Raw genomic sequence first — 127,464 nt, forward strand, 5'->3', positions numbered from 1 at the left:
TGTTTTTTTGTTTTTTTGTTTGTTTGTTTGTTTGTTGGTTGGTTGGTCTGTTAGCAACATTATGGAAAAAGTAATGAACAGATTGCTCTGAAATTTTTCCCAGAGGTGTGACTGGGCATAAGTAACAATCCATTAAATTTTGGTGGTAATCTGGATCACCTCCTGGATCCAGGATTTTTTTAAAGGATTCTTGGTGGAGATCTGCACTCTCCGAGTGCTTTTCTAGTTCAAGTCTGCGTCTGCAGAGAAAGATAGAAAATGCAAAGGATGGCATCACTGTACTCAGTGTCATACAGCTGAAGAACTGTTGCAAGCAAACAAAATCATCATTCAGTCTGTGCAAAGTGCAGCTTATCCTGAGATCAAAACACTTTCTCAAGGTGACGCAGTGTCTAAAAGCAGTTCACTTTCAAAGCTGAATCCTATCTTGGATGAAGAAGGCATGCTTAGAGTTGGTGGCAGACTAGCTAATGTGGAGGTGAGTGATGACGAGAAACGTCCACTTATCTTACCTGGTGGCCATCACATCTCCTTACTTCTGATTAGCCATCATCATGAGAGAGTCAGTCACCAAGGGCGTCTCTTTACCGAAGGAGCAATACGTGCAGCAGGACTATGGCTAGTAGGTGGGAAGAGATGCATAAGCAAGGTACTGCATAAGTGTATCACCTGCAGAAATCTTTGTGGCAGTGCAGAAAAGCAGAAGATGGCAGGTCTGCCTAAAGAACGTCTCTGTGTTGCACCACCATTCAGTCATGTTGGACTGGATGTTTTCGGCCCTTGGAATGTGACCGCCTGTCGAACCAGAGGGGGACAGGCCCAGAGCAAATGCTGGGCAGTGTTGTTCACCTGCATGGGCACCCATGCTGTTCATATCGAAGTGATTGAATCTATGGACAGCTCAAGCTGCATCAATGCTATTAGGAGGTTTTTTGCCATTTGGGGGCCAGCAAAGACACTTCACTCTGACTGTGGCACTAATTTCATCGGTGCTAACAAGGAGCTAGGATTCAACAAATTGATGAAGGAAACTAAGCTACATCAGCCAAGAAGGCTGTACATGGCACTTCAATCCCCCCCCATGCCTCCCACATGGGAGGGATTTGGGAGCGCATGATAGGAGTGGTGCGTAAAATCTTGGATTCCATGCTGATGCAGACAAAGACAGCTCTATCACATGAAGTCCTATGCACCTTGATGGCTGAAGTGCCTGCTATCATGAACGCAAGAGCGCTTGTCCCTATCCAAACTGATCCAGATTTACCATTCCTCCTGACCCCTTCTATGTTACTCACTCAAAAGAGTGCCTTACTGGCACCACCTGGGGACTTTGCCGAGAAAGACCTCTACAAACGACAAAGGATGCAAGTACAGAATATGGCCAACAGATTCTGGAACAGATGGAGAGGAGAGTACCTCCAAACACTGCAACCTCATCGAAAGTGGCAAGATGAACAATGTAACATTCAAGTGGATGATCTGGCCCTGCTACGAGATGCCCAAGCCGCGTGAAACACTTGGCCCATGGCAATCATCACAGCTGTTTTTCTTGGTCAGGATGGCAAAGTCCGTAAAGTAGAGTTAAAAGTAACAAAAGAAGGAACAATCAAAAGGTTTCTCCGATCTGTGTCAGAAATCGTCTTACTGATGGGGAAAGATGAATAAACGTATCCTTTTTCTTTAGATTCATGTTGATGTGGCATCTTACAGACGCCAAGCGGGGAGTGTTCTGCCCCTGGCAGTTTCAGCTATAGTTTAGGGCAGGTTAGGTAATTTAGTGCCACCTAGTGTCCCTTTTTGTTATACAGCTTCTATCTGGTTTTGCTTATGGTAACCATGGTAACCAGATCAGCCATCTTGATAAAATCTTTCCTGCTGATATGAAAAGCACACGTTTTGCTCTGATTTATCATCTGTCGTCATCTTTTATGTTTAAGCCCTTAGAACACATCGTCTGTAAGTATACAAATTAAATACCTTTAGTAGATTATGATTTTGATGATATATCTCCATATTTTCTCCTTACTCCCTAATAATTTGTAAAACCATTCACCATGCTGCTGTGTGAACTCAACTACATTGCCAAGACAAAGAGAAGATTTAAAAGGACATTTATGCTGTTTTATTGTATTTTCTTAAAACTTAACACTGAATACATATACACGTTTTGTATGATTTTCAGTTTTACTCATTGTTCATTAAAACTGGAGCTTGGAGGCTACTTCCTGACTTTGCATTTTCTTGAATGGAGTTAGGCTGGCTGTTGAATTGGGTTAGATACACTAAAGGAGGAGGAGGATCACTAACCAAAGCAATATGCATTGCGGTCGCGCTGAAAGAAATCAAATTAAAAGTCTCTGTAGCAAGCATTCTAGGTGGGTGGAGCACAGAAGCACGGCAGGACAGTACTGAGTTCTCAATGACTCCTTTATTACACACACACGCCACACAGACATGTGTTCTGGTCAGGAGAGAGCCCGCTCTGCTCTTGCTCTCTTCCTTAAATAGGGTGCGGCTGCTGGGAAGACACACAAACACAGGTTAATTCACATCAGGTGTAGTGATTCTGCCACTTACCTTCCCTGACTCTGCCCTCCGGTCACAGACCGACGCTTGACCACACCCCCACTGCCACATACCCCCATCGCCCAACTCAGGCCGGGCAGCCGTCCGGACCACAGCCGACTCCCCCCCCCCCCCCCCCCCCCCCCGATGGGAGAGGAAGTCCGCCATGACCATCTGCGCCCCCGGCCTGTGGACCACCTTGAAGTTAAAGGGTTGGAGTGCCAGATACCAACGGGTGATCCGCGCGTTGGCATCCTTCATGCGGTGGAGCCACTGGAGGGGCACGTGGTCCGAACAGAGGGTGAAAGGGTGTCCCAGCAGGTAGTAACGGAGGGCGAGGACTGTCCACTTGATGGCCAGGCACTCCTTCTCTATGGTGCGGTAGCGCCCCTCACGCACTGACAGCTTCTGACTTATATACAGCACTGGGTGATCCTCTCCCTCCACCTCCTGGGACAAAACAGCCCCCAGCCCTCTGTCCGACGCGTCCGTCTGCAATATAAAAGGGAGAGAAAAGTCAGGGGAGTGTAAAAGTGGCCCCCCACACAGTGCAGCCTTTACCTCAGAAAAAGCCCGCTGGCACTGCTCCGTCCACTGGACCGGATCTGGTGCCCCCTTTTTAGTGAGATCAGTCAGCAGGCTGGTGACGTCTGAATAATTAGGTATAAACCTAGGATAATAGCCAGCCAGCCCCAGGAACTGTCTCACCCCCTTTTTGGTCTTGGGCCTCGGGCAGGGCGCAATTGCTGCTGTCTTGTTAATTTGGGGACACACCTGCCCATTGCCCAAGTGGAAGCCCAGATACCATACTTCAACCCGCCCAATCGCACAGTTCTTCAGGTTGGCTGTGAGACCCGCCCGCCTCAGCGACCTAAGGACGGCCCTCAGATGTTGGAGGTGCCTCGGCCAGTCGTTACTATGGATAATGATATCGTCGAGATAGGTGGCCGCATAGGTGGCATGGGGGCGAAGGACCCTATCCATCAGCCGCTAAAACGTAGCGGGCGCCCCAAACAGCCCAAAAGGAAGTGTGACAAACTGCTGTAAGCCGAACAGTTTGGAAAAGGCCGTTTTTTCTCTTGATAATGGAGTCAAGGGGATCTGCCAATAACCCTTTGTTAAATCCAGTGTCGAGTAAAAGCGAGCCATGCCTAGTCAATCGAGCAACTCATCAATATGAGGCATTGGGTACGCGTCGAATTTAGACACCGCGTTGACTTTCCTATAATCTACACAGAACCGGACCGACCCGTCGGCCTTGGGTACAAAGACCACCGGGCTGCTCCAGTCACTGTGGGACTGCTCAACAATGCCCATTTCGAGCATGGCCTTGAGTTCTTCCCGAACCACTTTTTTCTTGTGTTCAGGTAGCCTGTAAGGGCGGCTACACACGACCACCCCCGCGGGCGTCTCAATGTGGTGTTCTATGAGGTTGGTGCGGTCGGGCAGGGGCGAGAATACATCCAAAAACTCGGTCTGCAACTGGGCAACCTCCGCGAGTTGGGTCAGGGAGAGGTGGTCTCCACAGGGGACCAGAGAGGTATGCAATGCCAATGTTCCCTTTTGAACCTCCGGCCCCAGCTCCGCCTTCTCCGGAACCACCGACACCAATGCCATGGGGACCTCCTCGTTCCAGAGTTTGAGCAGGTTGAGGTGGTAAACTTGTAACACCCCACCCCTGTCCGTTCACCTCACCTCATAGTCAACGTCCCCGACTCGCCGTGTGACCTCAAAGGGTCCTTGCCACTTGGCGACTAATTTGGAGCTCGATGTGGGCAACAGTACGAGTACTTTATCTCCCGGTGTGAACTCCCTGAGGCGAGTACCCTTGTTGTACAGGCAGGTTTGTTGTTCTTGGGCCTGCCGCAAATTCTCCTGGGTTAGGTGGGTGTGTGGAGTTTTGCGCGCAGGTCAATAATGTATTGGATTTCATTTTTACTTTGTGAAGGTCCCTCCTCCCAATTTTCCCGCAGCACATCTAGAATGCCGCGCGGCTTACGCCCGTATAAGAATTCAAACAGGGAGAAGCCCGTGGAGGCTTGGTGGACTTCTCGCACTGAAAATAACAAGGGTTCGAGCCACTTATCCAAATTACGTGCGTCCTCACTTACAAATTTTTTAATTATATTTTTGAGGGTGTGATTGAACCGTTCAACTAAACCGTCCGTTTGTGGGTGATACACGCTGGTGTGGATCGGCTTAATACCCAACAACCTATACAGTTCCTTTAGTGTGCGTGACATAAATGCGGTGCCTTGATCAGTCAGAATCTCTTTCGGGATTCCAACACGGGAGATAACGCGGAACAGTGCCTCCGCAATACTGCGTGCTGAGATATTGCGAAGAGGCACTGCTTCCGGGTATCGCGTTGCATAGTCCACCAGAACTAATATAAAGCGGTACCCTCGTGTTGACCAATCTAATGGCCCGACGAGATCCATCCCAATTCTTTCCAACAGGGTCTCGATTAATGGGAGAGGGCGCAAAGGTGCTTTTGGAATGGCCGCTGGATTTACTAACTGGCATTCGTGGCATGCCGTACACCACCTACAGACATCGCCGCGAATCCCTGGCCAATAGAATCGGGCCATTATTCAGGCTAGTGTTTTATCCTGCCCTAAGTGTCCAGCCATGGGATTAAAGTGAGCCGCCTGGAATACCAATTCCTGGCGGCTTTTCGGTATCAAAAGCTGCGTGACTTGCTCTTTAGTTTGAGTGTCCTGCATCACTCGGTATAATCTATCTTTCATAATCGCGAAGTAGGGCAAGGACGGGGTGGCGTTTGGCTGGAGCATTTGTCAATTGATTACTCTCACTTGGTCAAATGCATGCCGCAGAGTCTCGTCTCGCAACTGTTCTAACGGGAAATCCACCAGGGATTCCCCAATAGAGAGAGGAGGAGCCAGCGGCTCCTCACTCTGACGCGGAGCTGACATAGATGGCTCTGTGACAGCTGCTCCTGCCAATGAGACACCGGGACCTCCCCTTATTAAACTACGGCAGGACCCACTCTTTACTAGGTGCCTCATTAATTCCCCAAATCCCAGCCAGTCAGTCCCCAAAATTATAGTAAGTAAGTAAGTAAGTAATTTATTTGTATAGCACATTTAAAACCAAAGTGCTTCACAGTAAAATAGTAAGAAAAATAAAATAAATAAATTAAAAGAAATAAATACAAAATATACAGAAATATACAGGTACCAGTACTGACAGATGAGACAGAGCAAACAAGACAGGAAATAAACAACAGCACAGCAATACAACAATACATACAGTAATAGGGTCTCCATCCCAGAATCCCACAATTTCAAAGTCATTGAAGGCAAGTCTAAACAGGTGTGTTTTGAGAAAGGTTTTAAACACTGACACCTCAGATGCAGATCTCAGTTCCTGTGGTAGACTATTCCAGAGACGTGGGGCATAGACACTAAAGGCCCTGTCCCCTTTCATGGAAAGCCGTGCACATGGGACCATCAGCTGTCCCTGGGATGCAGATCTCAGTGACCGTAAAGGGACATATGGACTTAACATGTCCACTATATATGTTGGAGCACGTCCATGTAATGCTTTAAAAACTGTCAGTGCTACTTTGTACTGGATTCTAAACTTCACAGGGAGGCAATGTAGGTCCGCCAATATGGATGTGATGTGATCTCTTTTCCTGGCTCCAGTAAGTAGCCTGGCTGCTGCGTTTTGGACTAGCTGTAAACGTGCAAGAGATGATTCACAAATGCCAGTGTAAAGTGCATTACAATAGTCCAGTCTTGAGGTAATAAAAGCATGTATGAGTTTCTCAAGATCTGGTACAGTTAAAAAAGATTTTAACTTGGCTATGGACCTAAGCTGAAAAAAGCTGCCCTTTACAACAGCATTTATCTGCTTATCAAATTTTAGCTCTGAGTCAAATAGTACACCAAGATTTCTGACTAGGAGTTTGCTAAAAGCAGTTAGCGGGCCAAGATCTTTCTTCAGGGCCTCAGTTTTGTTAGGAGGTCCAAATAGTATTACCTCAGTTTTGTTCGCATTTAACTGCAAAAAACTGTGAGCCATCCATGTTTTGACCTCTGTGATGCAGTCACTGAGCAATTTCATGGAGCCCTGGCTTCCAATGGACAGAGGAAGGTACAGTTGCAGATCATCTGCATAAAAATGAAATGAAATGTTGTGCTTGCGCAGGATTTGACCTAGAGGAAGCATATAAAGAGAGAAAAGAAGAGGGCCCAAAATGGACCCTTGTGGGACTCCAGAGGTCAAGGTAGCTGGGTATATAGAGTGGGTAAGGCGAGGATTAACTGCCGCCTTCACTATAAATTTTTCCCCTCGGAAAAAAATGTGGACCGACACTAAAGGGTAGCTGGGAACATCCCCATGCACACACAACACCTTCACCAATTGTGCTCCCCCAGTGCCTCGTCTTGCACCAGGTTTTGGTGGATTGAGGTCTGATTACAACCAGAATCCACCAACACCTGATATGTATCCCCTTGGATACTCACCGGTATGTGATATGTTCCGGCCCGATCGAGGGCGGCTCCTGGCGCGTCGGGGATCCGAACCACCGCGCCCACTTCCATCACCGAGCACTGCTGTTGGAGGTGGCCCAGCTCCCCGCAGCGCCAGCAAACTGGCCTGGGCTTCCTCTCTGCACTGGTGCTCTGGGGCTCACTTACCTGAGGGGGGGGAGAGACAGACACGGAAGGGAGAAACGGGAGGGCACTGCGGGTGCGGTGGCCGGCTGGGGTGGGGCCGGCCCCCGCCTCTGCGGTGGGGGAACGGGGCGAGGAGGAGATACAGGAGGAGAGGGAGAGAGAGAGAGAGAGAGAGAGAGGAGAGGGGAGAAGAGGTTGTCTGCTGTCCTGCCATCGGGACAGCCGCCAAATGGTCCTCCGCCAGCTCGAATGCCTGATCCAGCGACGCCGGTCGGTGGCACTGGACCCACTCTGCACCTCCGGCTGGTAGACGCACGATGAACTGCTCCAGCGCCACCTGGTCGATGATCCCCTCGGCGTTGCGGTTGTCGGCCCTCAACCACCGCCTGCAGGCATCCCGGAGTTGCTGGCCAAACGCGAACGGCCGACCGACTTCCTCCAAGCGCAAAGCGCGGAAGCGCTGCCTTTGTTGCTCGGGGGTGTGCCCCACACGCTGGAGGACGGCCCTGCAAAGGTACATGTAGGCCAGCCGGCGGTTGGCGGGGAGCTGTAGCACAGCCAGCTGCTCCTCTCCCGTTAGTAGGGGGAGGAGGCGCACCGCGCGCTGTTTCATCGGACACCCCGAGGTCTCTGCCACCTGCTCAAAGAATGTGAGGAAGGCCTCGGGGTTGTCCTGCGGGCCCATCTTTGTCAGGGTGAAGGGGGACGGCCCCGCGGCGGTGGACCCTGCCGATGCAAGGAGGTGGCGGAATGCCTGTCATTCTTCCTACTGAGCCAGCACCAGGGCCTCGAACTGCTGTTCCTGTTCCTTCCGGAGGGCGACTAGTACCTGGTGCTGGCTTTGCTGGGCCGTGGTGAGGGCGTGGACCAGCTCGGTGAAAGGGGAGGACTCCATGGGGCTGTTCTGCTTCGGTGTTCCAATCCCGGGTCTCAGCACCACTGTAGCAAGCTTTCTAGGTGGGTGAAGCACAGAAGCACGGCAGGACAGTACTGAGTTCTCAATGACTCCTTTATTGTCAGCTTTTCAGCTTCTCTACATTTATTCATATATATATATATATATATATATATATATATATATACACACACACACCACACACGTGTTCTGGTCAGGAGAGAGCCCGCTCTGCTCTCGCTCTCTTCCTTAAATAGGACGCGGCTGCTGGGAAGACACACAAACACAGGTTAATTCACATCAGGTGTAGTGATTCTGCCACTTACCTTCCCTGACTCCGCCCTCCGGTCACAGACCGACGCTTGACCACGCCCCCACCACCACAGTCTTAAATTTGATTTAATAAAAGGCAACAGTGAAGAAGAAAGTATTCAGCCTTGATTTCAAAGAACTGAAAGATGCAGCAGACACAAAGTACTCTGTATTGATTAACGTGGGAAATACGCTCAGTTTAATCTGGATTTATCACAAAAGTACATGCATGTATTTTTTATTTTGAAAACCCACCAGCCGACTGATCTGACACATTTTAATTGTGCGACAGTAATGATGTGAATACCAGCGCGACAGACTAGTGTCCGAAAGCGTTTTTACATTTTACCAATGAGCTCACTATACAGTCCTCTATGCAGTAATTCCCTATGTAGTGAGTAGGGAGTAGCGAATGAGTGAGTGATTTTGGACACAGGCATGGTAACAGCATGACAAACACTTTCATTCTTTTGGTTGCAGTTGGTTTCTCCTTCACGGTGGGAAAGCCCCCCGTTTACAGGATAAAATCTGTCAGACATAGTTTGGGCTATTTGGAGGGAAAACTTGTTGCGATGTGACACGTGGATTTTATGTGCTTCGGATGATTCAGGACAGCGATTCAATTTCAGGACAGCGATTCAATTTCAGGACAGCGATTCGGTTCAATCTTGAGAACTGGGACACTGATGATGAACGGTGCCTTTTTTTTTAACTTCGACTCGATCCAGCAAAGATCAGCTCGGGTAAGTGTAAATATTTCTTCTATTTCTGATGAGCAGATCAGTTGATAATGTGTTCTCTTAGACTGGTGTTTGCAGCACGGGGTCAGTGACCAGTCCACTGCAGCCCAGACAATCAGACAAACCAACGACTGTGTGTAGCCCAGGCTGTAAAGCGTCATAATTTTGTTAAGACTATCTTCTTAAAATAATCCATTTTATTTGTGAAAAAAAACAATTCATTGAAAGTAATTGATCAGTCATTAAAATTCTAGAAGCAACTCATTTTATTTTGAAATAAATAGATGCTTTATAAATAATTCATTGAAATTGATTATATGCACTAAAAACTATTGAAAAGTTTTTAAAATGGAGAAATAAAAAAAAGGAGTTGCTGCAGAAGGCTATGTAGAATGAGCTTCCCAAATAGCCAATTAGTGCATCTTGTGCGCCCCAGGTGATCAACCTCGTAGGTTACGTCTGGTCGTAACTTCCTGTTTTGCGGCCATGTTTACAGTTGCTGCCTCGTGTGTTGTCTGATCCAAACGCAGATAAAACCTGTTTTCATCCATGGGGTAAGACCTGAAAATAATGTTTTGAACTGAGTTGGAATAATTCTTAATGATGTTAAACACTGGTTGACCAGTATAGACCCTTTTCAGTCACGTGACCTTCGTAAACACGACCACCATTTTGGACATGTAGCGGACTTCGGCTCGAATTGGTTTGAATGCGAGGAAGGCAACAAACGGAGAACATACAAGAAAAAGGAGCGAGATGCAGAAAACACCTTCGCTATCCAGCAACGTAGGGCATTTACAGGGCGAGCAGAGGGAGAAATAACAACAGTAATGACACATTAGCAACGCCGTACAGAAATAACGGTTTATGGCACAGACCCTTTCGGTTCTCGCTCATCTAGCTGCTACAATGACTGCTTAGAGTGCAACAATAATACTTAACACACATTTAAGTATCCGTCGTAAAGACGTGAAACTCGTCGAGTGACGAGTGTGTTCATTGATAAGCTAACACAATCTAAAAGTAGACATACCATCACACTGCCCTGGCGCTGTGTACAGTTTACCTTCTACGGTTTGTGCACTCACTATTTGCCATTACTTTCTCCAACGGTTGTGACAGATTACAGGGAACGGCCTGGATTTAAGAGACAAATACACGTTCCTCTTGTTTTGAACACTTATTTGTAGGCAGTGCTTAATTTGTAAAGTGGGAGGTCCCGGAGCGCAGAGGATGAGCGGCTCCGGTGCAGAAAAAAAGAGGGGGAGAGGGGGGCGCGGCGCTGCGCTGCGCTGCGCTGTGCTTCTGGGCATGTTTTGTAATAACACTGCAAATTAAGTTCATCTGCAGATATTTTGTGGATGTCGTTTCATGAGAGAAATCACCAACAAGACAGATATCAAAATCAGACATTAACACTAAATAAACTTGCATTTTTTTATTTAATTATTTGGGTTGTTTTTTTTTTTGTTACATAGTCAAAAGAGGTGTCGGATCACCGGATCCAGTGTAAATAGCTGCCGGAGCCAACGCCCGAGGTTCCGGAGCGCGCTCCGGCTTGCTCCCCCTCAAATTAAGCGCTGTTTGTAGGACACTGCCTCTGATCTGTCCTACAGTCTACCAACAGCAAAGGAACATAACGCTAGCTAATGTCGTTAGCTAATAGCTACTACAGAAGAACAGAGGTTACAATGGGTTATTTTAGCCTATTTGGTTACACACTCGCCGCCACAGAATGTTAACAGCAATGTAATGCCTTTTCTGGCTAATTTTATTCGTCTTACCTCCAACAAAGTAGTCACTACACAAGCGCTGGTATGCCGAGGGCTGCCAATCTTTCCTGTTTATGGCCGCTATCCATCTTCTCCGTCGGGATCCGATAAAATGATATCCCTTGCCTTGTTTGTTGATGGTTACTACATCCAGGTGCACAACAATATAGTGGCATGATGGAAGTCTTGCTGAAAATAAACACTTTCTTTGCTGCCGTTCCTCAATGCTGGCTGTGGTAAACTACTGGTAGTACATGTCCAAAATGGCGGCCGCGTTTGTCGTGACGTCACGTGAAAAGGGTCTATATTGTTAATATTTAAACTTTATAGAGCAGTGTGAGACCAGACGATTTCTGCCGATCGGGCGAGGGTAATTGCTGGAACGCTCGTTCCTAAATTGATCACTCCGTGAGTGGAAAAAAAAAAACACTCTTTAACTTGTTTGGTTGATTTGTAAAGCATCTGAAAGTTATGTTAATCGGCGCAGCAGCCATGAAAAAGGTGCTAATGGTGGTATAGGTGCTGAGACTGTGTTGTGATGCTAATGGGCCATTGACCTGAACTTAGCAGTTTAGCTTGTTGGTGTCACATCTAAATAATCAGTTCAGTGTTGTTTATTGTTATTTACTAAGGAATATTTTTCTAAGCTGTTGTTCACTGCATATGTAAAAAAAAAAAAAAAGGTATTGGTGAGACTGCTTGATGAAAGTGTGTGCTTGTGGTACTTAAAGAGGTAAATATTTAGTGCAGTTTCTCATTGTTACCGGTGCAAGGAGAGACAATTAAGCACGTTAGGCCTTAATGCCTCTAACTACCATGGGGTTTCTGAATTTAATGCAGTTTTCTACCAAATTAAAGGGTACTATGCAATATATATATATATATATATATATATATATATATATATATATATATATATTTTTTTTTTTTAATTTTGAAAAATTATATTTTCTTTGTTACTAATGTAACTAAAACTATTTCAGCTCTTGAAACAGTTATTAATGTAACTACAGTACTTGAATTAAAAAAAGCACTTTGAATGTATTTATAGTTTCGCAACTACAAATTAATACTTGAACTCTTGAACTAAAGATAGATTTGATTTTTGTTGTACAACTAAACCTTTTGAGAGCATGATTTAAACTGGTTAATGCAAATGAGTAGTATTGATTGGTGATAATCAACATGCTATTTGGATCTGCTTTGACCTCTCTGTAGGTCAGGGTTTTTTTTCTGTGACTTCATTTGATGAGGTCCCAGCCAAGGTCCACCGTCTATCGGGGAGTTTCCAGCTGGGTTCGTGTGAGGTTTCCAGAGATCCAGGGAGATTGTTTCTAGAGTCCATGATCCATAGATTCCCAGTGTGAGCTGGGTGGCGAGCCACATTGAAACCACCGATATTGAACTGAGATTGGTGAAGGATTCCTTCATTCCCCCTTCCTCACGGACTGTGTGGTAGGACAGAATACACATACACTGATACATTTGACACGGATCTGAAGAAAAAGGGCCCCAACGCTAACTTTGGGACAGAGGGTTTTATTTTGCCGGCTTTATTATTTTAGTTATTTTTCATTGAATTCCTTGCAACAAACTCTGTGTTTTTATTTTTATTGTGTTATTGATTATTAATAACAAGTGGCCACACAAAAAACTCAAACCATTGTTGCTTGTGTCTTTCGACTACTCAACGACAAAGGCTCTCACAAGCTTATAGTCTTCTATTACTGGTCCATCTATTAATATTGACTATTATTTACCTGTGCTCTGTTATTACATCGTAACAAGGGTTACATGTGCGTCACGACCGGTGCTGGAACAGCCCATGAAGGAGGAGACATGTCTCTGACCATGCCTGACTGATGGAGCAGTGACTTAAAACTCACGTGTACTTGACAAGAGCTTATGACGAACGTTACATGACAGAATCACTGGTATCATACGTGATCTTTTGAAATAGCTAGTAATTAAAATTCACTACAGGTACAGTTTAATCACTGAAGGATTTCACAGAACTGGAGGCTCGAATCTTCCACTGCTTCAGCAACATGAGCGCTGTAGCTCCAGTGGTGAAGATCTGCCCTTTAGCACATGCCTGAGCTCACAGATACCAAAAATGGAAATTTGATTAATTAACTAAATAAATAAATAAATAAATAGAAAATAAAAACTGATACTGTCTGAGGTTGTTATCTGCACAGACAATGGGCTCGGACAGCATCTTTTTTTTTTGTTAATCTACAGAGAATATGAATATTTTGTTTGTTTTTAAATTACAGGTCGACTAATAAAAATATAAAGCAGTACAAATCCATTTATCAGTATTATAAATCATAATTTCAAAATTATTATCAAATGAATATTATAAAATGTTTCTCTTATCTTCATGCTCATTTAACTGTTCTTTAGTTCCTTTCTCTTTTATTCATATGATTTAGATTTAATTTTTATTATTAAACACACACACTTCATTTGGTAATACATCCCAGGTTTTTATTTTTATTTAATTTTTTTTATAGATAAACTAAAGTTCAGATAAACTCAGACTCTATTTCAATATTACTGAGTGTTTTATTACACATTAATGATAAATTTCCAGAAGGAAGTGAAAGTAATAAACTTACTTGGTGGAATAGTGGAGTCGTTGTCGATCCCAGTGTCTGTAGATGAGACGTGAGTGAGAGACAGGATGGAGACGAGGACAAAAAAACACAACACAGCTATTAGACACAGCAACTGACATTTTGCTGGACAGATGAGTCTCTCTCTCTCTCTCTCTCTCTCTCTCTTTCTCCAGGGTACCCGCGGAGTCTTAAGTATTAAAAAAGTATTGAATTTCATTTTCCAGAATTAAGGCCTTAAAAGTATTAAATTTCATCTTGAAAGTCTTAATTTTTTCCACGGAGGTCTTAATTTTCCAAAGAAAGTCTAACATCGTTGCGTAACCTAGATTAAATTCTCTGTGATGAAAATGAAGCAAAATCTAAAATGTTTTGCGCTGCCCTGGCGTTCACACGCAAACAGCGGGAAATTCACATCGTGCCGTAAAGGGTTCACACGAAACGAGAGCAGCAGGCGCATAGAGCAGAGAGGGTGAGGGGGAGAGAGCATGGGGAAGTGCAGATTCAACCTGAAGTGGCCGCTCGACCCTAAATACGCCTGGGTTAAGGGGGTTCCAAATAATGACCGTGAGGCATTATGCACTTTGTGTAAAAAAACCTTTCAACTTGGGACAATGGGGCTTACAGCTCTGGATTCTCACATGAAAAGTGGTAAACATATTTCGTTTGCATCCACAATTCAGAAGCAGGCAGCTATAGCACAGTACTGTGTGCCAACAACACCCAGTAACGTTAGCAGCACAGCCGAAAATGAGACCTCAACTTCTGCATTGGGGATGCTTCCATTTGTTGCTGGCCCGAAGACACTACAGGCAGAGGTATTATGGATTCTGAAGACCATCAGTGACCACCACTCCTATACGTCAAATGAGTCCATCAGTGACCTGTTCCGACTGATGTTTCCAGATTCCTCAATAGCCTCCACTTTTGCGTGTGGCAGCAACAAAACGGCATACATCACGAAATTTGGTCTAGTGCTGTTCATTACAGAAGAAATGACCAAACAAGTGAACCGTTCAGATGCGTTTGTCGTTATGTTCGACGAAATTCTGAACAAAACAACTAAATCAAAACAATTAGACCTGCACCTGAGATATTGGAACGGCAACCAAGTCACGTCAAGATATTACAGGTCCCAATTTATGGGACATGCCAAGGCAGTGGACCTACTTAAACATTTCAAAGTAAGTATTTCTCTAATTAAAACGTGTTTGATTTAAGTTTAAGTAGTTACTTTGAGATTTAATCAATCATAGATGTAGTAATGTTGTGTCTATCTAAGGTTTAAGGTTTGCCTTTCAATGAATGTATCTAATTTTGCATTAGCTAGCTATGTCTCCCTGCATTTGAATAGGGAGCTAGCCGGAGCTAGCTAGCTAGCTAGCCAAGTACACTAGCCTAGCTGTGCAATGGGATGTACAATTCCATCGCGGCTGATATTCTCCCGATACGTTTAACTGGTTTTCTTGATGGAATAAGAATATGGATTTTCTCTCTGTGATAAAATGATCTTATTATAACAAACAGATGGATTGGCATGTGCTTTGTTTGCCTCTTTTAATGTGATTTCAAGTGAAATGTTGATGTAGCTTTTTTGTATGTGTGTGGTAGTGGTAAGCTATCGCCATCTAGTGGCTTTTTTTTAAGTTTAGCCAGAGATGGTGGGTTATTCAGTATCTTTGGTTTAGCTGCATACTGTATAACCAATATTAATATCAGTTATTTCATTTCTTGTAGGAGTGTGTGAGTGACCTTGACTTGAGGAAGATGGTGTCTGTGTCTATGGACGGACCTAATGTGAATTGGCTGTTTTTTGAGATGCTGCAGCAGGAACATGCAGAGGATTTTGGTGGTGCACAGTTAATCGTAGTTGGCAGTTGTGGCCTCCATACTGTGCACAATGCAGTTAAATGTGGATTCAACGACTGGCAAGTGGAAAAGGTTCTAAGAGCTCTACACACAATATTCCTGAATGTGCCTGCAAGGAGAGAAGATTTCTGCAAACTAACCCAGTCAAACACCTTTGCCTTGCCATTTTGTGGCCATCGCTGGGTGGAAAACCTTCCTGTGGTGGAAAGAGCACTTCTCATCTGGCCTAACATTCCGAGATATGTGGATGCTGTTTCTACTAAAATACTCCCCAATCCTGGAACCTCGTCATTCGACACAATTGAGGCAGCAGCCAAGGACCACTTCATCATGGCGAAGATGCATTTTTTTATGGCAGTGTCGCGGAGTGTTTCGCCTTTTCTCACTAAATTCCAGACAGATGAGCCTGTGCTGCCTTTTGTTGGAGATGACCTGGCAGAACTGCTGAAGGTGAGGTTTTCTCTTCGCTGTCACAGTTCAGTTAGGAAACTAGACACACATGAATGGCAGCAAATCTTGATATAGGTCTGGTTTTCACAATCATTGGACCTTACAGATGAAATTGGTTGGTTTAGATTTATTTATCCATTACATTTAAATTAATTGCATAACACTGTTAATCAAGATGACTTATTGTAAAACTCTAAAGCTATGTTTTAGCTCAACAATAACTCTTTGCTTTTTGTTATATCGTTTTACAGTCTTCTAAGGCAATTCATCAAATTGGAACTGCTCCATGATGCCACCCCTCTGCATTTTGTCCAAATGGATGTTACTGATAAGTCTTCCCAGGTGCCAACAAAAGCTGTTGATATTGGCATTGGTGCCGAGAATGCCATCAAGGTGTATTTCTTATTCTATTATGCACGTTGTTCATAGCGGGCATTGCTGACATTCCTGACATGGGCAAGATATGCAACTGTGCCTACTTTTTGTGCAACGTTTTTAGGTTAATATATCAGCGTCATAGTCACTTTGATGATTAGATAGTTCATTCCGGGGCGAATGAAGGCTATTTCGCTGCTCTCAACCCCTTCCTAGCGGCTTTACCGCGCTATGCAATGTCCAATGAGTCGGGGCGCGCACATAGAGGAAAATGAAAGCAAAACGGAAAAGAAGCTGAAATCACGTTTATTACCTTTTTAGTCAACGTAACTCCACAAAATGATTATTGCTGGTTTGTATGCTTTGGTCTGAAGAGTAATCCATATGAATTGGTGGGAATGTACAATCTTGTTGCTATATTTTAAATAAATCTGCACCTGTAGGGGGAGCTCTGGAGATGCATAGTCTACCTTTAAATCTTAGAATGCTGCTGAAAATGGGCAGTTGCGTTAGAATGTCATGAAAATGGTCGTGGTGACATTTTTCAGGGTTTGCCAATAAGATCTACGGTTTAAAAAAAATCATGCAACAAGATTGTATTTTTATGTTGTGTGCTTAAGTGTTCTCACAGTTAGGGAGCTGGGAAGAAGAGGGAGAATTATTTCAGTTTACTACAGTTAGTCCCTATGTATTCATAGGAACTTCAGAAGCAGAGTAGGACCACTGGATTGCTCTCTGTCCTTCAGTTCAAAAAGGAATGTGTGGAAGGTCTTTCCAGAATTGTGAAGAAGATTCAAGACAAGAGTCCTCTAAAATACACAACCATGCGACAGATGAGTTGCCTGAATCCAGCTCGGATGTACTCTTGTCCAGAAGTGTGTCGGACCCAAATGAAAGGGCTAGTGAGGCAGTTTCTTCAAGACAAAAAATTGGATGGAGGAGTTGCTATTGGTAATGTTCTTGCATGAAGTACATGAGCCAGAGGCCCAAAAAGGGGCATGTCACTGCCACTCACTACACTATGATAGCAAGTTGGATCTTGTAACTTTGTGATTTTGGCAGTCTCTCAAGTAGCCATACAAACCAAAATATTATTAGTTATGTCCTTCATCTAAGAATACCATCCAATTCATTTTGAATGGAAAGGCTCTTTATGGGCTGTTAAAAATGTAGTAAGAATTTGCCTCCAGTTGAATAATTTGGGCAACAATAATACGTTGCAAAATAGTCGCATATTGTTGATGTGTATGTAAACAATTGTGTTCTAATTTTATGTTTGCCTTTTTCATTTCATCCCTTTTAGGCGATCTGATCACCCAACAGTTTTCTCAATTATTGTCACTGGAGGTGAGGAATGAGCCAGAATTCTTAGTCTTCAAGCCTCTGGAAAAGAGGCTGGATGTTTTCCTTCACCGCCATGTTAGTGGTCCTTACCCAGAGCATTGGACTTTCATCCAGAAGCTTTTGCTCCTCTCTCATGGACAGGCAACTGTGGAGAGGGGTTTTTCTGTAAACAAGGAAGTGGAGATTTGCAACATTCAAGAAGACACCCTTGTAGCACACAGGATTGTATGTGATTATGTGTCACTGCATGGAGGGGTGACCAAGGTGCCTCTCACACAGGAGCTGCTAGCCTCAGTATCATCAGCAAGGAGCAGATATCGGATCCATCTCGAGACAGAAAGGCAAAAAAAGGAATCAGAGGCACAGGGCTTGAAAAGGAAAGCTGCAGAGGAGCATCTGGAGCAACTTAAGAAGACCAGGTTGTCCATTCAGGAAGTTGCAGAAAATCTGGCCCGGGATGCAGACAAGTTGTGTGAGCAAGCGGAGTCCAAGCAAGGCAGCAAGATGGCAGAACTTGTTGCAAAGTCAAATGCATTCAGGCGGAGTCATAAAGAAAAGTTGGCTGAACTAAAGAAACTGGATGAACTGATTGCATCCAAAGGAGCAGATCTCCAAAGGATGTAGGCCATACTGTGATGTCTATGTAGGCTATGTTTTCCCCACCCTGTTTGTGCTCTGAGTGGATTGGCTTACTCTCGACACCTTGTTTGGGCCTGTTAAAGATGTTTGGTTGATGCGCTTACCTTCGATCTTTTTGTCTTTAGAATGCTTCTCTAGTGTGTGTATGTGTGTGTGTGAGAGAGAGAGAGAGAGAGAGAGAGAGAGAGCGTTTGAGTGGAATGATGTAGTAGGCCATGCTGTGAGATGTAGGCTATGTTTTCCCCACCCTGTTTGTGCTCTGAGTGGATTGGCTTACTCTCGACACCTTTGGGCAAGTTAAAGATGTTCGGTTGATGCTCTTACCTTCCATCTTCTTTTTGTCTTTTGAATGCTTCTCTGGTGTGTGTGTGTGTGTGTGTGTGTGTGTGTGTATGAGGGGTGATTGTCTGGACTTACATGGGGGTGCTCTCCTCTGCATGGTGTCCAGGGGGTGTGAGTAGAATGAATTCTGATTGATTATTTTAATAAATGTAATTTTGTTATTTCAAACACTCGTAAATAGTAATTATTTCAGGTTTAATCTGGTGCTCAATATGATTTATTCTTCCCTAATGAGTGCGACAAAGGTATTAAATTTCACTTGAAATGGCATTAAAAAAGTCTTAAAAAGTCTTAAATTTTGATTTAACAATCCTGGGGGTACCCTGTTCTCATCTCATCTCATTATCTGTAGCCGCTTTATCCTGTTCTACAGGGTCGCAGGCGAGCTGGATCCTATCCCAGCTGACTACGGGTGAAAGGCGGGGTTCACCCTGGACAAGTCGCCAGGTCATCACAGGGCTGACACATAGACACAGACAACCATTCACACTCACATTCACACCTACGCTCAATTTAGAGTCACCAGTTAACCTAACCTGCATGTCTTTGGACTGTGGGGGAAACCGGAGCACCCGGAGGAAACCCACGCGGACACGGGGAGAACATGCAAACTCCACACAGAAAGGCCCTCGCCGGCCACGGGGCTCGAACCCAGGACCTTCTTGCTGTGAGGCAACAGCGCTAACCACTACACCACCGTGCCGCCCCACTCTCTCGCTCTCTCTCTTTTATTGTTGTTATGGCGACTCTTTTCCCTTCTGCTGTGTTTAATGTTGAGGGTGTTGAGTTCAAACGACTCCTACAGCTGTTGATCTGAGTTTGAGGTGCGTGTGTGTGTGTGTGTATGGGTGCGCGTGTGTGTGTGTGTGTGTGTGTGTGTGTGTGTGTGTGTGTGTGTGTGTGTGTGTGTGTATGGGTATGGGTGCGTGTGTGTGTCTGTGTGTGTGTATGGGTGTGTGTGTGTGTATGGGTGTGTGTGTGTATGGGTGTGTGTGTGTGTGTATGGGGGTGTGTGTGTGTGTATGGGTGTGTGTGTGTGTATAGGTGTGTGTGTGTCTGTGTGTGGGTGTATGTGTGTGTATGTGGGTGTGTGTGTGTGTGTGTATGGGTGTGTGTGTGTATGGGTGTGTGTGTGTATGGGTGTGTGTGTGTATGGGTGTGTGTGTGTGCGCGTGTGTGTGCGTGTGGGTGGGTGGGTGGGTGCGTGTGTGCGCGTGTGCGTGTATGTGTGTGGGTGCGTGTGTGTGCGTGCATGTATGTATGTGCCTGTTGTCTCTCCTCCCAGCATGACATCAGCTCCTCCTCACACACACACACTTACACTTCATTTGGTAATACATCCCAGGATTTTATTTTTATTTAATTTTTTTATAGATAAACTAAAGTTCAGATAAACTCAGACTCTATTTCAATATTACTGAGTGTTTTATTACACATTAATGATAAATTTCAGAAGGAAGTGAAAGTAATAAACTTACATTCTGGAATAGTGGAGTCGTTGTCGATCCCAGTGTCTGTAGATGAGACATGAGTGAGAGACAGGATGGAGACGAGGACAAAAAACACAACACAGCTATTAGACACAGCAACTGACATTTTGCTGGATAGATGAGTCTCTCTCTCTCTCTCTCTCTCTCTCTCTCTTTTATTGTTATTATTGTAGAAATAAAAACTTCAGAATTTTCCAAATCAGGAATAAGAAAAAGCTTCTCCTTCTTCTTCACTTCCTTTACGTGGCGACTCTTTTCACTTCTGCTGTGTTTAATGTTGAGGGTGTTGAGTTCAAACGACTCCTACAGCTGCTGATCTGAGTTTGAGGTGTGTCTCTGTGTGTGTGTGTGTGTGTGTGTGCATGCATGTACGTGCCTGTTGTCTCTCCTCCCAGCATGACATCAGCTCATCCTCACACACACACACTTACACTTCATTTGGTAATACATCCCAGGTTTTTATTTTTATTTTATTTTTTTATAGATAAACTAAAGTTCAGATAAACTCAGACTCATCTCATCTCATTATCTGTAGCCGCTTTATCCTGTTCTACAGGGTCGCAGGCGAGCTGGATCCTATCCCAGCTGACTACGGGTGAAAGGCGGGGTTCACCCTGGACAAGTCGCCAGGTCATCACAGGGCTGACACATAGACACAGACAACCATTCACACTCACATTCACACCTACGCTCAATTTAGAGTCACCAGTTAACCTAACCTGCATGTCTTTGGACTGTGGGGGAAACCGGAGCACCCGGAGGAAACCCACGCGGACACGGGGAGAACATGCAAACTCCGCACAGAAAGGCCCTCGCCGGCCACGGGGCTCGAACCCGGACCTTCTTGCTGTGAGGCGACAGCGCTAACCACTACACCACCGTGCCACCCCAAACTTGGACTCTATTTCAATATTACTGAGTGTTTTATTACACATTAATGATAAATTTCCAGAAGGAAGTGAAAGTAATAAACTTACATTCTGGAAAAGTGGAGTCGTTGAAGATCTCAGTGTCTGTAGATGAGACGTGAGTGAGAGACAGGATGGAGACGAGGACAAAAAACACAACACAGCTATTAGACACAGCAACTGACATTTTGCTGGATAGATGAGTCTCTCTCTCTCTCTCTCTCTCTCTCTCTCTCTCTCTTTTATTGTTATTATTGTAGAAATAAAAACTTCAGAATTTTCCAAATCAGGAATAAGAAAAAGCTTCTCCTTCTTCTTCACTTCCTTTACGTGGCGACTCTTTTCCCTTCTGCTGTGTTTAATGTTGAGGGTGTTGAGTTCAAACGACTCCTACAGCTGCTGATCTGAGTTTGGGGTGTGTGTGTGTGTGTGTGTGTGTGTGTGTGTGTGTGTGTGTGTGTGTGCGCCTGTTGTCTCTCCTCCCAGCATGACATCAGCTCCTCATCCTCATCTCACACACACAGAGCTGAGTTTCTGTAACATTTTGTGTAAAATTAAAGACAAATTTCATCTTGAAGTCAATTAACAGCAGAGAAAATGAAAATAAAGATGAAGACTGGGAGAAGGAAAGAAGATAGAAGAGGAGGAAGGACAAGAGGAAGATGAGCCTGATCAAAGTGAAAGTGAAGTGGGGAAGAAATAAAAGGTAAAATAGAAAGAGCATGAGGAGGATAGAGAGAAGGACAGGAAAAGAATGAAGGGGAAGATGAAAAGAACAGTGAGGAAGAGTCAGGATAAACAGACGAGGACCCAAGAGCGCAAGTTAAATGTTGAGTTTTATTGATGCCTCTGTTCTTGACAAGCCCAGGTCGAACACCTTTAACATCTCCTCGGCAAAGGCACAGGCCGGGGTCTGCCGGTTGAATTCTGTTGTCCCCCACAGCCGAGCCCAGCCGGTCAGGTGAGTGATGACGTACCCCACCTTGGCTCCCTCCATCAAGAAGGTCCTGGGCTGCAGAGAGAACTGGATACAGCAGCTGGTCAGGAATGGCCGGACCTGGTTTGGGTCACCATTGAAACATTCCGGATTACCGATCTTCGGTTCCGGGTCACGCCCAGGACATGCTGGAGGGACTATGTCTCTCGGCTGGCCTGGGAACGCCTCGGTACTCTTCCCGAGGTGTCTGGGGAAAGGGAAGTTTGGGCTTCCATGCTTAGACTGCTGCCTCCGCGACCCGGTCCCGGATAAGCAGAAGAAGACGAGACGAGACGGTTCCGGGTCACCGGGAGCCAGAGGAACATGAGCGGATGGAGTGATGAGGTTGGTGAGTACTTGCAGGACCTAGGTTAGCTGCTGCTGCTATTTGAACTGCTGTCATTGTTGGTGGTCAAGCTGGAGCAGAGATGCAATGTTGCCAGACATCCAGTTTATGTCTCCCTCTGTATGTTCCAGTTGCTGCAGGGCAGTCATTTCGGGCTCAATCACCATGCTGGTCAGGGAGGGCGCTGGGTCTATGATGGTCAGATCGTTCTGTCAGGATAAACAGACAAGGACCCAAGAGCACAAGTTAAATGTTGAGTTTTATTGATAGCAGGGGAAAGGGAGTTGGGAAGATGTGCATGTAGGAAGTTCAGTGGCCAGAGAGGCAGGGATGGCTGGTGGTGATGTCTGTTCTCCCATCCAAGTACTAACCAGGCTCGACCCTACTTAGCAGCTGAGATCAGACAGGATCAGGTGTTGTCAGAGTAGTGTGGCTGTAAGCTGACAGCACTTGGGTTTCAGGCAGTCTCCCAGCAAGCAGTCCCTCAGCAGACAGACAGGACAGCACAACAGGCAGGAGTTAGGGACCAGGCTGGAACACAGAGTCACAGATCAGGTAGCAAGATTAGGGACAGAAATGCAGGGTCAGGTTCCCAGGACTGAAGAGTTGACGGAGTCGATGCCTTGACGACGATCTGACACTGAAGCTTGGGAGGACTGCAGTTTAAATACCCACAGAGGAGGAGCAGGTGATAGGCAACAGCCAATGACAGCTACTGAAAGTTAATAAGAGGAGGAGTATGCGGGTGTGGCAGGTAATACTGAGTGGAGAGGAGTGGAATAGTTACCTGAAGAGAGGAAAACCACAGGTAGGACCATGACATGAAGGGATGAAGAAGTGTTCGGTTTGGGGAAAAAAAAGCAGAGCAGTGCTCCCTGGATATTTCTGACAAAATGTGAAAGTTATTTAGACATTCAATTCTCTCTCTCTCTCTCACACACACACACACACACACACACACATAGAGTGTTGAGAATAATACTTTATTAATGTGTGTGATGTCTGTAGTTCAGTTGTTCCCCAGGGAGAACCCTTACAGTTCTACATCAGTGTTTCTCTGATAGATCCACGCTGAGGATTTCATCAACCTGTAATACACAAAGAACCCCTGGAGGAACCCTGGAGGAACCCTGGAGGAACACTGTTGTTCTAAGAATGTGTCATGAGTGCAGAGTGGAGGCGAGAACAAGTGCAGAATTCCTTTAATGAAATAAAACACGAGAACAAATCATGACAAATCTTTTTGTCAGGTTGTGAGAATGTTACGAATAAATTTGCACAAACTTTTCATGTGACTTTGATCAGACAGATTCGGTGAAGATAAAACTGGTGAATAAGGAAAAGTCGTCTGCATAAACTTGTGTTTGTCAAATGAAGCCATTCTACAGGTCTTTTATTTTTTTTCCAATATTGTGTCCATATACAGGAATATACTACAAGTACAGTTACACATTTATATATTTATATATTGTTTTGTTCTCTGTGCTTACAGTAACTCTGTGGTTCTGCCTCTCATTACTGGGTTGATAAATTCTCCAGAAACATTGAGGAACCACAGAATACCCATAAAAATCCAAGGAACCATGTGTGTTCCTCTCGCCTCTCGAACACACGCTGAAATCCTGTCGCATGTTAAACATGGGAGGGAGTTTAAAAGAAAGGGAGGAATGAGCAGGAAAGGAGGAAGAGAAATATGCTCTGAAGTGAAAAAGTCTTTCACTCAGATTTAAAGGTAGAGAAAGAAGAGCAGTCACTTTCCACCCCTTTGGCATCCACGATGCAGCTCTTCTTCAAACGCGTCCCTGATGATCAGCATCCAGAATACATCACGGTCATTAAAAATCCTAAAGACGATCCTTTAGTCAAACACGATAACTTTACCTTTTACAGTCGAACACTCTGTACGCATCATAACCTTCTCTTCGTCCTTCATGAACACATCATCAGTCTCTTCATTAATCACAGACGACTGTTACATTCTTCATTAAACAGATTTAAACATTTATACAAACACATCTTCCTGTTCATACAGAATCATCACATGTGCACAAACTGTTTATCCAGAACAACACACCACACACACCGAGTTATCCGACACTCATCTTCTGATTCCATTTCACTCCAGTTTTACGCCTTGACGGTTAAAATCAGTGTCTTTATCCTTTTGTTTTGAGATTACTGTAAACTAACTTTAGACTTAGCATGCTAGTTATTTATAAATGCACTTTGTTATTAGATATGTAGCTACATAGCATGCTAGCAAAGGTGCAAACAAGATACAATGCCTGGCAGCTCACTAACAAAAGCTCTACGGACTCATATTAAAGTTGAGTGTTCAATTTTTGTCTACATTCTTGTCATCGTGACTCCTCCCCTTGACCACTTTACAAGTTTATGGTATCTTTCTCTGAAAGTCCTTTACTTTTTTCTGACAACAGCGTGACCTTTGACCTTGTCGTCCCTGAGGAACTTCCAGAAGAAGATTCGTAGCTGTTTTTTGTGCAGCACAGCAACTTTCCCACTTTTCCTCTAAAGTCCTCGGAGACATAGTAGAAGATAAAGGGGTCGATGCAGCTGTTAAAGGTGCTGATAGCGAGACTGATCATGTAGGGCACGTAGAGTTGGTCGGAGCTGTCAGAGCTACCATCATGACCTTTCGTGCTCTTAGGTGAGTAGAACCATTTGGAGTAATGCATGAGCAGGAGAACGTTACTGGGGAGCAAGCAGACGATGAAAACCACCAACATGAGTGCCGTGACTCGGGTTGCGTGGGTGTAGCGAGCACCAGCGGCCACTAGGGTGCGCAGTACAGCGCTGTAGCAGAAGACAACAACAAATAGCGGGATGAGAAAGCAGAGGAAGAAGAGTGTGGCAAAATATGGCACCATGTACTTCTTCTGTTCCTCTTCAGGAAGAGCGTCATGGCAAGTTGTGATCGAAAGGTCTTTGATGAAGTAAGATTGACGTGAAGCGAGCATAGGGACAGCTGCAATCAGCACCATGGTCCACACCATCACGCTCATCAACATGGACGTCTTGACGCTCCGTAGCATTCTGGCACCAAACGGATGCACCACAGCCACGTAACGGTCCACAGCGATGAGCGCCAGGCAAACCACCGAGCCGTACATGTTCCCGTAAAACAGAGCGATTAGCAAGCGGCACGAGCCTTCGCCAAACATCCAGTTGTTTCCCTGGAAGTGGTAGATGATGCGAAAGGGAAGCATGAGGAGAAGAAGAAGGTCGCAGCAGGTGAGGTTCACTAACAGAATGGTGGATGGAAACTTTTTTGTGCGGAAGAGAAGAACCCACAGCGCCAGAAGGTTAGAGGGGAAACCAAACACGAAAGAGATGAGGTAGAGATGAGGAACCAGGAGAACCGTGGTGGCTGCTTGAATTTGCTTCTTGTCCTTTTCTGCAATAGTTGTGTTTGTGATGCTGAACCCGTGAAAACCTGAAACAACATGAGCAAAGAGAGATGATTACAACATATTTATGTGTATTTTGGAGAAAATAAAACCCTGGCATTCTTCTGGAACATGACCGATAAGGACAGGGACACGCTGAGACATCCGGTGGCTGAAACAAGATCAATCTGACACCTTTACAGCAGAATATTTACTTTAAATTTAAATTCAAAACTGAAATGAGGTGATAATTGGACACATGAAACGTACTGTATCTGTCTGATGCGCAGCAGATGAACGAATCTCAGTCAAAAACGATTCAGAGACTCAAAGCACTTGAAAGCAGATTTCACAAATATACAGTTAACTATTGAACAGGAAACTGTTTTCTGATTTGTTGGTGCCTGAGACATTCAGTCTTTCATTCAGTCAAGCAAACAGATGACTCAAAGTGTTTCGTTTCATTTAAACAGAGTGAATCATAAGCAGAGGTGGGCAGTAACGCGCTACATTTACTCCGTTACATTTCCTTGAGTAACTTTTTGGATGAATTGTACTTGTAAGAGTAGTTTTAATGCAGCATATGTTTTACTTGAGTATATTTGTGAAGACGAAGCGGTACTTTTACTCCGTTACATTGGGCTATATTCTGCTCATTACTCGCTACTTTATTTTTATTGATCCGTGCGATGCGTGGTCTGTTTGTTTATGTTTTGTCGAGACTTCCAGCAGAGGCTCTGTCACATGACCGCATCTCACCAATCAAATGGAGCAGCCAGAGCCATAGTGGGCGGAGCTATGGTTTAACTCCGATTCGCCAATCAAACAGAGCCAAGCCGCCGCGTGCGCCCGCACACAAAATTCCCGCGCCAAGAGCAGTCCAGGTGGAGAAGAGCACAGAAGCAGAAGAAAAATGGCAGAGACAGCGGCCAGCGTTTCTCATCAAGCCGAAGAGGCACACCCCTGGCCACACATACAAACCATGTTCACTCTCCAAACAACAACAAATAATAGTTATGTTATGCGGTGTCACATGTGTCCAGGGGCGCCGCTAGAAACCTTGGGCCCTATGAAAGATTACAATTTAGAGCCCCCCGGTAAAATTTTCAAGCTCAAGCAACTGAATTTGAAGTCTGTTTTTGGCTGCACTTCTACTTTACTATGCATGTGATCAGCTACCTAGTAAGTTTAGGTGATACAATTATTTGGGATATGAACATTTTAAATGCAGAACTGTCAGAATTAGACTGAATAGACTGTTGCCTTAAAATGAAAATTCCATGATATATATGGAAGATATATATATATTTTTTTTTTTATGAGCAACTATTATTAGGCCACTCAGTAGCCTATGGAGTTCATTCAATCCAAATGTTTGTGTTGAGAGAAATTGCATGCATCACTGTATCAGTATGGATTTATAACATTCTGTATGCACATTATGGAGACTCCAGAGCCCTCCAGCAAACATCATCAATAATCAGGATTACAAAATGTATTCCTTTGTTTCCTCCATTTATTGACTTATTGTATGTGATCAGATGTACGCCTTGATGAATAACTACACTAGTTTTTTGATACAGTTACAGAGTGCACTGCAAGAAATCCACTAAGTGTTTTTGGTTTCTTTTAGGCATCACACATTTATTAGAAAACACAGCAAATGTTCAAATATTCAAGTTAAATACTCAGCAACAGTATCAGTAAATCCACACATGAACAATAGCAATGATATCTCTGACCACAGCTAATGTGCAAAATATTAAAGTTAAATACTTAATATCAACAAATCCACACATGAACAATGGCAAAACATCTAGACTTAATTATACAATAAAGATACCTATGAAAAAAGGTGATTTTTTTCACACACAGTGTGATATATTCATAATATATTCATAAATTCATAATTTATCACACCTGCTCCTGCTTAGCAACTTCTAGAATGTTCACCTCTGTTGCGCACACAGAGAAACTGACAGCTGCGCTAATAGCGGCGCTGCGCACACACTGAGCTACACATTTCACTGTCCCCGCCCACAATCACACTGTACCATTAGTAAAAAGGGTGGAGGGGTGAAATGACAATATCATAAATAATTCAAGAAAAATGTTATAGCAAATCATAACCATGTATAATTTGCATATTTTAACAGATGAAATGAAATATTTTATTTCAAAAACTTACACAAGGCAATACTATTAAAATAATATTAATATCCCTCACAGGCCCCCCTGTCAGTGCCAGGCCCTTAGAATCGTCCTAACTTTCCCCCCCTAGCGGCGCCCCTGCATGTGTCTCCCCAAACCAGTTAGACTGGTACCAAAATTCAAAAAAGTGCTTATTTAAGGAGTTAAAGGCATTTTTGAGACAAAGTCGGCAAACAGTCTTATTTTGTCAATTTGGGTGTGCCAAATTCAAATTTGCAATATGCTGAGCTCTATCTGACCTCTGTTGACCTCTAGAGGTCATTGAACTTTGGGCCTGTAAACGTCTCAGCTGAACCCAGTTTCTCAGCTTTCTAAGGAATGAAATGTACTAAAATGATTAATGAAGTTAGCAAATGGCCTTGTTTGTTAAATGTTTGGGTGCTGAATTCATTTTTCATTTGTAAAACGACATATGACCTCTGATAACCTCAAGGTCATTAAACTTGGCCTATAGGCCTATGCATTTAACGGCATTTTTAAACTGACTTTACTCCCCCAAAAAGAATATGAACAGACAAAAAACAAATAGAAAGGAACAAATACAACATTAAATGCCAGTCCATGTACATGTGACTTACTTTTCACAATGAGAATGCCTCGGCGATCACCTTACATAACACTGCATTACATTTAGCGGTTATTGTTTATACAAAGCTACTGAAAAAAGGACAGATTCAGCAGCATACAAAATGTGGGGGCATACAGGGTATACAGGTTCATCAGGGTTAGTATATATGAGAGTTTTCTTCTTTGTTGTTTGTTTTTTGTAAAGGCTTTACCCCGTTTAAAACAAAACAAAAAACAAACACGGCTCTGGTCAAAAACTGGGAATGGAAGACTGGTGAAAACTTACTAAATAACAAAACCAGGGTTTCCCATACATAGAACACTGTGCAGCGCAGCGCCACACAATGGATTCCTATCGCCACACAATCAGACTCACGATTTTGAAAAAAAAAAATTCCGTTGCGTATCGTTCCGTTCATTCATAGTGCTCTTTCTTCTAGTTCACGCACACACACACACACACACAGAGAGAGAGAGAGAGAGAGAGAGAGAGAGGCGGAGAGGCGTGTTCACAGGCCTGCCGGTGCGCATATACCCGGACTGCAGGCCTGTTAGGCTAATTAAAAATAACGCAGCCTTCCCGATTCGCCTCCGACCCCTTATTTTAAAAGGTAGCCTACGTCGTGCTCGTGATGAGCTTTATCATAGCCTTCTTGGCTTACAGGAAACGGACATCCCTGAGTCAGGCTATAAACCAATTCTGATGCAGACAGCAGCAGCTTGACGCGAGGAACCGGCCTTATTGCATTATCCCGTTTATCCCGCTTCAGCAGTGACTTCCCTTCCGATAGGGCACTGGAGGGTTTTTTTTTTCAGGAAGCCACGCAGAATTAAATGTTCTGATAGGGCATGCAGGCTTTGCACCAATTAGGGTAATGCTTTTTCATTATTGTTAGTTGCCTTGGTGTTACCTTAAGTGGTTTCTTACATCTAATTATGAAATTTTATTTTATTATTATTTTGTTGTTACATTATACTATTTATTTCATTTTAGTATTGGTTGAGGTAAGTGTTGAGTTCAATATTTAAAGTAAAAACCTCCAGCTTGTTTTTTGCAATTTATTCCTTGAATGTCAACTAAAGAATGATTGAAAGATTGCCACCAAGAAGGCAAAAAACTAAAGTAAAAACCAGAGATCCACCGATTGACCGGCTGCCGATCAGAATCGGACGATTTTCACATGATCGGCCATGACCGGCGACTGGCTGGTCAAAATTAAAATATACCGATTTTCTGCCGATCAAAACTTGTGTATCACAGAGATGAAAGTGGAAATACTTGTAATTCGCAACTAAAAAGACTGCAGCTCCACTGGCAGTTTGAACATGCTTTCTAGTGCGATTGTGTTGCGCAGAACAGTGTCAGTCCTGCACGCCTAACTGGCTCCGGCGCGCGCTGTTAACAACAATAAAATTCACTATATTTGGATATATTATATATCCAAATATAGTGAATTTTTTTTGTGCCAGATATTGGATGTGAAAAGAAGAAAATGTTTGTGGTTGTGTGAATTTCCCATTACAGGAATTAATCCGTTAGCCTATTACCAAACATCTAGTTAGATTCGTACAAAGAGAGAGAAAAAAATGTCTTTTTGTTTGTTTTACAGCCTTGGTTGCACTTGATTCCATTGGAAATTACTCTACAAATACACATTTGACAAAGATGATAGAATGGCTATGGTATAAGTATGACTGGAAATTATTTTTGTATTTTGATACTGAATGAAGAAATGGGTTGTTCTATAAGGCAGAAGTTTTCAGATCTAAATAGGCTTATGAAAGTGTGTTCCATAGCAGTAGGCAAATAATAAATGAGGGGGACGTTGTTTTTGTGCCAGATATTGGATGGGAAAAGAAAAAATGTTTGTGTGAATTTCCTATTTCAGGAATTAATATGTTAATACCAAACATGAAGAAAGATTTTACAAAGAACAATGTCTTTTTGTTTGTTTTCAACCTTTGAGGTGTTGAAAATGTATTACTGAAAATCTGGCAGAATGTTCTATTAAAGAAAAGATAAAAAGAAAATAGTCTTTGTGTGTGCTGTGAAGTGGTTTGAAAAAATGAAATTAGAATTGGCCAAAATCGGTATCGGCAGGTCACACTCCATGGAAAATCGGAAATCGGAATCGGCCCAAAAAATTGCAATCGGTGCATCGCTAGTAAAAACTAAACTTTAACTTCAATTTTGGTGAGTAATTTTCATAAATTTAAAAGACAGGTTTTCCACCAACATCAAGCCCAGCAAACTAATGGCCTGCGCTGTAATGTAAAGTTGGGTCGAGGAATGAAACCAGGCAGGGTTCTGGGAAAAATTGTTTTAGCTGTCTTCTCTTAAAGAACTTAAAAGAATTTAGATTGAACTGAATAATCTCAAACGCTTCTTGTAGCTTTAAAATAGTCCCAGCAGGTGACTCTGAAGAAAAATACTGTGTGTTTGAACACCGCCCGCTGTAAACACTTTGCATACACCCCAGTGACCGACTCCACCGACCGCCACGACACCACCGCGCACGATTCCCTCAGCGGCACAGTGGAGCACCACAAATTGCTACCTGGTCTGTGGGAAACACTGAAAACGCGTAACATATCGTTTGTGAAATCTCCATTTTTCAAGCTACTGTATTTGTTGTGGATTAGAGGGATTTGTGAAGACTTTAGGTGTTTTTTTTTCTCTGAGATTTGTTTTATTATTTGTCTACAAGTGCTTGTTCACAAAAGGAAGGGCATTAGCTTGTTAGCTTGACTGCTTGCTAGCAATCCCCACCACCACCCGGCCAAGCTGGGCACCGGCAGCTAGTTAGCAACCTTTCTGCTTGTTACTTCCACTTGCTAACTCCTCTGCGAGATGGAGCCAGTAAACAACTTTTTGGGAGATGAAAGGATTAACATCGTTGATCGCATCTTACAGGATTATTTCCAGTCTTTTTCGTACGAGGAGATATTACGTGTGATGTTCAGCTGCTGTTAAAGCTGAACAGTCACTTTATGGAGTGAACATGCACGCACACACACACGCACACACACACACAGTGTTATGGTTTATGTGCAGACTGCCTTGAGCTTCTTGTTGTTATTGTTAATACACAGAACTGCACACACACAGTTTATGTGAAATATATATGAAATCTCTGCCTGTTATGACGTCCTGATCAATAAACAAAAGTTACTCAGCAGTTACTCAGTACTTGAGCAGTTTTTTCACTTAGTACTTTTTACTCTTACTCAAGTAAGTAATTGGACGACTACTTTTTACTTTTACTTGAGTAATATTATTCTAAAGTAACTTGAGTACAATTTGTGGCTACTCTACCCACCTCTGCTCCCTAATAATTTGTAAAACCATTCACCATGCTGCTGTGTGAACTCAACTACATTGCCAAGACAAAGAGAAGATTTAAAAGGACATTTATGCTGTTTTATTGTATTTTCTTAAAACGTAACGCTGAATACTTATACACGTTTTGTATGATTTTCAGTTTTACTCATTGTTCATTAAAACTGGAGCTTGGAGGCTACTTCCTGACTTCGCGTTTTCTTGAATGGAGTTAGGCTGGCTGTTGAATTGGGTTAGATACACTCAAGGAGGACAGGACAATGGTCACTAACCAAAGCAATATATCCCATCATGCATTGCGGTCGCACTGAAAGAAATCAAATTAAAAGTCTCAAATTTGATTTAATAAAAAGCAACGGTGAAGAAGAAAGTATTCAGCCTTGATTTCAAAGAACTGAAAGATGCAGCAGACACAAAGTACTGTGTATTGATTAACGTGGGAAATACGCTCAGTTTAATCTGGATTTATCACAAAAGTACATGCATGTATTTTTTATTTTGAAAACCCACCAGCCGACTGATCTGACACATTTTAATTGTGCGACAGTAATGATGTAAATACCAGCGCGACAGATTAGTGTCCGAAAGCGTTTTTACATTTTACCAATGAGCTCACTATACAGTCCTCTATGCAGTAATTCCCTCTGTAGTGAGTAGGGAGTAGCGAATGAGTGAGTGATTTTGGACACAGGCATGGTAACAGCATGACAAACACTTTCATTCTTTTGGTTGCAGTTGGTTTCTCCTTCACGGTGGGAAAGCCCCCCGTTTACAGGATAAAATCTGCCAGACATAGTTTGGGCTATTTGGAGGGAAAACTTGTTGCGATGTGACACGTGGATTTTATGTGCTTCGGATGATTCAGGACAGCGATTCAATTTCAGGACAGCGATTCAATTTCAGGACAGCAATTCAATTTCAGGACAGCGATTCAATTTCAGGACAGCAATTCAGTTCAATCTTGAGAACTGGGACACTGATGATGAACGGTGCCTTTTTTATTAACTTTGACTCGATCCAGCAAAGATCAGCTCGGGTAAGTGTAAATATTTCTTCTATTTCTTATGAGCAGATCAGTTGATAATGTGTTCTCTTAGACTGGTGTTTGCAGCACGGGGTCAGTGACCAGTCCACTGCAGCCCAGACAATCAGACAAACCAACGACTGTGCGTCACGACCGGTGCTGGAACAGCCCATGAAGGAGGAGACATGTCTCTGACCATGCCTGACTGATGGAGCAGTGACTTAAAACTCACGTGTACTTGACAAGAGCTTATGACGAACGTTACATGACAGAATCACTGGTATTATACGTGATCTTTTGAAATAGCTAGTAATTAAAATTCACTACAGGTACAGTTTAATCACTGAAGGATTTCACAGAACTGGAGGCTCGAATCTTCCACTGCTTCAACAACATGAACGCTGTAGCTCCAGTGGTGAAGATCTGCCCTTTAGCACATGCATGAGCTCACAGATACCATAAATGGAAATTTGATTAATTAATTAAATAAATAAATAGAAAATAAAGACTGGTACTGTCTGAGGTCGTTATCTGCACAGACAATGGGCTCGGACAGCATCTGTTTTTTGTTAATCTACAGAGAATATGAATATTTTGTTTGTTTTTAAATTACAGGTCGACTAATAAAAATATAAAGCAGTACAAATCCATTTATCAGTATTATAAATCATAATTTCAAAATTATTATCAAATGAATATTATGAAATGTTTCTCTCTCTTATCTTCATGCTCATTTAACTGTTCTTTAGTTCCTTTCTCTTTTATTCATATGATTTAGATTTTATTTTTATTATTAAATACACACACTTCATTTGGTAATACATCCCAGGTTTTTATTTTTATTTTATTTTTTTATAGATAAACTAAAGTTCAGATAAACTCAGACTCTATTTCAATATTACTGAGTGTTTTATTACACATTAATGATAAATTTCCAGAAGGAAGTGAAAGTAATAAACTTACATTTTGGAATAGTGGAGTCGTTGTCGATCCCAGTGTCTGTAGATGAGACGTGAGTGAGAGACAGGATGGAGACGAGGACAAAAAACACAACACAGCTATTAGACACAGCAACTGACATTTTGCTGGATAGATGAGTCTCTCTCTCTTTCTCATCTCATTATCTGTAGCCGCTTTATCCTTCTACAGGGTCGCAGGCGAGCTGGATCCTATCCCAGCTGACTACAGGCGAAAGGCGGGGTTCACCCTGGACAAGTCGCCAGGTCATCACAGGGCTGACACATAGACACAGACAACCATTCACACTCACACTCACACCTACGCTCAATTTAGAGTCACCAGTTAACCTAACCTGCATGTCTTTGGACTGTGGGGGAAACCGGAGCACCCGGAGGAAACCCACGCGGACACGGGGAGAACATGCAAACTCCACACAGAAAGGCCCTCGCCGGCCACAGGGCTCGAACCCGGACCTTCTTGCTGTGAGGCGACAGCGCTAACCACTACACCACCATGCTGCCCCTCTCTCGTTCTCTCTCTTTTTTATTGTTATTATTGTAGAAATAAAAACGTCAGAATTTTCCAAATCAGGAATAAGAAAAAGCTTCTCCTTCTTCTTCACTTCCTTTACGTGGCGACTCTTTTCTGCTGTGTTTAATGTTGAGGGTGTTGAGTTCAAACGACTCCTACAGCTGCTGATCTGAGTTTGAGGTGTGTGTGTGTGTGTGTGTGTGTGTGTGTGTGTGTGTGTGTGTGTGTGTGGTGGGTGGGTGGGTGCGTGCATAGACATATAATAATAATAATAATAATAATAATAATAATTTCGGGGCGGCACGGTGGTGTAGTGGTTAGCGCTGTCGCCTCACAGCAAGAAGGTCCTGGGTTCGAGCCCCGTGGCCGGCGAGGGCCTTTCTGTGTGGAGTTTGCATGTTCTCCCCGTGTCCGCGTGGGTTTCCTCCAGGTGCTCCGGTTTCCCCCACAGTCCAAAGACATGCAGGTTAGGTTAACTGGTGACTCTAAATTGAGCGTAGGTGTGAATGTGAGTGTGAATGGTTGTCTGTGTCTATGTGTCAGCCCTGTGATGACCTGGCGACTTGTCCAGGGTGAACCCCGCCTTTCGCCCGTAGTCAGCTGGGATAGGATCCAGCTTGCCTGCGACCCTGTAGAAGGATAAAGCGGCTACAGATAATGAGATGAGATGAGATGAGATAATTTCAATTTATATAGCACATTTCACAAACCCAAGGACGCTTTACAAAAGAATTACCACCAAAAAAAAACTAGGAAGAATAGTGTGAGGTAAAGAGAAAAGTTTTCAAGTTGGCTTTGAAGGAAGAGAGAGTGGAACAGTCATGAAGTGATTGTGGTAATGAGTTCCAAAGTTTAGGAGCAGCAACACTGAATGATCTGCCACCCATAGATGTCAGTTTAAAACATGGAACAGTCAGAAGTCCACAGACAGAAGATCTGAGGGAGCGGGAGGGACAGTACAGATGAATTAGCTCACAGAGGTAGGAAGGAGCAAAACCATGAAGAGCTTTACAGACCCCTTCGCAGTAAACGTCTGTGGCAGCGGGGGCGTGGTCAAGTGCCGGTCTGTGACAGGAGGGCGGAGTCAGGGAAGGTAAGTGGCAGAATCACGTCACCTGAGAGCAATTAACCTGTGTTTGTGTGTCTTCCCAGTGACTGCGCCCTATATCAGGAGGGAGAGCGAGAGCAGAAGGAGCTCATCCCTGGACGAGACGCTGATATATGTGTGTGTCTCTGTGCGTCCGAGATTGTTAGACTGAAAAGTGTGGCAATAAAAGCCTTGTTTCACCTGATCTCTGTCCTGCCGTCCTCTGTGCTCCACCCACCCACAGGGAAAATACCAGAACGTCATTCATACGAAAGCGGAAATTGCGCGCGCAGCCTGGACCCAAAAAAGACTCAGAAATGCCTAGTTGTTGTGTTGTCGGGTGTCAGAATCGTAGCAGTGATGGGGTTAAAATGTTCAGAATTCCAGCAGGATCTCACCCATTCCAAAAAAATCACCGAAGTCTATGGCTACAAGCCATCAAACGTGTAGACTGGGATGAAAGCACCATCAAAAATGTGCGGGTTTGCAGCGCCCACTTCATCACAGGTAAGATCAGGCTATTTATTAAATCTTTCTTTTTTATTCTTTCTAGTCTTCGTTTATTGATGTAGCAAAATACTTTGGTAACGTTTGTCTGATTAGCTGGGTCATAGTTACACAATGTAATGAATATTGTTAGCATGTTAGCTTAGCTTTGCATGCAGTTTTGTTTGTAGGAGAGGTCTTGCTTGACTCAAGCAGTCCAGATTTTGTGCCATCATTATTTGTATATGCCGAAAATCACAATTTTAAAGCAAGGATGGAAAGGTAAAATTGTGTGCCCTCACTCTAAATGCCAACTTACGCTGACTGCTCTAACCGAGCTCCCGCCCCGTTCAGTTTCATTTCTGCTCTCTGCCTCTCGCTTTTTACGCAGCTCTGATTTCTCTTAGCTGCACTCTTTACACTATCATTCCTTTCATGCCATTACCTCCTGCAAATTGCTGTTTAGTGTTGGTATTTGCTGTTGTAGCTAAAGCCACATTGCCATCACATCACTGGCATAATTTGATTAAAACAAAATGAATATAAATGTCCCATTGTTAATCAAGTTGTACATGCCCGCACATAACCATCATATGCGTCTAAAGACTTGTAGGCATGAAGTTTTTCGTGGGTGTACACTGAAGCCTTGTCAATAAGGTACGAGTATATATCTGGCCATTGTATACCAGGGAACTTACTAACATCGTCCGTCCACTCTTTAATTAAATACGGATCCGGTAGGCGATGTCCACTTGTTAGAGTTAACTTATTTATGTAGCATTCTCGATCTTGTAACGACAATTGTTTGGCATAATCTGACAGCTCATAATGCCGGTCTATGGGCAGCGCCATTGTTTCTGAGTCCAGGCTGCGCGCGCATCCTGGCAACGGTCGGTTTGTTTACAAACATGCGAAGGGGTCTATAGGCTAAAAGCAGGATTTTGTATTTGATCCGAGAGATAACTGGCAACCAGTGCAGTTGCTGTAAAACAGGAGTGATGTGAGCAGTGCGCTTGGTGAGTGTGAGGACTCGAGCTGCTGAGTTTTGGATGGACTGCAGGCGATTGAGCAATGTGGCAGGGAGACCATAAAAGAGAGAATTGCAATAGTCAAGACGAGAAAAAATAAATGCATTGATATTGGCATCAGTTTCCAAGAGAAAAGGGCGGAGACGTGCAATATTGCAGAGGTGAAAGAAAGTATTCTTAGTAGTTAGTTTAAGATGGGGTTCAAACGTAAGGGTGGAGTCAAAGATAACTCCAAGGTTTTTTATAACTTGGGAAGGATGAATAGACACACCATCAACATCAATAGTAAAACTGGAGAAATTCTGAACCTGTCTTTTGGTACCTACTAATAGAACCTCTGTTTTGCCAGCATTAAGTTTAAGGCAGTTCTTATGCAGCCGTTGCTTAAAGGGATAGTTCGGGATTTTTGACATGAATCTGTATGGCATCCCCATCAATAGTGTCGTGCAAACACACTGACTTACCCCTGACAGCATCCTGTGAGTCCAGTTCTTGTCCAGTTTTGGTCCAGACGAAAGTAGTCCGGCAAGTTTGTTGGGGTCACGAAAGTAAAACGTTTTTTGTCTCAAAACAGTATGTGTTCAAAAGAGTGATATATTTGCATCACAAAACCATTGCCAAATAAAAAGTCAGACCTCGAAATCGCTTGGCACTATTTTCTCTCCCTTCTTATCACTGCGCGCTGCCGCCAGGTGACAGCCACGGCTATTTCATTCATTATTTACTAGTGATGGGAATTTCGGCTCTTTTTCGGGAGCCGGCTCTTTTGGCTCTTCTTACTATAAGGAGCCGGTTCTTTCGGAAGATTTTTTATAATTATTTCTCATGACTTGTACATTCACATCGAGTACACATATCAATGCAAATTAACACGAAGGGATTTACTAGACCAATTTATATCTGGAACTATTTACAGCCACAGCACAGGCAAAGCACCGCTGCAGGCGCAAAGACACCGTGCAGCGCCTGAAAACGGGTGCGCAGCGCCTGAAAATGGGTGCGCAGCGCCTGAAAACCCGTTTTCAGGCGCTGCGTGGTGTCTTTGCGCCTGCAGCGGTGCTTTGCCTGTGCTGTGGCTGTAAATAGTTCCAGATATAAATTGGTCTAGTAAATCCCTTCGTGTTAATTTGCATTGATATGTGTACTCGATGTGAATGTACAAGTCATGAGAAATAATTATAAAAAATCTTCCGAAAGAACCGGCTCCTTATAGTAAGAAGAGCCGAAATTCCCATCACTAGTAAATAATGAATGAACCAGCCATGGCTGTCACCTGGCGGCAGCGCACAGTGATAAGAAGGGAGAGAAAATAGTGCCAAGCGATTTCGAGGTCTGACTTTTTATTTGGCAACAGTTTCATGATGCAAATATATCACTCTTTTGAACACATACTGTTTTGAGACAACAAACGTTTTACTTTCGTGACCCCAACAAACTTGCCGGACTACTTTCGTCTGGACCAAAACTGGACAAGAACTGGACTCACAGGATGCTGTCAGGGGTAAGTCAGTGTGTTTGCATGACACTATTGATGGGGATGCCATACAGATTCATGTCAAAAATCCCGAACTATCCCTTTAAGGTCAGTGATGCAAGTCCTTAGCAGCTGAACAGAAGCTATGGAAGGGGTGATAGTGATGTAGATTTGAATATCATCAGCATAACAATGAAAGATAAGGCCATGGTTACGAATAATCTGGCCTATAGGAGAAATATATAATATAAAAAGAAGGGCACCAAGGACAGAACCCTGAGGCACACCTTGAGCAACAGTAGCAGTGGATGATTTATGAACACCAATAGAAATAAACTGTTGCCTGTTTGCTAGGTATGACTGAAACCAGGATAAAGCTAAGCCAGTAATACCAAAAGAAGACAGTCTGGAAATGAGTCTCTCATGATGTACAGTGTCAAAGGCAGCTGTGAGGTCCAAGAGAACAAGGACATTGAGATGACCAGCATCAGTTGAGAGCAGGAGGTCATTAACAACTCTTAAGAGAGCAGATTCAGTGCTGTGCAGATTGCGAAAGCCTGACTGAAAGGGTTCATAGAGATCATTATGAGCAAGGAAAGTATGAAGTTGAGAGGCTACAACTTGCTCCATTACTTTAGCTAGGAAAGGGAGATTTGAAATGGGTCTGTAATTGGACAGTGAAAGAGAATCTAGACCAGGTTTCTTTAGTATTGGTGTAACTGAAGCAATTTTGAGGGAGATGGGAACAGTGCCTAAAGCAAAGCACTGATTAATCAAATGAGCAATATAAGAGGAGATAGCAGATACACAAGATTTAAGAAGTGCAGTGGGTGCCGGGTCCAGCAGACATGAGGAGGACTTAGACATAATTTCCGATACTTTAGCTGAATCAACAGGAGAGAAAGCAGAGAGACAGCAGTCAGCTTTATGAGAAAGAGCTACTAGTGGGACAGAAGAATGAATTTCAGAATGAAAGTGTTGGTAAATACTGACAATTTTATCCTTGAAAAAATCCAAAAAAGCCTGACACTGAGCAGGGGAACTAGGAATGGTTGAGGAAGGAGGCTGAAGAAGTTTATTTATTGAATTAAAGAGAGTTTTGGGTCTATAGTTGCCACTCTTAATGATGTTAGCATAATAGGAGGATCGGGCAGCGTTAAGAGCATCCTTATACTTTGCGATGTGTTCAGAGAAGAGTGAAAGATGAATAGTAAGGCCAGTTTTCTTATAAAGGTGCTTGTAGCGGTTCACTAGGCGTGGGTGGAGCACAGAGGACGGCAGGACAGAGATCAGGTTCATATATGGGTTTTTATTGTCAAACTTTTCAGTCTAAATAAACAACGTGTTATTAGGAGACTAGAGACACAGACTAGCGTCTCGTCTGGCGATGAGCTCCCCTGCTCTCCGCTCTCCTTCCCTAAATAGGGCGCGGTCACTGGGAAGACACACACAAACACAGGTTAATTGCCGTCAGGTGTAGTGATTCTGCCACTTACCTTCCCTGACTCCACCCTCCTGTCACAGACCGGCGCTTGACCACGCCCCCGCTGCCACATACCCCCACCACCCGACTCAGGCCGGGCGGCTGTCCGGCCTGCAGCCGACTCCCCCCTCCTTGACAGGAGAGGAAGTCCGCCAGGACCATCTGCGCCCCCGGCCTGTGGACCACCTTAAAATTGAAGGGTTGGAATGCCAGATACCAACAGGTGATCCGCACGTTAGCATCCTTCATGCGGTGGAGCCACTGGAGGGGCACGTGGTCCGAACAGAGGGTGAAAGGGCGCCCCAGCAGGTAGTAGCGGAGGGCGAGGACTGCCCACTTGATCGCCAGACACTCTTTCTCGATCGTGCTGTAGCGCCCCTCACGCACTGACAGCTTCCTGCTAATGTACAGGACGGGGCGGTCTTCCCCCTCCACCTCCTGGGACAAAACCGCCCCCAGCCCTCTGTCCGATGCATCGGTCTGCAACACAAAGGGGAGAGAAAAGTCAGGGGAGTGTAAAAGTGGCCCCCCACACAGTGCAGCCTTCACTTCAGAAAAAGCCCGCTGGCATTGCTCCGTCCACTGGACCAGATCTGGTGCCCCCTTTTTAGTGAGATCAGGCAGCGGGCTGGTGACGTCCGAATAATTAGGTATAAACCTACGGTAATAGCCAGCCAGCCCCAAGAACTGTCTCACCCCCTTTTTGGTATTGGGCCTCGGGCAGGCCGCAATCGCTGCCGTCTAATTAATTTGGGGACGCACCTGCCCGTTGCCCAAGTGGAAGCCCAGATACCATACTTCCACCCACCCAATCGCACACTTCTTTGGGTTGGCTCTGAGCCCCGCTCGTCTCAGCAACCTAAGGATGGCCCTCAGATGTTCAAGGTGCCTCTGCCAGTCATTACTATAGATGATGATGTCATCTAGATCGGCGGCCGCATAAGTGGCATGAGGGCGGAGGACCCGGTCCATCAGCCGCTGAAACGTAGCGGGTGCCCCAAACAGCCCAAACGGAAGGGTGACGAATTGATGTAAACCAAACGGTGTGGAAAAGGCCATTTTTTTTCTCGGGATAGTGGAGTCAAGGGGATCTGCCAATATCCCTTCGTCAAATCCAGCATCGAATAAAAGCGGGCAATGCCGAGTCGATTGAGCAACTCATCAATACGAGGCATCGGGTATGCATCGAATTTAGACACCGCGTTGACTTTTCTATAGTCCACACAGAACCAGACCAACCCGTTGGCCTTGGGTACCAAGACCACCGGGCTGCTCCAGTCACTGTGGGACTCCTCAACGATGCCCATTTCGAGCATGGTCTCAAGTTCTTCCCGAACCACCTTTTTTTTGTGATCGGGTAGCCTGTAAGGGCGGCTACACACTACTACCCCCGGGGGCGTCTCTATGTGGTGCTCTATGAGGTTAGTGCGACTGGGCAGGGGTGAGAACACATCTGAAAACTTGGTCTGCAACTGGGCGACCTCCGTGAGTTGGGTCGGGGAGAGGTGGTCTCCACAGGGGACCGGAGAGGTGCGTGATGCCAATGCCCCCTTTTGAACCTCCGGCCCCAGCTCCGCCTTCTCCGGAACCACCGACACCAATGCCATGGGGACCTCCTCATTCCAGAGTTTAAGTAGGTTGAGGTAGTAAATTTGTAGTGCCCCACCCCTGTCCGTTCGCCTCACCTCATAGTTGACGTCCCCGACTCGCCATGTAACCTCAAAGGGCCTTTGCCACGTGGCGATCAATTTGGAGCTTGATGTGGGCAACAGTACGAGTACTTTATCTCCCGGTGTGAACTCCCTAAGGCGCGTACCCTTGTTGTACAGGCGGGCTTGCCGTTCTTGGGCCTGCTGCAAATTCTCCTGGGTTAGGTGGGTGAGCATGTGGAGTTTTGCGCGCAGGTCCATAATGTACTGAATTTCCTTTTTACTTTGTGAAGGTCCCTCCTCCCAATTTTCTCGCAGCACGTCTAGGATGCCGCGCGGCTTACGCCCATATAATTATTAGAACGGGGAGAACCCCATGGAGGCTTGGGGGACCTCTCGCACTGAGAACAACAAGGGCTCGAGCCACTGATCCCAATTACGTGCGTCCTCACTTACGAATTTTTTAATGATATTTTTGAGGGTGCGATTGAACCGTTCCACTAAACCGTCCATTTGTGGGTGATACACGCTGGTGCGGATCAGCTTAATCCCCAATAACCCATACAGTTCGCGCAGTGTCTGTGACATAAATGTGGTGCCTTGATCAGTCAGAATCTCTTTCGGGATTCCAACTCGGGAGATAACGCGGAAGAGTGCCTCCGCAATACTGCGTGCTGAGTTATTGCACAGAGGCACTGCTTCTGGGTATCGCGTTGCATAGTCCACCAGAACTCATATAAAGCGGTACCCTCATGCTGACCGATCTAATGGCCCGACGAGATCCATCCCAATTCTCTCAAACGGGGTCTTGATTAATGGGAGGGGGCGCAAAGGTGCTTTTGGAATGGCTGCCGGATTTACTAACTGGCATTCGTGGCATGCCATGCACCACCTACGAACATCGCCGCGAATCCCCGGCCAATAGAATCGGGCCATTATTCAGGCTAGTGTCTTATCCTGCCCTAAGTGTCCAGCCATGGGATTAAAATGAGCCGCCTGGAATACCAATTCCCGGCGGCTCTTTGGAATTAAAAGTTGCATGACTCGCTCTTTAGTCTGAGTGTCCTGCATCACTTGGTATAGCCTATCCTTCATAATCGCGAAGTAGGGGAAGGATGGGGTGGCGTTCGGCTGGAGCGTTTGACCATCGATTACTCTCACTTGGTCAAACGCATGTCGCACAGTCTCGTCTCGCGACTGCTCTAATGGGAAATCTGCGAGGGATTCCCCAATAGAGAGAGGAGGGGCCGGCGGCTCCTAACTCAGACACGGAGATGACGTAGACGGCTCTGCGACAGCTGCTCCCGCCAAAGCGACACCGGGACCTCCCCCTGTTAAATGGCAGGACCCACTCTTGACTAAGTGTGTCATCAAATCCAGAAATCCCGGCCAATCAGTCCCCAAAATTAAAGAGTGGGTAAGGCGAGGATTAACCGCCGCCTTCACTATAACTTTTTCCCCTCTGAAAAAAATGTGGACCGACACCAAAGGGTAGAGATGAACATCCCCTTGCACACACAACACCTTCACCCCCTGTGCTCCCCCCAATGCCTTGTTTTGAACCAGGCTTTGGCGAATTGAGGTCTGATTACAACCAGAATCCACCAATGCCTGATATGTAGCCCCTTGGATACTCACCGGTATGCGATATGCTCCGGCACAATTGAGGGTGGCCTCTGGCACGTCGGGGATCTGAACCACCGCACCCACTTCCATTGCCGTGCACTGCTGTTGAAGGTGGCCCGGCTCCCCGCAGCGCCAGCAAACCAGCCTGGGCTTTCCCTCTGCACCAGTGTTCTGGGGCTCACTCACCTGAGGGGGGGGAGAGACAGACACAGAAGGGAGAAACAGGAGGGAACCGCAGGTGCGGTGGGCCGGCTGGGGTGGTGCCGGCCCCAGCCTCCACAGTGGGGGAATGGGGCGAGGACAGGACACAGAAGGAGGGGGAGAGAGAGAGAGAGAGAAGAGGAGAGAAGAGAAGACGCCATCTGCTGTCCTGCTGCCGGAACAGCCACCAAATGATCCTCCGCCAGCTCGACTGCCTGATCCAGCGATGCCGGGCGGTGGCACTGGACCCACTCCGTGGTTCATGCTTGTAAGCGAGCGATGAATTGTTCCAGCACCACCTGGTCGATGATCCCCTCAGCGTCGCGGTTGTCGGCCCTCAACCACCGCCAGCAGGCGTCCCGGAGCTGCTGGCCAAACACGAATGGCCGGCCAACTTCCTCCAAGCGCAATGCGCAGAAGTGCTGGCGCTGTTGCTCTGAAGTGCGCCCCACATGCTGGAGGACGGCCCGGCGGAGGTCCGCGTAGGCCGGTCGGTGGGGAGCTGTAGTGCGGCCAGCTGTGCCTCTCCCATTAGGAGGGGGAGAAGGCGCGCCGCGCGCTGCTCCATCGGCCACCCCGAGACTTCTGCGACTTGTTCGAATAGCGTGATGAAAGCCTCGGGGTCGTCCTGTGGACCCATCTTGGTGACGGTGAGGGGAGACGGGCCCGCGGCCGGAGCACTGGCGGACCCCGCCGACGCGAGGAGGTGCCGGAACGCCTTGCGGTCTTCCTGCTGGGCCAGCACCAGGGCTTCGAAGCGTCGCTCTTGTTCCTTCCGGAGGGTGACGTGCGCCTGGTGCTGGCTTTGCTGGGCCGGGGCGAGGGCGTGGACCAGGTCGGCGAACGGGGAGGACTCCATGGGGCTGATCGGCTGGTGCTCCACTCTGAATTCCCTGGTTTCAGCACCACTGTAGCGGTTCGCTAGACATGGGTGGAGCACAGAGGATGGCAGGACAGAGATCAGGTTCATACATGGATTTTTTATTGTCAAACTTTTCAGTCTAAACAATGTGTTATTAGGAGACTAGAGACACAGACTAGCATCTCGTCCGGCGATGAGCTCCCCTGCTTTCCGCTCTCCTTCACTAAATAGGGCACAGTCACTGGGAAGACATACACAAACACAGGTTAATTGCCGTCAGGTGTAGTGATTCTGCCACTTACCTTCCCTGACTCCGCCCTCCTGTCACAGACCGGCGCTTGACCACACCCCTGCTGCCACAGTGCTCTAGCTGCCTTCCCTTGGCCTTCATGGCCCTAAGCTCAGAGGTGAACCATTGAGAGGCGCGATTTGCAGAGACCTGTCTAGTTTTAAGGGGAGCGAAAGTGTTGTGTGTTAAATATAGTATTATTGTAAATAGCAACAGTATCATCAGGAGAGGAAACCCCAGCAAATTTACAAAAAGAAGAGAGGAGAGAGGCAGAGAAAGAATGCACATCAATAGAAGAAAGATTACGGAAAGAGACAGTAGAACACAGAGGAAGTTTAGAAAAAGGCACACTGAGACAACACTCAATCAACCTGTGGTCAGTAAAACCTCCATCAGAACCCGATACAGATACAATTTTTATTCCAGTAGAGCAAAGCGAGTCAAGTATATGACCAGGATTATGTGTGGGAAAGTCAACATGCTGAGTTCAACCAAAACATTCAAAGACAGTCAAGAGCTCATCAGTCAGGGAGCAACTAGTGTCAACATGAATGTTAAAGTCACCCAGAAGAATGATGGCAGGACAGACAGATGAGGCTACAGTTAGCAGTTCATTCAGTTCAGACAGAAAAAGAGATGGTGATGATTTGGGAGGTCGATAGATTAAGATCAGCAACAACAGTGTGGGAGTGGAGGATTTCAAAGCCAGATATTCACAGGATGTAACATCATGAAACAATCTCTAAGTTTCAAACCACATCAGAAAACTGCAGCGAGACCTCCACCCTTCCCTGTGAGATGGGGCTTCGAAAAATATGTGTATCCAGATGGTGAAGACATATTTAAATGTAGGTAGTCCTCAGCCTGTTGCCATGTTTCCACCAGCAGAAGTATGTCCAGGGTCTTTTGGATAATTAGGTCATTAATGAGTGACGCTTTGTTGGTGATGGAGTTTAAAAGGCCAATCTTCGCAGGAAACACAGGTGACAATCCAGAGACAGCAGAACCTTGCAGTTTCCCAAGTGAGCGAAGAACACCGTGATTAATTCCATGAGCGTAGTTGTTGACCTTGGCAATCCGATTGTGAGTCCATATGATGGGTATGGAAGACTCCGAAGCATAATGAGCAGTCGGAGAGCGCGGAGAGCAGTGAATATACCGAGGGCAGCGCGTGATTCCAATAGAGCGGCACAGATTAAATACCGCAGAATCCAAGTGGTGCCGTGTACTAAGGCTTTTTAATTCCTCCGGCGAGTAGGTGTAAAACATGGGTAAAAGCCGGGCCACAAAACCAACACCCAGACCCACAGTCACAATCCAAAAACAGATGGACAGATGCAGTCCAATGTAAGGTGCAAAGCCACCTAGCCTAACACCGCTCATAAACGTAGCCAAAACACCAGCGGTTCCACCCAGAGTACAGTGCAGGGAAGCAATTTGACTAACCAGCACATAAAACAGACAACAATGTGGTGAAAGATGGAAACTCACTCACCACTGCTGAAGTCAAGCGGGTGGAAAAAAGCGGGGGTTCGCAGGCGGGTTAGCTACAGGTGATTGCAAAGAGCCGGTGTCAAAACCAAGCAAGAAGAGTCCGAAATTAACCAAAAAGGAAAAAAAAAGGAAATACGTTGCTAAAAATCAGAAGCACAGTTAAAGGAAAAAAAAAAGAAAAGAAAACCCTGGGGAGAAGAGGCAGCAAACTTTATATATATATATACACACACAGTGGTGCTTGAAAGTTTGTGAATTCTTTAGAATTTTCTATATTTCTGCATAAATATGACCTAAAACATCATCAGATTTTCACACAAGTCCTAAAAGTAGATAAAGAAAACCCAGTTAAACAAATGAGACAAAAATATTTTACTTGGTCATTTATTTATTGAGGAAAACGATACAAAATTACATATCTGTGAGTGGCAAAAGTATGTGAACCTCTAGGATTAGCAGTTAATTTGAAGGTGAAATTAGAGTCAGGTGCTTTCAATCAATGGGATGACAATCAGGTGTGAGTGGGCACTCTGTTTTATTTAAAGAACAGGGATCTATCAAAGTCTGATCTTCACAACACATGTTTGTGGAAGTGTATCATGGCACGAACAAAGGAGATTTCTGAGGACCTCAGAAAAAGCGTTGTTGATGCTCATCAGGCTGGAAAAGGTTACAAAAGCATCTCTAAAGAGTTTGGACTCCACCAATCCACAGTCAGACAGATTGTGTACAAATGGAGGAAATTCAAGACTATTGTTACCCTCCGTAGGAGTGGTCGACCAACAAAGATCATGCCAAGAACAAGGCGTGTAATAGTCAACGAGGTCACAAAGGACCCTAGGGTAAGTTCTAAGCAACTGAAGACCTCTTTGACATTGGCTAATGTTAATGTTCATGAGTCCACCATCAGGAGAACACTGAACAACAATGGTGTGCATGGCAAGGTTGCAAGGAGAAAACCACTGCTCTCCAAAAAGAATATTGCTGCTCATCTGAAGTTTGCTAAAGATCATGTGGACAAGCCAGAAGGCTATTGGAAAAATGTTTTGTGGATGGATGAGACCAAAATAGAACTTTTTGGTTTAAATGAGAAGCGTTATGTTTGGAGAAAGGAAAACACTGCATTCCAGCATAAGAACCTTATCCCATCTGTGAAACATGGTGGTGGTAGTATCATGGTTTGGGCCTGTTTTGCTGCATCTGGGCCAGGACGACTTGCCATCATTGATGGAACAATGAATTCTGAATTATACCAGCGAATTCTAAAGGAAAATGTCAGGACATCTGTCCATGAACTGAATCTCAAGAGAAGGTGGGTCATGCAGCAAGACAACGACCCTAAGCACACAAGTCGTTCTACCAAAGAATGGTTAAAGAAGAATAAAGTTAATGTTTTGGAATGGCCAAGTCAAAGTCCTGACCTTAATCCAATGGAAATGTTGTGGAAGGACGTGAAGCGAGCAGTTCATGTGAGGAAACCCACCAACATCCCAGAGTTGAAGCTGTTCTGTACGGAGGAATGGGCTAAAATTCCTCCAAGCCGGTGCGCAGGACTGATCAACAGTTACCGGAAACGTTTAGTTGCAGTTATTGCTGCACAAGGGGGTCACACCAGATACTGAAAGTAAAGGTTCACATACTTTTGCCACTCATAGATATGTAATATTGGATCATTTTCTTCAATAAATAAATGACCAAGTAAAATATTTTTGTCTCATTTGTCTCTGGGTTCTCTTTATCTACTTTTAGGACTTGTGTGAAAATCTGATGATGTTTTAGGTCATATTTATGCAGAAATATAGAAAATTCTAAAGGGTTCACAAACTTTCAAGCACCACTGTGTGTGTGTGTGTGTGTGTATATATATATATATATATATATATATATATATATATATATATATATATATATATATATATATATATATATATATATATATGTGTGTGTATATATATATATATATATATATATATATATATATAAAAACATAGATGCCGCCTTATGTGTAGAATCATACGTCATCCTCGCCGCCATATTGGATGTGGCAAAGTGGAGATTCTTCAACCGTGTCTGGTATAGCGTCTAGACAGTAGCCGAGAATAAAGATGCCTCATTCATGTGTTGCGTTTAACTGTACCAACAGGTTTACCATCCAAACGAGGTCACATGGGATTACCTTTCACAGGTGAGACTGGAAAAATACTTTTCATTGTATTTGGTCATTATAACGTAATTTTACGAACAGATTTTTCTGACTTTGTGGCTAATATGAAGTCTCGTGCATAATAGCCGCTTGGTGAAACCTGTCTCCAAACAACGAAGTATTTCCTTCATAACTACGCTGATTGTTGTTAGTTGCTTAGCTAACTTTTCACATACTATGTAGGTTTCCCAAAAATAAAGCCATGAAAAAGCAGTGGGAGACAGCTGTGCGACGGGAAGGGTTTTCTGGTGCTCCGTCATCCATGCTCTGCAGTGAACACTTCAGAACGGAGGATTTGGACAGAACAGGTCAGACAGTCAGGATCCAAGAGGGAGCTGTTCCTTCAGTCTTCAGTTTCCCAGCTCATCTCCACCGGGTAGGTGTAGAGTTATAAGCAGTGAGAATTAGAGAATACAGTGCCACACTATGATGAATGTTTTTGAACGTATGATGAATGTTTTTAACCTTTCTGAATGTGAAGGAATCAGTGATGTAGTTTGTTTTGGTATGACGTTAGAACCTGGCCGAACTCAGTTTGGCGGTAATTCAGCTCACTTTATTCAATGAGAGTAGGTCTGTGTGGTGACTCAATAAATAAAACAGTACATTTTTATTTTCATTCACTATTTCCAGTTTTTCCACTATTTCCATCATTTATCATATTCAGTCTTGTAGGTTGGTTATTTTGGCCTCAGGTTTTGGTAGCTTGCTACGGTATGCTGACTGATTAGCTTACCTGAGCTATATATCGCATATCTATCGCTAGTTTGCAGTGCACAGGGGCTGGGCGAAGCCCCCAATGGCATTTCAGCTGACAGTGATGCCGCTGGTGTGTTTGTCAGTCTGACTAGCATAATTAGAAAGTGACTTTAAAACGCCACCAAAGGCTATAAAAGTACCCATTAAGCCAAGGACATATAGGGTGTCAGAGGATTGTATTAATAAATACATAAGACTGTAATAAACGTAAACTGGAATGACTGTTGCCGCGCTCCGAGGTTTGTATAGAAAATAAATATAGGCTACTATGACGAGTATTGGGCATTTATAGATGTCTGGATACCGTTAGCCAATATTAATTATTGCAATGCAGACTCTTCTGTGAATGAGGTTACTGGACGAACAGGTCAATGAGAGGAAGAGACCATCCCTTTCCCCAAAAAAATATTGCTGGCATTTAGGGTTTTAATGCATGCTGATGCTGCATGTATGAACATATGGGCGACCAGTCTGTTTGCTCAAACGTCTCATCTCAACTCTAACATTACGAACCCTGATTAGCTGGCTGTAGTTATAGTTATCCCACGGAATATTGACGGGTATTTCACACACTATTTATAACAGTCACATTAAAAGTTATACGTGTTGTTTTGATGCCTGTTTGTTTCCCAAATATATACATGTGTGTCTTAATGGGTGAATAAAAGGCATCGAGTTAAATATTATTGTAGAAAGGGGCTTTATGAAGTTCAGTCAATTTACATGCATTGGTTTACGGGGAAGATTTGCCACATCCAATATGGCGGACGCTCTGACGTATCCCAGCAACGGGGCACCAGCTCAATGCAGCATCTATGTTTATATGTCTATGGGTGCGTGTGTGTGCATGTTCACTCTGATCAGTTGGTTCAAAAATGTGTGTGTGTGTGTGTGTGTGTGTGTGTGTGTGTGTGTGTGTGCGTGCATGTATGTGCCTGTTGTCTCTCCTCCCAGCATGACATCAGCTCCTCCTCACACACACACACTTACACTTCATTTGGTAATACATCCCAGGATTTTATTTTTATTTAATTTTTTTTATAGATAAACTAAAGTTCAGATAAACTCAGACTCTATTTCAATATTACTGAGTGTTTTATTACACATTAATGATAAATTTCCAGAAGGAAGTGAAAGTAATAAACTTACGTTTTGAAACAGTGGAGCAGTTTGAGTTCTCAGTGTCTGTAGATGAGACGTGAGTGAGAGACAGGATGGAGACGAGGACAAAAAACACAACACAGCTATTAGACACAGCAACTGACATTTTGCTGGATAGATGAGTCTCTCTCTCTCTCTTTTATTGTTATTATTGTAGAAATAAAAACTTCAGAATTTTCCAAATCAGGAATAAGAAAAAGCTTCTCCTTCTTCTTCACTTCCTTTACGTGGCGACTCTTTTCCCTTCTGCTGTGTTTAATGTTGAGGGTGTTGAGTTCAAACGACTCCTACAGCTGCTGATCTGAGTTTGGGGTGTGTGTGTGTGTGTGCATGTGTCTGTGCGTGTGTGTGTGTGTGTGTGTGTGTGCATGTGTCTGTGTGTGTGTGTGTGTGTGCCTGTTGTCTCTCCTCGCAGCATCACATCAGCTCCTCATCCTCATCTCACACACACAGCTGAGTTTCTGTAACATTTTGTGTAAAATTAAAGACAAATTTCATCTTGAAGTCAATTAACAGCAGAGAAAATGAAAATAAAGATGAAGACTGGGAGAAGGAAAGAAGATAGAAGAGGAGGAAGGACAAGAGGAAGATGAGCCTGATCAAAGTGAAAGTGAAGTGGGGAAGAAATAAAAGGTAAAAGAGAAAGAGCATGAGGAGGATAGAGAGAAGGACAGGAAAAGAATGAAGGGAAAGATGAAAAGAACAGTGAGGAAGAGGATGAAGAAGAGCATAATCACAAAGAAGACAAACAGTCAAGGAGAAAACAAAGAGGAAGTAAAAGAGGAAGATGAGGGGTGGGATAAGGATGAGGAGAACAGACCTCGGGGAGAGGAAGAGGAAATGAAGGAAAAAAGTAAGGGAAGGAAAGAAAGAAAGAAAGAAAGAAAGAAAGAAAGAAAGAAAGAAAGAATTATTATGAAAAGAATGAAGATTGAAGATGAAAAGTATCCAGAAGAGGAAGTAAATAAAGAGGAAGTAAATAAAGAGGAAGATAAGGATGAGGAAGGAAGAGTAACAATGAAATGGAGGGAAAAAGTGAAAGAAAGGAAGAGGAAGAAGGTAAAAAAATAAAGAGGTGAAGTGGAGGTTATTGATTTTAATTTTATTAATTTATTCATGTATATTTATACCGGATATAAAAATTATTGTCTAACAGATAAATGTAAATTACATTTCACGAGTGATTGTTCGTGCGCACGGTGATGTAGTGGTTAGCGCTGTTGCCTCACAGCAAGAAGGTCCTGGGTTCGAGCCCCGTGGCCGGCGAGGGCCTTTCTGTGTGGAGTTTGCATGTTCTCCCCGTGTCCGCGTGGGTTTCCTCCGGGTGCTCCGGTTTCCCCCACAGTCCAAAGACATGCAGGTTAGGTTAACTGGTGACTCTAAATTGAGCGTAGGTGTGAATGTGAGTGTGAATGGTTGTCTGTGTCTATGTGTCAGCCCTGTGATGACCTGGCGACTTGTCCAGGGTGAACCCCGCCTTTCGCCCGTAGTCAGCTGGGATAGGATCCAGCTCGCCTGCGACCCTGTAGAACAGGATAAAGCAGCTACAGATAATGAGATGAGATGAGATAATGTGTGTGATGTCTGTAGTTCAGTTGTTCCCCAGGGAGAACCCTTACAGTTCTACATCAGTGTTTCTCTGATAGATCCACGCTGAGGAGGATTTCATCAACCTGTAATACACAAAGAACCCCTTGAGGAACCCTGGAGGAACCCTGGAGGAACACTGTTGTTCTAAGAATGTGTCATGAGTGCAGAGTGGAGGCGAGAACAAGTGCAGAATTCCTTTAATGAAATAAAACACGAGAACAAATCATGACAAATCTTTTTGTCAGGTTGTGAGAATGTTACCAATAAATTTGCACAAACTTTTCATGTGACTTTGATCAGACAGATTCGGCGAAGATAAAACTGGTGAATAAGGAAAAGTCATTTGCATAAACTTGTGCTTGTCAAATGAAGCCAAGTCTTTTATTTTCTTTCCAATATTGTGTCCATATACAGGATTATACTACAAGTACAGTTACACATTTATATATTTATATATTGTTTTGTTCTCTGTGCTTACAGTAACTCTGTGGTTCTGCCTCTCATTACTGGGTTGATAAATTCTCCAGAAACATTGAGGAACCACAGAATACCCATAAAAATCCAAGGAACCATGTGTGTTCCTCTCGCCTCTCGAACACACGCTGAAATCCTGTCGCATGTTAAACATGGGAGGGAGTTTAAAAGAAAGGGAGGAATGAGCAGGAAAGGAGGAAGAGAAATATGCTCTGAAGTGAAAAAGTCTTTCACTCAGATTTAAAGGTAGAGAAAGAAGAGCAGTCACTTTCCACCCCTTTGGCATCCACGATGCAGCTCTTCTTCAAACGCGTCCCTGATGATCAGCATCCAGAATACATCACGGTCATTAAAAATCCTAAAGACGATCCTTTAGTCAAACACGATAACTTTACCTTTTACAGTCGAACACTCTGTACGCATCATAACCTTCTCTTCATCCTTCATGAACACATCATCAGTCTCTTCATTAATCACAGACGACTGTTACATTCTTCATTAAACAGATTTAAAACATTTATACACACACATCTTCCTGTTCATACAGAATCATCGCATGTGCACAAACTGTTTATCCAGAACAACACACCACACACACCGAGTTATCCGACACTCATCTTCTGATTCCATTTCACTCCAGTTTTACGCCTTTACGGTTAAAATCAGTGTCTTTATCCTTTTGTTTTGAGATTACTGTAAACTAACTTTAGACTTAGCATGCTAGTTATTTATAAATGCACTTTGTTATTAGATATGTAGCTACATAGCATGCTAGCACAGGTGCAAACAAGATACAATGCCTGGCAGCTCACTAACAAAAGCTCTACGGACTCATTTTAAAGTCGAGTGTTTAATTTTTGTCTACGTTCTTGTCATCGTGACTCCTCCCCTTGACCACTTTACAAGTTTATGGTATCTTTCTCTGAAAGTCCTTTACTTTTTTCCGACAACAGCGTGACCTTTGACCTTGTCGTCCCTGAGGAACTTCCAGAAGAAGATTCGTAGCTGTTTTTTGTGCAGCACAGCAACTTTCCCACTTTTCCTCTAAAGTCCTCGGAGACATAGTAGAAGATAAAGGGGTCGATGCAGCTGTTAAAGGTGCTGATAGCGAGACTGATCATGTAGGGCACGTAGAGTTGGTCGGAGTTGTCAGAGCTACCATCATGACCTTTCGTGCTCTTAGGTGAGTAGAACCATTTGGAGTAATGCATGAGCAGGAGAACGTTACTGGGGAGCAAGCAGACGATGAAAACCACCAATATGAGTGCCGTGACTCGGATTGCGTGGGTGTAGCGAGCACCAGCGGCCACTAGGGTGCGCAGTACAGCGCTGTAGCAGAAGACAACAACAAATAGCGGGATGAGAAAGCAGAGGAAGAAGAGTGTGGCAAAATATGGCACCATGTACTTCTTCTGTTCCTCTTCAGGAAGAGCGTCATGGCAAGTTGTGATCGAAAGGTCTTTGATGAAGTAAGATTGACGTGAAGCGAGCATAGGGACAGCTGCAATCAGCACCATGGTCCACACCATCACGCTCATCAACATGGACGTCTTGACGCTCCGTAGCATTCTGGCACCAAACGGATGCACCACAGCCACGTAACGGTCCACAGCGATGAGTGCCAGGCAAACCACCGAGCCGTACATGTTCCCGTAAAACAGAGCGATTAGCAAGCGGCAGGAGCCTTCGCCAAACATCCAGTTGTTTCCCTGGAAGTGGTAGATGATGCGAAAGGGAAGCATGAGGAGAAGAAGAAGGTCGCAGCAAGTGAGGTTCACTAACAGAATGGTGGATGGAAACTTTTTTGTGTGGAAGAGAAGAACCCACAGCGCCAGAAGGTTAGAGGGGAAACCAAACACGAATGAGATGAGGTAGAGAAGAGGAACCAGGAGAACCGTGGTGGCTGCTTGAATTTGCGTCAGGTCCCTTTTTGTAAGAGTTCCGTTGTTGTTGATGATGAACATGGAAATATCTGAAACAACATGAGCAAAGAGAGATGATTACAACATATTTATGTGTATTTTGGAGAAAATAAAACCCTGGCATTCTTCTGGAACATGAACGATAAGGACAGGGACACGCTGAGACGATCGGTGGCTGAAACAAGATCAATCTGACACTTTTACAGCAGAATATTTACTTTAAATTTAAAATCAAAAATGAAATGAGGTGATAATTGGACACATGAAACGTACTGTATCTGTCTGATGCGCAGCAGATGAACGAATCTCAGTCAAAAACGATTCAGAGACTCAAAGCACTTGAAAGCAGATTTCACAAATATACAATTAACTATTGAACAGGAAACTGTTTTCTGATTTGTTGATGCCTGAGACATTCAGTCTTTCATTCAGTCAAGCAAACAGATGACTCAAAGTGTTTCGTTTCATTTAAACAGAGTGAATCATAACCATAACACATCTATCCTGAGTTTCAGTGAAATTCATCATTAATACAAACAGCGGAGTGTGGCAGTTCGTAGGAGGGGGAGGAGCACAGAAAGACGGCAGGCCAGAATAAAGTTCAATCACTGTTTATTTTTGCTCTTTTCAGATGCAAACAAGACTCTCTCAGCCATGCACGCACACACACACAAGTCGTCTGGCTGGGGAGAGAGAGCTCCCTTCCTCTGCTCTCTCTCTCTCTTCATAGGGCGCGGTCACTGGGAAGACACAAACACAGGTTAACTGACAACAGGTGTAGTGATTCTGCCACTTACCTTCCCTGACTCCGCCCTCCTGTCACAGACCGGCGCTTGGCCATGCCCCCGCTGCCACATACCCCCACTGCCCGACTCAGGCCGGGTGGCTGTCCGGCCTGCAGCCGACTCCCCCCCCCCCCCCCTTGACGGGAGAGGAAGTCCGCCACGACCATCTGCACCCCCAGCCTGTGGACCACCTTGAAATTAATTAAAGGGTTGGAGTGCCACATACCAACGGGTGATCTGCGCGTTGGCATCCTTCATGCGGTGGAGCCACTGGAGGGGCGCATGGTCTGAACAGAGAGTGAAAGGGCGCCCCAGCAGGTAGTAACGGAGGGCAAGGACCACCCAGTTGATTGCCAGGCACTCTTTCTCTATGTTGTTGTAGCGCCCCTCACGCACTGACAGCTTCCTGCTGATGTATAGGACTGGGCGGTCCTCCCCCTCCACCTCCTGGGACAAAACCGCCCCCAACCCTCTGTCCGATGCATCGGTCTGTAATATAAAGGGGAGAGAAAAGTCAGGGGAGTGTAAAAGTGGCCCCCCACACAGTGCGGCTTTTACCTCAGAAAAAGCCCGCTGGCATTGCTCCGTCCACTGGACCGGATCTGGTGCCCCCTTTTTAGTGAGATCAGTTGGGGGCTGGTGACGTCCGAATAATTAGGTATAAACCTCTGATAATAGCCAGCCAGCCCCAGGAACTGTCTCACCCCCTTCTTGGTCTTGGGCCTCGGACAGGCCGCAATTGCTGCGGTCTTGTTAATTTGGGGCCACACGTGCCCATTGCCCAAGTGGAAGCCAAGATACCATACTTCCACCTGCCCAATCGCACACTTCTTCGGGTTGGCTGTGAGACCTGCTCGCCTCAGTGACCTAAGGACGGCCCTCAGATGTTCGAGATGCCTCGGCCAGTCATTACTATAGATGATGATGTCATCAAGGTAGGCGGCCGCATAGGTGGCGTGGGGGCGGAGGACCCGGTCCATCAGCCGCTGAAACGTAGCAGGCGCCCCAAACAGCCCGAACGGAAGTGTGACGAATTGGTGTAATCCGAACGGTGTGGAAAAGGCCGTTTTTTCTCAGGATAGTGGAGTCAAGGGGATCTGCCAGTATCCCTTTGTCAAATCCAGTGTCGAATAAAAGCGAGCCGTGCCTAGTCGATCGAGCAACTCATCAATCCGAGGCATTGGGTACGCGTCAAATTTAGACACCACGTTGACTTTTCTATAGTCCACACAGAATCGGACCGACCCGTCAGCCTTGGGTACCAAGACCACCGGGCTGCTCCAGTCACTGTGGGACTCCTCGACGATGCCCATTTCGAGCATGGCCTTGAGTTCTTCCCGAACCACCTTTTTTTTGTGTTTGGGTAGCCTGTAAGGGCGGCTACACACTAGCACCCCCGGGGGCGTCTCTATGTGGTGCTCTATGAGGTTAGTGCGACCGGACAGGGGCGAGAACACATCCGAAAATTCGGTCTGCAACTGGGCGACCTCCGCGAGTTGGGTCGGGGAGAGGTGGTCTCCACAGGGGACCGGAGGGATACATGACGCCAGTGCCCCTTTTTGGACCTCCGGCCCCAGCTTTGCCTTCTCCGGAACCACCGAAACCAATGCCACAGGGACCTCCTCATTCCAGAGTTTAAGCAGATTGAGGTGGTAAATCTGTAGCGCCCCACCCCTGTCCATTCGCCTCACCTCGTAGTCGACGTCCCCAACTCGCCGTGTGACCTCAAAGGGTCCTTGCCAGTTGGCGACCAATTTGGAGCTTGATGTGGGCAACAGTATGAGTACTTTATCTCCCTGTGCGAACTCTCTAAGGCGCGTACCCTTGTTGTACAGGCGGGTTTGCCGTTCTTGGGCCTGCCGCAAATTCTCCTGGGTTAGGTGGGTGAGGCTGTGGAGTTTTGCACGCAGGTCCATAACGTATTGAATTTCGTTTTTGCTTTGTGAAGGTCCCTCCTCCCAATTTTTGCGCAGCACATCTAGAATGCCGCGCGGCTTACACCCATATAATAATTCGAACGGGGAGAACCCCGTGGAGGCTTGGGGGACCTCTCGCACTGAAAACAGAAAGGGCTCAAGCCACTTATCCCAATTACATGCGTCCTCACTTACGATTTTTTTAATTATATTCTTGAGGGTGCGGTTGAACCGTTCCACTAAACCGTCCGTTTGTGGGTGATACACGCTGGTGCGGATCGGCTTAATCCCCAATAACCAGTGGCGTGCACAGATAGACACGAGGTGGTGCTCAAGCACCTGCCCCTCTGCTCTCTGTCCAAAAAGGTGCCCTTTTTTAATTTTCTTTTTTTACAGTTTACTGAGGCCAATGTCGACATGATCTTTCAGAAAAGCCGCGGCATTAAAAGCATGTGTGAAAATAATGTCCCGATGTGTGCCCCCTCCGCACACACTTCGGACCTCTGTCTCTCTTGCTCTGTCACGTGAACAAGCGTGCAGTGCATTCAATGTGAGGTTGCAGCAGCATAGCGTCCTGGAAGCCACGGCCTTGTCGTAGCGCAGACAACACATCGGGCAGTCAGTCAGCTCTTCCCCTGCCCCACCAGCCAGGTAACACATGAATCGAGTGAAAATGTATTGTTTGCCCTCTAAGCCCAAGCTGTAATTACAGGGAGTGCAGAATTATTAGGCAAATGAGTATGTTGACCACATTACCCTCTCCATGCATGTTGGCCTACTCCAAGCTGCATAGGCTTGAAAGCCTCCTACCAATTAAGCATACCAGGTGATGTGCATCTCTGTAATGAAAAGGGGTGTGGTCTAATGACATCAACACCCTATATCAGGTGTGCAAAATTATTAGGCAACTTCCTTTCCTTTGGCAAAATGGGTCAGAAGAGGGATTTGACGGACTCAGAAAAGTCAAAAGTAGTGACATATATTGCAAAGGGATGGAGCACTCTTAAAATTGCCCAGCTTTTGAAGCGTGACCATCGAACAATCAAGCGCTTCATTCAAAATAGTCAACAGGGTCGCAAGAAGCGCGTTGAAAAAAAAAGGCGCAAACTAACTGCCCGTGAACTGAGGAAAGTCAAGCGTGAAGCTGCCAAGATGCCACTCGCCACCAGTTTTGCCATATTTCAGAGCTGCAACATCACTGGAGTGTCAAAAAGCACAAGGTGTGCAATACTCAGGGACACGGCCAAGGTAACAAAGGCTGAAAAACGACCACCACTGAACAAGACACACAAGATGAAACGTCAAGACTGGGCCAAGAAGTATCACAAGACTGATTTTTCTAAGGTCATATGGACAGATGAAATGAGAGTGAGTCTTGATGGGCCAGATGGATGGGCTCGTGGCTGGATCAGCAAAGGGCAGAGAGCTCCAGTCCGACTCAGACGCCAGCAAGGTGGAGGTGGGGTACTGGTATGGGCTGGTATCATCAAAGATGAGCTTGTGGGACCTTTTCGGGTTGAGGATGGCGTCAAGCTCAACTCCCAGTCCTATTGTCAGTTTTTGGAAGACACCTTCTTCAAGCAGTGGTACAGGAAGAAGTCAGCATCCTTCAAGAAAAGCATGATTTTCATGCAGGACAATGCTCCATCACACGCATCCAAGTACTCCACAGCATGGCTGGCCAGAAAGGGTCTAAAGGAAGAAAGATTAATGACGTGGCCTCCTTATTCACCTGATCTGAACCCCATAGAAAACCTGTGGTCCCTCATCAAATGTGAGATCTACAAGGAGGGGAAACAGTACACATCTCTGAACAGTGTCTGGGAGGCTGTGGTTGCTGCTGCACGCAATGTTGATCGCAAACAGATCAAAACACTGACCGAATCCATGGATGGCAGGCTTTTGAGTGTCCTTGTAAAGAAAGGCGGCTATATTAGTCACTGATTTGTTTTTTTTGTTTGTTTTTGAATGCCAGCAATGTATATTAGTGAATGTTGAGTTGTTATATTGGTTTCCCTGGTGAAAATAAATGAGTGAAATGGGTATATGTTTGTTTTTTGTTAAGTTGCCTAATAATGATGCACAGTTATAGTCACCTGCACACACAGATATCCTCCTAAGATAGCTAAAACTAAGAAAGCCCTACTCCAACTTCCAAAAATACTCCGCTTTGATATTTATGAGTCTTTTGGGTTCATCAAGAACATAGTTGTTTTTCAATAATAAAACTAATCCTCAAAAATACAACTTGCCTAATAATTCTGCAGTCCCTGTATTTTGTCGTGAAGTAGCCCATCGCATACAGAAACAACTGCACATAAGTATTATATTTTTGCTAGACCATTTTCAGATTTAGGAAAACAAAAATTTCTTTTTCTATTTTGTTCAACTAGAGATTCCTGGCAAAGTCAAAAAGCCTTGATGTAATAAATTAACATTAAGTGGTTGTTTTACACCTTTAAAAACTAAAACGGGTCAGTGGCAACCCGAACACAAGAGGAGGGTTAAATCTCAGACTTTTATAATAAGGTGTTCCACATGCGCAAAAAAGTTCCCTTTTCCCCCCCAGAGCACTTGCCCCCCAAAATGTCTGTGCACACCACTGCCAATAACCCATAAAGTTCACGCAGTGTCCGTGACATAAACGTGGTGCCTTGATCAGTCAGAATCTCTTTCGGGATTCCAACTCGGGAGATAACACGGAAGAACACCTCCGCAATACTGCATGCTGAGATATTGCGCAGAGGCACTGCTTCCGGGTATCGCGTTGCATAATCCACCAGAACTAATATAAAGCGGTACCCTTGTGTCGACCGATCTAATGGCCCGACGAGATCCATCCAAACTCTTTCAAACAGGGTCTCGATTAAAGGTGGAGGGCGCAAAGGCGCTTTTGGAATGGCCTCTGGATTCACTAACTGGCATTCGCGGCACTCCGTACACCACCTACGAACGTCGCTGCGAATCCCCGGCCAATAGAATCGGGCCATTATTCGGGCTAGTGTCTTATCCTGCCCTAGGTGTCCAGCCATGGGATTAAAGTGAGCCACCAGGAATACCAATTCCCGGCAGCTCTTTGGAATTAAAAGCTGCGTGACTCGCTCTTTAGTTTGAGTGTCCTGCGTCACTCGGTATAACCTATCCTTCATAATCGCAAAGTAGGGGAAGGACGGGGTGGCGTTCAGCTGGAGCGTTTGACCATTGATTACTCTCACTTGGTCAAACGCATGTCGCAGAGTCTCGTTTCGCGACTGCTCTAATGGGAAATCTGTGAGGGTTTCCCCAACAGAGAGAGGAGGAGCCTGCTGCTCCTCACTCTGACACGGAGATGACGTAGACGGCTCTGTGACAGCTGCTCCCGCCAAAGCGACACCGGGACCTCCCCCTGTTAAATGGCAGGACCCACTCTTTACTAAGTGTGTCATTAAATCCCGAAATCCCGGCCAATCAGTCCCCAAAATTAAAGAGTGGGTAAGGCAAGGATTAACCGCCGCCTTCACTATAAAATTTTCCCCTCTGAAAAAAATGTGGACCGACACCAAAGGGTAGCTGTGAACGTCCCCGTGCACACACAACACCTTCACCCCCTGTGCTCCCCCCAATGCCTTGTCTTGAACCAGACTTTGGTGGACTGAGGTCTGATTACAACCAGAATCCACCAACTCCCGATATGTATCCCCTTGGATACTCACCAGTATGCGATATGCTCCGGCCCAATCGAGGGTGGCTCCTGGCACGTCGGGGATCCGAACCACCGCGCCCACCTCCATGACCATGCACTGTTGTTGGAGGTGGCCCGGCTCCCCGCAGCTCCAGCAAACCGGCCCGGGCTTCCTCTCCGCACCAGTGTTCTGGGGCTCACTCATCTGAGGGGGGGGAGAGACAGACACAGAAGGGAGAAACTGGAGGGCACCGCGGGTGCGGCGGGCTGGCACAGGTGGCGCCGGCCCCCGCCTCCGCGGTGGGGGAACGGGGTGAGGATGAGACACAGGAGGAGAGGGGGAGAGAGAGAGAGAGAGAGAGAAGAGGAGAGAAGAGAAGAGGCTGTCTGCTGTCCTGCCACCGAGACAGCCGCCATATGGTCCTCCGCCAGCTCGACTGCCTGATCCAGCGACGCCGGGCGGTGGCACTGGACCCACTCCGCGGTTCCCGCTGGCAAGCGTGCGAGGAATTGCTCCAGCACCACCTGGTCGATGATCCCCTCGGCGTCGCGGTTGTCGGCCTTCAACCACTGCCAGCAGGCGTCCCAGAGTTGCTGGCCGAACGTGAACGTCCAGCCAACTTCCTCCAAGCACAAAGCGTGGAAGCGCTGCCGCTGCTGTTCCGGGGTGCGCCCCACGCGCTGGAGGATGGCCCGGCGAAGGTCTGCGTAGGCCAGCCGGCAGTCGGCGGGGAGCTGTAGCGCAGCCAGCTGTGCCTCTCCCGTTAGCAGGGGGAGGAGGCGCACCGCATGCTGCTCCATCGGCCACCGCGAGGTTTCCACGACTTGCTCGAAGAGCATGATGAATGCCTCGGGGTCGTCCTGCGGGCCCATCTTTGTTAGGGTGAGGGGGGACGGGCCCGCGGTGGGAGCGTTGGTGGACCCCGCCGATGCGAGGAGGTGCGGGAACGCCTGTCGATCTTCTTGTTGGGCCAACACCAGGGCCTCAAACAGCTGTTCTTGCTCCTTTCGGAGGGTGAGTAGCGCCTGGTGCCGGCTTTACTGGGCCGTGGCGAGGGCGTGGACCAGTTCGGCGAACGGGAAAGACTCCATGGGGCTGTTAGGCTGCTGTGCTCCAGGTCCCGGGTTTCAGCACCACTGTAGCAGTTCGTACGAGGGGGAGGAGCACAGAAAGACGGCAGGCCAGAATAAAGTTCAATCACTGTTTATTTTTGCTCTTTTCAGATGCAAACGAGACTCTCTCAGCCATGCACGCACACACACACACACAAGTCATCTGGCTGGGGAGAGAGAGCTCCCTTCCTCTGCTCTCTCTCTCTTTATAGGGCGCAGTCACTGGGAAGACACAAACACAGGTTAATTGACAACAGGTGTAGTGATTCTGCCACTTACCTTCCCTGACTCCGCCCTCCTGTCACAGACCGGCGCTTGGCCACGCCCCTGCTGCCACATGGAGTTTTTTTAATTTATCATTCAAGACAAAGATTCGATCTTTACCTCTAGAAATGTCAGTTGTAATAATGTGTAATTAATATAAAATTGTAATAACAAACTGAGTAAACCCAGGCAAGGGTACATAAGTCAGGGAAAAATACATTAAAATTAATTATTATCCATACAGGACACTTTTTTTGATGGAATAAGAATGTGTTCTATTCCCTTCTAGCGGGTTTCATTCATTCGGTTCGAGAGCATGCAATATTGTTAGCAGAGCACTTATTCTACATGTATTACGTCACTCTACCCAAGTGAGAATGAGTGTTGAATATGGTTTATGATATTGCACGGTTGTCAAGACAACATGACCTCATACGTCGACACTCATGCGAAGATCCAATGACAAAACTTTTCTGCTGTGCATGGAACATCATTTCTTTGTCGGCCGGGAAAGAGAGAAGACGAGGCTAATCCAGTGCTAGGTTTAAGCATTAAATAAATAAACTGAAAACTGAAAATAAAGACACGCTGAACAACTGAAAGGTGACCAAACCTTCATTAAATATTGTTCACACATATTTAAAAGAGAAAAACAGACCAACAGACATGGAAAAACTGGAAAAGAGACACATCAGAGACGTAAAACTTCCGTGCTAGTGAGTGACTGTGACAATTTGTAAACAAACATGGCCGCCAGGTTTGCGTCATTAATTACGGAAGATTTTGAGAGAATTTTGAAAGAGAAAGACGCGTTGAACACCCGAAAGGAATATGTATGATTAATAATAATAATAATAATAATAATAATAATAATAATAACAACAACAACAACAACATTATTATTATTATTATTATTATTATTATTATTATTATTAGGCTTTTTTTCGTGGTCTATCAGATATATTCCATTCAGCTACTCGTCTTCGACTCGTTCAGTATCATGCTCGCTGAATGGAATACTGTATATGTGATAGACCATGAAAAAAAGCCAGACAATATTATTTAAATGTTGAATTAGAATAATGAAAAATAATTTAATATGTGCATAAAATGTCAAATGATACCACAAAAATAACAGACTTGTTGTTGTATGAATTAAATGCATGTCATGCTGCTTTATACAGTATTATAGTCAGGAGTTTACAGGTGTTTAGAGTCGTGTACCTGTAATTCCTGCGTACTGTGCATTAATGTCTGTTGTTCAATATTTACAAAAGCATCATGTTACATCTGGACTCCTTGTCGATATTATTTATCATTCAAATTATTTTTTACGCCATTTTGATTGGCTGCGCGAACTGCAATAGCTGCCTCCAAATAACGCTCTGCTCATGTAATATGTTCAGGTAATATGTCGCTGAACAAATATACAGTGGTGCTTGAAAGTTTGTGAACCCTTTAGAATTTTCTATATTTCTGCATAAATATGACCTAAAACATCATCAGATTTTCACACAAGTCCTAAAAGTAGATCAAGAGAACCCAGTTAAACAAATGAGACAAAAATATTATACTTGGTCATTTATTTCTTGAGGAACATGATCCAATATTACATATCTGTGAGTGGCAAAAGTATGTGAACCTCTAGGATTAGCAGTTAATTTGAAGGTGAAATTAGAGTCAGGTGTTTTCAATCAATGGGATGACAATCAGGTGTGAGTGGGCACCCTGTTTTATTTAAAGAACAGGGATCTATCAAAGTCTGATCTTCACAACACATGTTTGTGGAAGTGTCTCATGGCATGAACAAAGGAGATTTCTGAGGTCCTCAGAAAAAGCATTGTTGATACTCATCAGGCTGGAAAAGGTTACAAAACCATCTCTAAAGAGTTTGGACTCCACCAATCCACAGTCAGACAGATTGTGTACAAATAGAGGAAATTCAAGACCATTGTTACCCTCCCCAGGAGTGGTCGACCAACAATGATCACTCCAAGAGCAAGGCACGTAATAGTCAGCGAGGTCACAAAGGACCCCAGGGTAACTTCTAAGCGACTGAAGGCCTCTCTCACATTGGCTAATGTTAATGTTCATGAGTCCACCATCAGGAGAACACTGAACAACAATGGTGTGCATGGCAGGGTTGCAAGGGGAAAGCCACTGCTCTCCAAAAAGAACATTGCTGCTCATCTGCAGTTTGCTAAAGATCACACGGACAAGCCAGAAGGCTATTGAAAGAATGTTTTGTGGACGGATGAGACCAAAATAGAACTTTTTGGTTTAAACGAGAAGAGTTATGTTTGGAGAAAGAAACACTGCATTCCAGCATAAGAACCTTATCCCATCTGTGAAACATGGTGGTGGTAGTATCATGGTTTGGGCCTGTTTTGCTGCATCTGGGCCAGGACGGCTTGCCATCACTGATGGAACAATGAATACTGAATTATACCAGCGAATTCTAAAGGAAAATGTCAGGACATCTGTCCATGAACTGAATCTCAAGAGAAGGTGGGTCATGCAGCAAGACAATGACCCTAAGCACACAAGTCGTTCTACCAAAGAATGGTTAAAGAAGAATAAAGTTAATGTTTTGGAATGGCCAAGTCAAAGTCCTGACCTTAATCCAATCAAAATGTTGTGGAAGGACCTGAAGCGAGCAGTTCATGTGAGGAAACCCACCAACATCCCAGAGTTGAAGCTGTTCTGTAGAGAGAAATGGGCTAAAATTCCTCCAAGCCGGTGTGCAGGACTGATCAACAGTTACCGGAAATGTTTAGTTGCAGTTATTGCTGCACAAGGGGGTCACACCAGATACTGAAAGCAAAGGTTCACATACTTTTGCTACTCACGGATATGTAATATTGGATCATTTTCCTCAATAAATAAATGAACAAGTATGATATTTTTGTCTCATTTGTTTAACTGGGTTCTCTTCATCTACTTTTAGGACTTGTGTGAAAATCTGATGATGTTTTAGGTCATATTTATGCAGAAATATAGAAAATTCTAAAGGGTTCACAAACTTTCAAGCACCACTGTAAATGAACAGAAAACCAGTTTTAAACTAAGAACCATTTTAACCATTAGCCCTTTCACAGGCAGTTTGTTCACTTTAACTGAAGATATTTTACTACACGCCACTGAGAAAGAAAGTTTAAACCATTAAACCAATCACAGGTAAGGAACAAACATTTCTCATGCCCATGGATTACTGCGAGTGCAGCGTTTGCATATAAAAAAGTTCAGTGGGTTTACCGGTAGCCTTTTTTGTCCTTTTTCCCCTGATGTGCTGTAAAGTTTGTGTTAGTAGCGAATTCTCTTTGCAACTGCTGCGCTGCTGCTTCGTTACAAACTGAATGTCAATTCTGCCTATCGTTCTAGAACAACCGCTGCCCTGCTAACTAGCGTTGTGATTGGCTGCCCTGCTAACTAGCGTTGTGATTGGCTGCCTGTTCAGCGCAGCGTGCGTGTGCTGGTAGCGCAGCGATTCAGCGTAGCAGGAAGTGGCGGAGGCAGCTGTCAATCATGTGAGCCTGCGTTCAGGCACTCCTTGTGGCAGGTCGCCGCCACACCTCCCACTCGATCTTGGTGTGGCACGACACGGGAAGATTGCACCCATCAGGCAAGCTGGTCTCTGCTGACTTGTTCCTCCACTGGGAGGAGGACAATGAGGCGTCGCACATCCCGATGCAGTGTGGTACCCTGTGGGTCCCAGGACTTTTTGGTTGGCTTTGGAGTCTTCACCTGAGCACGTCCACCTAGGGGGACTTTCACATGGACATCCCGGACAATGCCTTTGAAGTCTGTATTCACGCTGACCACTCTTGCAAGCTTGAATTGCCCCCTCAGTGCGTTTTGGTCACAGAGCCACACTATGTCTCCGACAGCAACATTTCTTTTTGCAGTGTGCCACTTGCTGCGGATGAACAGGTTTGGACCTGCAAGTTGGCTCCAGGACCTCCAGAAGTGGCTAACTTGTGTTTGCATTTCTTGCAGTCTCTTGAAGGGGTAGGTGGTGTAGTCTACTGTTTTGAGGTCTCCAGTTTGTGTGGCTCGGCCAAGCAACAGTGTGTTTGGGGTTACGTAGTTGATGCGGTCCTCATGGCTCTGAACTCTGGCATCGATTGGCCTTTCGTTGGCAAGGTTAGCAGCTAGCTTAAGCACTGTCAGGAACTCACTGAAGGTAAGGCCTCCTCCGCCACCAAGGCTTTGCAGAGCTCTTTTGGTGACCTTGACAGCAGCTTCGGCAGCACCATTCCGGTGGAGTGAGTCAGCTGGAAGGATTTTCCACGTCCAGCAGGTACCGTTTTTGGCAGCATACTCTTCAAGTGATTCTTTGTTCAGTTGTCTCAGGTAAGTATACATTTCTTCCAGGACAGGTTTCGCTCCAATGAAGTTTGTTCCAGGATCGGACCAGCTCTTCTGCAGATGACCACGGATTGAAGTGAACCTCTGGTAAGCAAGGAGGAAGCTCTCTGTTGTTAGAGTGTTTGCCAGTTCGACATGGATGGCTTGGCTTGACATACAGCAGAATAGTATGCTCCATACTTTCATCCTTGCTCTCCTTCTGACGTCATCCTTCACTTGATATGGTCCGAACAGGTCGACGGATGTGAACTGGAATGGCGCAGCTGGATTGACACGCTCTTCAGGTAAGTCACCCATGATTTGCTGACAGGTTCTTGCTCTTTCCTTCTTGCAGGTGATACAGTTGTCGACAACTTTTTGGGCCAGAATTCTTCCTCTGATCACCCAGGCTCTCTTTCGCATCCGCAGCAGAGTTCCTGGCACTCCGTCATGTCCCTCACTGTGTGCTTCACGGGCCAGGAGAGTGGAGACCCAGGCTTGGTATGGTAGCAGGGGAACAGCATTATGGTCCTCTTTGAAGGCCTGTATCCGCCCTCCACACATCAGGATCCCAGTTACTTGGTCTTTGTATACAACAAGCCTGTCAGTAGTTGTATTTGGGAAGTTCACACCTTCTTGCGCTGCCAGACATAGTTTCAGGAACACGTTTTTCCTTTCGCTGACAGTGATGACGCCAGATGAGGGTATTGCCTCCCACTTTGCTTCATCTCCCCTCTTGGCATGCAAGAGCTTCTTAGCCACCCTCCAAATCCATGCAACCGTCCCGACCAGCCGTCTTAGACTGCTGAAGCACCTTTCGTCCAATAGATTTTGGACTGCTGCTACTGTTGGTGGCGGGTTTCTGGACTTGGATTGTGCTTCGTCCTGGACTGCAATTGGGCTTTGTGTCTTCAGCTGACTTCGGGTGAGTACAGCAGTGAATGTTTTCTTCTGCATTTTTGTGACGTTGTCTCTTGCCTGTGCAACAACATCTTTCACTGACTTTTTTGGCCTCTCACTCTCAGGAAGCTGAAGGAACTGCGGACCTGACTGCCACTTGGATTTCTCGATTAGGTCATCAGGACTGGCCCCTCGGGTGATAATATCTGCAATGTTCTCGGCACCTGGAATCCACCACCAATCTCGTATGTCAGTGCTGCTCTGGATCTCACCAACTCTGTTTGCATAGAAGGTTTGGTATCCATAACTTTCACGCTGTATGGCACCCAAGATGGTCTGGCTGTCGACTAGATGATACCACCTCTTGACCTCGAGTCGGCAGTGCTTTTGGAAGTAATTCTTCAGCCGTGCTGCAAAGACTGCTCCGCACATTTCTGCTTTCACAGGGTCACCTTTATGGTCAAGGGGGGGTCAGCTTAGCCTTGGCCTCAACTAGCCTTACTACGACACCATGGCTGCAGCTCCAACGCAGGTACAGCACGGCACCATATGCACACTCACTGCCATCAGAGAAGGTGATTGCACATGGTCTTTCAGCTGGATCTGGCGGTGTGAGAGCTCTGGGAAATCTAACTTGGCTCAGCTCAGCGTACTCTTCGAGGAGCTTTATGGCATCGTCTCTGAGCTCTCTGGACAAGGCAGCATCCCAGGTGTCTTCTACGCAGTACATGACTTTTGCCTCTTGGAAGGCCCTGCGGATCAGGATGGCTCCCTTCTGTTTTGCTGGGGCCACAAGGCCGAGAGGGTCATAGAGACCAGAGACTTGGCTTAACAGCTCTCTTCTGGTTAGTGGGTCAGGAGTTTGTTCTCTCACTTGTTCTTTCAACAAGTCCTGGCCGAGGCGCATTTTCTTCCTCTTCTTGGAGAAGTTCACTGCAACCATGACATGTAACTTGTCATTGTCGACGGTGTAGCCGAGGCCCAGGGCTTTGTTATCCTCTTCGGTGAGTTGGTTTGGCAGGATCATGGTGTTTGACTCGATCTTCTCACCTCTCGACTCGCTCCTCCCACTTTGATCCGAGTAGATCCAGGGCTTCATGAAGAACCCTCCTGCTTGAAGGATCTGCTCAATGTTGGATGTAAGGCGTTTCAGGTGGTCGAGGTTGTTGTGGGAAGTCAATATGTCATCGACATAGGCATCCTCTTCAAGGACACGTCTCTCCTCTTTGAAGTGGTTGAATGAAGGCAGGCTGGCGGTCTCTCGCATGGCAACTTGGGCTATGCAACCAGCAGGTTTGTCTCCAATGTTGACTCTTGTTATGGCGAATTCTTCGATCTCTGCATCTTCTGTGTCACGCCACAGACATCTGTGCAGGTGGACTTCTCTTTCTTCAAGCCCTGGGTTGAAGAGTTGTACATTTTGCGGATGTCCCCTAAAGCTGCGAAGACACCAGCGCGGAACCTCAGCAGGACACCTCTGATCGGGTTCAGGACGTCAGGGCCTTTGATCAGGATGTCGTTTAGGCTGAGGCCACTGTACTTCTGGCTGCTGTTCCATACTAGTCTCACTGGGGTGGAGACTGAATGTGGATTTGGGGCTATCAGGTGACTTATATACCACACTGGCCCGGTCCAGCTTTGCAGAACCTCTTTGGACAGCTTCACTGCAGCTCTGCGGCTCACCATTTTGTGGACTTGTGAGGCGTAGGCCACTTTCCACTCCGGTTCCTTCGCCAGCTGCCTCTCAGTTCTGTGGAACGTGGCTTCAACTGCTTTCTTGTTGTTGGGAAGAGATGCTGGGTCTTCTTTCCATGGGTACTTGGCATGCCAGTGTGGTTCAGGGCTATGGTGGTCTCCGGCCACATAAGTCAAGCCGTCCCTCACCATCTCCATCTCCCTTTCTTCGGCCAGTGTCATTTCTTTCCCACCAGGCTGACAGTTCCTGCAGCAACATCCTCCACATCTCGGTTCGTAAGCTGCTCCAATGCTTTCCCATTTCCACCACTTCAGGAAGTTTCTGTTGCTAGTGGCTGTGTTGGACTGGGAGCTGGGATGTCTGGGAGACTGGTGGGAAACTGGGACTTTGCAGGTGAGTTCGGTGTATCTGACAGCTGCAGTGCGCATGGATCTTGCAAAGTGAGTTTTGGAGGTGTGGGCCGTTAAGGTGACTTCTTCAAAGAGGTCCGGGTGTGTGCCTCCAATGGTTTTGCCAAGCGGGCCATCCCAGAGCACCAGGTCACCGACGGAACGAACCTTCTGGGGTACCAGCTGCCCTTCTTTGTGGCTGATGAGGAGTTGGATCTCCTTTGGTCTTGCCAGATCATCCAGGGAGATGTCTGAGAAGATTTTCTGCAGTTTTTTCAGTGGGACATGTCTGTGGACTTCCACTATTTTGTCAAGTCCATAGCAGATGAGTTGGTGTGCTTTGAGTGTCCCTCTTGGGGTGCTGACTTGTATCTTCAGCAAATAGTGCTTGGTTGCAACAGACACCTTCATCCCTCCAATGCCATGAACCTCCAGCGTAACGTCTTCACTTCTCAGGTTCAACTTGCTCGCAGCTTTGTGCGTTATTTAGTTTGTGTCTGCTGCCAGGTCGATGAGGGTCCCGACACTCTGTCCGTCATTGGCAGTGACATTGAGGAGCATAAGGATGACTGGGTACTCAGTGAGGCAGTGTTCATCTAGAAGACCTCTCTCAGCAGCACTGGAGTTGAATGCCCTGGACGCTATGTTGCAGAAGGCATCTCGACACTGTTGTGCCAGCTCTGGTGTGAGTTTGGAGAGGAACTGCTCCTGGGTGTCAGTGAGTCTTCTGCCCTCAGCCCTCACTGGACTGAACTTGGGTGTTCTTTGGGACTGGGGTCTGGTAACTGGACAGAGGAGGAAGTGGTGTTGATCTTTGCATTCTGGATTCCCGCACAGGTAAGTGGTTTTCTTGCAGCTTTCACCAGTGTGGACTTCGAGGCATCTTTTGCAGGCACCGAGTTGTTGTGCTGCATCCCTCTTCTCCGATGGCTTTAGGTCGGTTCTAAACTTTCTGCAGAAGTACAGTTTTCTTCTGTGCTTTGGGTCACCACAGACGATGCAGCCTGCTGCATCACTGTTGGATGACACTGCCGGACTGTTGGTTGCTTTTGTTCTGGCTTGCTTCAGGAACTTGGTCTTGTCCTTGGCAGGTTCACCGCCATCTTTCAGTTGGTCAAGTTGCTCATATATGGCTTCCTGTGACTTTAGGTAAGCCAGCAGCTTGTCAAAGCAGTTGTGACGGTCCACAGCATTACTCACGTCAGCAGCATAGGTGAGCCAGTCTTTCTTTAAAGTTTCTGGAAGCTTGCCCTCAATGGATTTGGTCACAATGGGGTTCTTTATGGCCTCGGCATTGTCCAGTTCATTTAAGTCGTAGAGAGCTTTTTCCACTGTTTGGATGAGCTTGATGACTCTTCTTGGCTGGCCGGCTTTGACTGCAGGAGTTGCTTGTAGATCTTCAATGATCTCGAGAGCAATGTTGGCTTGGTTCCCAAACCGGTTATCCAGGACTCTGAAGATTTCGTTTGAGGAGCTGTAGGTCGACAGGCATAGGTTTCCGGCCACCTTCTCATCGATGCTGTCGAGCAGCTGGAATTTCTTGACCTCTCTAGACCCTGTCAGTTCACCCTGCTTCTGTAGAGCTTCCCACTCCTTCTTCCACCTGTAGTAACTTCGCTGGTTGCCAGCAAACTTTGGAAGGGCTGTGGCTTTCAGCTTTATTGCTGGCACTGGAGCTGTACGGTGGACAGTGGGCTCTTCAGAGTCTGTCTTGATTTTTGCAGCTTTGATGAAGGCGGCCTTGCGCGACACCAGCTGGGGAAGTTGCACTTCGAGCTCTGTCATGCGGTGATCAAAGTCTCTTTGCTCTGCAGCAGGAGCCCAGCATTTCCAGTCACGGTGCGCTTTTTTTGCCTTCAGCACCAACATCTCAAAGTGCTTCAGCATGAACTCATATGCCTCCAGAGTCACGTCGAGCTGGGCCGAGGAGACGCTCTTGCAGTCAGCTTCAGCGATGTATAGAGCAAGGGGCAGCTCTTTCTCCCCATATGATTCCCAGAGTGTTTGTTGAATTAGGAGCTTTGCTTCTTTAGTCCTCTGCTTACAGTATGCCTCTATCTTCTCCAGGTCGGCTTTCTTCTCGGCGCCCAGGTCCTCTACAGCGGCTGCGGCTGCTTCTGCCATGTAGGGGGCCCTCAATCTCTTCGTTCGCCTCCATGAGTCTCGAGCTTTCTGCTGTAAGCTTGTTGAAGTTTTGCTTTAGCTCCTCCACAGTCATCTCTGAGTGTGTTCTTGCAATGCAGTTAGCAAGATGGGAGAAAAGTCTTTTGGCTGTGGATCGCTCTGTTTTCAGTTCTTCTAATGACTTCGCCATTTCATTTCTTTTTTCCAGATGACTTCAAGCTTTATCCTCCAGGCCCCCAGGTGAAGTGTCTTCCCTCTCTGTTGGGTTGTGGCACGAGTGGAGTCTTGCTTCTTGGTCACTGGTTTCGGTTTGATGCACTGGTGCAGCGGTTTTTCACTGTCAAGTGTATGTGAGCATCAGGGTTTCCCACACTTGAAAGGGAAGGACTTGGACACAGGATTCCACTCGTCTTGTATTTTATTGGTTTTCAGTGGAACTGACGTTATAGTAGAATTGTGGTAGTAGTGGGTTCTCCCAGAAGGAAAGGTAGAAGTAGAACCAGAATCAGAAGTAGAATCAGAAGTAGAAGCTTGGAGCTTGAAGCCGAAGCTAGCAGGTGAAAAACCTTTAAACATACAAACAAAATAAATGTATGAATAAATGCCTGTTTTTCTACAACAAAGCATGTATGAATAAATGCTTGTTTTTCTATAACAAAGCCCAAGTTAATTAGGCAACAATATATAAATATTTATGTATATTTTATATACATAAATCATAAGTCATTTATGTATATTTAAGTATATTTTAACCATTTTTAATCATTCAGGTAATATGTTGCTGAACAAATATAAATGAACAGAAAACCAGTTTTAAACTAAGAACCATTTTAACCATTAGCCCTTTCACAGGCAGTTTGTTCACTTTAACTGAAGATATTTTACTACACGCCACTGAGAAAGAAAGTTTAAACCATTAAACCAATCACAGGTAAGGAACAAACATTTCTCATGCCCACGGATTACTGCGAGCGCAGCGTTTGCATATAAAAAAGTTCAGTGGGTTTACCGGTAGCCTTTTTTGTCCTTTTTTCCCTGATGTGCTGTAAAGTTTGTGTTAGTAGCGAATTCTCTTTGCAACTGCTGCGCTGCTGCTTCGTTTCAAACTGAATGTCAATTCTGCCTATCGTTCTAGAACGACCGCTGCCCTGCTAACTAGCGTTGTGATTGGCTGCCCTGCTAACTAGCATTGTGATTGGCTGCCTGTTCAGCGCAGCGTGCGTGCGCTGATAGCGCAGCGATTCAGCGTAGCAGGAACTGGCGGAGGCAGCTGTCAATCATGTGAGCCTGCGTTCAGGCACTCCTTGTGGCAGGTCGCCGCAACACACTGACTTCACACTTTTATATTCTGAGGTCTCTGAGCTGGAAATAAAACAGTGATGGCGTCCGATTTCTTTATCATTTGACTAATTGTGCAAACTTTATAATAGTGAGGATTATTACACCCTATATAGTGCACTCAAAGTATCCCACAATGCATCATGAATACTAGTGTACAACGATGGTTGTTCTGCCCCTGGCAGTTTCAGCTATAGAGGGTTCCCGCATGATGTCACCGTGCCACGAGATTTCAGTAGTCGCCATATTGGAAGACCAAGTACACATCTATGCAAGTACATACATACATAAAACAAACTACACCTGAAATGTAGCCAGGGCCAGTTCTGCCCTAATCTGGACCCGGGTGCAACATCGCGCAACCCCCCCAAAAAAAAAAAAAACACACCAGTCTAAATCAGGACAACCAGTGTTCGAACTACGGGGGTACTCGGGGGATCCGAGATCCCCTGAAACAGACATGAGATCCCTTGAAAACATGATTTGGGAAATGTTGGGGGGTCTCTAAAATATTGACAAAATGATGTTTATTGACATAGCAATCATGTGTAACGGGAAGCATTTGCATATCCGAAGTGTTGTGTTTACATCAAAGATAAAATAAACCGATATGACAACGACTGCTGCTGCCAGGTTGGTTGTTGAGTAGCCTGACTGTTTTTTTTGTTCTTGCGTGTGGTATCATTGTTGACGCGAGGTTGTTTTTTGAACATGCCAATGCGGACACGATTTCCCCTGATGAGTTATGACTTCAGACGCGATGCGTGTGTGGAGGTGTGGAGTCCGCATGATATGTGCGTAAGATAGGCTTCTCGTGTTTGGAGATCCGCGCTCCGAGACAAGCGCAAGCACCCCCCAGGGAAAAAAAGGGACCCCCGAAAATGTCGGCATAGTTCGAACACTGAGGACAACCATCACATAACTATAACTATAAACATTTTAGATCAACTATTTTAACTAAATGGGCTATAATAAATAAGCCTGCAGGCAGCCACGGCGGGCTGCCTCAGAAAAGTAACCATTTGTCCTACCTTAAAACTCGTTTTGCATTTTCTGCCTCCTTTTTTGTATTTTTGACCCTCCGTTTATTTTCTTTCCTTTTCTGAAAACCTGATTTGTGTCCAGACATTTTGTTCTGCTACCAACGAACTAACTCGTCAGGTCTCGTCTCTCGAGTCCGCGATGATTCCCGTGGGAAGAGCAACAATTGATACATTTTTACAAACAGCCAATAGGGAGGTTGCAACGTTCAGGCTCTCCTTTGCTCACAGACACTCAGTAATGCACTTATTCTCTGTCTCCTGGCAGAAAGCTCCTTGGTTTGCTCCCCTTGTGTCTCAATCACAGCTGGTATTCTGTAGAAAGACTTCTTTTCACCTTTCCCATCAGCTTTGTTGGAACACCCTAACACAGCACAAAAGTTTACCATTGTAGGTTTATGATGAATCAAGTGCCTCGTGGGTTTAAATTCCGCGCGCTGCCGTTATTTCCCCCGATCATGAGTTTGTTGGTCTTCCAATATGGCGCAGGGTCTGTTTACTTCCGGTTTCCGGTGACGTCAGTGGGAAGGGTCTATAGTTTAGGGCAGGTTTAGGTAATTTAGTGCCACCTAGTGTCCCTTTTTGTTATACAGCTTCTATCTGGTTTTGCTTATGGTAACCATGGTAACTAGATCAGCCATCTTGATAAGATCTTTCCTGCTGATATGAAAAGCACACGTTTTGCTCTGATTTATCATCTGTCATCATCTTTTATGTTTAAGCCCTTAGAACGCATCGTCTGTAAGTATACAAATTAAATACCTTTAGTAGATTATGATTTTGATGACATATCTCCATATTTTCTCCTTACTCCCTAATAATTTGTAAAACCATTCACCATGCTGCTGTGTGAACTCAACTACATTGCCAAGACAAAGAGAAGATTTAAAAGGACATTTATGCTGTTTTATTGTATTTTCTTAAAACTTAACACTGAATACTGATACACATTTTGTATGATTTTCAGTTTTACTCACTGTTCATTAAAACTGGAGCTTGGAGGCTACTTCCTGACTTCGTGTTTTCTTGAATGGAGTTAGGCTGGCTGTTGAATTGGGTTAGATACACTCAAGGAGGACAGTACAGTAAAAAGACGACTCTCATAGGGGTAAACAAGCTACAACAACAGAGGTATGTCAGACAAGCATTCACAACACTCTGGCTCTACAAGAGCATCAAAATCGTCTGCAGCAGTAATGGCCCGCGCCAAGGCAGAAGCAGCTAAAGCTGCTCTCTGCGAAGGAAGATGGGTATCTACCTGGGCTTACTGTGTTAGACACAGCCCGCGGCACTAACCCCATTGTAGAGAAACTGCCCTTCGGGCTACAAGAAAAGTGGATCTATCAAGGCTCTAAATTCAAGAGACAACATAGTGTTACTTATCCACCTTTCTCCTTCTTCACTGAATTCGTCTGCCTTAATGAAAAAAATCAGAAATGACCCAAGCTTTGCTTTGTCCGGCGTCAGCTCCAATCCACATGACAGGCCCGCAGCAAAAGTAAAGAACAAAATGTTTGTGGCGGTGAATAAGACAGATGTAAAGTCCACTACTGATCATGAAGGTGACAGTGGCCAGAAACCCAATGTGGCTAAGTACTGCCCTATCCTCAATAAGCCACACCCCCTTAAGAAATGCAGAGGCTTTAGACTGAATACGCTAGAGGGAAGAAAGGCCTTTTTAAAGGAGCAAGGCATATGCTTAAAATGCTGTGCCTCAGACTCACATCTAGCAAAGCAGTGCAAAGCTGCTCTGAAGTGTGTGGAGTGCAACAGTGAAAACCAGATCAGTGCTCTGCACCCAGGCCCACCCCCCTGGTCAGCAAAGGCTGCCGAGCCAGCTGTAAAGGACGGCGGGGAGGGAAATGAACAAGAGCTGCCCACCACTGTCAACACACACTGCATGGAGGTCTGTGGAGAAGGCCACGCAGGACGGTCATGCACCAAGATTTGTCTTGTTAAAGTACATCCACACAGGAAACCTGAAATAGCAGCAAGAATGTATGCTATGCTCGATGATCAGAGTAACAGGTCACTGGCTAGGTCAGATTTCTTTGAGCTCTTTGGTGTCTTTGACATTGAAGCTCCATACTCCTTGAAGACCTGCGCTGGTATAGTGGAAACATGCGGCAGGAGAGCTGATGGTTTTTGTATAGAACCAGTTAGTGGTGGTAAGAGCTTCTCACTCCCCACTCTGATTGAATGCAATGAGATACTTGATAACAGAGCTGAAATACCTACACCAGAAGTGGCCCTGCAGCATCCACACTTAAAGTCCATTGCCTCACAAATCCCACAGCTGGATCCAAACACTCATATCCTCTTGCTGTTAGGCAGAGATGTGCCCAGAGCACATAAAGTCAGACAACACATCAATGGGCCTAACGATGCCCCCTTTGCTCGGAGGCTAGATCTGGGCTGGGTCTTGGTTGGAGACATGTGCCTGGGGAATGCACATAAGCCAAAGGTCTACAGTGTAAAGACTAATGTGCTAGAAAATGGGCGCCCCTCATTATTCACTCCATGCCCTGGCCACATACAAATCAAAGATATATCTCACACACAGACAGGAAGAGCAAAAGAAACAACATTAGAAAGTCTGTTTTTTCATAAAACTAAAGACGACAACAAACTTGCTCTCTCAATAGAAGATGAGAAATTTCTGAAAATCATGGATGAACACATGTACAAAGATGAGGCCAACAGCTGGGTCGCACCTTTGCCCTTTAGACATCCACGGGCACATCTACCCAACAATAAGGAGCAGGCCCTCAGTCGTCTTTCTTCTCTGTATCGCACTTTGGAGAGGAAGCCTTTGATGAAGGAACAATTCATAGGCTTCCTGGAGAAAATACTCAATAACGACCATGCTGAGGTCGCACCACCGCTTCAAGAACATCAGGAGTGTTGGTACCTACCGACATTTGGAGTATATCACCCCAAGAAGCCTGACCAGATCAGGATTGTTTTCGACTCCAGTGCGCAACACCATGCTGTTTCTCTGAATGATGTTCTGCTTACTGGGCCAGACTTAAATAACAGCCTGTTGGGCGTCTTGATCCATTTCAGGAAGGAGCAAGTAGCTATAACAGCAGACATCCAACAGATGTTTCACTGTTTCATGGTGAGAGAGGACCACAGAGATTATCTCAGGTTTTTATGGCATCGTGACAATGACACCTCAAAGGACATAATAGAATACCGTATGAAAGTCCACATCTTCGGCAACAGGCCCTCCCCTGCCTTGGTGATGTATGGACTGAGATGGGCCACACAAGAGTATGAACACAGGAATATGGCACTGCTGCTCGGCATTTCATAGAACAGAATTTCTATGTGGATTATGGGCTCATCTCACTGCCCACGGAAGCCGAAGCCATTCATCTTCTCCAGGCAGCACAGGCCCTGCTGTGTGAGTCCAACCTGAGGCTATACAAAATTGCCTCTAATAGTGCTAATGTCTTGAAGGCCTTCCCCAAAGAGGATCATGCTAAAGACATAAAGGATCTTGATCTTGAGGGAGACACACCACACACACAGCGGAGCCTTAGGCTTACTTGGGAAATTGCTACAGACACATTCAGCTTTCAGGTGTTGGACAATGACAAGCCATACACATGACGTGGTGTACTGTCAACAGTGAATAGCCTATACGATCCCCTTGGCTTTGCTGCTCCTGTGACAATCTATGGAAGACTTTTACTCAGAGAATTTTCAGTGGACAGCATTGAATGGGACTCGCCTCTTCCTGAAAACAAAAGAATGGAGTGGGAGACATGGCGTCACTCACTAACGGACCTTGAGAAGCTCCACATGCCTCGCGCCTATATGGCACAGTCGCTGTCAAAGGCAAAAAGAAAGAAGATCTGCATATTTTCAGATGCATCCACCAAAGCAATTGGTGCTGTGGCCTACCTCAAGACCATCAGTGAGGATGGGGCCTGCCAGCTTGGATTTATCCTAGGGAAGGCCAAGTTAGCTCCTCAAGTAATAGACCTCACAGTACCATGACTTTGAACCAGATGCCGTACACTTCTTCTGTGATAGCAAAGTTGTCCTAGGATACATTTTCAATGAAATTAAACGCTTTTATGTGTATGTGCATAACAGAGTGCAACAGATTAGACAATTCACCAGTCCAGAGCAGTGGCATTATGTGTCTACTGAGCATAACCCAGCAGACTATGCGTCAAGATCAGTGTCAGCATCACAGCTGACATGCACTTCCTGGTTGACAGGACCAGCCTTTCTGTATAAGCAGCCCAACTTAAGCACAATCACACAAGACCCATTTCAGCTGATTGACCCAGATCATGATACTGAAATCCGTCCCAAGGCAGCTACATATGCTACTCAAACAAGTCTGAAGGAGCTTAGGCCTGAACGCTTCGAGAGATTCTCAAAATGGACCACACTTCTTAGAGCTGTTGCATCTCTCATTCACGTTGCCCATTCATTACCTCTGCCAAGGAGGTTATGTTTTCAGTAGCGTTGGTTTGTTAGCAACATTATGGAAAAAGTAATAAATGGATTGCTCTGAAAATTTTTCCAGAGGTGTGACTGGGCACAAGTAACAATCCATTAAATTTTGGCGGTGATCCGGATCACCTTCTGGATCCCAGATTTTTTTAAAGGATTAATTTTTTCCCCATTGAAATGAATGGGCATGCGACACAAAAAACAGATTTTTCCTTCTGTAGGCCAAACTGTAAGGTGTAAAGTCATGAAGCTTGGTACACTGATAGAGGAGTGGACCCTGATTGATTTCATCAAGTTTCATGTTGGTACATCTCACGCTCTAGCACCACCAACTGATCACAATCTGACATGCATTCATGCACGTAACTTTTGATCCATATGTCGGATTTTCATAAGTCTGGTGCCGTTGGAATCCTTGGAGGTAGCCGATTCCAACGCACCCTATGACGTCATTCTTCACCGAATTAGATTTTCCGCCATTTTGAATTTTGTCCAAAGTGAAGGTAGAGTGACCCTGGCTGCGTGTTTTGTCCGATCATCACGAAACTTGGCACACATGATCTCCACTCCATGCCTAATGAATGATATTAGTTTCGCTCTCATAGGTCAAAGCGTTCGCCCGTGGCAGCCAATCAAATTCGATGGCGAAGCCACCAAATAGGAAGTGAGCTCATATCATGGAAACACTTTGACGTATCAAGACCATATTTAGTGGCATGACTTTGGACACCATCCAAACTACCCTCATCAAATATGGTGTCATTTGGCCACTAGGGGGCGTCACAATTAGCAAAAACATATTTTGGCTATCTCAGAAACGCTTTGACGTATCAAGACCATATATGTTGCGATAACTTTCAGCACCAGTTCATGTACCCTCATCAAATGTGGTGTCATTTGGCCACTAGAGGGCACCAAAATAAGCAAAAATGTGTTTTGGGTCATATCTCTATGGATTTAGAATTACATCTACATTTTCATGTTAGTGATGCTCTGGGATCTCCCTGTAAAGAACCTTGCCAGCCTGGCATCTCCGTATGAGAATCCGTCTTGTGTCTTGGCCAAACTTTTGCATGTTGACACAAGTTGTCGTATGGGCATGCGGTCGCCTCTCTTGCCGGGTCGCTATGGCGGTGCACCTGAGCAAGCACACTTTTGCATTTTCTCTGGAAATGCATTCTAGTTATTATTATTTACCTCCGCCAAGGAGGTTATGTTTTTGGTAGCATTGGTTTGTCTGTTTGTTTGTTTGTTTGTTGGTTTGTTGGTTGGTTGGTTGGTTGGTTGGTCTGTTAGCAACATTACGGAAAAAGTAATGAACAGATTGCTCTGAAATTTTTCCCAGAGGTGTGACTGGGCATAAGTAACAATCCATTAAATTTTGGTGGTAATCTGGATCACCTCCTGGATCCAGGATTTTTTTAAAGGATTCTTGGTGGAGATCTGCGCTCTCCAAGTGCTTTTCTAGTTCAAGTCTGCGTCTGCAGAGAAAGATACAAAATGCAAAGGATGGCATCACTGTACTCAGTGTCATACAGCTGAAGAACTGTTGCAAGCAAACAAAATTATCATTCAGTCTGTGCAAAGTGCAGCTTATCCTGAGGAGATCAAAACACTTTCTCAAGGTGACGCAGTGTCTAAAAGCAGTTCACTTTCAAAGCTGAATCCTATCTTGGATGAAGAAGGCATGCTTAGAGTTGGTGGCAGACTAGCTAATGTGGAGGTGAGTGATGATGAGAAACGTCCACTTATCTTACCTGGTGGCCATCACATCTCCTTGCTTCTGATTCACCATCATCATGAGAGAGTCAGTCACCAAGGGCGTCTCTTTACCGAAGGAGCCATACGTGCAGCAGGACTATGGCTAGTAGGTGGGAAGATATGCATAAGCAAGGTACTGCATAAGTGTATCACCTGCAGAAAGCTTTGTGGCAGTGCAGAAAAGCAGAAGATGGCAGGTCTGCCTAAAGAACGTCTCTGTGTTGCACCACCATTCAGTCATGTTGGACTGGACATTTTCGGCCCTTGGAATGTGACTGCCTGTCGAACCAGAGAGGGACAGGCCCAGAGCAAATGCTGGGCAATGTTGTTCACCTGCATGGGCACCCACGCTGTTCATATCAAAGTGATTGAATCTATGGACAGCTCAAGCTGCATGAATGCTATTAGGAGTTTTTTTGCCATTCGGGGGCCAGCAAAGACACTTCACTCTGACTGTGGCACTAATTTCATCGGTGCTAACAAGGAGCTAGGATCAACAAATTGATGAAGGAAACTAAGCTACATCAGCCAAGAAGGCTGTACATGGCACTTCAATCCCCCCCATGCCTCCCACATGGGAGGGATTTGGGAGCGCATGATAGGAGTGGCGCGTAAAATCTTGGATTCCATGCTGATGCAGACAAAGACAGCTCTATCACATGAAGTCCTATGCACCTTGATGGCTGATCCAGATTTACCATTCCTCCTGACCCCTTCTATGTTACTCACTCAAAAGAGTGCCTTACTGGCACCACCTGGGGACTTTGCCGAGAAAGACCTCTACAAACGACAAAAGATGCAAGTACAGAATATGGCCAACAGATTCTGGAACAGATGGAGAGGAGAGTACCTCCAAACACTGCAACCTCATCGAAAGTGGCAAGATGAACAACGTAACATTCAAGTGGATGATCTGGCCCTGCTACGAGATGCCCAAGCCGCGTGAAACACTTGGCCCATGGCAATCATCACAGCTGTTTTTCTTGGTCAGGATGGCAAAGTCTGTAAAGTAGAGTTAAAAGTAACAAAAGAAGGAACAATCAAAAGGTTTCTCCGATCTGTGTCAGAAATCGTCTTACTGATGGGGAAAGAAGAATAAACATATCCTTTTTCTTTAGATTCATGTTGATGTGGCATCTTACAGACACCAGGCGGGGAGTGTTCTGCCCCTGGCAGTTTCAGCTATAGTTTAGGGCAGGTTAGGTAATTTAGTGCCACCTAGTGTCCCTTTTTGTTATACAGCTTCTATCTGGTTTTGCTTATGGTAACCATGGTAACTAGATCAGCCATCTTGATAAAATCTTTCCTGCTGATATGAAAAGCACACGTTTTGCTCTGATTCATCATCTGTCGTCATCTTTTATGTTTAAGCCCTTAGAACACATCGTCTGTAAGTATACAAATTAAATACCTTTAGTAGATTATGATTTTGATGATATATCTCCATATTTTCTCCTTACTCCCTAATAATTTGTAAAACCATTCACCATGCTGCTGTGTGAACTCAACTACATTGCCAAGACAAAGAGAAGATTTAAAAGGACATTTATGCTGTTTTATTGTATTTTCTTAAAACTTAACACTGAATACTTATACACGTTTTGTATGATTTTCAGTTTTACTCATTGTTCATTAAAACTGGAGTTTGGAGGCTACTTCCTGACTTTGCATTTTCTTGAATGGAGTTAGGCTGGCTGTTGAATTGGGTTAGATACACTCAAGGAGGAGGAGGATCACTAACCAAAGCAATATGCATTGCGGTCGCGCTGAAAGAAATCAAATTAAAAGTCTCTGTAGCAAGCATTCTAGGTGGGTGGAGCACAGACGCACGGCAGGACAGTACTGAGTTCTCAATGACTCCTTTATTAAACACACACGCCACACAGACATGTGTTCTGGTCAGGAGAGAGCCCGCTCTGCTCTCGCTCTCTTCCTTAAATAGGGTGCGGCTGCTGGGAAGACACACAAACACAGGTTAATTCACATCAGGTGTAGTGATTCTGCCACTTACCTTCCCTGACTCCACCCTCCGGTCACAGACCGACGCTTGACCACACCTCCACTGCCACATACCCCCATCGCCCAACTCAGGCCGGGCAGCCGTCCAGACCACAGCCGACTCCCAAACCCCCCCCCCCGACGGGAGAGGAAGTCCGCCATGACCATCTGCGCCCCCGGCCTGTGGACCACCTTGAAGTTAAAGGGTTGGAGTGCCAGATACCAACGGGTGATCCGCGCGTTGGCATCCTTCATGCAGTGGAGCCACTGGAGGGGCGCGTGGTCCGAACAGAGGGTGAAAGGGCGTCCCAGCAGGTAGTAACGGAGGGCGAGGACTGTCCACTTGATGGCCAGGCACTCCTTCTCTATGGTGCGGTAGCGCCCCTCATGCACTGACAGCTTCTGACTTATATACAGCACTGGGCGATCCTCTCCCTCCACCTCCTGGGACAAAACAGCCCCCAGCCCTCTGTCCGACACGTCCGTCTGCAATATAAAAGGGAGAGAAAAGTCAGGGGAGTGTAAAAGTGGCCCCCCACACAGTGCAGCCTTTACCTCAGAAAAAGCCCGCTGGCACTGCTCCGTCCACTGGACCGGATCTGGTGCCCCCTTTTTAGTGAGATCAGTCAGCAGGCTGGTGACGTCCGAATAATTAGGTATAAACCTAGGATAATAGCCAGCCAGCCCCAGGAAATGTCTCACCCCCTTTTTGGTCTTGGGCCTCGGGCAGGGCGCAATTGCTGCTGTCTTGTTAATTTGGGGACACACCTGCCCGTTGCCCAAGTGGAAGCCCAGATACCATACTTCAACCCGCCCAATCGCACAGTTCTTCAGGTTGGCTGTGAGACGCGCCCGCCTCAGCGACCTAAGGACGGCCCTCAGATGTTGGAGGTGCCTCAGCCAGTCGTTACTATAGATAATGATATCGTCGAGATAGGTGGCCGCATAGGTGGCGTGGGGGCGAAGGACCCTATCCATCAGCCGCTAAAACGTAGCGGGCGCCCCAAACAGCCCAAAAGGAAGTGTGACAAACTGGTGTAAGCCGAACAGTGTGGAAAAGGCCGTTTTTTCTCTTGATAATGGAGTCAAGGGGATCTGCCAATAACCCTTTGTTAAATCCAGTGTCGAGTAAAAGCGAGCCGTGCCTAGTCAATCGAGCAACTCATCAATATGAGGCATTGGGTACGCGTCGAATTTAGACACCGCGTTGACTTTCCTATAATCTACACAGAACCGGACCGACCCGTCGGCCTTGGGTACCAAGACCACCGGGCTGCTCCTGTCACTGTGGGACTGCTCAACAATGCCCATTTCGAGCATGGCCTTGAGTTCTTCCCGAACCACTTTTTTCTTGTGTTCGGGTAGCCTGTAAGGGCGGCTACACACGACCACCCCCGCGGGCGTCTCAATGTGGTGTTCTATGAGGTTGGTGCGGCCGGGCAGGGGCGAGAATACGTCCAAAAACTCGGTCTGCAACTGGGCAACCTCCGCGAGTTGGGTCAGGGAGAGGTGGTCTCCACAGGGGACCGGAGAGGTACGTGATGCCAATGTTCCCTTTTGAACCTCCGGCCCCAGCTCCGCCTTCTCCGGAACCACCGACACCAACGCCACGGGGACCTCCTCGTTCCAGAGTTTGAGCAGGTTGAGGTGGTAAACTTGTAACACCCCACCCCTGTCCGTTCGCCTCACCTCATAGTCAACATCCCCAACTCGCCGTGTGACCTCAAAGGGTCCTTGCCACTTGGCGACTAATTTGGAGCTCGATGTGGGCAACAGTACGAGTACTTTATCTCCCGGTGTGAACTCCCTGAGGCGCGTACCCTTGTTGTACAGGCAGGTTTGTTGTTCTTGGGCCTGCCGCAAATTCTCCTGGGTTAGGTGTGTGTGTGTGTGGAGTTTTGCGCGCAGGTCAATAATGTATTGGATTTCATTTTTACTTTGTGAAGGTCCCTCCTCCCAATTTTCCCGCAGCACATCTAGAATGCCGCGCGGCTTACGCCCGTTTAAGAATTCAAACGGGGAGAAGCCCGTGGAGGCTTGGTGGACCTCTCGCACTGAAAATAACAAGGGTTCAAGCCACTTATCCCAATTACGTGCATCCTCACTTACAAATTTTTTAATTATATTTTTGAGGGTGTGATTGAACCATTTAACTAAACCGTCCGTTTGTGGGTGATACACGCTGGTGCGGATCGGCTTAATACCCAACAACCTATACAGTTCCTTTAGTGTGCGTGACATAAACGCAGTGCCTTGATCAGTCAGAATCTCTTTCGGGATTCCAACTCGGGAGATAACGCGGAACAGTGCCTCCACAATACTGCATGCTGAGATATTGCGAAGAGGCACTGCTTCCGGGTATCGCGTTGCATAGTCCACTAGAACTAATATAAAGCGGTACCCTCGTGTTGACCAATCTAATGGCCCGACGAGATCCATCCCAATTCTTTCCAACGGGGTCTCGATGAATGGGAGAGGGCGCAAAGGTGCTTTTGGAATGGCCGCTGGATTTACTAACTGGCATTCGTGGCATGCCGTACACCACCTACGGACATCGCCGTGAATCCCTGGCCAATAGAATCGGGCCATTATTCAGGCTAGTGTTTTATCCTGCCCTAAGTGTCCAGCCATGGGATTAAAGTGAGCCACCTGGAATACCAATTCCTGGTGGCTTTTCGGTATCAAAAGCTGCGTGACTTGCTCTTTAGTTTGAGTGTCCTGCGTCACTCGGTATAATCTATCTTTCATTATCGCGAAGTAGGGGAAGGATGGGGTGGCGTTTGGCTGGAGCATTTGACAATTGATTACTCTCACTTGGTCAAATGCATGCCGCAGAGTCTCGTCTCGCAACTGTTCTAACGGGAAATCCACCAGGGATTCCCCAATAGAGAGAGGAGGAGCCAGCGGCTCCTCACTCTGATGCGGAGCTGACATAGATGGCTCTGTGACAGCTGCTCCCGCCAATGCGACACCGGGACCTCCCCTTATTAAACTACGGCAGGACCCACTCTTTACTAGGTGCCTCATTAATTCCCCAAATCCCAGCCAATCAGTCCCCAAAATTATAGTAAGTAAGTAAGTAATTTATTTGTATAGCACATTTAAAACCAAAGTGCTTCACAGTAAAATAGTAATAAAAATAAAATAAATAAATTAAAAGAAATAAATACAAAATATACAGAAATATACAGGTACCAGTACTGACAGATGAGACAGAGCAAACAAGACAGGAAAGAAACAACAGCACAGCAATACAACAATACATACAATAATAGGGTCTCCATCCCAGAATCCCACAATTTCAAAGGTCATTGAAGGCAAGTCTAAACAGGTGTGTTTTGAGAAAGGTTTTAAACACTGACACCTCAGATGCAGATCTCAGTTCCTGTGGTAGACTATTCCAGAGACGTGGGGCATAGACACTAAAGGCCCTGTCCCCTTTCATGGAAAGCCGTGCACATGGGACCATCAGCTGTCCCTGGGATGCAGATCTCAGTGACCGTAAAGGGACATATGGACTTAACATGTCCACTATATATGTTGGAGCACGTCCATGTAATGCTTTAAAAACTGTCAGTGCTACTTTGTACTGGATTCTAAACTTCACAGGGAGGCAATGTAGGTCCGCCAATATGGATGTGATGTGATCTCTTTTCCTGGCTCCAGTAAGTAGCCTGGCTGCTGCGTTTTGGACTAGCTGTAAATGTGCAAGAGATGATTCACAAATGCCAGTGTAAAGTGCATTACAATAGTCCAGTCCTGAGGTAATAAAAGCATGTATGATTTTCTCAAGATCTGGTACAGTTAAAAAAGATTTTAACTTGGCTATGGACCTAAGCTGAAAAAAGCTGCCCTTTACAACAGCATTTATCTGCTTATCAAATTTTAGCTCTGAGTCAAATAGTACACCAAGATTTCTGACTAGGGGTTTGCTAAAAGCAGTTAGAGGGCCAAGATCTTTCTTCAGGGCCTCAGTTTTGTGAGGAGGTCCAAATAGTATTACCTCAGTTTTGTTCACATTTAACTGCAAAAAACTGTGAGCCATCCATGTTTTGACCTCTGTGATGCAGTCACTGAGCAATTTCATGGAGCCCTGGCTTCCAATGGACAGAGGAAGGTACAGTTGCAGATCATCTGCATAAAAATGAAATGAAATGTTGTGCTTGGACAGGATTTGACCTAGAGGAAGCATATAAAGAGAGAAAAGAAGAGGGCCCAAAATGGACCCTTGTGGGACTCCAGAGGTCAAGGTAGCTGGGTATATAGAGTGGGTAAGGCGAGGATTAACTGCCGCCTTCACTATAAATTTTTCCCCTCGGAAAAAAATGTGGACCGACACTAAAGGGTAGCTGTGAACATCCCCTTGCACACACAACACCTTCACCAATTGTGCTCCCCCAATGCCTCGTCTTGCACCAGGTTTTGGTGGATTGAGGTCTGATTACAACCAGAATCCACCAACACCTGATATGTATCCCCTTGGATACTCACCGGTATGCGATACGTTCCGGCCCGATCGAGGGCGGCTCCTGGCGCGTCGGGGATCCGAACCACCGCGCCCACTTCCATCACCGAGCACTGCTGTTGGAGGTGGCCCGGCTCCCCGCAGCGCCAGCAAACTGGCCTGGGCTTCCTCTCTGCACTGGTGCTCTGGGGCTCACTCACCTGAGGGGGGGGGAGAGACAGACAAGGAAGGGAGAAACGGGAGGGCACTGCGGGTGCGGTGGCCGGCTGGGGTGGGGCCGGCCCCCGCCTCCGCGGTGGGGGAACGGGGCAAGGAGGAGATACAGGAGGAGAGGGAGAGAGAGAGAGAGAGAGAGGAGAGGGGAGAAGAGGTTGTTTGCTGTCCTACCATCGGGACAGCCGCCAAATGGTCCTCCGCCAGCTCGAATGCCTGATCCAGCGACGCCGGTCGGTGGCACTGGACCCACTCTGCACCTCCGGCTGGTAGACGCACGATGAACTGCTCCAGCGCCACCTGGTCGATGATCACCTCGGTGTCGCGGTTGTCGGCCCTCAACCACCGCCCGCAGGCATCCCGGACTTGCTGGCCAAACGTGAACGGCCGACCAACTTCCTCCAAGCGCAAAGCGCGGAAGCGCTGCCGTTGTTGCTCGGGGGTGTGCCCCACACGCTGGAGGATGGCCCTGTGAAGGTACACGTAGGCCAGCCGGCGGTTGGCGGGGAGCTGTAGCACAGCCAGCTGCTCCTCTCCCGTTAGCAGGGGGAGGAGGCGCGCCGCGCGCTGTTTCATCGGACACCCCGAGGTCTCTGCCACCTGCTCAAAGAATGTGAGGAAGGCCTCGGGGTCGTCCTGCGGGCCCATCTTTGTCAGGGTGAAGGGGGACGGCCCCGCGGCGGTGGACCCTGCCGATGCAAGGAGGTGGCGGAATGCCTGTCATTCTTCCTACTGAGCCAGCACCAGGCCCTCGAACTGCTGTTCCTGTTCCTTCCGGAGGGTGACTAGTACCTGGTGCTGGCTTTGCTGGGCCGTGGCGAGGGCGTGGACCAGCTCGGTGAAAGGGGAGGACTCCATGGGGCTGTTCTGCTTCGGTGTTCCAATCCCGGGTCTCAGCACCACTGTAGCAAGCTTTCTAGGTGGGTGAAGCACAGAAGCATGGCAGGACAGTACTGAGTTCTCAATGACTCCTTTATTGTCAGCTTTTCAGCTTCTCTACATTTATTCATATATACACACCCCACACACATGTGTTCTGGTCGGGAGAGAGCCCGCTCTGCTCTCGCTCTCTTCCTTAAATAGGGCGCGGCTGCTGGGAAGACACACAAACACAGGTTAATTCACATCAGGTGTAGTGATTCTGCCACTTACCTTCCCTGACTCCGCCCTCCGGTCACAGACCGACGCTTGACCACGCCCCCACCGCCACAGTCTTAAATTTGATTTAATAAAAGGCAACAGTGAAGAAGAAAGTATTCAGCCTTGATTTCAAAGAACTGAAAGATGCAGCAGACACAAAGTACTCTGTATTGATTAACGTGGGAAATATGCTCAGTTTAATCTGGATGTATCACAAAAGTACATGCATGTATTTTTTATTTTGAAAACCCACCAGCCGACTGATCTGACACATTTTAATTGTGCGAGAGTAATGATGTAAATACCAGCGCGATGGACTAGTGTCCGAAAGCGTTTTTGCATTTTACCAATGAGCTCACTATACAGTCCTCTATGCAGTAATTCCCTCTGTAGTGAGTAGGGAGTAGCGAATGAGTGAGTGATTTTGGACACAGGCATGGTAACAGCATGACAAACACTTTCATTCTTTTGGTTGCAGTTGGTTTCTCCTTCACGGTGGGAAAGCCCCCCGTTTACAGGATAAACTCTGTCAGACATAGTTTGGGCTATTTGGAGGGAAAACTTGTTGCGATGTGACACGTGGATTTTATGTGCTTCGGATGATTCAGGACAGCGATTCAATTTCAGGACAGCGATTCAATTTCAGGACAGCGATTCAATTTCAGGACAGTGATTCAATTTCAGGACAGCGATTCGGTTCAATCTTGAGAACTGGGACACTGATGATGAACGGTGCCTTTTTTTTAACTTCGACTCGATCCAGCAAAGATCAGCTCGGGTAAGTGTAAATATTTCTTCTATTTCTGATGAGCAGATCGGTTGATAATGTGTTCTCTTAGACTGGTGTTTGCAGCACGGGGTCAGTGACCAGTCCACTGCAGCCCAGACAATCAGACAAACCAACGACTGTGTGTAGCCCAGGCTGTAAAGCGTCATAATTTTAAGACTATCCTCTTAAAATAATCCATTTTATTTGTGAAAAAAAAACAATTCATTGAAAGTAATTGATCAGTCATTAAAATTCTAGAAGCAACTCATTTTATTTTGAAATAAATAGATGCTTTATAAATAATTCATTGAAATTGATTATATGCACTAAAAACTATTGAAAAGTGTTTAAAATGGAGAAAAGGAGAAATAAAAAAAAGGAGTTGCTGCAGAAGGCTATGTAGAACGAGCTTCCCAAATAGCCAATTAGTGCATCTTGTGCGCCCCAAGTGATCAACGTCATAGGTTACGTCTGGTCGTAACTTCCTGTTTTGTGGCCATGTTTACGGTTGCTACCTCGTGCGTTGTCTGATCCAAACGCAGATAAAACCTGTTTTCATCCATGGGGTAAGACCTGAAAATAATGTTTTGAACTGAGTTGGAATAATTCTTAATGATGTTAAACACTGGTTGACCAGTATAGACCCTTTTCAGTCACGTGACCTTTGTAAACGCGACCACCATTTTGGACATGTAGCGGACGTCGGCTCGAATTGGTTTGAATGCGAGGAAGGCAACAAACGGAGAACATACAAGAAAAAGGAGCGAGATGCAGAAAACACCTTCGCTATCCAGCGACGTAGGGCATTTACAGGGCGAGCAGAGGGAGAAATAACAACAGTAACGACACATTAGCAACGCCGTACAGAAATAACGGTTTATGGCACAGACCCTTTTGGTTCTCGCTCATCTAGCTGCTACAATGACTGCTTAGAGTGCAACAATAATACCTAACACACATTTAAGTATCCGTCGTAAAGACATGAAACTCGTCGAGTGACGAGTGTGTTCATTGATAGGCTAACACAATCTAAAAGTAGACATACCATCACACTGCCCTGGCGCTGCGTACATTTTACCTTCTACGGTTTGTGCACTCACTATTTGCCATTACTTTCTCCAACCGTTGTGACAGATTACAGGGAACGGCCTGGATTTAAGAGACAAATACACGTTCCTCTTGTTTTGAACACTTATTTGTAGGCAGTGCTTAATTTGTAAAGTGGGAGGTCCCGGAGCGCAGAGGATGAGCGGCTCCGGTGCGGAAAAAAAGAGGGGGAGAGGGGGGCGCGGCGCGGCGCTGCGCTGCGCTGCGCTTCTGGGCATGTTTTGTAATAACACTGCAAATTAAGTTCATCTGCAGATATTTTGTGGATGTCGTTTCATGAGAGAAATCACCAACAAGACAGATATCAAAATCAGACATTAACACTAAATAAACTTGCATTTTTTTATTTAATTATTTGGGTTGTTTTTTTTTGTTACATAGTCAAAAGAGGTGTCGGATCACCGGATCCAGTGTAAATAGCTGCCGGAGCCAACGCCCGAGGTTCCGGAGCGCGCTCCGGCTTGCTCCCCCTCAAATTAAGCGCTGTTTGTAGGACACTGCCTCTGATCTGTCCTACAGTCTACCAACAGCAAAGGAACATAACGCTAGCTAATGTCGTTAGCTAATAGCTACTACAGAAGAACAGAGGTTACAATGGGTTATTTTAGCCTATTTGGTTACACACTCGCCGCCACAGAATGTTAACAGCAATGTAATGCCTTTTCTGGCTAATTTTATGCGTCTTACCTCCAACAAAGTAGTCACTACACAAGCGCTGGTATGCTGAGGGCTGCCAATCTTTCCTGTTAATGGCCGCTATCCATCTTCTCCGTCGGGATCCGATAAAATGATAACCCTTGCCTTGTTTGTTGATGGTTACTACATCCAGGTGCACAACAATATAGTGGCATGATGGAAGTCTTGCTGAAAATAAACACTTTCTTTGCTGCCGTTCCTCAATGCTGGCTGTGGTAAACTACTGGTAGTACATGTCCAAAATGGCGGCCGCGTTTGTCGTGACGTCACGTGAAAAGGGTCTATATTGTTAATATTTAAACTTTATAGAGCAGTGTGAGACCAGACGATTTCTGCCGATCGGGCGAGGGTAATTGCTGGAACGCTCGTTCCTAAATTGATCACTCCGTGAGTGGAAAAAAAAAACACTCTTTAACTTGTTTGGTTGATTTGTAAAGCATCTGAAAGTTATGTTAATCGGCGCAGCAGCCATGAAAAAGGTGCTAATGGTGGTATAGGTGCTGAGACTGTGTTGTGATGCTCATGGGCCATTGACCTGAACTTAGCAGTTTAGCTTGTTGGTGTCACATCTAAATAATCAGTTCAGTGTTGTTTATTGTTATTTACTAAGGAATATTTTTCTAAGCTGTTGTTCATTGCATATGTAAAAAAAAAAATAAGGTATTGGTGAGACTGCTTGATGAAAGTGTGTGCTTGTGGTACTTAAAGAGGTAAATATTTAGTGCAGTTTCTCATTGTTACCGGTGCAAGGAGAGACAATTAAGCACGTTAGGCCTTAATGCCTCTAACTACCATGGAGTTTCTGAATTTAATGCAGTTTTCTACCAAATTAAAGGGTACTATGCAATATATATATATATATATATATATATATATATATATATATATATATATATATATATATTTTAAATTTTGAAAAATTATATTTTCTTTGTTACTAATGTAACTAAAACTATTTCAGCTCTTGAAACAGTTATTAATGTAACTACAGTACTTGAATAAAAAAAAGCACTTTGAATGTATTTATAGTTTCGCAACTACAAATTAATACTTGAACTCTTGAACTAAAGATAGATTTGATTTTTGTTGTACAACTAAACCTTTTGAGAGCATGATTTAAACTGGTTAATGCAAATGAGTAGTATTGATTGGTGATATATCAACATGTTATTTGGATCTGCTTTGACCTCTCTGTAGGTCAGGGTTTTTTTTCTGTGACTTCATTTGATGAGGTCCCAGCCAAGGTCCACCGTCTATCGGGGAGTTTCCAGCTGGGTTCGTGTGAGGTTTCCAGAGATCCAGGGAGATTGTTTCTAGAGTCCATGATCCATAGATTCCCAGTGTGAGCTGGGTGGCGAGCCACATTGAAACCACCGATATTGAACTGAGATTGGTGAAGGATTCCTTCATTCCCCCTTCCTCACGGACTGTGTGGTAGGACAGAATACACATACACTGATACATTTGACACGGATCTGAAGAAAAAGGGCCCCAACGCTAACTTTGGGACAGAGGGTTTTATTTTGCCGGCTTTATTATTTGTTATTTTTCATTGAATTCCTTGCAACAAACTCTGTGTTTTTATTTTTATTGTGTTATTGATTATTAATAACAAGTGGTCACACAAAAAACTCAAACCATTGTTGCTTGTGTCTTTCGACTACTCAATGACAAAGGCTCTCACAAGCTTATAGTCTTCTATTACTGGTCCATCTATTAATATTGACTATTATTTACCTGTGCTCTGTTATTACATCGTAACAAGGGTTACATGTGCGTCATGACCGGTGCTGGAACAGCCCATGAAGGAGGAGACATGTCTCTGACCATGCCTGACTGATGGAGCAGTGACTTAAAACTCACGTGTACTTGACAAGAGCTTATGACGAACGTTACATGACAGAACCACTGGTATCATACGTAATCTTTTGAAATAGCTAGTAATTAAAATTCACTACAGGTACAGTTTAATCACTGAAGGATTTCACAGAACTGGAGGCTCGAATCTTCCACTGCTTCAGCAACATGAGCGCTGTAGCTCCAGTGGTGAAGATCTGCCCTTTAGCACATGCATGAGCTCACAGATACCATAAATGGAAATTTGATTAATTAACTAAATAAATAAATAAATAAATAGAAAATAAAAACTGATACTGTCTGAGGTTGTTATCTGCACAGACAATGGGCTCGGACAGCATCTTTTTTTTTTGTTAATCTACAGAGAATATGAATATTTTGTTTGTTTTTAAATTACAGGTCGACTAATAAAAATATAAAGCAGTACAAATCCATTTATCAGTATTATAAATCATAATTTCAAAATTATTATCAAATGAATATTATAAAATGTTTCTCTTATCTTCATGCTCATTTAACTGTTCTTTAGTTCCTTTCTCTTTTATTCATATGATTTAGATTTAATTTTTATTATTAAACACACACACTTCATTTGGTAATACATCCCAGGTTTTTATTTTTATTTAATTTTTTTTATAGATAAACTAAAGTTCAGATAAACTCAGACTCTATTTCAATATTACTGAGTGTTTTATTACACATTAATGATAAATTTCCAGAAGGAAGTGAAAGTAATAAACTTACTTGGTGGAATAGTGGAGTCGTTGTCGATCCCAGTGTCTGTAGATGAGACGTGAGTGAGAGACAGGATGGAGACGAGGACAAAAAAACACAACACAGCTATTAGACACAGCAACTGACATTTTGCTGGACAGATGAGTCTCTCTCTCTCTCTCTCTCTCTTTCTCCAGGGTACCCGCGGAGTCTTAAGTATTAAAAAAGTATTGAATTTCATTTTCCAGAATTAAGGCCTTAAAAGTATTAAATTTCATCTTGAAAGTCTTAATTTTTTCCACGGAGGTCTTAATTTTCCAAAGAAAGTCTAACATCGTTGCGTAACCTAGATTAAATTCTCTGTGATGAAAATGAAGCAAAATCTAAAATGTTTTGCGCTGCCCTGGCGTTCACACGCAAACAGCGGGAAATTCACGTCGTGCCGTAAAGGGTTCACACGAAACGAGAGCAGCAGGCGCATAGAGCAGAGAGGGTGAGGGGGAGAGAGCATGGGGAAGTGCAGATTCAACCTGAAGTGGCCGCTCGACCCTAAATACGCCTGGGTTAAGGGGGTTCCAAATAATGACCGTGAGGCATTATGCACTTTGTGTAAAAAAACCTTTCAACTTGGGACAATGGGGCTTACAGCTCTGGATTCTCACATGAAAAGTGGTAAACATATTTCGTTTGCATCCACAATTCAGAAGCAGGCAGCTATAGCACAGTACTGTGTGCCAACAACACCCAGTAACGTTAGCAGCACAGCCGAAAATGAGACCTCAACTTCTGCATTGGGGATGCTTCCATTTGTTGCTGGCCCGAAGACACTACAGGCAGAGGTATTATGGATTCTGAAGACCATCAGTGACCACCACTCCTATACGTCAAATGAGTCCATCAGTGACCTGTTCCGACTGATGTTTCCAGATTCCTCAATAGCCTCCACTTTTGCGTGTGGCAGCAACAAAACGGCATACATCACGAAATTTGGTCTAGTGCTGTTCATTACAGAAGAAATGACCAAACAAGTGAACCGTTCAGATGCGTTTGTCGTTATGTTCGACGAAATTCTGAACAAAACAACTAAATCAAAACAATTAGACCTGCACCTGAGATATTGGAACGGCAACCAAGTCACGTCAAGATATTACAGGTCCCAATTTATGGGACATGCCAAGGCAGTGGACCTACTTAAACATTTCAAAGTAAGTATTTCTCTAATTAAAACGTGTTTGATTTAAGTTTAAGTAGTTACTTTGAGATTTAATCAATCATAGATGTAGTAATGTTGTGTCTATCTAAGGTTTAAGGTTTGCCTTTCAATGAATGTATCTAATTTTGCATTAGCTAGCTATGTCTCCCTGCATTTGAATAGGGAGCTAGCCGGAGCTAGCTAGCTAGCTAGCCAAGTACACTAGCCTAGCTGTGCAATGGGATGTACAATTCCATCGCGGCTGATATTCTCCCGATACGTTTAACTGGTTTTCTTGATGGAATAAGAATATGGATTTTCTCTCTGTGATAAAATGATCTTATTATAACAAACAGATGGATTGGCATGTGCTTTGTTTGCCTCTTTTAATGTGATTTCAAGTGAAATGTTGATGTAGCTTTTTTGTATGTGTGTGGTAGTGGTAAGCTATCGCCATCTAGTGGCTTTTTTTTAAGTTTAGCCAGAGATGGTGGGTTATTCAGTATCTTTGGTTTAGCTGCATACTGTATAACCAATATTAATATCAGTTATTTCATTTCTTGTAGGAGTGTGTGAGTGACCTTGACTTGAGGAAGATGGTGTCTGTGTCTATGGACGGACCTAATGTGAATTGGCTGTTTTTTGAGATGCTGCAGCAGGAACATGCAGAGGATTTTGGTGGTGCACAGTTAATCGTAGTTGGCAGTTGTGGCCTCCATACTGTGCACAATGCAGTTAAATGTGGATTCAACGACTGGCAAGTGGAAAAGGTTCTAAGAGCTCTACACACAATATTCCTGAATGTGCCTGCAAGGAGAGAAGATTTCTGCAAACTAACCCAGTCAAACACCTTTGCCTTGCCATTTTGTGGCCATCGCTGGGTGGAAAACCTTCCTGTGGTGGAAAGAGCACTTCTCATCTGGCCTAACATTCCGAGATATGTGGATGCTGTTTCTACTAAAATACTCCCCAATCCTGGAACCTCGTCATTCGACACAATTGAGGCAGCAGCCAAGGACCACTTCATCATGGCGAAGATGCATTTTTTTATGGCAGTGTCGCGGAGTGTTTCGCCTTTTCTCACTAAATTCCAGACAGATGAGCCTGTGCTGCCTTTTGTTGGAGATGACCTGGCAGAACTGCTGAAGGTGAGGTTTTCTCTTCGCTGTCACAGTTCAGTTAGGAAACTAGACACACATGAATGGCAGCAAATCTTGATATAGGTCTGGTTTTCACAATCATTGGACCTTACAGATGAAATTGGTTGGTTTAGATTTATTTATCCATTACATTTAAATTAATTGCATAACACTGTTAATCAAGATGACTTATTGTAAAACTCTAAAGCTATGTTTTAGCTCAACAATAACTCTTTGCTTTTTGTTATATCGTTTTACAGTCTTCTAAGGCAATTCATCAAATTGGAACTGCTCCATGATGCCACCCCTCTGCATTTTGTCCAAATGGATGTTACTGATAAGTCTTCCCAGGTGCCAACAAAAGCTGTTGATATTGGCATTGGTGCCGAGAATGCCATCAAGGTGTATTTCTTATTCTATTATGCACGTTGTTCATAGCGGGCATTGCTGACATTCCTGACATGGGCAAGATATGCAACTGTGCCTACTTTTTGTGCAACGTTTTTAGGTTAATATATCAGCGTCATAGTCACTTTGATGATTAGATAGTTCATTCCGGGGCGAATGAAGGCTATTTCGCTGCTCTCAACCCCTTCCTAGCGGCTTTACCGCGCTATGCAATGTCCAATGAGTCGGGGCGCGCACATAGAGGAAAATGAAAGCAAAACGGAAAAGAAGCTGAAATCACGTTTATTACCTTTTTAGTCAACGTAACTCCACAAAATGATTATTGCTGGTTTGTATGCTTTGGTCTGAAGAGTAATCCATATGAATTGGTGGGAATGTACAATCTTGTTGCTATATTTTAAATAAATCTGCACCTGTAGGGGGAGCTCTGGAGATGCATAGTCTACCTTTAAATCTTAGAATGCTGCTGAAAATGGGCAGTTGCGTTAGAATGTCATGAAAATGGTCGTGGTGACATTTTTCAGGGTTTGCCAATAAGATCTACGGTTTAAAAAAAATCATGCAACAAGATTGTATTTTTATGTTGTGTGCTTAAGTGTTCTCACAGTTAGGGAGCTGGGAAGAAGAGGGAGAATTATTTCAGTTTACTACAGTTAGTCCCTATGTATTCATAGGAACTTGAGAAGCAGAGTAGGACCACTGGATTGCTCTCTGTCCTTCAGTTCAAAAAGGAATGTGTGGAAGGTCTTTCCAGAATTGTGAAGAAGATTCAAGACAAGAGTCCTCTAAAATACACAACCATGCGACAGATGAGTTGCCTGAATCCAGCTCGGATGTACTCTTGTCCAGAAGTGTGTCGGACCCAAATGAAAGGGCTAGTGAGGCAGTTTCTTCAAGACAAAAAATTGGATGGAGGAGTTGCTATTGGTAATGTTCTTGCATGAAGTACATGAGCCAGAGGCCCAAAAAGGGGCATGTCACTGCCACTCACTACACTATGATAGCAAGTTGGATCTTGTAACTTTGTGATTTTGGCAGTCTCTCAAGTAGCCATACAAACCAAAATATTATTAGTTATGTCCTTCATCTAAGAATACCATCCAATTCATTTTGAATGGAAAGGCTCTTTATGGGCTGTTAAAAATGTAGTAAGAATTTGCCTCCAGTTGAATAATTTGGGCAACAATAATACGTTGCAAAATAGTCGCATATTGTTGATGTGTATGTAAACAATTGTGTTCTAATTTTATGTTTGCCTTTTTCATTTCATCCCTTTTAGGCGATCTGATCACCCAACAGTTTTCTCAATTATTGTCACTGGAGGTGAGGAATGAGCCAGAATTCTTAGTCTTCAAGCCTCTGGAAAAGAGGCTGGATGTTTTCCTTCACCGCCATGTTAGTGGTCCTTACCCAGAGCATTGGACTTTCATCCAGAAGCTTTTGCTCCTCTCTCATGGACAGGCAACTGTGGAGAGGGGTTTTTCTGTAAACAAGGAAGTGGAGATTTGCAACATTCAAGAAGACACCCTTGTAGCACACAGGATTGTATGTGATTATGTGTCACTGCATGGAGGGGTGACCAAGGTGCCTCTCACACAGGAGCTGCTAGCCTCAGTATCATCAGCAAGGAGCAGATATCGGATCCATCTCGAGACAGAAAGGCAAAAAAAGGAATCAGAGGCACAGGGCTTGAAAAGGAAAGCTGCAGAGGAGCATCTGGAGCAACTTAAGAAGACCAGGTTGTCCATTCAGGAAGTTGCAGAAAATCTGGCCCGGGATGCAGACAAGTTGTGTGAGCAAGCGGAGTCCAAGCAAGGCAGCAAGATGGCAGAACTTGTTGCAAAGTCAAATGCATTCAGGCGGAGTCATAAAGAAAAGTTGGCTGAACTAAAGAAACTGGATGAACTGATTGCATCCAAAGGAGCAGATCTCCAAAGGATGTAGGCCATACTGTGATGTCTATGTAGGCTATGTTTTCCCCACCCTGTTTGTGCTCTGAGTGGATTGGCTTACTCTCGACACCTTGTTTGGGCCTGTTAAAGATGTTTGGTTGATGCGCTTACCTTCGATCTTTTTGTCTTTAGAATGCTTCTCTAGTGTGTGTATGTGTGTGTGTGAGAGAGAGAGAGAGAGAGAGAGAGAGAGCGTTTGAGTGGAATGATGTAGGCCATGCTGTGAGATGTAGGCTATGTTTTCCCCACCCTGTTTGTGCTCTGAGTGGATTGGCTTACTCTCGACACCTTTGGGCAAGTTAAAGATGTTCGGTTGATGCTCTTACCTTCCATCTTCTTTTTGTCTTTTGAATGCTTCTCTGGTGTGTGTGTGTGTGTGTGTGTGTGTGTATGAGGGGTGATTGTCTGGACTTACATGGGGGTGCTCTCCTCTGCATGGTGTCCAGGGGGTGTGAGTAGAATGAATTCTGATTGATTATTTTAATAAATGTAATTTTGTTATTTCAAACACTCATAAATAGTAATTATTTCAGGTTTAATCTGGTGCTCAATATGATTTATTCTTCCCTAATGAGTGCGACAAAGGTATTAAATTTCACTTGAAATGGCATTAAAAAAGTCTTAAAAAGTCTTAAATTTTGATTTAACAATCCTGGGGGTACCCTGTTCTCATCTCATCTCATTATCTGTAGCTGCTTTATCCTGTTCTACAGGGTCGCAGGCGAGCTGGATCCTATCCCAGCTGACTACGGGTGAAAGGCGGGGTTCACCCTGGACAAGTCGCCAGGTCATCACAGGGCTGACACATAGACACAGACAACCATTCACACTCACATTCACACCTACGCTCAATTTAGAGTCACCAGTTAACCTAACCTGCATGTCTTTGGACTGTGGGGGAAACCGGAGCACCCGGAGGAAACCCACGCGGACACGGGGAGAACATGCAAACTCCACACAGAAAGGCCCTCGCCGGCCACGGGGCTCGAACCCAGGACCTTCTTGCTGTGAGGCAACAGCGCTAACCACTACACCACCGTGCCGCCCCACTCTCTCGCTCTCTCTCTTTTATTGTTGTTATGGCGACTCTTTTCCCTTCTGCTGTGTTTAATGTTGAGGGTGTTGAGTTCAAACGACTCCTACAGCTGTTGATCTGAGTTTGAGGTGCGTGTGTGTGTGTGTGTATGGGTGCGCGTGTGTGTGTGTGTGTGTGTGTGTGTGTGTGTGTGTGTGTGTATGGGTATGGGTGCGTGTGTGTGTCTGTGTGTGTGTATGGGTGTGTGTGTGTGTATGGGTGTGTGTGTGTATGGGGGTGTGTGTGTGTGTATGGGGGTGTGTGTGTGTGTATGGGGGTGTGTGTGTGTATAGGTGTGTGTGTGTCTGTGTGTGTGTGTATGTGTGTGTATGTGTGTATGTGGGTGTGTGTGTGTGTGTGTATGGGTGTGTGTGTGTATGGGTGTGTGTGTGTATGGGTGTGTGTGTGTGCGCGTGTGTGTGCGTGTGGGTGGGTGGGTGGGTGCGTGTGTGCGCGTGTGCGTGTATGTGTGTGGGTGCGTGTGTGTGCGTGCATGTATGTATGTGCCTGTTGTCTCTCCTCCCAGCATGACATCAGCTCCTCCTCACACACACACACTTACACTTCATTTGGTAATACATCCCAGGATTTTATTTTTATTTAATTTTTTTATAGATAAACTAAAGTTCAGATAAACTCAGACTCTATTTCAATATTACTGAGTGTTTTATTACACATTAATGATAAATTTCAGAAGGAAGTGAAAGTAATAAACTTACATTCTGGAATAGTGGCGTCGTTGTCGATCCCAGTGTCTGTAGATGAGACGTGAGTGAGAGACAGGATGGAGACGAGGACAAAAAACACAACACAGCTATTAGACACAGCAACTGACATTTTGCTGGATAGATGAGTCTCTCTCTCTCTCTCTCTCTCTCTCTCTTTTTTATTGTTATTATTGTAGAAATAAAAACTTCAGAATTTTCCAAATCAGGAATAAGAAAAAGCTTCTCCTTCTTCTTCACTTCCTTTACGTGGCGACTCTTTTCACTTCTGCTGTGTTTAATGTTGAGGGTGTTGAGTTCAAACGACTCCTACAGCTGCTGATCTGAGTTTGAGGTGTGTCTCTGTGTGTGTGTGTGTGTGTGTGTGTGTGCATGCATGTACGTGCCTGTTGTCTCTCCTCCCAGCATGACATCAGCTCATCCTCACACACACACACTTACACTTCATTTGGTAATACATCCCAGGTTTTTATTTTTATTTTATTTTTTTATAGATAAACTAAAGTTCAGATAAACTCAGACTCATCTCATCTCATTATCTGTAGCCGCTTTATCCTGTTCTACAGGGTCGCAGGCAAGCTGGATCCTATCCCAGCTGACTACGGGTGAAAGGCGGGGTTCACCCTGGACAAGTCGCCAGGTCATCACAGGGCTGACACATAGACACAGACAACCATTCACACTCACATTCACACCTACGCTCAATTTAGAGTCACCAGTTAACCTAACCTGCATGTCTTTGGACTGTGGGGGAAACCGGAGCACCCGGAGGAAACCCACGCGGACACGGGGAGAACATGCAAACTCCGCACAGAAAGGCCCTCGCCGGCCACGGGGCTCGAACCCGGACCTTCTTGCTGTGAGGCGACAGCGCTAACCACTACACCACCGTGCCACCCCAAACTTGGACTCTATTTCAATATTACTGAGTGTTTTATTACACATTAATGATAAATTTCCAGAAGGAAGTGAAAGTAATAAACTTACATTCTGGAAAAGTGGAGTCGTTGAAGATCTCAGTGTCTGTAGATGAGACGTGAGTGAGAGACAGGATGGAGACGAGGACAAAAAACACAACACAGCTATTAGACACAGCAACTGACATTTTGCTGGATAGATGAGTCTCTCTCTCTCTCTCTCTCTCTCTCTCTCTCTCTCTCTTTTATTGTTATTATTGTAGAAATAAAAACTTCAGAATTTTCCAAATCAGGAATAAGAAAAAGCTTCTCCTTCTTCTTCACTTCCTTTACGTGGCGACTCTTTTCCCTTCTGCTGTGTTTAATGTTGAGGGTGTTGAGTTCAAACGACTCCTACAGCTGCTGATCTGAGTTTGGGGTGTGTGTGTGTGTGTGTGTGTGTGTGTGTGTGTGTGTGTGTGTGTGTGTGTGTGCGCCTGTTGTCTCTCCTCCCAGCATGACATCAGCTCCTCATCCTCATCTCACACACACAGAGCTGAGTTTCTGTAACATTTTGTGTAAAATTAAAGACAAATTTCATCTTGAAGTCAATTAACAGCAGAGAAAATGAAAATAAAGATGAAGACTGGGAGAAGGAAAGAAGATAGAAGAGGAGGAAGGACAAGAGGAAGATGAGCCTGATCAAAGTGAAAGTGAAGTGGGGAAGAAATAAAAGGTAAAATAGAAAGAGCATGAGGAGGATAGAGAGAAGGACAGGAAAAGAATGAAGGGGAAGATGAAAAGAACAGTGAGGAAGAGTCAGGATAAACAGACGAGGACCCAAGAGCGCAAGTTAAATGTTGAGTTTTATTGATGCCTCTGTTCTTGACAAGCCCAGGTCGAACACCTTTAACATCTCCTCGGCAAAGGCACAGGCCGGGGTCTGCCGGTTGAATTCTGTTGTCCCCCACAGCCGAGCCCAGCCGGTCAGGTGAGTGATGACGTACCCCACCTTGGCTCCCTCCATCAAGAAGGTCCTGGGCTGCAGAGAGAACTGGATACAGCAGCTGGTCAGGAATGGCCGGACCTGGTTTGGGTCACCATTGAAACATTCCGGATTACCGATCTTCGGTTCCGGGTCACGCCCAGGACATGCTGGAGGGACTATGTCTCTCGGCTGGCCTGGGAACGCCTCGGTACTCTTCCCGAGGTGTCTGGGGAAAGGGAAGTTTGGGCTTCCATGCTTAGACTGCTGCCTCCGCGACCCGGTCCCGGATAAGCAGAAGAAGACGAGACGAGACGGTTCCGGGTCACCGGGAGCCAGAGGAACATGAGCGGATGGAGTGATGAGGTTGGTGAGTACTTGCAGGACCTAGGTTAGCTGCTGCTGCTATTTGAACTGCTGTCATTGTTGGTGGTCAAGCTGGAGCAGAGATGCAATGTTGCCAGACATCCAGTTTATGTCTCCCTCTGTATGTTCCAGTTGCTGCAGGGCAGTCATTTCGGGCTCAATCACCATGCTGGTCAGGGAGGGCGCTGGGTCTATGATGGTCAGATCGTTCTGTCAGGATAAACAGACAAGGACCCAAGAGCACAAGTTAAATGTTGAGTTTTATTGATAGCAGGGGAAAGGGAGTTGGGAAGATGTGCATGTAGGAAGTTCAGTGGCCAGAGAGGCAGGGATGGCTGGTGGTGATGTCTGTTCTCCCATCCAAGTACTAACCAGGCTCGACCCTACTTAGCAGCTGAGATCAGACAGGATCAGGTGTTGTCAGAGTAGTGTGGCTGTAAGCTGACAGCACTTGGGTTTCAGGCAGTCTCCCAGCAAGCAGTCCCTCAGCAGACAGACAGGACAGCACAACAGGCAGGAGTTAGGGACCAGGCTGGAACACAGAGTCACAGATCAGGTAGCAAGATTAGGGACAGAAATGCAGGGTCAGGTTCCCAGGACTGAAGAGTTGACGGAGTCGATGCCTTGACGACGATCTGACACTGAAGCTTGGGAGGACTGCAGTTTAAATACCCACAGAGGAGGAGCAGGTGATAGGCAACAGCCAATGACAGCTACTGAAAGTTAATAAGAGGAGGAGTATGCGGGTGTGGCAGGTAATACTGAGTGGAGAGGAGTGGAATAGTTACCTGAAGAGAGGAAAACCACAGGTAGGACCATGACATGAAGGGATGAAGAAGTGTTCGGTTTGGGGAAAAAAAAGCAGAGCAGTGCTCCCTGGATATTTCTGACAAAATGTGAAAGTTATTTAGACATTCAATTCTCTCTCTCTCTCTCACACACACACACACACACACACACACATAGAGTGTTGAGAATAATACTTTATTAATGTGTGTGATGTCTGTAGTTCAGTTGTTCCCCAGGGAGAACCCTTACAGTTCTACATCAGTGTTTCTCTGATAGATCCACGCTGAGGATTTCATCAACCTGTAATACACAAAGAACCCCTGGAGGAACCCTGGAGGAACACTGTTGTTCTAAGAATGTGTCATGAGTGCAGAGTGGAGGCGAGAACAAGTGCAGAATTCCTTTAATGAAATAAAACACGAGAACAAATCATGACAAATCTTTTTGTCAGGTTGTGAGAATGTTACCAATAAATTTGCACAAACTTTTCATGTGACTTTGATCAGACAGATTCGGTGAAGATAAAACTGGTGAATAAGGAAAAGTCGTCTGCATAAACTTGTGTTTGTCAAATGAAGCCATTCTACAGGTCTTTTATTTTTTTTCCAATATTGTGTCCATATACAGGAATATACTACAAGTACAGTTACACATTTATATATTTATATATTGTTTTGTTCTCTGTGCTTACAGTAACTCTGTGGTTCTGCCTCTCATTACTGGGTTGATAAATTCTCCAGAAACATTGAGGAACCACAGAATACCCATAAAAATCCAAGGAACCATGTGTGTTCCTCTCGCCTCTCGAACACACGCTGAAATCCTGTCGCATGTTAAACATGGGAGGGAGTTTAAAAGAAAGGGAGGAATGAGCAGGAAAGGAGGAAGAGAAATATGCTCTGAAGTGAAAAAGTCTTTCACTCAGATTTAAAGGTAGAGAAAGAAGAGCAGTCACTTTCCACCCCTTTGGCATCCACGATGCAGCTCTTCTTCAAACGCGTCCCTGATGATCAGCATCCAGAATACATCACGGTCATTAAAAATCCTAAAGACGATCCTTTAGTCAAACACGATAACTTTACCTTTTACAGTCGAACACTCTGTACGCATCATAACCTTCTCTTCGTCCTTCATGAACACATCATCAGTCTCTTCATTAATCACAGACGACTGTTACATTCTTCATTAAACAGATTTAAACATTTATACAAACACATCTTCCTGTTCATACAGAATCATCACATGTGCACAAACTGTTTATCCAGAACAACACACCACACACACCGAGTTATCCGACACTCATCTTCTGATTCCATTTCACTCCAGTTTTACGCCTTGACGGTTAAAATCAGTGTCTTTATCCTTTTGTTTTGAGATTACTGTAAACTAACTTTAGACTTAGCATGCTAGTTATTTATAAATGCACTTTGTTATTAGATATGTAGCTACATAGCATGCTAGCAAAGGTGCAAACAAGATACAATGCCTGGCAGCTCACTAACAAAAGCTCTACGGACTCATATTAAAGTCGAGTGTTCAATTTTTGTCTACATTCTTGTCATCGTGACTCCTCCCCTTGACCACTTTACAAGTTTATGGTATCTTTCTCTGAAAGTCCTTTACTTTTTTCTGACAACAGCGTGACCTTTGACCTTGTCATCCCTGAGGAACTTCCAGAAGAAGATTCGTAGCTGTTTTTTGTGCAGCACAGCAACTTTCCCACTTTTCCTCTAAAGTCCTCGGAGACATAGTAGAAGATAAAGGGGTCGATGCAGCTGTTAAAGGTGCTGATAGCGAGACTGATCATGTAGGGCACGTAGAGTTGGTCGGAGCTGTCAGAGCTACCATCATGACCTTTCGTGCTCTTAGGTGAGTAGAACCATTTGGAGTAATGCATGAGCAGGAGAACGTTACTGGGGAGCAAGCAGACGATGAAAACCACCAACATGAGTGCCGTGACTCGGGTTGCGTGGGTGTAGCGAGCACCAGCGGCCACTAGGGTGCGCAGTACAGCGCTGTAGCAGAAGACAACAACAAATAGCGGGATGAGAAAGCAGAGGAAGAAGAGTGTGGCAAAATATGGCACCATGTACTACTTCTGTTCCTCTTCAGGAAGAGCGTCATGGCAAGTTGTGATCGAAAGGTCTTTGATGAAGTAAGATTGACGTGAAGCGAGCATAGGGACAGCTGCAATCAGCACCATGGTCCACACCATCACGCTCATCAACATGGACGTCTTGACGCTCCGTAGCATTCTGGCACCAAACGGATGCACCACAGCCACGTAACGGTCCACAGCGATGAGCGCCAGGCAAACCACCGAGCCGTACATGTTCCCGTAAAACAGAGCGATTAGCAAGCGGCACGAGCCTTCGCCAAACATCCAGTTGTTTCCCTGGAAGTGGTAGATGATGCGAAAGGGAAGCATGAGGAGAAGAAGAAGGTCGCAGCAGGTGAGGTTCACTAACAGAATGGTGGATGGAAACTTTTTTGTGCGGAAGAGAAGAACCCACAGCGCCAGAAGGTTAGAGGGGAAACCAAACACGAAAGAGATGAGGTAGAGATGAGGAACCAGGAGAACCGTGGTGGCTGCTTGAATTTGCTTCTTGTCCTTTTCTGCAATAGTTGTGTTTGTGATGCTGAACCCGTGAAAACCTGAAACAACATGAGCAAAGAGAGATGATTACAACATATTTATGTGTATTTTGGAGAAAATAAAACCCTGGCATTCTTCTGGAACATGACCGATAAGGACAGGGACACGCTGAGACATCCGGTGGCTGAAACAAGATCAATCTGACACCTTTACAGCAGAATATTTACTTTAAATTTAAATTCAAAACTGAAATGAGGTGATAATTGGACACATGAAACGTACTGTATCTGTCTGATGCGCAGCAGATGAACGAATCTCAGTCAAAAACGATTCAGAGACTCAAAGCACTTGAAAGCAGATTTCACAAATATACAATTAACTATTGAACAGGAAACTGTTTTCTGATTTGTTGGTGCCTGAGACATTCAGTCTTTCATTCAGTCAAGCAAACAGATGACTCAAAGTGTTTCGTTTCATTTAAACAGAGTGAATCATAAGCAGAGGTGGGCAGTAACGCGCTACATTTACTCCGTTACATTTCCTTGAGTAACTTTTTGGATGAATTGTACTTGTAAGAGTAGTTTTAATGCAGCATATGTTTTACTTGAGTATATTTGTGAAGACGAAGCGGTACTTTTACTCCGTTACATTGGGCTATATTCTGCTCATTACTCGCTACTTTATTTTTATTGATCCGTGCGATGCGTGGTCTGTTTGTTTATGTTTTGTCGAGACTTCCAGCAGAGGCTCTGTCACATGACCGCATCTCACCAATCAAATGGAGCAGCCAGAGCCATAGTGGGCGGAGCTATGGTTTAACTCCGATTCGCCAATCAAACAGAGCCAAGCCGCCGCGTGCGCCCGCACACAAAATTCCCGCGCCAAGAGCAGTCCAGGTGGAGAAGAGCACAGAAGCAGAAGAAAAATGGCAGAGACAGCGGCCAGCGTTTCTCATCAAGCCGAAGAGGCACACCCCTGGCCACACATACAAACCATGTTCACTCTCCAAACAACAACAAATAATAGTTATGTTATGCGGTGTCACATGTGTCCAGGGGCGCCGCTAGAAACCTTGGGCCCTATGAAAGATTACAATTTAGAGCCCCCCGGTAAAATTTTCAAGCTCAAGCAACTGAATTTGAAGTCTGTTTTTGGCTGCACTTCTACTTTACTATGCATGTGATCAGCTACCTAGTAAGTTTAGGTGATACAATTATTTGGGATATGAACATTTTAAATGCAGAACTGTCAGAATTAGACTGAATAGACTGTTGCCTTAAAATGAAAATTCCATGATATATATGGAAGATATATATATATTTTTTTTTTTATGAGCAACTATTATTAGGCCACTCAGTAGCCTATGGAGTTCATTCAATCCAAATGTTTGTGTTGAGAGAAATTGCATGCATCACTGTATCAGTATGGATTTATAACATTCTGTATGCACATTATGGAGACTCCAGAGCCCTCCAGCAAACATCATCAATAATCAGGATTACAAAATGTATTCCTTTGTTTCCTCCATTGATTGACTTATTGTATGTGATCAGATGTACGCCTTGATGAATAACTACACTAGTTTTTTGATACAGTTACAGAGTGCACTGCAAGAAATCCACTAAGTGTTTTTGGTTTCTTTTAGGCATCACACATTTATTAGAAAACACAGCAAATGTTCAAATATTCAAGTTAAATACTCAGCAACAGTATCAGTAAATCCACACATGAACAATAGCAATGATATCTCTGACCACAGCTAATGTGCAAAATATTAAAGTTAAATACTTAATATCAACAAATCCACACATGAACAATGGCAAAACATCTAGACTTAATTATACAATAAAGATACCTATGAAAAAAGGTGATTTTTTTCACACACAGTGTGATATATTCATAATATATTCATAAATTCATAATTTATCACACCTGCTCCTGCTTAGCAACTTCTAGAATGTTCACCTCTGTTGCGCACACAGAGAAACTGACAGCTGCGCTAATAGCGGCGCTGCGCACACACTGAGCTACACATTTCACTGTCCCCGCCCACAATCACACTGTACCATTAGTAAAAAGGGTGGAGGGGTGAAATGACAATATCATAAATAATTCAAGAAAAATGTTATAGCAAATCATAACCATGTATAATTTGCATATTTTAACAGATGAAATGAAATATTTTATTTCAAAAACTTACACAAGGCAATACTATTAAAATAATATTAATATCCCTCACAGGCCCCCCTGTCAGTGCCAGGCCCTTAGAATCGTCCTAACTTTCCCCCCCTAGCGGCGCCCCTGCATGTGTCTCCCCAAACCAGTTAGACTGGTACCAAAATTCAAAAAAGTGCTTATTTAAGGAGTTAAAGGCATTTTTGAGACAAAGTCGGCAAACAGTCTTATTTTGTCAATTTGGGTGTGCCAAATTCAAATTTGCAATATGCTGAGCTCTATCTGACCTCTGTTGACCTCTAGAGGTCATTGAACTTTGGGCCTGTAAACGTCTCAGCTGAACCCAGTTTCTCAGCTTTCTAAGGAATGAAATGTACTAAAATGATTAATGAAGTTAGCAAATGGCCTTGTTTGTTAAATGTTTGGGTGCTGAATTCATTTTTCATTTGTAAAACGACATATGACCTCTGATAACCTCAAGGTCATTAAACTTGGCCTATAGGCCTATGCATTTAACGGCATTTTTAAACTGACTTTACTCCCCCAAAAAGAATATGAACAGACAAAAAACAAATAGAAAGGAACAAATACAACATTAAATGCCAGTCCATGTACATGTGACTTACTTTTCACAATGAGAATGCCTCGGCGATCACCTTACATAACACTGCATTACATTTAGCGGTTATTGTTTATACAAAGCTACTGAAAAAAGGACAGATTCAGCAGCATACAAAATGTGGGGGCATACAGGGTATACAGGTTCATCAGGGTTAGTATATATGAGAGTTTTCTTCTTTGTTGTTTGTTTTTTGTAAAGGCTTTACCCCGTTTAAAACAAAACAAAAAACAAACACGGCTCTGGTCAAAAACTGGGAATGGAAGACTGGTGAAAACTTACTAAATAACAAAACCAGGGTTTCCCATACATAGAACACTGTGCAGCGCAGCGCCACACAATGGATTCCTATCGCCACACAATCAGACTCACGATTTTGAAAAAAAAAAATTCCGTTGCGTATCGTTCCGTTCATTCATAGTGCTCTTTCTTCTAGTTCACGCACACACACACACACACACAGAGAGAGAGAGAGAGAGAGAGAGAGAGAGGCGGAGAGGCGTGTTCACAGGCCTGCCGGTGCGCATATACCCGGACTGCAGGCCTGTTAGGCTAATTAAAAATAACGCAGCCTTCCCGATTCGCCTCCGACCCCTTATTTTAAAAGGTAGCCTACGTCGTGCTCGTGATGAGCTTTATCATAGCCTTCTTGGCTTACAGGAAACGGACATCCCTGAGTCAGGCTATAAACCAATTCTGATGCAGACAGCAGCAGCTTGACGCGAGGAACCGGCCTTATTGCATTATCCCGTTTATCCCGCTTCAGCAGTGACTTCCCTTCCGATAGGGCACTGGAGGGTTTTTTTTTTCAGGAAGCCACGCAGAATTAAATGTTCTGATAGGGCATGCAGGCTTTGCACCAATTAGGGTAATGCTTTTTCATTATTGTTAGTTGCCTTGGTGTTACCTTAAGTGGTTTCTTACATCTAATTATGAAATTTTATTTTATTATTATTTTGTTGTTACATTATACTATTTATTTCATTTTAGTATTGGTTGAGGTAAGTGTTGAGTTCAATATTTAAAGTAAAAACCTCCAGCTTGTTTTTTGCAATTTATTCCTTGAATGTCAACTAAAGAATGATTGAAAGATTGCCACCAAGAAGGCAAAAAACTAAAGTAAAAACCAGAGATCCACCGATTGACCGGCTGCCGATCAGAATCGGACGATTTTCACATGATCGGCCATGACCGGCGACTGGCTGGTCAAAATTAAAATATACCGATTTTCTGCCGATCAAAACTTGTGTATCACAGAGATGAAAGTGGAAATACTTGTAATTCGCAACTAAAAAGACTGCAGCTCCACTGGCAGTTTGAACATGCTTTCTAGTGCGATTGTGTTGCGCAGAACAGTGTCAGTCCTGCACGCCTAACTGGCTCCGGCGCGCGCTGTTAACAACAATAAAATTCACTATATTTGGATATATTATATATCCAAATATAGTGAATTTTTTTTGTGCCAGATATTGGATGTGAAAAGAAGAAAATGTTTGTGGTTGTGTGAATTTCCCATTACAGGAATTAATCCGTTAGCCTATTACCAAACATCTAGTTAGATTCGTACAAAGAGAGAGAAAAAAATGTCTTTTTGTTTGTTTTACAGCCTTGGTTGCACTTGATTCCATTGGAAATTACTCTACAAATACACATTTGACAAAGATGATAGAATGGCTATGGTATAAGTATGACTGGAAATTATTTTTGTATTTTGATACTGAATGAAGAAATGGGTTGTTCTATAAGGCAGAAGTTTTCAGATCTAAATAGGCTTATGAAAGTGTGTTCCATAGCAGTAGGCAAATAATAAATGAGGGGGACGTTGTTTTTGTGCCAGATATTGGATGGGAAAAGAAAAAATGTTTGTGTGAATTTCCTATTTCAGGAATTAATATGTTAATACCAAACATGAAGAAAGATTTTACAAAGAACAATGTCTTTTTGTTTGTTTTCAACCTTTGAGGTGTTGAAAATGTATTACTGAAAATCTGGCAGAATGTTCTATTAAAGAAAAGATAAAAAGAAAATAGTCTTTGTGTGTGCTGTGAAGTGGTTTGAAAAAATGAAATTAGAATTGGCCAAAATCGGTATCGGCAGGTCACACTCCATGGAAAATCGGAAATCGGAATCGGCCCAAAAAATTGCAATCGGTGCATCGCTAGTAAAAACTAAACTTTAACTTCAATTTTGGTGAGTAATTTTCATAAATTTAAAAGACAGGTTTTCCACCAACATCAAGCCCAGCAAACTAATGGCCTGCGCTGTAATGTAAAGTTGGGTCGAGGAATGAAACCAGGCAGGGTTCTGGGAAAAATTGTTTTAGCTGTCTTCTCTTAAAGAACTTAAAAGAATTTAGATTGAACTGAATAATCTCAAACGCTTCTTGTAGCTTTAAAATAGTCCCAGCAGGTGACTCTGAAGAAAAATACTGTGTGTTTGAACACCGCCCGCTGTAAACACTTTGCATACACCCCAGTGACCGACTCCACCGACCGCCACGACACCACCGCGCACGATTCCCTCAGCGGCACAGTGGAGCACCACAAATTGCTACCTGGTCTGTGGGAAACACTGAAAACGCGTAACATATCGTTTGTGAAATCTCCATTTTTCAAGCTACTGTATTTGTTGTGGATTAGAGGGATTTGTGAAGACTTTAGGTGTTTTTTTTTCTCTGAGATTTGTTTTATTATTTGTCTACAAGTGCTTGTTCACAAAAGGAAGGGCATTAGCTTCTTAGCTTGACTGCTTGCTAGCAATCCCCACCACCACCCGGCCAAGCTGGGCACCGGCAGCTAGTTAGCAACCTTTCTGCTTGTTACTTCCACTTGCTAACTCCTCTGCGAGATGGAGCCAGTAAACAACTTTTTGGGAGATGAAAGGATTAACATCGTTGATCGCATCTTACAGGATTATTTCCAGTCTTTTTCGTACGAGGAGATATTACGTGTGATGTTCAGCTGCTGTTAAAGCTGAACAGTCACTTTATGGAGTGAACATGCACGCACACACACACGCACACACACACACAGTGTTATGGTTTATGTGCAGACTGCCTTGAGCTTCTTGTTGTTATTGTTAATACACAGAACTGCACACACACAGTTTATGTGAAATATATATGAAATCTCTGCCTGTTATGACGTCCTGATCAATAAACAAAAGTTACTCAGCAGTTACTCAGTACTTGAGCAGTTTTTTCACTTAGTACTTTTTACTCTTACTCAAGTAAGTAATTGGACGACTACTTTTTACTTTTACTTGAGTAATATTATTCTAAAGTAACTTGAGTACAATTTGTGGCTACTCTACCCACCTCTGCTCCCTAATAATTTGTAAAACCATTCACCATGCTGCTGTGTGAACTCAACTACATTGCCAAGACAAAGAGAAGATTTAAAAGGACATTTATGCTGTTTTATTGTATTTTCTTAAAACGTAACGCTGAATACTTATACACGTTTTGTATGATTTTCAGTTTTACTCATTGTTCATTAAAACTGGAGCTTGGAGGCTACTTCCTGACTTCGCGTTTTCTTGAATGGAGTTAGGCTGGCTGTTGAATTGGGTTAGATACACTCAAGGAGGACAGGACAATGGTCACTAACCAAAGCAATATATCCCATCATGCATTGCGGTCGCACTGAAAGAAATCAAATTAAAAGTCTCAAATTTGATTTAATAAAAAGCAACGGTGAAGAAGAAAGTATTCAGCCTTGATTTCAAAGAACTGAAAGATGCAGCAGACACAAAGTACTGTGTATTGATTAACGTGGGAAATACGCTCAGTTTAATCTGGATTTATCACAAAAGTACATGCATGTATTTTTTATTTTGAAAACCCACCAGCCGACTGATCTGACACATTTTAATTGTGCGACAGTAATGATGTAAATACCAGCGCGACAGATTAGTGTCCGAAAGCGTTTTTACATTTTACCAATGAGCTCACTATACAGTCCTCTATGCAGTAATTCCCTCTGTAGTGAGTAGGGAGTAGCGAATGAGTGAGTGATTTTGGACACAGGCATGGTAACAGCATGACAAACACTTTCATTCTTTTGGTTGCAGTTGGTTTCTCCTTCACGGTGGGAAAGCCCCCCGTTTACAGGATAAAATCTGCCAGACATAGTTTGGGCTATTTGGAGGGAAAACTTGTTGCGATGTGACACGTGGATTTTATGTGCTTCGGATGATTCAGGACAGCGATTCAATTTCAGGACAGCGATTCAATTTCAGGACAGCAATTCAATTTCAGGACAGCGATTCAATTTCAGGACAGCAATTCAGTTCAATCTTGAGAACTGGGACACTGATGATGAACGGTGCCTTTTTTATTAACTTTGACTCGATCCAGCAAAGATCAGCTCGGGTAAGTGTAAATATTTCTTCTATTTCTTATGAGCAGATCAGTTGATAATGTGTTCTCTTAGACTGGTGTTTGCAGCACGGGGTCAGTGACCAGTCCACTGCAGCCCAGACAATCAGACAAACCAACGACTGTGCATCACGACCGGTGCTGGAACAGCCCATGAAGGAGGAGACATGTCTCTGACCATGCCTGACTGATGGAGCAGTGACTTAAAACTCACGTGTACTTGACAAGAGCTTATGACGAACGTTACATGACAGAATCACTGGTATTATACGTGATCTTTTGAAATAGCTAGTAATTAAAATTCACTACAGGTACAGTTTAATCACTGAAGGATTTCACAGAACTGGAGGCTCGAATCTTCCACTGCTTCAACAACATGAACGCTGTAGCTCCAGTGGTGAAGATCTGCCCTTTAGCACATGCATGAGCTCACAGATACCATAAATGGAAATTTGATTAATTAATTAAATAAATAAATAGAAAATAAAGACTGGTACTGTCTGAGGTCGTTATCTGCACAGACAATGGGCTCGGACAGCATCTGTTTTTTGTTAATCTACAGAGAATATGAATATTTTGTTTGTTTTTAAATTACAGGTCGACTAATAAAAATATAAAGCAGTACAAATCCATTTATCAGTATTATAAATCATAATTTCAAAATTATTATCAAATGAATATTATGAAATGTTTCTCTCTCTTATCTTCATGCTCATTTAACTGTTCTTTAGTTCCTTTCTCTTTTATTCATATGATTTAGATTTTATTTTTATTATTAAATACACACACTTCATTTGGTAATACATCCCAGGTTTTTATTTTTATTTTATTTTTTTATAGATAAACTAAAGTTCAGATAAACTCAGACTCTATTTCAATATTACTGAGTGTTTTATTACACATTAATGATAAATTTCCAGAAGGAAGTGAAAGTAATAAACTTACATTTTGGAATAGTGGAGTCGTTGTCGATCCCAGTGTCTGTAGATGAGACGTGAGTGAGAGACAGGATGGAGACGAGGACAAAAAACACAACACAGCTATTAGACACAGCAACTGACATTTTGCTGGATAGATGAGTCTCTCTCTCTTTCTCATCTCATTATCTGTAGCCGCTTTATCCTTCTACAGGGTCGCAGGCGAGCTGGATCCTATCCCAGCTGACTACAGGCGAAAGGCGGGGTTCACCCTGGACAAGTCGCCAGGTCATCACAGGGCTGACACATAGACACAGACAACCATTCACACTCACATTCACACCTACGCTCAATTTAGAGTCACCAGTTAACCTAACCTGCATGTCTTTGGACTGTGGGGGAAACCGGAGCACCCGGAGGAAACCCACGCGGACACGGGGAGAACATGCAAACTCCACACAGAAAGGCCCTCGCCGGCCACAGGGCTCGAACCCGGACCTTCTTGCTGTGAGGCGACAGCGCTAACCACTACACCACCATGCTGCCCCTCTCTCGTTCTCTCTCTTTTTTATTGTTATTATTGTAGAAATAAAAACGTCAGAATTTTCCAAATCAGGAATAAGAAAAAGCTTCTCCTTCTTCTTCACTTCCTTTACGTGGCGACTCTTTTCTGCTGTGTTTAATGTTGAGGGTGTTGAGTTCAAACGACTCCTACAGCTGCTGATCTGAGTTTGAGGTGTGTGTGTGTGTGTGTGTGTGTGTGTGTGTGTGTGTGTGGGTGGGTGGGTGGGTGCGTGCATAGACATATAATAATAATAATAATAATAATAATAATAATAATTTCGGGGCGGCACGGTGGTGTAGTGGTTAGCGCTGTCGCCTCACAGCAAGAAGGTCCTGGGTTCGAGCCCCGTGGCCGGCGAGGGCCTTTCTGTGTGGAGTTTGCATGTTCTCCCCGTGTCCGCGTGGGTTTCCTCCAGGTGCTCCGGTTTCCCCCACAGTCCAAAGACATGCAGGTTAGGTTAACTGGTGACTCTAAATTGAGCGTAGGTGTGAATGTGAGTGTGAATGGTTGTCTGTGTCTATGTGTCAGCCCTGTGATGACCTGGCGACTTGTCCAGGGTGAACCCCGCCTTTCGCCCGTAGTCAGCTGGGATAGGATCCAGCTTGCCTGCGACCCTGTAGAAGGATAAAGCGGCTACAGATAATGAGATGAGATGAGATGAGATAATTTCAATTTATATAGCACATTTCACAAACCCAAGGACACTTTACAAAAGAATTACCACCAAAAAAAAACTAGGAAGAATAGTGTGAGGTAAAGAGAAAAGTTTTCAAGTTGGCTTTGAAGGAAGAGAGAGTGGAACAGTCATGAAGTGATTGTGGTAATGAGTTCCAAAGTTTAGGAGCAGCAACACTGAATGATCTGCCACCCATAGATGTCAGTTTAAAACATGGAACAGTCAGAAGTCCACAGACAGAAGATCTGAGGGAGCGGGAGGGACAGTACAGATGAATTAGCTCACAGAGGTAGGAAGGAGCAAAACCATGAAGAGCTTTACAGACCCCTTCGCAGTAAACGTCTGTGGCAGCGGGGGCGTGGTCAAGTGCCGGTCTGTGACAGGAGGGCGGAGTCAGGGAAGGTAAGTGGCAGAATCACGTCACCTGAGAGCAATTAACCTGTGTTTGTGTGTCTTCCCAGTGACTGCGCCCTATATCAGGAGGGAGAGCGAGAGCAGAAGGAGCTCATCCCTGGACGAGACGCTGATATATGTGTGTGTCTCTGTGCGTCCGAGATTGTTAGACTGAAAAGTGTGGCAATAAAAGCCTTGTTTCACCTGATCTCTGTCCTGCCGTCCTCTGTGCTCCACCCACCCACAGGGAAAATACCAGAACGTCATTCATACGAAAGCGGAAATTGCGCGCGCAGCCTGGACCCAAAAAAGACTCAGAAATGCCTAGTTGTTGTGTTGTCGGGTGTCAGAATCGTAGCAGTGATGGGGTTAAAATGTTCAGAATTCCAGCAGGATCTCACCCATTCCAAAAAAATCACCGAAGTCTATGGCTACAAGCCATCAAACGTGTAGACTGGGATGAAAGCACCATCAAAAATGTGCGGGTTTGCAGCGCCCACTTCATCACAGGTAAGATCAGGCTATTTATTAAATCTTTCTTTTTTATTCTTTCTAGTCTTCGTTTATTGATGTAGCAAAATACTTTGGTAACGTTTGTCTGATTAGCTGGGTCATAGTTACACAATGTAATGAATATTGTTAGCATGTTAGCTTAGCTTTGCATGCAGTTTTGTTTGTAGGAGAGGTCTTGCTTGACTCAAGCAGTCCAGATTTTGTGCCATCATTATTTGTATATGCCGAAAATCACAATTTTAAAGCAAGGATGGAAAGGTAAAATTGTGTGCCCTCACTCTAAATGCCAACTTACGCTGACTGCTCTAACCGAGCTCCCGCCCCGTTCAGTTTCATTTCTGCTCTCTGCCTCTCGCTTTTTACGCAGCTCTGATTTCTCTTAGCTGCACTCTTTACACTATCATTCCTTTCATGCCATTACCTCCTGCAAATTGCTGTTTAGTGTTGGTATTTGCTGTTGTAGCTAAAGCCACATTGCCATCACATCACTGGCATAATTTGATTAAAACAAAATGAATATAAATGTCCCATTGTTAATCAAGTTGTACATGCCCGCACATAACCATCATATGCGTCTAAAGACTTGTAGGCATGAAGTTTTTCGTGGGTGTACACTGAAGCCTTGTCAATAAGGTACGAGTATATATCTGGCCATTGTATACCAGGGAACTTACTAACATCGTCCGTCCACTCTTTAATTAAATACGGATCCGGTAGGCGATGTCCACTTGTTAGAGTTAACTTATTTATGTAGCATTCTCGATCTTGTAACGACAATTGTTTGGCATAATCTGACAGCTCATAATGCCGGTCTATGGGCAGCGCCATTGTTTCTGAGTCCAGGCTGCGCGCGCATCCTGGCAACGGTCGGTTTGTTTACAAACATGCGAAGGGGTCTATAGGCTAAAAGCAGGATTTTGTATTTGATCCGAGAGATAACTGGCAACCAGTGCAGTTGCTGTAAAACAGGAGTGATGTGAGCAGTGCGCTTGGTGAGTGTGAGGACTCGAGCTGCTGAGTTTTGGATGGACTGCAGGCGATTGAGCAATGTGGCAGGGAGACCATAAAAGAGAGAATTGCAATAGTCAAGACGAGAAAAAATAAATGCATTGATATTGGCATCAGTTTCCAAGAGAAAAGGGCGGAGACGTGCAATATTGCAGAGGTGAAAGAAAGTATTCTTAGTAGTTAGTTTAAGATGGGGTTCAAACGTAAGGGTGGAGTCAAAGATAACTCCAAGGTTTTTTATAACTTGGGAAGGATGAATAGACACACCATCAACATCAATAGTAAAACTGGAGAAATTCTGAACCTGTCTTTTGGTACCTACTAATAGAACCTCTGTTTTGCCAGCATTAAGTTTAAGGCAGTTCTTATGCAGCCGTTGCTTAAAGGGATAGTTCGGGATTTTTGACATGAATCTGTATGGCATCCCCATCAATAGTGTCGTGCAAACACACTGACTTACCCCTGACAGCATCCTGTGAGTCCAGTTCTTGTCCAGTTTTGGTCCAGACGAAAGTAGTCCGGCAAGTTTGTTGGGGTCACGAAAGTAAAACGTTTTTTGTCTCAAAACAGTATGTGTTCAAAAGAGTGATATATTTGCATCACAAAACCATTGCCAAATAAAAAGTCAGACCTCGAAATCGCTTGGCACTATTTTCTCTCCCTTCTTATCACTGCGCGCTGCCGCCAGGTGACAGCCACGGCTATTTCATTCATTATTTACTAGTGATGGGAATTTCGGCTCTTTTTCGGGAGCCGGCTCTTTTGGCTCTTCTTACTATAAGGAGCCGGTTCTTTCGGAAGATTTTTTATAATTATTTCTCATGACTTGTACATTCACATCGAGTACACATATCAATGCAAATTAACACGAAGGGATTTACTAGACCAATTTATATCTGGAACTATTTACAGCCACAGCACAGGCAAAGCACCGCTGCAGGCGCAAAGACACCGTGCAGCGCCTGAAAACGGGTGCGCAGCGCCTGAAAATGGGTGCGCAGCGCCTGAAAACCCGTTTTCAGGCGCTGCGTGGTGTCTTTGCGCCTGCAGCGGTGCTTTGCCTGTGCTGTGGCTGTAAATAGTTCCAGATATAAATTGGTCTAGTAAATCCCTTCGTGTTAATTTGCATTGATATGTGTACTCGATGTGAATGTACAAGTCATGAGAAATAATTATAAAAAATCTTCCGAAAGAACCGGCTCCTTATAGTAAGAAGAGCCGAAATTCCCATCACTAGTAAATAATGAATGAACCAGCCATGGCTGTCACCTGGCGGCAGCGCACAGTGATAAGAAGGGAGAGAAAATAGTGCCAAGCGATTTCGAGGTCTGACTTTTTATTTGGCAACAGTTTCATGATGCAAATATATCACTCTTTTGAACACATACTGTTTTGAGACAACAAACGTTTTACTTTCGTGACCCCAACAAACTTGCCGGACTACTTTCGTCTGGACCAAAACTGGACAAGAACTGGACTCACAGGATGCTGTCAGGGGTAAGTCAGTGTGTTTGCATGACACTATTGATGGGGATGCCATACAGATTCATGTCAAAAATCCCGAACTATCCCTTTAAGGTCAGTGATGCAAGTCCTTAGCAGCTGAACAGAAGCTATGGAAGGGGTGATAGTGATGTAGATTTGAATATCATCAGCATAACAATGAAAGATAAGGCCATGGTTACGAATAATCTGGCCTATAGGAGAAATATATAATATAAAAAGAAGGGCACCAAGGACAGAACCCTGAGGCACACCTTGAGCAACAGTAGCAGTGGATGATTTATGAACACCAATAGAAATAAACTGTTGCCTGTTTGCTAGGTATGACTGAAACCAGGATAAAGCTAAGCCAGTAATACCAAAAGAAGACAGTCTGGAAATGAGTCTCTCATGATGTACAGTGTCAAAGGCAGCTGTGAGGTCCAAGAGAACAAGGACATTGAGATGACCAGCATCAGTTGAGAGCAGGAGGTCATTAACAACTCTTAAGAGAGCAGATTCAGTGCTGTGCAGATTGCGAAAGCCTGACTGAAAGGGTTCATAGAGATCATTATGAGCAAGGAAAGTATGAAGTTGAGAGGCTACAACTTGCTCCATTACTTTAGCTAGGAAAGGGAGATTTGAAATGGGTCTGTAATTGGACAGTGAAAGAGAATCTAGACCAGGTTTCTTTAGTATTGGTGTAACTGAAGCAATTTTGAGGGAGATGGGAACAGTGCCTAAAGCAAAGCACTGATTAATCAAATGAGCAATATAAGAGGAGATAGCAGATACACAAGATTTAAGAAGTGCAGTGGGTGCCGGGTCCAGCAGACATGAGGAGGACTTAGACATAATTTCCGATACTTTAGCTGAATCAACAGGAGAGAAAGCAGAGAGACAGCAGTCAGCTTTATGAGAAAGAGCTACTAGTGGGACAGAAGAATGAATTTCAGAATGAAAGTGTTGGTAAATACTGACAATTTTATCCTTGAAAAAATCCAAAAAAGCCTGACACTGAGCAGGGGAACTAGGAATGGTTGAGGAAGGAGGCTGAAGAAGTTTATTTATTGAATTAAAGAGAGTTTTGGGTCTATAGTTGCCACTCTTAATGATGTTAGCATAATAGGAGGATCGGGCAGCGTTAAGAGCATCCTTATACTTTGCGATGTGTTCAGAGAAGAGTGAAAGATGAATAGTAAGGCCAGTTTTCTTATAAAGGTGCTTGTAGCGGTTCACTAGGCGTGGGTGGAGCACAGAGGACGGCAGGACAGAGATCAGGTTCATATATGGGTTTTTATTGTCAAACTTTTCAGTCTAAATAAACAACGTGTTATTAGGAGACTAGAGACACAGACTAGCGTCTCGTCTGGCGATGAGCTCCCCTGCTCTCCGCTCTCCTTCCCTAAATAGGGCGCGGTCACTGGGAAGACACACACAAACACAGGTTAATTGCCGTCAGGTGTAGTGATTCTGCCACTTACCTTCCCTGACTCCACCCTCCTGTCACAGACCGGCGCTTGACCACGCCCCCGCTGCCACATACCCCCACCACCCGACTCAGGCCGGGCGGCTGTCCGGCCTGCAGCCGACTCCCCCCTCCTTGACAGGAGAGGAAGTCCGCCAGGACCATCTGCGCCCCCGGCCTGTGGACCACCTTAAAATTGAAGGGTTGGAATGCCAGATACCAACAGGTGATCCGCACGTTAGCATCCTTCATGCGGTGGAGCCACTGGAGGGGCACGTGGTCCGAACAGAGGGTGAAAGGGCGCCCCAGCAGGTAGTAGCGGAGGGCGAGGACTGCCCACTTGATCGCCAGACACTCTTTCTCGATCGTGCTGTAGCGCCCCTCACGCACTGACAGCTTCCTGCTAATGTACAGGACGGGGCGGTCTTCCCCCTCCACCTCCTGGGACAAAACCGCCCCCAGCCCTCTGTCCGATGCATCGGTCTGCAACACAAAGGGGAGAGAAAAGTCAGGGGAGTGTAAAAGTGGCCCCCCACACAGTGCAGCCTTCACTTCAGAAAAAGCCCGCTGGCATTGCTCCGTCCACTGGACCAGATCTGGTGCCCCCTTTTTAGTGAGATCAGTCAGCGGGCTGGTGACGTCCGAATAATTAGGTATAAACCTACGGTAATAGCCAGCCAGCCCCAAGAACTGTCTCACCCCCTTTTTGGTATTGGGCCTCGGGCAGGCCGCAATCGCTGCCGTCTAATTAATTTGGGGACGCACCTGCCCGTTGCCCAAGTGGAAGCCCAGATACCATACTTCCACCCACCCAATCGCACACTTCTTTGGGTTGGCTCTGAGCCCCGCTCGTCTCAGCAACCTAAGGATGGCCCTCAGATGTTCAAGGTGCCTCTGCCAGTCATTACTATAGATGATGATGTCATCTAGATCGGCGGCCGCATAAGTGGCATGAGGGCGGAGGACCCGGTCCATCAGCCGCTGAAACGTAGCGGGTGCCCCAAACAGCCCAAACGGAAGGGTGACGAATTGATGTAAACCAAACGGTGTGGAAAAGGCCATTTTTTTTCTCGGGATAGTGGAGTCAAGGGGATCTGCCAATATCCCTTCGTCAAATCCAGCATCGAATAAAAGCGGGCAATGCCGAGTCGATTGAGCAACTCATCAATACGAGGCATCGGGTATGCATCGAATTTAGACACCGCGTTGACTTTTCTATAGTCCACACAGAACCAGACCAACCCGTTGGCCTTGGGTACCAAGACCACCGGGCTGCTCCAGTCACTGTGGGACTCCTCAACGATGCCCATTTCGAGCATGGTCTCAAGTTCTTCCCGAACCACCTTTTTTTTGTGATCGGGTAGCCTGTAAGGGCGGCTACACACTACTACCCCCGGGGGCGTCTCTATGTGGTGCTCTATGAGGTTAGTGCGACTGGGCAGGGGTGAGAACACATCTGAAAACTTGGTCTGCAACTGGGCGACCTCCGTGAGTTGGGTCGGGGAGAGGTGGTCTCCACAGGGGACCGGAGAGGTGCGTGATGCCAATGCCCCCTTTTGAACCTCCGGCCCCAGCTCCGCCTTCTCCGGAACCACCGACACCAATGCCATGGGGACCTCCTCATTCCAGAGTTTAAGTAGGTTGAGGTAGTAAATTTGTAGTGCCCCACCCCTGTCCGTTCGCCTCACCTCATAGTTGACGTCCCCGACTCGCCATGTAACCTCAAAGGGCCTTTGCCACGTGGCGATCAATTTGGAGCTTGATGTGGGCAACAGTACGAGTACTTTATCTCCCGGTGTGAACTCCCTAAGGCGCGTACCCTTGTTGTACAGGCGGGCTTGCCGTTCTTGGGCCTGCTGCAAATTCTCCTGGGTTAGGTGGGTGAGCATGTGGAGTTTTGCGCGCAGGTCCATAATGTACTGAATTTCCTTTTTACTTTGTGAAGGTCCCTCCTCCCAATTTTCTCGCAGCACGTCTAGGATGCCGCGCGGCTTACGCCCATATAATTATTAGAACGGGGAGAACCCCATGGAGGCTTGGGGGACCTCTCGCACTGAGAACAACAAGGGCTCGAGCCACTGATCCCAATTACGTGCGTCCTCACTTACGAATTTTTTAATGATATTTTTGAGGGTGCGATTGAACCGTTCCACTAAACCGTCCATTTGTGGGTGATACACGCTGGTGCGGATCAGCTTAATCCCCAATAACCCATACAGTTCGCGCAGTGTCTGTGACATAAATGTGGTGCCTTGATCAGTCAGAATCTCTTTCGGGATTCCAACTCGGGAGATAACGCGGAAGAGTGCCTCCGCAATACTGCGTGCTGAGTTATTGCACAGAGGCACTGCTTCTGGGTATCGCGTTGCATAGTCGACCAGAACTCATATAAAGCGGTACCCTCATGCTGACCGATCTAATGGCCCGACGAGATCCATCCCAATTCTCTCAAACGGGGTCTTGATTAATGGGAGGGGGCGCAAAGGTGCTTTTGGAATGGCTGCCGGATTTACTAACTGGCATTCGTGGCATGCCATGCACCACCTACGAACATCGCCGCGAATCCCCGGCCAATAGAATCGGGCCATTATTCAGGCTAGTGTCTTATCCTGCCCTAAGTGTCCAGCCATGGGATTAAAATGAGCCGCCTGGAATACCAATTCCCGGCGGCTCTTTGGAATTAAAAGTTGCATGACTCGCTCTTTAGTCTGAGTGTCCTGCATCACTTGGTATAGCCTATCCTTCATAATCGCGAAGTAGGGGAAGGATGGGGTGGCGTTCGGCTGGAGCGTTTGACCATCGATTACTCTCACTTGGTCAAACGCATGTCGCACAGTCTCGTCTCGCGACTGCTCTAATGGGAAATCTGCGAGGGATTCCCCAATAGAGAGAGGAGGGGCCGGCGGCTCCTAACTCAGACACGGAGATGACGTAGACGGCTCTGTGACAGCTGCTCCCGCCAAAGCGACACCGGGACCTCCCCCTGTTAAATGGCAGGACCCACTCTTGACTAAGTGTGTCATCAAATCCAGAAATCCCGGCCAATCAGTCCCCAAAATTAAAGAGTGGGTAAGGCGAGGATTAACCGCCGCCTTCACTATAACTTTTTCCCCTCTGAAAAAAATGTGGACCGACACCAAAGGGTAGAGATGAACATCCCCTTGCACACACAACACCTTCACCCCCTGTGCTCCCCCCAATGCCTTGTTTTGAACCAGGCTTTGGCGAATTGAGGTCTGATTACAACCAGAATCCACCAATGCCTGATATGTAGCCCCTTGGATACTCACCGGTATGCGATATGCTCCGGCACAATTGAGGGTGGCCTCTGGCATGTCGGGGATCTGAACCACCGCACCCACTTCCATTGCCGTGCACTGCTGTTGAAGGTGGCCCGGCTCCCCGCAGCGCCAGCAAACCAGCCTGGGCTTTCCCTCTGCACCAGTGTTCTGGGGCTCACTCACCTGAGGGGGGGGAGAGACAGACACAGAAGGGAGAAACAGGAGGGAACCGCAGGTGCGGTGGGCCGGCTGGGGTGGTGCCGGCCCCAGCCTCCACAGTGGGGGAATGGGGCGAGGACAGGACACAGAAGGAGGGGGAGAGAGAGAGAGAGAGAAGAGGAGAGAAGAGAAGACGCCATCTGCTGTCCTGCTGCCGGAACAGCCACCAAATGATCCTCCGCCAGCTCGACTGCCTGATCCAGCGATGCCGGGCGGTGGCACTGGACCCACTCCGTGGTTCCTGCTTGTAAGCGAGCGATGAATTGTTCCAGCACCACCTGGTCGATGATCCCCTCAGCGTCGCGGTTGTCGGCCCTCAACCACCGCCAGCAGGCGTCCCGGAGCTGCTGGCCAAACACGAATGGCCGGCCAACTTCCTCCAAGCGCAATGCGCAGAAGTGCTGGCGCTGTTGCTCTGAAGTGCGCCCCACATGCTGGAGGACGGCCCGGCGGAGGTCCGCGTAGGCCGGTCGGTGGGGAGCTGTAGTGCGGCCAGCTGTGCCTCTCCCATTAGGAGGGGGAGAAGGCGCGCCGCGCGCTGCTCCATCGGCCACCCCGAGACTTCTGCGACTTGTTCGAATAGCGTGATGAAAGCCTCGGGGTCGTCCTGTGGACCCATCTTGGTGACGGTGAGGGGAGACGGGCCCGCGGCCGGAGCACTGGCGGACCCCGCCGACGCGAGGAGGTGCCGGAACGCCTTGCGGTCTTCCTGCTGGGCCAGCACCAGGGCTTCGAAGCGTCGCTCTTGTTCCTTCCGGAGGGTGACGTGCGCCTGGTGCTGGCTTTGCTGGGCCGGGGCGAGGGCGTGGACCAGGTCGGCGAACGGGGAGGACTCCATGGGGCTGATCGGCTGGTGCTCCACTCTGAATTCCCTGGTTTCAGCACCACTGTAGCGGTTCGCTAGACATGGGTGGAGCACAGAGGATGGCAGGACAGAGATCAGGTTCATACATGGATTTTTTATTGTCAAACTTTTCAGTCTAAACAATGTGTTATTAGGAGACTAGAGACACAGACTAGCATCTCGTCCGGCGATGAGCTCCCCTGCTTTCCGCTCTCCTTCACTAAATAGGGCACAGTCACTGGGAAGACATACACAAACACAGGTTAATTGCCGTCAGGTGTAGTGATTCTGCCACTTACCTTCCCTGACTCCGCCCTCCTGTCACAGACCGGCGCTTGACCACACCCCTGCTGCCACAGTGCTCTAGCTGCCTTCCCTTGGCCTTCATGGCCCTAAGCTCAGAGGTGAACCATTGAGAGGCGCGATTTGCAGAGACCTGTCTAGTTTTAAGGGGAGCGAAAGTGTTGTGTGTTAAATATAGTATTATTGTAAATAGCAACAGTATCATCAGGAGAGGAAACCCCAGCAAATTTACAAAAAGAAGAGAGGAGAGAGGCAGAGAAAGAATGCACATCAATAGAAGAAAGATTACGGAAAGAGACAGTAGAACACAGAGGAAGTTTAGAAAAAGGCACACTGAGACAACACTCAATCAACCTGTGGTCAGTAAAACCTCCATCAGAACCCGATACAGATACAATTTTTATTCCAGTAGAGCAAAGCGAGTCAAGTATATGACCAGGATTATGTGTGGGAAAGTCAACATGCTGAGTTCAACCAAAACATTCAAAGACAGTCAAGAGCTCATCAGTCAGGGAGCAACTAGTGTCAACATGAATGTTAAAGTCACCCAGAAGAATGATGGCAGGACAGACAGATGAGGCTACAGTTAGCAGTTCATTCAGTTCAGACAGAAAAAGAGATGGTGATGATTTGGGAGGTCGATAGATTAAGATCAGCAACAACAGTGTGGGAGTGGAGGATTTCAAAGCCAGATATTCACAGGATGTAACATCATGAAACAATCTCTAAGTTTCAAACCACATCAGAAAACTGCAGCGAGACCTCCACCCTTCCCTGTGAGATGGGGCTTCGAAAAATATGTGTATCCAGATGGTGAAGACATATTTAAATGTAGGTAGTCCTCAGCCTGTTGCCATGTTTCCACCAGCAGAAGTATGTCCAGGGTCTTTTGGATAATTAGGTCATTAATGAGTGACGCTTTGTTGGTGATGGAGTTTAAAAGGCCAATCTTCGCAGGAAACACAGGTGACAATCCAGAGACAGCAGAACCTTGCAGTTTCCCAAGTGAGCGAAGAACACCGTGATTAATTCCATGAGCGTAGTTGTTGACCTTGGCAATCCGATTGTGAGTCCATATGATGGGTATGGAAGACTCCGAAGCATAATGAGCAGTCGGAGAGCGCGGAGAGCAGTGAATATACCGAGGGCAGCGCGTGATTCCAATAGAGCGGCACAGATTAAATACCGCAGAATCCAAGTGGTGCCGTGTACTAAGGCTTTTTAATTCCTCCGGCGAGTAGGTGTAAAACATGGGTAAAAGCCGGGCCACAAAACCAACACCCAGACCCACAGTCACAATCCAAAAACAGATGGACAGATGCAGTCCAATGTAAGGTGCAAAGCCACCTAGCCTAACACCGCTCATAAACGTAGCCAAAACACCAGCGGTTCCACCCAGAGTACAGTGCAGGGAAGCAATTTGACTAACCAGCACATAAAACAGACAACAATGTGGTGAAAGATGGAAACTCACTCACCACTGCTGAAGTCAAGCGGGTGGAAAAAAGCGGGGGTTCGCAGGCGGGTTAGCTACAGGTGATTGCAAAGAGCCGGTGTCAAAACCAAGCAAGAAGAGTCCGAAATTAACCAAAAAGGAAAAAAAAAGGAAATACGTTGCTAAAAATCAGAAGCACAGTTAAAGGAAAAAAAAAAGAAAAGAAAACCCTGGGGAGAAGAGGCAGCAAACTTTATATATATATATACACACACAGTGGTGCTTGAAAGTTTGTGAATTCTTTAGAATTTTCTATATTTCTGCATAAATATGACCTAAAACATCATCAGATTTTCACACAAGTCCTAAAAGTAGATAAAGAAAACCCAGTTAAACAAATGAGACAAAAATATTTTACTTGGTCATTTATTTATTGAGGAAAACGATACAAAATTACATATCTGTGAGTGGCAAAAGTATGTGAACCTCTAGGATTAGCAGTTAATTTGAAGGTGAAATTAGAGTCAGGTGCTTTCAATCAATGGGATGACAATCAGGTGTGAGTGGGCACTCTGTTTTATTTAAAGAACAGGGATCTATCAAAGTCTGATCTTCACAACACATGTTTGTGGAAGTGTATCATGGCACGAACAAAGGAGATTTCTGAGGACCTCAGAAAAAGCGTTGTTGATGCTCATCAGGCTGGAAAAGGTTACAAAAGCATCTCTAAAGAGTTTGGACTCCACCAATCCACAGTCAGACAGATTGTGTACAAATGGAGGAAATTCAAGACTATTGTTACCCTCCGTAGGAGTGGTCGACCAACAAAGATCATGCCAAGAACAAGGCGTGTAATAGTCAACGAGGTCACAAAGGACCCTAGGGTAAGTTCTAAGCAACTGAAGACCTCTTTGACATTGGCTAATGTTAATGTTCATGAGTCCACCATCAGGAGAACACTGAACAACAATGGTGTGCATGGCAAGGTTGCAAGGAGAAAACCACTGCTCTCCAAAAAGAATATTGCTGCTCATCTGAAGTTTGCTAAAGATCATGTGGACAAGCCAGAAGGCTATTGGAAAAATGTTTTGTGGATGGATGAGACCAAAATAGAACTTTTTGGTTTAAATGAGAAGCGTTATGTTTGGAGAAAGGAAAACACTGCATTCCAGCATAAGAACCTTATCCCATCTGTGAAACATGGTGGTGGTAGTATCATGGTTTGGGCCTGTTTTGCTGCATCTGGGCCAGGACGACTTGCCATCATTGATGGAACAATGAATTCTGAATTATACCAGCGAATTCTAAAGGAAAATGTCAGGACATCTGTCCATGAACTGAATCTCAAGAGAAGGTGGGTCATGCAGCAAGACAACGACCCTAAGCACACAAGTCGTTCTACCAAAGAATGGTTAAAGAAGAATAAAGTTAATGTTTTGGAATGGCCAAGTCAAAGTCCTGACCTTAATCCAATGGAAATGTTGTGGAAGGACGTGAAGCGAGCAGTTCATGTGAGGAAACCCACCAACATCCCAGAGTTGAAGCTGTTCTGTACGGAGGAATGGGCTAAAATTCCTCCAAGCCGGTGCGCAGGACTGATCAACAGTTACCGGAAACGTTTAGTTGCAGTTATTGCTGCACAAGGGGGTCACACCAGATACTGAAAGTAAAGGTTCACATACTTTTGCCACTCATAGATATGTAATATTGGATCATTTTCTTCAATAAATAAATGACCAAGTAAAATATTTTTGTCTCATTTGTCTCTGGGTTCTCTTTATCTACTTTTAGGACTTGTGTGAAAATCTGATGATGTTTTAGGTCATATTTATGCAGAAATATAGAAAATTCTAAAGGGTTCACAAACTTTCAAGCACCACTGTGTGTGTGTGTGTGTGTGTATATATATATATATATATATATGTGTATATATATATATATATATATATATATATATATATATATATATATATATAAAAACATAGATGCCGCCTTATGTGTAGAATCATACGTCATCCTCGCCGCCATATTGGATGTGGCAAAGTGGAGATTCTTCAACCGTGTCTGGTATAGCGTCTAGACAGTAGCCGAGAATAAAGATGCCTCATTCATGTGTTGCGTTTAACTGTACCAACAGGTTTACCATCCAAACGAGGTCACATGGGATTACCTTTC

The 127,464-nt window shown here is 45.1% G+C and overlaps 5 protein-coding genes and 1 pseudogene across 15 annotated transcripts in view; 2 read left to right on the forward strand and 4 right to left on the reverse strand.

Moving 5' to 3' along the window:
* Positions 1 to 20,391, reverse strand: part of LOC132890373 (uncharacterized) — an 85,838-nt gene extending 65,447 nt beyond the window's left edge. For both annotated transcript variants that reach the window (XR_009655186.1, XM_060927181.1), the window contains exons 1-3: positions 20,168 to 20,391; positions 20,052 to 20,087; positions 13,558 to 13,593 (exon numbers count right to left, since the gene is read on the reverse strand). The gene's annotated coding sequence lies outside the window, so the exon portion shown is untranslated. The remainder of the gene's footprint in view (positions 1 to 13,557; positions 13,594 to 20,051; positions 20,088 to 20,167) is intronic.
* LOC132889972 (uncharacterized) lies at positions 16,131 to 18,375 on the forward strand. 2 transcript variants are annotated; one of them, XR_009655119.1, is made up of 2 exons: positions 16,131 to 16,266; positions 17,552 to 18,375. XR_009655119.1 is itself a non-coding variant. In XM_060926771.1 (2 exons), the coding sequence occupies exons 1-2, from the start codon at positions 17,139 to 17,141 to the stop codon at positions 18,214 to 18,216; spliced, it is 726 nt and encodes a 241-aa protein (XP_060782754.1). In that variant the 5' UTR covers position 17,138; the 3' UTR covers positions 18,217 to 18,375. The 2 variants fall into 2 exon arrangements, 1 of the variants encoding a protein (XP_060782754.1); XM_060926771.1 differs by lacking the exon at positions 16,131 to 16,266 and adding an exon at positions 17,138 to 17,199.
* A 2,879-nt stretch (positions 20,392 to 23,270) lies between the features above and the next one.
* LOC132890376 (proteinase-activated receptor 4-like) lies at positions 23,271 to 40,152 on the reverse strand. 2 transcript variants are annotated; one of them, XM_060927185.1, is made up of 3 exons: positions 40,109 to 40,152; positions 33,806 to 33,841; positions 23,272 to 25,747 (listed from the first exon to the last, which is right to left on the reverse strand). In XM_060927185.1, exons 1-3 carry the CDS (start codon positions 40,131 to 40,133, stop codon positions 24,678 to 24,680), a joined length of 1,131 nt encoding a protein of 376 aa, XP_060783168.1. In that variant the 5' UTR covers positions 40,134 to 40,152; the 3' UTR covers positions 23,272 to 24,677. The 2 variants fall into 2 exon arrangements, with proteins under 2 accessions (XP_060783167.1, XP_060783168.1); XM_060927184.1 differs by lacking the exon at positions 40,109 to 40,152 and having other exon boundaries at positions 23,271 to 25,747; positions 33,806 to 33,950.
* Positions 40,153 to 52,084: 11,932 nt separating this feature from the next.
* On the reverse strand, positions 52,085 to 100,835 carry LOC132890377 (proteinase-activated receptor 4-like). Of its 7 annotated transcripts, XM_060927187.1 has the most exons (6): positions 99,492 to 99,715; positions 99,376 to 99,411; positions 92,921 to 92,956; positions 87,628 to 87,700; positions 86,782 to 87,523; positions 69,670 to 71,882 (listed from the first exon to the last, which is right to left on the reverse strand). In XM_060927187.1, the coding sequence occupies exon 6, from the start codon at positions 71,314 to 71,316 to the stop codon at positions 69,679 to 69,681; it is 1,638 nt and encodes a 545-aa protein (XP_060783170.1). In that variant the 5' UTR covers positions 71,317 to 71,882; positions 86,782 to 87,523; positions 87,628 to 87,700; positions 92,921 to 92,956; positions 99,376 to 99,411; positions 99,492 to 99,715; the 3' UTR covers positions 69,670 to 69,678. The 7 variants fall into 7 exon arrangements, with proteins under 7 accessions (XP_060783174.1, XP_060783173.1, XP_060783175.1 ...); XM_060927188.1 differs by lacking the exons at positions 86,782 to 87,523; positions 87,628 to 87,700; XM_060927186.1 differs by lacking the exon at positions 99,492 to 99,715 and having other exon boundaries at positions 86,782 to 87,700; positions 99,376 to 99,424.
* LOC132889973 (uncharacterized) lies at positions 95,488 to 97,732 on the forward strand. 2 transcript variants are annotated; one of them, XR_009655120.1, is made up of 2 exons: positions 95,488 to 95,623; positions 96,909 to 97,732. XR_009655120.1 is itself a non-coding variant. In XM_060926772.1 (2 exons), the coding sequence occupies exons 1-2, from the start codon at positions 96,496 to 96,498 to the stop codon at positions 97,571 to 97,573; spliced, it is 726 nt and encodes a 241-aa protein (XP_060782755.1). In that variant the 5' UTR covers position 96,495; the 3' UTR covers positions 97,574 to 97,732. The 2 variants fall into 2 exon arrangements, 1 of the variants encoding a protein (XP_060782755.1); XM_060926772.1 differs by lacking the exon at positions 95,488 to 95,623 and adding an exon at positions 96,495 to 96,556.
* A 1,917-nt stretch (positions 100,836 to 102,752) lies between the features above and the next one.
* On the reverse strand, positions 102,753 to 113,275 carry LOC132890382 (proteinase-activated receptor 4-like; annotated as a pseudogene).
* Positions 113,276 to 127,464: the final 14,189 nt, after the last annotated feature.

This window comes from Neoarius graeffei, chromosome 8 (genome assembly GCF_027579695.1).
Source record: "Neoarius graeffei isolate fNeoGra1 chromosome 8, fNeoGra1.pri, whole genome shotgun sequence".
In the NCBI taxonomy this organism is placed as follows: domain Eukaryota; kingdom Metazoa; phylum Chordata; class Actinopteri; order Siluriformes; family Ariidae; genus Neoarius; species Neoarius graeffei.

Coding starts and splice junctions, on each gene's coding strand:
- LOC132889972 (XM_060926771.1), top strand. CDS start 17,139: ATGAAAGGGCTAGTGAGGCAGTTTCTTCAAGACAAAAAATTGGATGGA. Junction 17,200..17,551: donor GGATGGAGGAGTTGCTATTG/GTAATGTTCTTG, acceptor CATCCCTTTTAG/GCGATCTGATCACCCAACAG.
- LOC132890376 (XM_060927184.1), bottom strand. CDS start 33,923: ATGTCAGTTGCTGTGTCTAATAGCTGTGTTGTGTTTTTTGTCCTCGTC. Junction 25,748..33,805: donor CGACTCCACTATTCCAAAAT/GTAAGTTTATTA, acceptor ATGTTGTTTCAG/GTTTTCACGGGTTCAGCATC.
- LOC132890377 (XM_060927188.1), bottom strand. CDS start 71,316: ATGGCAGAAGCAGCCGCAGCCGCTGTAGAGGACCTGGGCGCCGAGAAG.
- LOC132889973 (XM_060926772.1), top strand. CDS start 96,496: ATGAAAGGGCTAGTGAGGCAGTTTCTTCAAGACAAAAAATTGGATGGA. Junction 96,557..96,908: donor GGATGGAGGAGTTGCTATTG/GTAATGTTCTTG, acceptor CATCCCTTTTAG/GCGATCTGATCACCCAACAG.